Source organism: Amborella trichopoda, chromosome 4 (genome assembly GCF_054954075.1).
Source record: "Amborella trichopoda isolate Santa Cruz 75 chromosome 4, AtrichopodaSantaCruz75HAP2 v2.0, whole genome shotgun sequence".
NCBI classification, from domain to species: domain Eukaryota; kingdom Viridiplantae; phylum Streptophyta; class Magnoliopsida; order Amborellales; family Amborellaceae; genus Amborella; species Amborella trichopoda.
In genome coordinates, this window is record NC_142339.1 from 35019111 (window position 1) to 35133999 (window position 114889).

At 41.8% G+C, this 114889-nt stretch overlaps 1 protein-coding gene across 4 annotated transcripts; it reads right to left on the reverse strand.

Annotated features, from left to right (window-relative positions):
* Nucleotides 1-886: 886 nt before the first annotated feature.
* Nucleotides 887-77063, reverse strand: LOC18428689 (putative serine/threonine-protein kinase SIS8). 4 transcript variants are annotated; one of them, XM_011623012.3, is made up of 13 exons: nt 76091-77063; nt 71326-71763; nt 69647-69750; nt 67844-69234; nt 67651-67691; nt 39049-39117; nt 26845-26945; nt 12380-12458; nt 12164-12262; nt 11966-12034; nt 5230-5279; nt 4959-5135; nt 887-1758 (listed from the first exon to the last, which is right to left on the reverse strand). In XM_011623012.3, exons 1-13 carry the CDS (start codon nt 76571-76573, stop codon nt 1653-1655), a joined length of 3207 nt encoding a protein of 1068 aa, XP_011621314.1. In that variant the 5' UTR covers nt 76574-77063; the 3' UTR covers nt 887-1652. The 4 variants fall into 4 exon arrangements, with proteins under 4 accessions (XP_011621314.1, XP_088721241.1, XP_088721242.1 ...); XM_088865115.1 differs by lacking the exon at nt 11966-12034; XM_088865116.1 differs by lacking the exon at nt 887-1758 and having other exon boundaries at nt 4955-5135.
* Between the last annotated feature and the right edge of the window lie 37826 nt (nt 77064-114889).

Below are 114889 nucleotides of genomic sequence, written 5' to 3' on the forward strand. Positions count from 1 at the left end.
CAATAGTGGACAATGACATCATCGATATGGTGTGTGACTTCACTAACCAGATGTATTAATTTTTTTTAAGTATTAATAGAATAATATTATTTTTTTATAAAAATATCCATTCTACCCTTCTAAATGACCAAAAATACCCCTACTTGAAATACTTTGTACTACCATTCAAAGGTATTTTAATGTCAAAAAATATTGAACACTTTAAAAGTCTACTCCACCAAATAGTGGAGCCTAACAATATATATATATATATATATATATATATTATTCTTCATTTTTCTATATCTTGAACCAAACTAAAATCGACCCTGCAGGTCTCTAATCAGGTCCAAGTCCAACTGACTTGGACCCAACCCAGGTCCTAGTCGGATCTAAGTTGGACTTAATTGAGTCGAGTCTGCTTCTACCTAACCCATGTGCAACCTTAGTAGTCAAAAGCTGTTCCAAAGGAATCCATTTCGACTATTGGAGGACGACCGTCAGCAAAATACTCATGGCCTGCTGGGACTTGCACTCGGAGACTCAGAAAGATCGAATGCTGCCCAAAAACCTGACAGACCCCAGGAGCACTGCGTTACATTTTGGAAGACCCTTGAATCATGCTCAAGAAGACGAAAGCCGCAGTCCAATTTTCTTGGCAAGACATCGGCGAGACTGACACTCTAGCCAAGCAAGGAGTAGATAGAGCATAACTTCACACTTACTCTCTGACCCTATTCGGCAGTCTCTCTCATAGACTTGCTTGGTAATAGATTTTAACCTTACATAATCAATTTTGATTACACAATAATGATATTACAGTTAACATTCAGAAAATAAAAAACATAAAGCACATCTTAGAGACTGATATTATTGCTGCCTAAATTAACCGCAATAAGGATTTAAGTTTTTCTCTTGGTAGTAAATAAAGATTAAACTTATAAGAATCAGCAAAACACTAGGAGAATACATTCCTTTATGCAAGTATAGCAGAAGAAATCAACTTTCTACCATTGAACAAATCAAATCTGATGGCATTTTGGATAATTTTATCCTCATTTGTAATCAAAGTTGCCTGCCCCCACAGTTATGGTCTTTCCATCTGCATAAATCTGGCTCGCTTGACCAGTTATTTCGCCCTCCAACCACCGATCGTCACAAATCCTTTCAAGCAGATTGCCTTTGAAAACACGTATCATAAAGCCATACCCCCATTCCCAATGTGAAGGTTGATGGGAGCGTGATTTTATCACAAGAAACATTTCTGAACTTGACCTGGTAACTCAAACACCCAATACCTACCCATAAATTTGATGGAACCAAAACAAATCCCAAATTTCTCCAAAAGAATCTGTATGCAAGAAATGGAGAATGAAGAGCAAAGAATTTACACTTGGAACTGCCCAATCAACTGGAAACCTTCATCAATACAATGGGGATGGATAACTAACAAGCCAAGAATTTACAAAAACCACTGAAATAACACCCACCAATCCCAAAAAATATATGAACCCTCACAGAAGGCAGAGGGCAACTTATGAACATCGATGCTTTGAGAGCTCCAAGATGTTAGCTCTCTCATCCATTTGTCATGAATCATCAACCTCAGTTGTTGTTTGAACCAGGTTGGCCCACCGGGTTGTTTCCAGATGTCTGTCATTTGGCTGGCTGGTTTATCTGTTGCGCCCTTGTCTAGTAACAGATGTGCTTGTCATGGGCTTCTGCAACGGTTTCAAGGCTGCCATGATTTCAGAAAATGAAGGCCGCAATTTTGGATCTCTGCCAAAGACATGCATTTCAAGGGTCAGTTGAGCATATGGACATTGAACATCCTCATTCATAGATGGAACACACTTGCTGGAATATGAGGAGTTTCACAATGTAGAACTCTTTATACTAATCCCAAGATTCATTGAATTAGCTCTAATCAACAATAATTTCTTTTGGTAAATCTGTTTAGCAGAATGGATTGCTAACTTTCTAATAGATAGGAACATATTTACATTATATTATGGGTGTGGTTTCCATAAGGTTGCAACCTTAAACAATCCAACTAAAGTGCACCTTCAAATTTTATCATAATATATAATTTTGATGTAAAATGTTCTTAGTATTATTTCAAAATCTATTTTTAGATCTAATTATAACATTTTAAATTCCAAAAATGATTAAAATCAAGTAGATCTATAAACATATGAAAATCTTGAAAATTGGCGGTGTAGATAATACGTTGTAAGATGCACTATTTCTGAGGCTCAAAATCTTTTTATTTTTCATAGTCATACATCTCGATGTCAAGATGATCAATCACAGGGTTTTTCAACATTAAAACAACCATTTTGATGGATTTTTGAGGTGAATCCCTAGTTCTACATTTTAAGGTTGCAACCTTACATAAACTTTTTCCTTATATTATTGTCTTTCTTTTTCATACATTATAATATTGTCTTTCTTTTTCATACTTACTTAAGAATAAAGGTCAAGAGGTCAACAAATCCTTTTGAGAACCAAAGCAAACAACTAAGCAAAACCGTCACACCTTTGAGCACAAGAAGTCAACAATTATGGGAGATTATATATGTCTAGGTATGCTCATAAATTCAAGAACTAAAGTTGTATAAATAGAATGCAAATATGCAGAATTGCATATTGTGCTCAAAAGGTCACTTAGAAACCAACAGCAATTTATTTAAAAGAAAAACTACTACCATAGACAGGTGAAACGAACTTAATCCTTCCACTTTCGATTCAAACCGTAGTTGTCAGGTGCGGGTGCATTCCCAGGAGTGGGAGCTGCCTCGGATCTGCAAAACCATGGATTGCTGGAAGCTCTTTATGATTAGGATTGTTGTCCGTACGATCCTATATGAAGGGAGCAATCCTTGTCACAGGGAAGCGCGATTCCATGAGGAAGGAATCGCAATAGTAAGTTTTAAGGGATAGAGAATGGTGTGGGTTCACAGTACCATTGGATACAAACCTTAACCAATGTATATGAATCAATGCCAAGTAGAGAAAACATCATATGCACTACATCATACACTTGAGAACCGTGGTTCCAACCTGCTGGGACGGAGGATCACAATATAGGGATCCACATTCCATCCAAGATCCCTACCTGGAATTGTGGGATCGAGGTCCTGAAGTGGGCCCGTGACCTTTCCTACACGGTTCCAGCAACTATGATTCGAAGAAATCTCAACCAAAAACCACTCATTATATAAATTCATAGTGGAGGAATTCAAATCCAGTTCCCAATCGTTTCCTCCTATCTTTCCATGCATATAAGGGTAAAAGGTTCCACGAGGCCCTGCAAACACTTTTGGAATTGGAGATCCAAGCCCAAACATACTAGCATAAAGGAAAATTATGTCAACGTTTATTATATTGTGCACAAAAACATGGGAATCATATTATATTAGCAAACTAATAGAGAAATCTCACTTGTAGTTGAAACATGCAGAGTCGTATGATTAGGAAAAACGTGAGGTAACATGATAAACACAGTGATCTTTACATGGGGCGCAAATCTAGATCTCAGCCTACCAGACTCAAAATCCTCAATCACGTAGGTAGGAGAATGGAAGTGTGGATTGTCAGAGTAGCAACATGTAATCTTTTTAACTCTGAACCATCACAAGCACGAGGGCACAAGATATGTCACAACCTTATCAACAATAGATGCTACAAAAAAAGAAAAACATTGCGTTACACCCCAAATCAGAACCTGACAACTAATCTGCAAGAAGGAATGGAATGGTAAATTTCCAATGTATCTGCTCCAGAGCTCATTTGAGAAAGAAACATTGGTCATAGTAGTGATTGGGTTTGGGAAAGGTGCGTTCCCACTAAAGTTCTCAATTTTCTAATGGACATTCGTTAAGGACCTTGTTTTCCGAGATGAGAACATTAGTGTTGGGGATGAAATGGCTGCAAGATGTTATGGTTCCTTCATGAGAAGGGTGAAGAGAAACATTTGTGTTTCGAGAGCCTCTCTAAAATCAAATTTGGATGGTAGCCAGAATGACAAAAAGGTTAAATGACTTCTAGATAGTACAGGAAACTATTCGAAAACAGAATTCAAAATTGAAGTCATAACTAGAAAGACACATTTGTAGGGTCACTATATTATCAGGGTTTCATCCATGTTATACGACCAAACCATAGCTTAGCATCAAATGTATTCAAATATATCATTTTCAATTTGAAACCATGGAGAAAACCAATATCATGTCCTGCGCACAAGTAAATAGGAAAATACGAACAGATAAACAGATTCAGTAAAGGCATCATGCAACTCTTGCTTGTTTTATCCCAGGCTCCGTTATCTGCCTTCTTCCATGCTGACAAATAAAAGGCAGTATTGAAGTTCTATGTATCAAGAAATAGAAAGATGAAATAATGAATATACGTTTTAACGACTATATGACTTATTGATGCTACAATTACAAAAACAATCCCAATTTCACATAGAGCACGGACCTTGCATTATATATACATTATCTTAAATACAAAGGAGAAATTACAATATGACACATTGGTGCCCATGGAAAGGAAAAGTATACAAAAGAGACTATTTACTCTTAGCAAGGAGGTCACAATTATTCTTGTCCTTTAGATTTCAAATTGGATGGTTGTGAGCATGTCATTGACTAGACTCAAAACTTCCAAAAAAAATAATTTCCCCAACTTCAAGACACACCCCAAGCCATCCAATTTGACATCTAATAGCTAAGAATAATTGTGACCTCCTTGTAAGAAAGATAAATGGTCTCATAGCATACAATCCCCTTGCAAAAACTACAATTCTATATGGCTAGACTTACAATGATATTCAGGCATTTACAAATATGTTGATGATGTTCAGAAAGCTAAGTTACAAAGAGCGCATGGAAAGAGTTCATGACTTAAAATTATCGAATACAGCCTTGCAAACATAGTGTGGATATTATTTTGCGAGGGTAAATCATAATGCTCACGTTTGCCAACATTTCCTTATTATATCACCAAGCACGGGATCCATGTCATCTGGAATGTCAAGGCGACGATGCTGAAACCCAACAGCACCAACAACCTGCATAGGGTTCATTCCACCCCAAGGCTGTTGCATCGTGGCAAGCTCCCATAGTATTACACCGAAGCTATAGACATCACACCTGCAAGTAGCAAACCAAGCCATAATGAAATCAAAATTAAATACTTTTTAAAAACAATGACATCTCAATCATGGCAGGACAAGTGATGGCTCACTTCTCATCCGAAGGTTCATTTCGTAGAACTTCAGGGGCCATCCATTCAGCCTTAAAAGCAAGAAAATAGGAAATTAGTGAGTGACAATAATCATATTAAAAAAGTGGAACCCAACAATCCAAATTGGTTATCAATTCCCTAGAGAACAGCAAAACAAGGACCCAACAAAATTAATTTGTCACACATGCAATTCAACACGGACTAGACATAAGTTTGTCGTCATGAAACTTGATGTGCAATTATGAGACAAAAAGATGATATGGTCTATGTATGAAATGAAAGATGAGAATATAGAAAAGATGAGTCCAGAAGATTACAAGTTCAATCCATGTGTCCACATTTTTCATCCATGTACGGATAAAAGTGAACAGAGAACTATCATGAGTGCCGTTATGTGAGGTATAACAATGGATCACAGAGCTGTAGAGAAAATATGGTTGAAAATAGAAAAGAGAATGGAATAAGATATTATGTAGAGCAATCAAGAACATAAGAAAGACCAGAACAACTTAGATCTGATGGATACCTGGAGAAGCTGCTAATTGGAGGTTTTCAACTGCTTCCAGAAAGAGAAGTCTATCAATTTTAACTGATAGCACCAAATCATGATCATTCTTAACAAGGAGACCTTTAGTCCAAAGGCCTAGGGTAAAACCCCCATGAAAGACAATGGTCTATACAATATCTCTACATTGACGCAGGTGTAACCCAATCAATATAAGCCGATACATGGAAACATAGCATAGGTTGCAATAAAATTACACTTATTTGAAGAATGATTTACCATAAGAAGAATCTCGTTGATTAAATGTTCGACAGCACACTGGTTTCCGCTTCCCTCTTACCTAAGGCACATCAGCTAATTAAAGGGACAACCCTCCGCTGCAGATGATCCTCAGCAAAAGACATGGACACAAGCTTTGTGAGCAAGAATTGATGTGGGGCACTCCGATTTACACAGTATTGGGCTCTTGAAAGAGCAAACTGAGAAAACCCCTGAAGGAGCCAAACCATCTATCAACCCATGAACAAGGGAGGAATGTGGAACTAAACTGGTTCAACAGGGACAGTGTCATTGGTTTCCTCCATGACGTATCCTCTAAAATTTGGAGCCCACAGTCTCCGCCCAGCTATGATCTCAAAAGATTGTGCCACCGAGGCCTCAGGCGCACTCACCACTGCAAAAAGTCCGGCAGAGGCTAACTGCATGGTGCTATTACAGACCCATAAGTCCTTTCAAAGGCGAATCCTATGACCATGCTTGGCCCTGAATTGAATGGGATAAAATTGGCAAAAAGACAAGCTAAATTCCCATCCAGGCTCCGGAAGCCCGACCATAAGCTCTCCCATTAGGAAGCCAGCCTAATATCCAGACCATATTTATGGAGAATCACTGTTTGCTAAAGGCATCCCTCTTGACAACCACAGTGCCATAACCATTTCCCTAAGACACCTAAATTACACATTGTTGGGGTTCTTATACCCAATCCACCTTCAGCATTAGGCCCGCAACCCACCTCCCATTTTACCAAGTGGAACTTGTGAGATCCACCACTCCCCAACGAAAGGAAGTTCCTCATACCGGCTATTACAAATTGTCGCTTTAATGAGGGTTGTTATACCTCTAAGTGATAAAAACCTACATCTCAAGGCAGCAAGACCCCGCTCAAATCGTTCCACCACTTGTCCCACAAAGCCTTTGGAGGCTTCCCAATGCATAGGGGGAGTATTTGCTGGGGAGGCTATAGACACCACACCTATCCTTCTAGCTGACTGTTAGACCAACGCAGGGCCAGCACAATTTTCATTTTGGCCATGTTTATGTTAAGTCCTGTTTATACCTCAAATACTCTCAAGAATAACCAAGAGTTTGAGAGACAAAATCCCAATGTTGAAAACGTCACCACTGATACTGAGTCAAAAGGAAGTCTTTGTGGAGTAGAATCAAGAAAGATTATCTTTGTCTTGCCTCGGCTTTCCATGTCTACGAGAGCTTATCTCTACCTTTCATTCTTTTTTCAGAAATCCCCTTCCCTTATTGTTTTTCTCTCTTTATTGAGCCTTATTTTACTAATTTATTTTATTTTATTTTCTTTCTTCCATTACTATTTGTCTTCCACACTACTTAACACCCAAAAGCGAGGACAGTTCTGATTTTCTTGGCTGACTCCTTTTTCTTTCTCCACATCTATCAGCTGAGTTTTAAAACCTCAAAACAAGTAAAAAGAAACACATCCACTTCCAGTTAAATCAAAGCAAGGGGGACATTCCTCTGGTCAAGCCAAAAATAAATAATCAATAAAAAATGAGAGAGGAAACAAAAGGGAAAGGAAAAAGAGAAACAGGAAAGAGGGGTTTGTTTGTCTAAGTAGTGAGCCAATTTCATGTCAAAGGATGGAAAGAGGCATCAAGCTCCTTATTGTCAACATTGAACTTGGCTTGTCTCTTTCTTTTCTTTTGGTTTCTCCAAAAACTATTCTCTTATCCATTCTTCCTACAAATAAATAATCAATGCATAGCTTCTTTCTTGTATTGTTTTGGAAATCGTAAAATTGGTGATAATGAGGTTATCTGTAGAAATGGTAGAATCGACCAACATGATAAATTCGCTTACTTGTGTAGACAACCCAAGTAATATCATTGTAATGCCGCAAACAAATGGCTCAAATATCCAACATTGGTCACAAGCTCTGTAGTTATTTCCTGAAGGTAAGTGGTTGTACGGATATGTTGACGTCATTTCCTTTCAATGTTTCACTAAGAGAATGTTACTGTAATGTAGCAAAGAAGTGGTACAAATCATCTCTAATGGTAAAAGCTGTTAAAATGCTTCACTAAGAAAAGTGGTCATGGGGATACTTGGATGCCCAGAAAGCATCATATCTTTTTTGCCTTCCCACTAATCTAAAAAACACTTCATTGGAAAATTAAAAACCAGGAAATCATCTCAATGTTACTGATCCACTATAACAGTTGCTCATCTGTCTATGGGTACAGCCGCAGCCCCCAGAGATCCACAATCATTGAGAACCCTTCTAATATCTAGGGAATGCAGTAAGGTGTTCCCATTTGAACAGAACTGCATAACAAGCAAAAAATCCCTTCATATTATAGAAAGATTTGTCATACCATCAACCAATACTAATCTAAATACTCCCATACAGACACTCCCAAACATCATTTAGGAATTGAAAAAGTTCAACACATTAGTAATGAATATATTATAATTGTTTCATAATAGATCTACATAACATAAAGAAACTTCATTTTTCTTCGGAACAAACTCCAGGAGTGTTTCTCAGTATGTGTTCTACATGAAAGACAAATGAGGCAATGTTAGGATTTTGTGGCCATTTAAATACCTTATGAGAGCATGTACTGAAAATATATAATGAATTATTGACTCCAGCGGGAGTATGGTCCAGCTTGGAGTGTAGGGCATTGATAATGTCTTAGACTCACATGAGTTTTGACTGGCTGACTCAATGTGAATTCCAAAACCTGTAATCCTGAGCATCGTGCAAGCATAACTGATAAGGGTTTCGATGTAGAGTTATCCCTCGATGAAGTCGGAGATATGCCCAGGGGACATGGATTTGACCCTTATGTGTGATGGATGGCCTAAGAGGACAAGGGCCTAAATCCTCATCATCACCATCACACGACATGTACACTAGATAGCCGTCCAGGAAGAAAACCGTTGGATACAGGTCTGTGACGTATATGTGCAAAAGAGATGACTCCCTGCAACACTAGACTATGTTGGAAGGACCCATGGAGCATACTGCTGAAATGGGCCCCGAACTTGTCCTCAAGGAGGGACCAGTAATCTATGGTCTATAATCGTATCTTCTCCACTTATTGGATGACTTTGATGGTCCAATCATGAACCCCTACGATGGGTTGTGGGTCATGGGATTGGTTGGGTCAATTTGGGAAGGTGCAGTGAGATGCAGTCTCTAGAGATGATGGTCCTCAGTGTTTTTGTCGCAATCCTAACTCTATAGATGCAATTCCCATCAAACTTTCTTAGATATGTTTTAATATGTTTTAATTATTTTCTCAGATAATTAAAATGAATTTTTAGACCTCTCTAGGTATTTTATTTTAATGAAATATGATTTTTAAATAGAGAAAAATCAATTTCCTGGATTTATTTTAACCAGAAAGAAAAATAAAATATTTAGAGGTTTTATAAAAATTATTTTATTATCTAAAAATTATTGGGGGGCCCATTGGGCCGACCATATCGTGGGGGTGTGAGGCCCACATGGCCACCCACCTCCTTCATACTTTCCTAAATTGAAAGATGGCAATTATGCCATATGTTGACTAGATATTTTAGGAAACTTTTTCATGTAGATTTTGATTGATTTGAAAATAGGAAGGTGTAAGAAATTAATTGTGATTGATTTCAAAATAGGATGGTGTAAGAAATTGATTGTGATTGATTTAAAAATAGGAATGTGTAAGAAATTAATTTTGATTGATTGATTACTTTCTCTGAACAAAATATTTGATGGGAATAGAGTTATGGAAACTGAGGGATAAGGTTCAACATCATCCCTTTAATCATGATGGCTGATTTAGGGAATGAATGGTCGAAATCTCTTCACCTCATAGGTCTCCAAGATCAAAGGCCGAGATTAAACTTCATGATGATGGCAATAACCCTAGAAATACTAGCTATGCGGGTTCTATTTCTTATCTCTCTATCTCTATCTCTATCTTTCTCTCCAAGCAACCAAAGGGGGCGTACCCCACTCAAGCCTTCTCTCTCTTCTTCTCTCATCCAAATTAGGGTTTAGGAAAGAGTTAACCTTAAGAAGTGGCACGCCCAAGCCACACAAGCCCTAGCCCTAGGTCCATGCCTTATGCTCATGTGTTGAGCCCTGGTCAAGGAAATCCCATGTGATGCTCTCTAAGAGTTTTGCCTAGGCTTCCCTAATCGTGTTATGTGTTCTTGAACCAAGATCCCGTACGCCATTGGTGGACGAGACCCGGTTTGGGGTGTACAAAGTCCTAAGGGGTAACCTGCGGCAAGGTACGCATTGTTTCATATTCCATACTTCTGTTGCGTCCATTCTTTCTTATGTAATTTTCCGTTCTACATGATGAATGTGTTTTTTCTTTTAATGGCATGTAAGTGAGAGGTCTTGGCTTTTTCATTAAGTCAAATTATATTTTGGACACTTGTAAGTGATTTGGGTGGCAATACATATAAAAGAGTAAAACATTTAATAGATATTGACTTGCCCGGTCACTTAGTCCACCTTTCAGGCAGTTGCTACATTTTCCATAACTGATGTTTTAGATTAGTATTTGTTCTTTCCATTAAAAAGAGGCCTCAACCAAAAGAACTAGAAACCAGAAGAGGAATGCATGGTCATTCAGTAAAAGAATTTGAGAGGTAAGATCTAATAAACTATAAATATATCTTCAGTAGGTATATCAAGATAGTCCCTCTTTTAATGTGTATGTTGCCATTAGTCGATAGGATGGCTCAAACTAGAGCCCAAAGTGCACTAGGTTAGAAGTCCCAATTTGCAATCTGCTTTGGGAACTTTTATCAAATATGGGGCTCAAGACATCAAAAACAATTTTACAACCTGAAATGAATTCTGTGTTTGTTGTCATCAATCTATTCTGTAACAGGGATAAAAGTTCCAAGATGCAGAATGCTTTGGGAGCTTTTGTAAAAAGATGAGGCTCAAGAACCAAAAATTTCTTTGCAACATAATAGGAATTCATCAAAGGATTATAACTGGTCAAAAGATGAGATGGATGTAGCAAAGGCACAGGAAGAAACTTTGTCTTCGTTTGAATGTCCCTACAAGTTAGAGTTCTGTTACCCAGCTGACGCATTAAACCGGATACCATAAGCATCATCCCAAGCCATTTGGTGGGGAAATGAGAAATAAGAGGTCAATCGCCACATATTTCAAAATAATCACCAGTAACACTTCTAAAAATGTTGGAGCTGATAAAGGATGAAGTGAAAGCCCCAACCACAGATGACCACTGTTACTCATGCATAGCTCTCAGGATATGCGACCATAAAGAAACTAACCCCTTGCAATTCACAAAAAAGACATACAGATCAATAAATTCCTTCGCACATTAAAACATGTATCAACAAAAATAAGTTGATGAGGCCATCAAGTGCCAGGCCATGCAAAATCCTGTATCCATTGAAAAAGAAAACAACGGCTCATCCCTAAGGGCCAAAAGTTTGAAGCTTTAGAAATTATGCTAAGAGGTCCAACGAGATGTGAACGTTTTCTGGCTGTCATTTGAGGTGGCATAAATCTAGCATGAAGAAGGAGATGCCACTACTATGCATCCTTCAAACAAGAGGTTTCTTCCTTATATGTCTTTTACAGATCACAGTGCAAAGAACAGTGAAGAGCATCCTAAATCCAGCAAGTTTCACTGACTTGAGATAAAGTAATAAATGCATAAGTTCAGAAGTTCATTTACAAAGTAACAAATTTAAACAAAACTAATGTGAGGGGAGTGATTATAAATTCCAGTACCGAAGACTCGCATTCTTAGAACTCGTAGCATAGTTCAAAATGTCTGTTACATTTAAAACAAACACTTAAATACTGTATTGGTAAGGATTTGTGTCACTTAAACTGTGGAAGAATTGATGTACCAAGGATTCCATTAAATCAATATCAACTAACACACAAGCTTTCAAATGTTAGAAGCATCAATGGAGAGAGGGACATACCGTCCCAGCAGTTGACCTTGAGGACAGAAACGTATTATGTTTCATTCTAGATAACCCGAAATCACAAACCTGAGTAACAACATGATAATGAAACTCAAACTAAATGATTGCATAAAAGAATCAAATAAAAAATGCATGCTTTTTCAGAGTCATGTAAACATTTCAAAAGACAAAAAAATAGAGAAAAGTGAATACCACCTTTACAACCCAATTCTTATCAACCAGAAGATTTGGTGACTTTAAATCACGATGTACTATCAACGGAGTACTGTTATGTAAGTAATTCATTCCTCGGGCCTAGGATACAAAGCAAACATAGGGAAAGACAAGTAATTAAGAACAGTGGAAATGCCAATTTGATGAAGCTATATCTATCATAAGAACATCTTGAAGAACAAAAGGGAGGAATCATACAACATCGAGTGCCATTCTCAAACGCCTTCTTTCATCTAATTGATTGTTCGGCCGATGAATTAACCTATACAAACTACCCCTACAAAATGTACAAGTCTATTAGACTTCCAACTCAGATCTTAGCAATCAAACATTAAGCATGCACGAATGTCCATAACTGAAAGGGATACTATCTTGTTCAAAGTTTAGCTATAGATTTGAGATTTCAACAACATAAGTAATCCTCAAAAGATAATGTATACTACAATAACTTGATACCAGAACCGTTCAAACCACTAGAATGAAAGGAATACTCCTTGTAAAACTCAGGATTCCAATAGCATAGAAAATTTTGAACTTCTTTGATGCAGCATTATACATCAAATGGATCATCAAGGTCAAGATTCTAAAATTTCGACTCTTGATCATCATTGCTGCTTCAGATACACAATAATGGCATGTTGAAGTAGAGCAATCATCAGAAATGTAAAACCTTGCAGGTCATTCAGTTATCTCGAGTACAAAAAAAGAGTCTTCCATTGTGGACCCATAGGAAGATAGTAAAAAATCAAAATACATGAAGTAATATGATTAGAAAAATGAGAACACAAAAAAATGGATACCGGTAACTTTTTGCGGATAAGTAGCAAAATTTATAAACAAGAAACAAGGTACCAACAAAAATTTGGAGATCCCTATTGATGGCATAAAACCCCATGTTCCCAATGTTAAATAAATGAATTTTTTAACTATTCAACTTCCGGGACATGGGTTTCAATGTGCCGGCATCTCAGATAAATTGTTTTTCTCAAAGTTAATACAAAATTTGGAGAACTGACCCAGTTTTCCCAAAGGCCAGTTTTCCCAAGTTAACTCATCTCTGCAAGTCGGTTCGGTTTAGGAAGTGATTGAGCGGACTACCGTATTTGAGTTTTTGAGCACTATTATGAGATCAATCAATCAAGATTTAAAATATCTACAAATCAAACCTCTGAGGTATTTTGAAGTTCTACTCAGTATGAAACTGAAACATGTGAGTTCACAAAGAGTAGCATATATTTTAATTTATAAAAAAGGGAGATTATTTTGCCATTCACTTTTTTTGGTCATCCACCCACTTAGTTTGATTCTACCACACAGAACATGCGTGGGAACATTGACATTCTCATTAATTTGATGAGCGATAGCATTGGGTGGATTGTTGAAGAAGTGAGACACTGAATGTGTAATTTGAAAGGTCTATGCATAGGTATGACAATGGCGTATAATTTAAAAAATTACTGTATCAATCTTACATGAATCCATGTATATAGTATGCTCAAAGCAAGTTACGGCCATAAACCAATGCAAAGACACTTAAAACTACTACAAATGTGGATGATACAACACATCTAATGCGCCCCCTCTCACTTTTCCATTCAAAGACAATTGAGATGGCTATGAACAAGACAATTCGCACTTGCATAAAATTCAGCACAAGCATATCAAAGACAAGTGCACAAAACTTAATTAAACATCAACACAAACACTTGGATAACAATATCAACTTTACATTCACATTAAAACATGTCACTTTTTTTTTCTTCTTTTTTCTTTCTTTCTTTTTTTCTGACACTGTTAATTGTAGTATCGAAGTAGTAAAATATTACAGGAGTATAGGCAGCCCGTATATTGGGTGCTCTGTACAACAGCCCTCAAGGGGCGCAAAAAATGCTCTACATCAAGAGGATGAAGAAAAGCGATAGATACAAAAAATGGGGAACTAAGAGCTTGGCTAGATATAAAAAATTAGGGACTATGCGCTAAAAATGGTGTCATCCCCTGGCGAGGGCATCGGCTGTTGTGTTAGCCTCCGTCCAAATAAGTATCCACAAGGCACAGATAGGCCTACAAATGTGCGAGGTTTCGTCAAAAATATGTACCGGTCTCCAAGGGCATGGTGAGGTACTAGAAGCCCAGGCGATGATGTTTCTGGAGCCTCTCTTAACTACCAAATGGAGAACCCCAACTGGGATTGAAATTCCTGAGTCCTTCAAGGAAGGAGAACCAAAGCCTCCGTAGTAATGGAGTTAGTATGGCCAAGGAAATGGGAGAAGGAGAAGAGGGTACCACCGTCGTTGACTCTGAAGATACTTCCAATGCCTGAAGGGCTCGGTTGCTGAGAGAAGCCATCAAAGTTGACCTTGGATTGTCCAGGTTTGGGCTGTCTCCAGAGGGATGAGAATGGGATCTTGACAAGCCTCAAGTTCAAGAACTCTGCCAGTCTTGGTAGAAGTCGGTATAGGACAAGTGCTTGAAGGAGTTTTGAGGTTTTTGGCCTAGAAGGTCATTGAGGATCTGACCCTATTGATTAAGGCTCCGATAGTTGCCCTCTCCCTACGGAATATACTACAGTTTCTCTCGTTCCAGATGACCCACAGCATGACAACCATTGATGCCCGCCAGAGATGTCTGCCAGACTTAGGCCAAGGGGGGAAAGAAATACAACATAAAGGTGAGGGACCGAGTAAGGGGTTTGATTAAAAAGCTAGAGATCTTCCCAGAGGGATATGGTCAGGTCGCAATGAATGAAGAGGTTTGCATTCAGTTCTTCTTCTGCAGTGCACATGACACATCTGTTAGGCAATGACAAACCCTTTCTTTGAAGTTGGTCGACTATCAAGTCTCTCTCAGATAGGGCCATCCAGTTGACCACTTGCAACTTGGGTGCAACGTTTCAAAAGGTGGACCGCCCAATGCCTAAGCGGTCGAGACGTCCTGGACATCTCACCCAGGCCTAGGCGGCCAAAATAGGTGGTCTGTCCCAAGGCGGTAGGGCACCCGCCTAGTGGGCACCCAGTGCCTAGCCCAAGGCAGCCGCCCAGGGGCGGAAATGCCCCTTGTTGGGGGCCATTTTTGGATTTTTATGGAAAAAAAAAGGGTTTAAATGTGGGCTTTAGGTTTATTTGAAACCTAAACCCCATTAGATCCCATTTTAGCGAGAGAGAAACCTTAAAAAACTAGATTTTGTGATTTCATAAGATTGAAGGGCTTTTCAAAGTTACGAGAAAAGGATCCAAAATCACTCATTGATATTAGATTTAGTTTTGGAGTTTTGTTAGGCCTATTAGAGGGTGTTTTTGAAGATCTTAACACTAGAAAAAAATCTCAAAGGTAGAAGTTTGGAGATTAAGCAATCAAAGTAATTTTAAAATTTTATTTTTTATATTTCTCGTATTATTTTGAGATGTCTTCTTCAGAAACTGGTCGAAGAGATGATCCGGGTTGAAAATATGGCTATAACCTGAATCCTTTGGATAAAAATTACATAAGATGCAGTTATTGTAAAAAGGATAATAAAAGGAGTATAAACCGGTTTAAGAAACATCTTATCGGTATTAAGGGGAATGTTGCCCCATGTAAAAATATTCCTGAAGCTATCAGAGAGGAGATTAAACAATATATAAGTTTGATAAAACACAAACACGAATAAAATCCTTGTCATTTGGATAGGTCTATTTTTGGTTATGCTAGAAGAGGTGATTCGGGTTGGAAGCATGGTTATAATCTGAAACTCAACGATAAAAATGGTAAAAGGCGTAATTTTTGTGAAAAGGTATCAATGGGGGTATTAATCAATTCAAGAAACATCTAACCGGTATTAAGGGGAATGTTGCTTCTTGTAAAAAGGTTCCTGAAGCTCTTAGGGATGAGATTAGACAATATTTGAATTTAGCAGAACCAAAATAAGAAAAAAATGAGCCTTGTTCTATGGAAATATCTTCTCCAGATTATTCTAGAAGTGGTGATCCGGGTTGGAAGTATGGTCATTATCCGAATCCGAATGACAAAATCCTATTAGGTGTACTTATTGTGGAAAAGATATTAATGGGGGAATTTACCAGTTCAAGAAACACCTTGTCGTTATTATGGAGAATGTTGCCCTGTGTAAAACCGTTCATGAGGCTACCAGGGAGGAGATTATACAATATTTGAGTTCAGTGAAACACAAAATGCAAGAAAAGGGTGAAAGGGCACCAGGTAGAACAACTAAGACTCCTAGGGCCTCATCTGCACAAAGTAAGAGGTGGTAGAACAAAAGGAGGAAGAGGCAGATTCAGAAGAAACAGAGGAAGAGCGTTATGTTGAAAAGGGAGATGACTCTGAAGATGATGGCCTCGGATCTGATGCATATGATGAGGCTTACCCTACTCTTGATGATGATAATGATAATGACGATAATGATGACTGAAGAATGAAGATGCTTGACTCTTGGTGTAGAATCTTTGATTGTACATTTTCCTTTTCCTATATTGTAGTTTCTATTATCTAACTCTTGTATGGTTCTAGCATTGTATAAAAATATCGATTATGGACTATCTATGTTCTCCCCATTCACTTATCCACTTATTTTCTTATTTTTTTATCGCCCAAGTTCTGAGTGGCCGCCTAGGCCTTGGGCGAGCAGGGTCCCCCGGCCACTTAGGCACCGCCCGGCGATTTTTGGAACACTGCTTGAGTGGGATGAAGGAAATCCATGTTTTAGCCACTATAAATCTAGGGGCTTAGCCACTATACCAAGTGTGGGGGCGTCGAGCGAGGTAATCTTGCAGTACAACGAGGATACCAAGTATACTCGAGAGGGTGTGGGTGGCTAGATAATCATGTCGAACCTGTGGGCTTGGGAAGAAAAGAGTGAAGCAGGGATGACATTGCCCAGAACATTTCCACCTCATTGCTTGCTAAGGACCTTCTAAAATTAAGATTCAAAGCTCTAACAGAGCCGAAGGAATTTAAAAGTTTGTCATGAGCCAAAAGAAAGAGGTTGGGGAATTGCTCCCTTAGGGGCTAGTGCCCTAACCAAAGGACAGGCATAAGAGAACGTCAATACCTTCCTGAGGTTGGAAGCATATGTTTTCTATAAAGAGGCTGTAGTTTTGAAGTAGAGATCTCCAAGTGCTAGAGGGCCTGTGCTACTCCTACAATTAGGGAGCCAGGTGTGGGATCCACAACGGTAGTTGTGCCAGATAACGTCTTTCCGATGGTGCTTCTCTTGTATGGCATATCGCAACCACAAATTACCTAAGAGTGCTATATTGTTTGATTTGAACGGATGCCTAAGCCTCCATGGGCTTTGAGCGAGCACACTTTTGCCAAAGAGTGAGGTGGTACTTGCACCCGCCCACTCTCGACCAAATAAAGTTTCTCATAAATCTTTCCACTCCGGCCACAACTGAGGCAGGCATGTGAAAGAGGGGCATTTGGAAGATAGGGATGTTGGAGAGAGTGGCCTTGATAAGGGTTATCCTCTAAGTGGAGGAAAGAAACCTACCTTTCCAGCCGGCTAATTTTCGATCAAACTTGTTTATGATGTGGCTCCACTGGTGCAACCTGGGCTTACCAACACAATGGCAACCCCAAGTAGGTGGAAGACAAGTCGTCTGCCAAATAGCCCACCTATCCGCCAGACTACGAAGTAGATGGGTCTCTTTGGAAACACCCATCATCTTTGATTTGGCCATAATGACCCTAAATCTTGTGGCCATCTCAAAACATTTAAGGAAGAGGAGCAGGGAATCGACTTGTTGTGTGGAGGCATCATAGAATAGGAGTGTATCGTCTGCATATTGGAGGTGGGTGATCATGGGGTCATGGTTCCCTATTTTGAAGTCGTAAAGCAGTCCAAAGTGGTAAATCCTGGTGATTCACCTACTAAACACTTCTGCCACTATTGCAAAGAGGAATTGCGAAAGGAGGTCACCTAGTGCAGACCTCTAGAGCTAGGGAAGAATCCTTTGGGGTGTTGTTAATAAGCACCAAGAAGAGAGCGTTTAAGATCCATCCTCTCCAACGTTGCTCGAGACCCATCCTCAGGATGTCTCCATTTAGAATATCCCGATCGAGATGGCCGTAAGCTTTCTCCCATATGAGTTTCATGACCACCCCAGGATTTTTGGATGAGAATCTAGAGTGGATACATTCATGGGCGACGAGTGCACCATCGAGGATTTGGCAGTCCTTAATAAAGCCCCCTGAGTCGGAGGAATTACACAACCAAGAACCTCCTTAGTGTGGACGTCAGAACTCTAGAAAGTATTTTGTAGAAGCTATCGGTCAAGCTGATGGGCCTGGAGTCATTGATTTTCTTCGACACCTTCTACTTTAAGAAAGAGGGCTATAAAGGTCGCATTCATTATATTGCCTCTCGTACGAAATTCAACAAAGAATGCAACTAGTTGGGACAAAGGGTTTCTTAGAAAGTTTTGAACAAGGAAACAAGGTACCCCGTCAGGGCCTAAGGCTTGGTCCTGTCCAAGATCATTGATAACCCTGAGGATCTCCTCTTCAGTGAACGGACATTCTAGCCAGGCTGCTCTATCAGGTGGAATGGATAGGAAGGATATATCAGCCATCATGGGCATGGGGCGCACACGAGCCAAGAAGGGAAGAGCGAAGAATATTATTATGGCCTTTTCAACAAGGGGTGGCTAGTCAAAAACAAGGTCAAAGACCTTGATGTGGGAAATAAATCTGTCGTGCCTTCTGCAATTCGCTATCTTATGGAAGCAGTGTGTTTTGGTCACCATGTTTAAGCTATTTGACCCTGGATCTTTGGGACCAAAAAATATCTTCCTTTCGGAGGAGCTAAAAGTCAAGTTTTGCTTGAGACCTTAGGTGCCTCTCGTCTAAAGATAACACTCTGATATCTTCCATGGTGTCCCAGTGCTAAATCGATCGTAGCAAGGCATCTTATTGGGCATGGAAATTATCAAGGAGGCAACGACTCCAGTTTTTCAGAGCAGATTTTAGGAGCTGTAACTTGTGCTGAAGGCGGAAACCTGCTCAGCTATGTACTTGGTGCAAGAAAGAATCCCACCAAAAACGGACTACTGACATGAAATTGGGCTCCTCGAGCTAGGCCAACTCAAACCAAAAGGATTTAGGCCCTCTAGAAACTGGCTGAATATCCAGAAGGATGGGTTTGTGGTCAGAAGTGGGTTTCGAAAGGGCAAGGGCAAGAGTGTCAAGGAAAACAGAGTCTCAAGAAGTGAGGTATCTATGGCGTTTGGATAAAGAGCAGCTAGAGGAGTGACTGAACCTAGGTAAATTGTCTCCTTAAAGAGGGATGTCAAGGAGATTATTGTGAGAAATGAAGTCAAAGAAGTTGATGCTGCCTTCGGAAATACGGGGGTTGGAATTGTGTTCAAAGGACCATCTGGTGTCATTAAAAACGCCACTAATGCACCACATAGTTTGTAACGTGGATGCGGCCTCTTGGAATTCCTCTCAGAAAGACTCCCTGAGACATTTGGAATTGGGGCCGTAAACTACAATGCGTTCCCAAGGTAAAATGTCAAAGATTGAAAAAATACCTACAAGGGAGGTAGTTAGGGCATGGCGGGTGAAGTCCCAGATAACCCATATGCCTCCTAAGGTCCTATGGGCTTCAAGGGCATCCCACTGACAAAGGTCTTAATCCCCAAATCTGGCAAATAAGGTTAGGGGAAAGGAGGGGGAATTTAGTATCGACCAAAGCCAAGACTGAGAGTGAGTATTTGAGGCAAAACTCTCGAGTTGCTTTCCATTTGTTTGGGTGACCTAGACCCCAAATGTTCTATAGCCTTCCAAGTAAGGATTGTCACGAGGAAGGGATGGAAGAGGGTGGGCGCTTAAGAAGCTAACATACCGGGGGGGCTGGGCCAGCCAGAGGAGGAGAATGGGCAAAAGGCTCCCCCTTTCCATAGTTGACCCCAAAAGCGAGGATGGAAAATTCTCTCTTGCCTTTAGTACATACATTAAAATGCGTTTGGGCATTAACAGAGATGAAAGCTTCGATTGCTTCCTTCGAACAGTCAAATTGAAAGCCCACGACTTCAAGGACGTGCCTTGTCCAAACTGTCAATGAAGTTTGAATCCGCCGAGGTAGCAAGAGTTGATTGGGAGCTGGTTGAGGCTGCAACAGTTGGAAGCAGTGTTTCAAAAAACGCTAGGCAGTCTAGAGAGCTCAGGCGGGCGCTCAGAACCTGGGCGGCCCAGTAGAAAGAAAAATGTCTCTATAATTTAATAGTATAAGTATAACTGTATAACACATAAGAGTTAGGGATTTAGGGCACATCGAATGTATAATACACAAGTCCACATAGCACACACTCCTCCATACTCCATAAGTTCATACCTTGATAGTTCACTAAATCTAATATCAATGAGGGATGCTTAGATCAATTTTTGGTAACTTTGAGAAATCCTTCGATCTTATGGAAATCACCAAAAACTAGTTTTTTTGGGGTTTTCCCTCTCTAAAATAGGCTCTAATGGGGTTTAGGTTTCAAATGAACCTAAACCCCATGATTTTGCCCCTTTAGTACTAAAAAAAAAAAGGCCAAAAAATGCCCTCAACGAGGGCCTTTTCCCTCCCAGAGCGGGGCGCACACCTTGGGCAGCCGCTCAAGGCTCTGCGCCCGCCTAGACGGGTTCCCTGGCGCCTAAGCGGGCACTCAAGGACAGCCCACCTTATTTGTCCACCAAGGCCTGGGCCAGGTGCCCAGGACTTCTAGATCGCCTAGGCTTGGGTCACGCGCCCAAGACTTCTGGACTGCCTAGGCACTGGGCAGACCACGTTTAAAACATTAGTTCGAAGGGAGCCATTTGGGGTTGCATGGGTCGATTGGAGAAAAGCCAGGGATGTAGGGGTATAATAGTGGAGCAAAGGGGGAACTGCTCTCCTCAAGGAACCCTGAAGCTGAAACCAGGTGGGGCGAAGGTCTGTTGGAGGGGGTAGGAGGGCATTCCCAGGATGTAGGGGAAGGGGTAAGGGAGATAGGGAAGAGGGAACGATTGGTTTGGCTATGAGATGGCAAAGGAATGGCAGCTAAGAGAGCGGGTAGTAAAAATTGGGATTGAGAGAGGGGGAAGGGACAGAGGATCCACAGGAGCAAGAAGAGTTGGGAGGAATTCAAGGGAAGAGGGAAGAGGGAGAGGGTGGGAGTCAAAGGGAGGGAAGGAGGAAGGAGGGGGGGTTGAGGTGTGCAAAGGGGTGCCAAAAGGGTAAGGGGAGTGTGGTATGGGGCCTTAAATGGTGAGGGGACCTTGGAGGCTGTAGCAGTTGAGATGAAGTGGGAAGGAAGCCAATAGGTGACAAAAAATACCCAGGGGCCCCAAAGTTGAGATAGGAAGTTGGAAGGGGCCAAGAGAATGCAAGTGGAGTGCCGCAGGGGGGGGGGGGGGGATGTAGATGAGGGTGAAGTAGAAGGAATCTATGGATGGAGATGCAGAGGGCTCTGTCATCCGTAAAGACGATCGTGTTGGGGTTGGGGTAGGAAGGAGGAGAGGGGGCGATGATGGGATCCGAGAGGAAGAGGGAGGGATTAGGAGAAGTGAAGGGAGAGGCGGGGCGGGTTAGGGTATGGGTGATGCAAAGGGGTTAGCGAAGGAGAGGCCAGACACTTGCAAGGGTTATGGAGGGGATTGGCAAGGGACGCCGAGAGGAGGTGGGATGGGGTATGGGCACCATGGCCAAGGTGGAGAAATCGAAGACAAGGTAGAGGTCCACCAGGGAGGAGGCGAGTGGGATAGAAGAGGCTGAGTGGGGGAGCTAAGAGTCACTGCAACAGGGTAGAGGCGACAAAGAAGGCATAAGAGGAAAGGCTTGGGGAAGCGGAAGAGGATAGGAGAGAGAAAAGTAGGGGACATGTGGTGATGGATGGGGGAACCTCCTCGAGATGAGAGGAGAGGCAGGCACGTGTCGGTCCCTCTGTCTCTGGGATAGGAGAAGCTGGTCGTGTATTGGTTGTCGGCTGTTTGAAGAGGGAGAGGTGAGCGGCTTCACAAGACTAGGGGCACTGGATGATGCCAAATGGGGGGAGGGGCTACGTCGAACCTCAAGATGGGGCGAACTAAAAAGAGTCACATGATGGGGGGAATGGGATGTAGCCACGTGGTGCACCAAACAGTGGTTGATCGCAAGATGCTCCTCGAGGAGAGGGGGGGAGACTAGGTTTGGATTGACATCGGCCTTCGGGGGAGAGAATGAGTCGGTGCCTCGGTGGGGGGTTAGGTTAGGGGGGTTGGGGAGCAATCATTGTCATAGGTCTGGGGGGTTTCGGGATACAACCTATGATGGGTCCTGTAGTGATGGTTCTTGTTCCTAAGGCCGCATTTGCAGATGACTGTAGCCCATTCGTTGTGGACCATGGAGGTAAGGGTGGAACCATGGTCCTAAAAATGATGGCGAGATGGACGGGAGGCCATGGACCAGGACACAAGAATGCAAAAAAACAGGTCGTCAACTTCTAACCAGAGAACAGGGGGGGATAAGGAAGGGCTCGAGAGTTTGGATAAGTAACTGGATAGTGCCCAAAGGGACGATGTCTAAAGATTTCCAGTGCACTGAGATGAAGGCTCCGTAAGCTTCTCCAATGCATTTGAAAGTTTCGACGTACTAAGCATGGAGGGGTATGTGAGAAGCTCTGAGCTCGATCTTCTAAGATATATTTGGTCCCAGATGCTTGCATCAATGAGAAAAAGACAATGTAGCGCCTTTGAATTGTGGTTTGGTCAACTGCAGTGCCCTGAGAGCAGTACCTTCAAATGGGAAAGAGAAGAGGAAGTCACTGCTAGAGATTTTCCGGCAGGTGAGGTCTGGTTTGAGCCAGAGTTCTTTACCCCACTTTCCTATGCCTCTGAGGTCATCTCTGTGAGGTGGCAATGGCGAACCAGGGTGTGATTGAAGGATTGATTGAGAAAGGCATCGTGATGGGGCATCGTGATGGGCTGATGGCCTTCCACAGAAATGGAGTTTGCAGCAAGCAGGCGGGAACATGGATGAGGGGGAGAAGGATGGGAGGGATGGGGATTTGAGATGGTAACCGGATTGGATTTGGCTTGTTGGAATTGGTGTGTGTAGTTCTCGTAGAGAGGAGGGAGTGGAAGGTGGGGTTGGCCATTAACAGGAGCCATTATTGCTTTGGAAATGGTATATACATTAACACATATGTCATAGAAGTAACAAACTAAATGGACCATCGATGTACTGGGAAGCTGTAAAAACAAGAGAAGGTGCCCAAGATTACCTCAAGAGACTAGCACCCCATTGCCAGATTTCCACCTTCGATGCACTGGGATCTAAGGCCCACTAAGCTCCAAATGTGGGAAGCCAAAGAAGCATTCAAACTCTCAGATGAGGAGGATGGGTCTGATTTGAGGTGAGAACGGGTGTTCCAAATCAGTAAAATAGCATGCTCCAAATTGTACTCCAATGGAGCTAGTTAGTCCAAGATTCATCGATACAATGGACCATCAAAAGGTGTGGGCTCCAAAATGAATACCTAAGCGGCTCTAATGGCTGATCTTTGTGATTGAATATGAGGCTAAGCTTCACTGATTTTGGCCAAGATGGATTACCTTGAGGCTTATGTGAAGGTGGGCTAGTGGAGTGCCAAGTGTGAGAGTAATGGTGTCGGTTGTGGCCTATATATGCACCAAAGAGCATGGAACATTAAAAAATGCCTATGGTTTGTAGACAAACACCAAGGAGAACTTAAGAGAAGAGGGGTGTCGTGTCTTCAAGAGAAATTTCAGCAGCATAACATTGCCATGAACTAGGCAAAAGTGAGGCGGCCATGATCCTTAATCATAGATGATAGGGGTTGATGTGGGCCTAGAACTTTACATGGAGCAATGTGGACCATTCTAGGAAGTCCATGGGGTGAGAGAGGTTTCATCCAAGCTATCCATCCCTTATCAAAGGTTAGGATTAACACATTATCCCCTAGCTTTCCAAACCCAAAAATTTACAAGTCTAAAAAACTAAACTTTGAAATTGCAAAAATTTTAAATCCATTAACCATATAAGCCAAAATAAAAAGTCAAAATAACATAAATTTACATCCATTGGCATTTCAAACATTTCCTCAAAGTTCAAAAGTTAAAGTTCAAGACATTCCAAAATCCAAAAGTATCAAATATTCAAAACAGTACATAAATTTACATCCATTAGCATCATGATTAGAAACAAAGTCAAACATATCCAAAAATATGAAAGCCTAAAAATATATTTAAAGCCAAATTTCAAAAATAAAAACAAGAAAATGATAAAAAAAGCATAACATAACACAATACTCACAGAAAATATAAAAATATGAATTTACTAATCTCTTGAAGACCAATCGAATTGGACTTGAATCAGTCACATTCAATCGCCAAAATATCTCTTTTGCAACCTCTTTAATCCCCATAAAAGTTCTAGATCAAATGCCTTATGATTTCACTAGAAATCAAAAACTTCAAATTTCAATTCAGTCCTTAAAAAAAAATTTGACTTTCAGCTAAATGCCAAATTAGAGACTTCAGATTAGAATTTGATCATTGAATCAAAAAGCTGTACGCCTAGTGCCTTGGTGGGTTGGGGGGCCCAGGCGCACCACCAAGGCCTGGGCAAACGAACTAGGCAGGCTGTTCCTAGGCGTCCGCCTAGGCGGGCGCTCAAGGGAAGGGACTGCACCCGACTAGGTGGAAAAATACCCATCAGGTGGGGTATTTTTGGTTTTTTTTTTTTGTTTGGATTATAAAAAGTGAATGAATATGCATTTTTTATACAAAATATGTACGTAAAATAGGATTATTGGACACAATTTGCCCCAGTTTCGCCTAAGCACCCTCCTAGGCGGTGGGTTGCCTAGACGCCCCCCCCCCCCCGGTCGTCCAGACACCATCAGGCATTTTTTTGGAACATTGAATTCGATCCATAGAAAAAATTGATTTTGAGCTAAAAACCTTTTTTTGGGGGCCCTAGTCGAGTTGTGTAGGGATTTGGGGGGCAAAAATGCCCTCTAAATACAATTTTCCTCCTTTCAAAGGGAGGAAAATGACTTTTTTTGCCTTTTCGGCAAGGGCCATTTCCACCCTCACTAATAGGGCCTTGCCTAAGCACTAATCCAAGCAGTACCCTAGGCGACTAGTCAGCCGCCCAAGGTCCGCCGTCCCACAATGAGCAGTGAGGCCTCCCAGCCGCCTGGCGGCCCGCCGAGGTTGCTGAGCAGCCAACTTTTTGAATGAGATACAAATTACTAGGTCATAATATCACATAAACCCATAAAATATACTAACATTTCAATTAAATAGAGTATGTGGAATATAAAATGTAGAGAGAGAAAGAGGGGGGTGCACCACACAAGAAATTTCATCTCTCCATTCACATGAGGAAAGAGATGGAATATCTTTAAGTATCTTCTCTTTAGCTTTAACCAACTCATACATGTGGTAAATCAAAAGAAGGCATGTCGAAATGGTTGCTTTACACATGGGATGGTTCATAGTGACATGTGTCCAGTCATGAACCAAAGACAGTGTCCTTTCACCAATGGGGCCATGTGTGGGCACCAAAGACTCATGTGGGGTCCATTGACCATTTGGACCCATGTGCCATGGTTCGCATGATAGATCCTTACTTGGCATTCTTGAAACTGTTGTTTAAGACCATTTTTGCCATTTAGAAAATTCTCGAAAATTCCCAAAAATTTCCAAAAATCATTTTGTAATATAATTAATAACTCAAATTGTTTAGGCTACTAGAAAAATTATCAAAAGAAATTAGGTGCCTTAGCTTTAGAATCACATATCTCAGGTACTCCACTCGGCTCACCCCAAAACCCTCTTAACAATTTCTCAAACCGACCCAAAGGACACCCATGATCCACAATGTCCAGCAAAGGCTCATGATTGGCCCATCAAAGCCAACTAATAGACAGTAGAATTTTGGGGTTTAGGATACTACAAATACACTCCTAAGGACAAGCACACAAAGCACCACACAAGGATGCAGGGGTTCCTCTCTATGTACATGTGCACCTTCACCAGGCACTCTCCTGGGAAGGCGGCTTCCCATATGATGCAGCTGTCATATACACATGTTGTGGATGAGACCATGCTGGGGATTTTGCCCTTGTCCTAACGGGCCGCCTCTTCCGCAGGGGAAATACTCTGTCCTAGCTCCAACCACAAGCACACACCAACCTCGATTGCAGGATTACCCTTAAGCACGAGCTCCCACTGGAGCCACCCAATTGTCCCCTTTTAAGCACGAGCTCCCACTGGAGCCAACAATAATCAATAAAATGGTATGCGATACATGGTGTCAAGGCCATAAGGCCAGACAAGTCCAATCGAAGTAAACATCATAACACTATTGAAGAACTAGTAATCAAGTCAGCATTAAAATCATTCAATAAAGCATATTTATGAACCATTGTGATAAAATTCATCCAATACATAGATAATAATTGTTCACAATGTTTTCATGGCAACCACTACACAAAAGTCTAAAAATCTGTCTTCTGTTATTGGGAGACAATGTGAACTCAAATATGCAATCGATATAGTACTAAAATGATCAACTTCAAATGGAGCTAGAGGATCAAGCCTAACGGCTAAAAACCTCATTTATGAAGAAACACAAACTCACCAATCAAATAATCTACATAGAAAACAAAGATAAGAACTGGATAACATACCTAGGAAGAAACTCTGTCACTATTGAAAGATTTGGAGCACGAGTAACTGCTCCCATAAATAGTACAACATTAGGATGGCGCAATCTTTTCATGATCCGAATCTAAGAAATGGGAAATACAAATTAGATGCCGAGGCATTTCTTCATAGTCCACATATGCATAACATGCAGATAATCAATCACAAGCATACATAATAACCCAATTACAAGATGTATAAGATAACCAATAATATCGTTAAAAAAAAAAGGAATTCCAAATGATGAATTCAGAACAAGTGTATTCTGAAATGCATAGAGATATTCACTTTTCAACTTATAAGGAACGCTACAAAGATGAGACATGCTCATTGGAATCAAAATACCATTAACTATGAATTAAACAGCTATACGTTCAAAAGGAGATTGACAAAGACCAAAAAAATAGGAGGATGAGATTATATCTAATAATTAATGTCGGTGTTCATTATCTAAAAAAAAATATTATATGCAGGCATCAAGATTAAACACCAAAATTTCGAGTAAATTTAGAAAAATAAATCACGATATCCAACTAGAAAAAATACTTCAGGTGAAACATATTTTTTCGCTTCATTTGTTTATAACTAGAATAACGGACTTTATACATCCCAATGTACCAAAAAAATTTACGTCATTTAAAAGTGACGAACCCAATCAAGTATTAGGAAACTAAAGATCAATCAATAAAGCAAGGACCAAGCAGAAAGGGCACCTGCATTTTCTTTAAATAATTCTAGATCAAATACTAAAATACTTCCAAAGGCATCAGAACCTGCAAAAGAGAACGGGTTGTAGACAAATGTTGTTAGGGTGGTAAGTGCTATAGTGTGATGTCTGAAGTTCCATCTTCACCAAATCCCAAGTTAACATTCGAAAAAGAATTTACAAAGATATATAATTGTTGGAGTTATGGCCTTTCCAGGCCTTGACCCCACTATCCTATGATAATTCGTGGTCACAATGGGAGTGAATAAGAACGCTTGACTTATCAGATCTCAATGAATCGGGATGCAAAAAGTCACAAAACCCCCGGTCATGAGGCATGTCAAAACGGGCTTAGCCAAAACGGAGAGGTTTGGGGGTCTCCTCTAGCCAAGGTTAGTACGAGAGCTCCTCATGATTGTGTGAGCCAGGGCAAAAGTGCAGGATTTAAGAGTATGAAGTTCCATGTGAGAATAAGCCCTATGAGAAAAGACAAGCCTTAGAGAGGACATCAGCCAAAACCCCTGACCTCAAGCCTTCTCATAGTATATGCATAAACAGTAGTGAATGGGAAGCCGCTCTATCAAGATATGATCCACTCGTTAGAGTTATGCATATGTGCTAGAAGAGAGGACCTCCACATCTGTAAGAGTACATGTCCTTAGGGGTGTACCGATAATCCACTGCAAATCTAGGATTCGCAGTATTCCAAAAAACGTCAAGCAGCGCCTAGGCGACCGGGGCATCCTGGCTGCCCAGCACCTAGGTGGCCACCCTGCTAGGACCTAGGTTGAAGTAGAGAGGTAGAGGGCAGGGGAATACAAGTATATATCATAAAATATTAAAAATCCCATATTTCAAAAAGTTCCAAACCATTCTAAATTGGAAAACGTTTATATAAGGATGCTACCCTATGATGTGGAAATACGAATGCCCCACAAAAATCTATTGGAAAAGGTAGTTTTAATGTTGAAAAACCCTTTGAATGTCATCTCAACATCGAGATGTATGACTATGAAAAATAAAAGGATTTTAAGTCTCAAAAATAATGCATTTTACAACATATTATCTACACCGTCCATTTTCAAGATTTTCATATGTTTATAGATCTACTTGATTTTAACCATTTTTTAAATTTAAAATCTTATAATTAGATATAAAAATAGATTTTGAGATAATCCTAATAACATTTTACATCAAAATTATATACCATGATAAAATTTGAAGGGCACCGTACCTCTACACCTACGGAGGCGTCTATATGCCAACTGCACCCTTCTAAATCTGTAATAGATTTTGCACAACCCAAAATAAAATATAATAGCAATCAGTAAATTAGCAATAAATGCACAATCCATAATGCATACTCCATAGACCATACTCCATGCTCTAAAGTTCATATCATTCCATAATCCATAGTTCCATGCAATGATACAACCATACATGCACACGCATAAGAGTAGATCTGTAGAAACTTAAAAAATAAAAATAAAATTATACCACATCCCCTTGCGAGTAGCCTTTTTTGGGCTTCGCATTTACTTCCCCTGCCCCCATTCTCTGTTTAGGTGCCACGTCCACTGGCCCCGCTTTAACTTCCCCTGCCCCCTTTCTTCTCTCGGGTGCCACGTCTTCTGTCGTGTAGCCCTCAGCCGCCCACTTGTCGCACCTGCTCTTACTGACTCCGCCAGCAAACCGCTCCCCAAGCTCCTACTCTTCCTCATCTACCTCCCCTTTCTCGCCACTTGATGCGCCTCCTATTCTCTCTCCTCCACTTGAGCCAGCCTCTTCACCTACCCCCTGCCTTGTGATCTCCTCCTTTCTCTCTCTCCTTTTGTTGCCCTTTCGCCTTTGGGGGTACCTCAACTTTTTCCCCTGTCGTCAACTTTTTCCCCTGTCGTCTTCTCTCTGCCACCTTCCTTCTCCGTCCTACGCCTTTTTGGCCCCGGCATCCCTTTCCTCTCTTCCCCTTGAACCTGCCCTGTCTTCTCCCCATTCCCCTTCGATAGACGGCCCCCCTTTTCTCTCCGGCTTTGAGGCTCTGCATGCCTCGGACCCCTCCTCCCCTACTCCTGTTTTCATTCCCTCCTCTTTGGCCCCTTTTTCGTCCTCTTTCTCCATTCTGATCTTGCAGGATTCAATCCTCCCACCTTTTCTTCGGTTCCCATTGCTTGTCTCACCACTCTGTTTCTTACTCCCACCTCTTCACCTACCTTGCCTTTCCCTACCTCTCTTACCCCTCTCCCTCCCCCTGGGGACCTAGACATACCTCCTTTGCCAATTCTGACACCTCCCCCCTCTCCCCTTCTTTCTCCTCCCCTGTTGCAGCCTGACCCTTCCCTGGCTCCCTTCTGCTCTACCTCGCCCTCTCCTCCCCACCCTTCCTCCCCCTCTGAACCTTTTCCTTCCCTTCCCTCTAACTTCTACCCCTCTTTTTCTCCTCCTCCCCTTCCTCTAGAGCTAGCCTCAAGCTCACAGGACGACCTTGGCACGCCCGTCTCTCCTCCCTCAGCTAGTGCCAACGAAGAGGGGGTCGATGGGGGCGGGGACGGGTATGACCGCGACTTGGATAGAATGAAGGAATTATTTCCCATTATGGGCTTTTAGCACGATGGCCCTGAAGGTCCCGCCCACCAGTTCTTCCTCGCAGACGCTCAGAGTCGACAGAAGGCGAGCTTTAAAGGAAAAAGGGAGCTCCTTAACCTCTTCTCATCTATCTCTTATGGTGGCCCTTCTACTGTAGACTCCCCCATCACTAACTCCTCCCGCCCTTTGAGGCGGTCTGCCAGATTAGCCTCTATCTCTTCTCCTTCTCCACCTCCATGAAGCTCCTCACATGGAACATCAGAGGCCTAGCACACCCTTCCAAAAGGGAGGCTGTCAAAGACCTGGCCTTGAAACGCCATCCCACTATTCTTGCCCTCACTGAAACTACCCAAGCCTTCTCTTCAAATCATCCATCAGGTTTGGAGTAGAAGGCCTTGCCAGTGGGCCGTCCTACCAACGGTAGGGGCTTCAGGGGGAATCTAGGTGATCTGGGACCCCGCAGAACACCTCCTACAATCCTCACATATTGGGGACTTTTCTGTTACTATCCTCCTGTCTTGCATCTCAAATGGCTTAGAATGGAAATTCTCGACCATTTATGGCCCTTACGCTTCATCCCTGCAGTCTCGCTTCTGGACTGAATTGGACTTTGAGGCTTCCCTTCCTCACTCAGTTTGGTGTTTGGGTGGAGACTTCAATATAACCGGATGGTCTCATGAGAGAAACTCCAGCTCCCACACCTCTCATGGAATTACGGAATTCTCTAACTCATTTTCAAGAATGATCTCTTAGGCATTCCTCTTCAAGGAAACCGCTTCACCTGGTCCAACCACTCTCCCCAACCTAGTCTCTCAAAACTCGACAGGTTCCTTCTAGCCCTGAATTGGGAGGAACGCTTTCCGAGATCCCATGCCATGGCCTTGCCTAAACCCACTTCCAACCATTGCCCCATTCTTCTTGGCACCCAAGCCCAGAATAGAGGTCCAAAACCTTTCAGATATGAACTGGCATGGTTAGAAGAAAAATCCCTATCATCTTTGATTCCCACCTGGTGGAACTCATTCTCTGGCCAGGTAGCGGGAAGAGCAGGTTTCAAACTCCAATTTAAAATTCAACTCCTTAAAGCCTCCCTTAAAACTTGGAGTCGATCCATCCCAGGAAACTACTCCCAAGTTAAGTCCTCTCTTCTTTTGTCCATCCAAGAACTCGACCGCCTTGAGGAGTCCCGTCCTCTGACAACCTCTAAAGCAAACCTGAGAACCCAAACCAAACTCGATTACTTTACCACCCTCAAAAAAGAAGAGCTCTACTAGTTCCAGAGATCTAGAGTCAATTCGCTCAAAGAAGGGAACCATAATACTTGTTTTTTCCACAGGATAGCGAATTGTTGAAGGAGAGATAATTCTATCTCGATTATCAAATCCAATAATAGCTATCTGGTTCAACCTGGAGAAATTGTGTCGGCTATTCTATCTTTTTTCCAGAGCCTTTAAGCTGCGCCACGGGCTCCTAGACCTGCCATGGCCGACCTCAACTTCCATACTTTGCCGAAAGAACAGACTCAATGGCTAGAGCATCCCTTCTTAGAAGAGGAAGTCTTGAAAGCATTAGATGACCTAGCCAATGATAAAGCTCCAAGCCCTAATAGTGGAGGGTGACGCTTTAAACAGCATTACTTGGGCAACCGGGAGATCTATACCCCCTTGGTATCTAGCACGGATTTATGATGAGATTGTATACACCTGGAGGGATATGGTCGTCTTTTGGATGCATACCTCGAGGACATCAAACAAGTTCGCCGAACTCCTAGCGAAGGATGGGGCTAAGGCCCTATGACAAAGACCAGACCCGGTCCCTTTCTACTCTGGATCGCACAAGATATATTGACAAGAACAACCTACTGTGTACAAGCAACTTTTTTAGCCCATTTTTGTAAAATCACTGTAAACTTTGTAAGGGGCCAAGTTTTGTGAACTCACTATAAACTTTGTTAGGGGACTATCTTATAACCCCATTTTTTGTACAGGGTCTGTTGACCTATTCTTTTTGACCGAGAGTCCTGTCAAGAGGGTACTCTCAGATTAACCCAAAATTGTACTCTCTCTCTAAAGCAATACAAAAGTTAACGTTTATCAACAAAAAAAATATATATACATTCTAAGACTCGACACCAAGAATCAAGTGTCTTTAATCGTCATCAGAAAAGTAAGGAAAACCTCATCATATGGATTGGAGTCGAGGCCATCATCATCATGATTATAACCATCTCCCTCTTCAACATAACGTTCGTCGTCCTCCATTTTTCTAAATCTGCCTCATCCTCCTATTCTTCTATCCCCCGCTTACTCTGTGGTGTAGATGAGGGCCTAGGAATATTAGCTACTCTATTTGGTGCCTCTTTACTTTTTTCTTGCTTTTTATGTTTCACTCAACTCAAATATTGCTTAATCACCCTGAGAGCCTCAAGAACATTTTCATACAAGGCAACATCCCCCTAATACTGGCAAGGTGTTTCTTAAACTGGTACATACCCCCATTAGTATCCTTTCCACAATAGGTATACCTTACACAATTTTTGTCATTCGGATTCAGGTTATGATCACACTTCAACCTCGGATCACCACTTCCAGAAGAACCTAGAGAAAATATTTCTAGATAACAAGGCTACTTTTCTTCTTTTTCTATTTATTAAATATTGCTTAATCTCATCCCTAATAGCCTCATGATGAGGAGAAGTTGAAGAAACAATAGAAAATCAGTAATAAAGCACCTTGACAAATGCAAATTTGGAGAATGCCAAAGGCTTTCTCCCACCAAGGGCTCAAGCCTTACGCTTTCTTTTCCCAAGACAAAAGTCTTTCCTTTTCTTAAATGAGGAATACGTGCATGCTTCCCTAGCTCATTCACGCCCCTATTTATATTGAAAGACTTTGTATCCCGGTCTAAAGTTATTGTCTTAGGAACACCATGCAGCCTTACCACCTCTTTGAAGTACAAGTTAGCAACATGTGTAGCATCCAGAGTCTTCTTACAAGGTATAAAATGAGCCATCTTTGAGAATCCATCCACCACCACAAATGTAAAATCCATACCTCTTTGAGTCTATGGAAATCCCAGCACGAAATCCATGCTAACATCCTCCCAAGGTGCATTAGGAATAGGAAGTAGAGAATAAAGCCTCGTATTCAGTCGTTGCCCCTTAATCAGTTGACACGTACGATACCTCTCAACAAACTGCACAACATCTCTCTACAATTTTGGCTAGTACTACTTAGACTCCACCAATACTATGGTTTTGTCTCGACCAAAATGTCCACCAAGATCTCTCCCATGAAGCTCTACTATTAAGGTTTCTCTAAGGGAACCTGTAGGAATACTAAGACAGTTTCCTTTGAAGAGAAATCTATCTTAAATAAGAAAATCCCCAATGACTCCATTACAACACCGGTCCCATATCTCCCTGAAGTCGTCATCATCTACATAAAGATCCTTCATAAACTTGAACCCAATAATAGCAGTCATCATGGTAGTTAATAGAGTCGATCTTCTACTCAAAGCATATGCCACTCTGTCCTGACTGCCTGTCTTATGCCGAATAACAAAAGTGAACTTCTGCAAATAGGCTACCCATCGAGCATGTTGTTAATTTAGTTTATGTTGCCCATTAATATGCTTCAATGCTTCATGATCTGAGAACAAAATAAATTCCCTCTAAATCAGGTAATGCCGCCAATGCCTTAAGGCTTGAATAATAGCATAAAACTCCACATCATAGGTAGAATACCATCGGCAGATGCCATTTAGTTTCTCACTAAAGAAGGCAATAGGGCGACCTTCTTGGCTCAACATTACTCCAATTCCAACATGTGAAGCATCACAATCCAACTCGAAGACTTTATCAAAGTCTGGAAGAGCGAACACAGGTGCCTCAGTCATCTTCTGCTTCACCAACTGAAAACTTTTCTCGACTTCATTAGTCCATACGAATCCCCCCTTCTTCAGAAAATCTGTGTTAGGTGTTATGATCGAACTAATGCCTCTGATAACCTCCTATAGAAAGTAGCCAACCCATGAAAACTACGAATATCATGCACTGTAGTAGGAGTAAGCCAATCCCTGATAACTGCTACCTTCCTTTGGTCAACCTTAATTCCCTCAGTTGAAACAACATAACCAAGAAAGATGAGGCTATCTATTATGAATTCATACTTTTTAAGATTCAAATACAATTTCTGTTCATTGAGCAAGTCAAACACCAACCATAAGTGCTCCATATGCGCCTGCTCACCAATGCTACACACTAGAATGTCATCAAAGTATACTACCACAAATTTCCCAATAAAAGGCTCGAATACTTGATCCATCGCCCTTATAAAAGCACTGCGTGCATTGGAGAGGCCAAATGGCATCACCAACCACTCATAAAGGACCTCTCGAGTTTTGAATGCAGTCTTCCAATCATCTACAGGTCAAACACAGATCTGATGGTACCCACTCCTCAAATCTATATTTGAAACACAGTAGCACCAACCAACATATCTAACATATCATCTAGGCACAGAATTGGGAAGCAGTTCTTGATTGTGATCTTGTTAATGGCTCTACTATCCACACACATGTACCAAGTCTGGGACACCACTGGCTCATGCTCTCTCAGATGAACCCCTTCTATAGAAGCTTTGCAACCTGTCTCTGTAAATCATCATCCTCCTTTGGGCTCATTCTATATAAGGCCTTGTTCGGTAGGCTAGACCCAAGAACGAGGTCTATGTGATGTTGGATGGCCCTCATGGGTGGTAACCCCTCTGGTAGCTCATCCGAAATGACATCACTATTGTCCCTCATTAAGGGCTCTAACTGTGGCAGAACCGAACTAATAAGCTTCTCCTCCACTTGGACCACTGCAAACAACATCGTTGACTGCTCCAATCCCTCCATAAACTCTGCCAAAGAAAGAAGGCTACTGCACCCTTCATCTGATTTAGATGCACTTTCCTTCTTAGATGGACCTAAAACCACTTTTATCCCATCTTTCACAAAGGAATGAGTGTTTCTAAATCCATCATGTATGGTATGTCTATCATACTGTCATGGCCTACTAAAAATAAATACACGCATCCAGAAGCACATCACCCCACACCTCATATTTATAATGTTGTCTAATAAAAAAGAAACTAGATAACACTCAGAAACTGTTACCTTATTTCCCTTTTTGAACAAAGTTATCTTGTATGGTTTTGGATGGCTCTATGTCTTCAACTTCAGCTTCTCAATCATCTCCTGAGAAACAATACTTTCACAACTGACCCCATCAATGATAAGCTTGCTAACCTTCCCGTAGGCCGTGCATCGAGTGTGGAAAATATTAGTGCGCAACCAATCTGCCAGATCAACTACCTTGGGTGTCACCATGTTGCATCGGATCACCAAAGCCTCCCCATGGTCACTAAAGGTTACTTCAGGCTCTTTATCATAAACATGGTCCCTATCAAAAGTTAGTTTGCTGCCCTCATTGAAGACTTCCTCAGCAAGGGCCACAAATTTTCTATGCGGGCACTGAGAAGAGACATGATCAATTCCCGCACACTTAAAGCATTCTATGGTGTTGTTGTTTTGGCCATTTGGGCGACTAGAACTAGCCCCAACACCCGTAGTTTCTTGCTGTTTGGAGGGACTTGCAGGTCGTGAGGACTGTCCAGCCAATAAATTTCCACCTTTTCCCTTAAATTTGCTTCCATTGCCACTTGAGCTACCCTAGCTTGCAGCCCACGTTGATGATGGATGCCTCATCTGAGCTTCAACCTTCACTACAAGGTTGTAAGCCTCATCTAAGGTCCAATACCGCTGTAAAACCACCACATCTTGTACAGATGATCTTAGCCCACCAACATAGCGAGCTAAGGACTGTTCTACCCTTTCAACCACATCAGTGCGAGCCATCAACTCATAAAATTCACCAATATACTCATCTACACTCTTTTCTCCTATGAAGGTTATTCATCTTATGATAAAGGGACTGCAAATAATTTTCAAGCAGGTATTTTTCTTTTAATTTCTTTTTTATAATATCTCATGTATTAATTTTGGAGTTTCCCACCCTCTCTCTTCTAGCCCTAAGTTGTTCCCACCATGTCGGGCCACCCTTTTTCAATTTTATAGAAATAGTTTTTACCCTTTTACTTTCAGGTACCTACTTATAATCAAAAACCCTTTCTATTGTATTTAACCATTGTTACCAATCTATAAATTCCTCGAGTTTAGGCTTACCATCAAAATCAGATATATCCACCTTCAAATCGACATCTCTCGCGCAACACACTCTACGTCTAGGCCTCCAGTCGCTATCCTCATCACTCGACTCCACAGCGAAACACAATGGTGAAAAGGGTTGTATTCGAGAACCTCTTGAGCTGAAAGATCACCGTCTTGCCCATTATTGAAGCTCACAAATTGTTGTGTCAGCTCTTGAACATGTCTTTCAAGTTCCTCAATTCTCTAATCTTTGGAATCACAGAACGGATCCATAAAAATCCCCCTACTATGCCATCTTCTCACTGCTATGGGTTCACCTAAATCACAAATCCTAAGCAAATAATCAACAAAAATTGCAGAAATCAACAAGATCTAGGTTATTTTGACAAAATTTTAGCCAAAATCAACAAAACCTAGACCCCACTGTAACTTCCCTCTTTGTTGTTGATCTAGTGCACCTAAAAACGTGGTTCTACAGTAACTTCATACGTGCTACGGAAACTTCCACATGCCTACAATAACTTCCATGTAGATCGCCGGCTTTGATATCAATTTGATATAGAGAACTTGAAGAAACAGTAGAAAATCAACAAGAAAGCACCATGACACATACAAATTTGGAGAAGCCCTAAGGCTTTCTCCCACTTAGGGCTCAAGCCTTAAGCTTCTTTTCCCAAGACAAAGTCCTTTCTTTTGTTCCTATTTGTGTTTTACCAAGCTCGTATATTGCTTAATCTCCTCTCTGATAGCTTCAGGGACCTAGGCACCTAGGCAGCCACCCAAGGACTCCCCACCCAAGATGCCCGCTTAGACCTTGGTAATGCACCCAAACCTCCTCCCTAGCCCACCTAGGCGCTAGGCAGGCCGCTTTTTGAAACACTAATAATACGGTCATTTATTGGGTATGTTTTGATAACCCATTCATGTCCCCTACCAAAGACAATGGGATATGGGTGTTGTTGGGTCAGCTTGAGGCCTAGGGTTCTAAGTCTGGCCTAGTAGAGTACCCTACTAGCCAACTGCATTTCCCAAAGAATCTTAATTTCCCTATTTATATTTTTCCTAGATGCCAAACTGGTTTAATTTGATGGAAAATGATTGAAAATGTTTTTAGCAATTTTTGTGAAGTTTTTTATTCTAGAAAAAATGGATTTCCAAATTTGATTAGGCGAAATTCCAAATGAGGACATGCCACAAATGTGGGAGCTGAGCACACAAGTGGCCAATGTGTGCCATGTAGACCCCACATGGTTGCCACAGCACTCCACGTGGATGTGAAAGTGGGCATGGCTAGAGCGGCGTGCCTCATTGTGTTTGGATGCATGAATTGTCCTAAATAAGTCATCATCATTATCAAAGGCTTTTCCCAACTATTTAGGTCAGCTAATCCTAAATATGTCTAATAGTGTTTATGTGAATTTGGCATGTGTGATATCTAGATATTTTCTTAATTTATGGGTTATTGTCCAGTTGTGTTTTAGATCTAAAACCAATTTCTAAGGTTGTGTTTTTTTATTGCACACCTGTGTGAAGTTATGACACCAAGTGTGTAAGCTAAGAAACTGTGTGAACTATGACAATGCATGTGTGGACAATGACACGTAGCGTGAGAAAGCATTTGTTTCAAATTCAAATGTTTTCATAAAGGTAGAGAGAAAAAAGCGGGTGGGATGCCCCACATAGAGTGACTTTATAAGATTGCTCTCCAGCCCTTGAAAAAAAGTGTGAATGATGAGGACTTTGGCATCTAAAACTTAGGGTTTCCAAACTCAAGTGAATTTCAAATTTAACTTAAGGAAAATTTGAAAATAAATTGGGGTCTTTGAGGTGATAAAGGTGTTAAATCTCAGCCAATACACTTGAATCACATAGACATTAAGTACATGCCAAGACTAGCTCAATCTCCTAATACAACTCAATAAAAAAACATGTGCACTTAATCTAAGGGCAGGGAAAGCCAATTCAAGTTGCTCGAATTTACCCGAATCACCTCCAAGGATTTACGTACATCCTTTGTTATGATCACTCCCAATAGCACAAAATAGGGGAGTTATCAATAACAAAGGGTGTACGTAAATCCTTGGAGGTGATCCGGGGTAATTCGAGCAACTTGAATTGGCTTCCCAAGCCCTTCGATTAAGTGCTCATGTTTGGTTTATTGAGTTGTATTTGGAGATTGAGTTTGTCTTGGCATTTACTTCATGTTTATGTGATTCAAGCATATTGTATTTGTCATCAATTATGTAATGAAATGTCTTATGTGTAAGCTTATGTATTTTTTGGCTCAATCTCCTTTGTCATTTGAGTGGGAGTTGTGCTAGGACAAATTGAAGTCATTTACATGTATTTTGGAGTGGATGCAATAGTCATTTAGAGGCTTATATAAAGATATATGTGGCTGTAATTTCATTTCAAGAGTTATAATTTGAGTTTCACAAAGAAAATTTTTATTTGTGCGTACGTTGAGCGAGACCTTTATAACCTCCGTCAATAATAATACCAGTGTGTCTATTACATACTCTTTGGTTTGTTCTTTGCATGCATCTTTGGATTGGTAGACAAACATTTGTTATTATAAAATGGCTGTACAGATTACAGACAGAAAGATGTGCACCCACACGCATGTTTGCACGCACACACACTGCCCGCCCTACACATACACACACGCACAGAGTAAATGGGGTACCTCACTTCTAAACTCTTCAAGGGCATCTCCTGAAATGTCTTGATCCAAGAATTTCTTGACAGCAACTTCCTAACAAAAATAACAAAGCTATCAAGGGAAACAAGGACATAAGAATGTAAAAATAGAACAACAAGAATACGTGAATGTAAGGCACATTTGTTCCGCGTGAAATATTTCCTACGAAATATTTTCACATGAGAATTCCCTCATGTGGTTAGGTGTGAGAATATTTTCACACCAGTTGGTCCAAGTGCATATTTTCAGACCAATTGGCAGCTAATTGGTGTGAAAAGATTCCCACATCTAATCACATGAGGGAACTTTTTCACATCACGCAAACCAAACGTACCCATAATGATTGTTAGAGAATATGCAAATATTACGTGACACCTCAATTGATCTCTTGTTTCTCATAAGCAACGGAATGCTACAAAAGGTCCATTACGAGTAAAGTACTTTTTAACTTAATAAACCGTTAGAGAGAGAGAGTACTGTTTAAAAAAAAAATTCCCAAATTTTATGATGAGCTTCTTTTTTCAAGAGATTAAAATTTATGACCAGTTTCTTCCCTATAACATACACATTATAATTGCATATCCATGGCATCCACTGTCGCATCCACTATTTGTTCTCCACATTGACAGTGGAGATGAATCTCAGTTAACAGTTCTGGGGCAAATGATTATCATCAAAAGGGAAGGGAGTTCACAACATATTAACCCACCACCCAAAACCTCAAACCAGGCATACAATCCCAGGATGACTAAAAGGAAAGATACCACAATATTAGACATCCTTCATGCACTGACCATAGTACAATGACACTCACACGAAAGCCAGAAACATCCATATGACCCCAAAAGCTAAGGAAAACTCACACTTTTAAGGCAAAGTCACCATGAACAAGAAAAGGTCCAGAATAACCTCTGCCTCAGTATATATCATACAAGTGTTAAAGAAATGGGAATTTATAGGGTGAAAGAAAACTAGATTACTATCTTTTAACTACAATTCGCATTGGGGAACAACCCTTTGGGCCTCAAAGCTTTTCCAATACCAGCTGCTCATCACATCCGCAAGGACATAATAAAAGGAAGCAGACGATTGCAAATAAGCAAGATTGCACAACCCAATGATCTTAGGTACTTATTTGATGCAGGACCAGGGGGGTTGGCTGGTACATGCGTGATGATAATGATGATGATTAAAGTTTTAAATATCAGATTCAGACGATGAATCGCCAGGAGCCCTTTTCCAAGTAATACATAGGTGATAGGGAAGAGATGGATATGGTTAGGGCAACAATTAGAGTCTGGTTCCAATGTTGTTAAGGGGGTTGAACTTTCTAGAAATTTATTGGCTTAGCAACACTGATGTTGATTTTGAAGGCAACAAGGTAGGGATAAATTAGGTTGGTGAGCTTAGGGGTATGGGATGATGGGATCAAGGAGGAGGTAGCCTATACTATTAGAGCATGGGTTGGTTGATTTGATGGGGCAGAAACAGTGTTCCAAAAGGTGGATTCTGCCCCTAGGCGGGGTGCTTAGAAACCTGGGCAGCCCCAAAAGTGGGGGTCGGGGAGTGATATATGTGTGTGTGTGTGTGTATATATATATATATACATATATATATAACAAAAGTTGGTCGAGAAGTAGTAGGACACACAAATGGCATTTCCAGCTGAAGCTGCAAACCCATATATATATTATATATATAGGAAAAACCTAAAAAATACCTATTGAACGGAACCGCAACGGACAACGTGTCATCCATTGCGGTTCCACGTGAAGTTTTTACCACCACGGACCTAATGTGACCGTGATGTTACTGCTACAGACCTGCTAGGTCTGTGGCGGTCAAAAACCGTACACCGCCCGATTTTTTCAGACAATGATGAGCCTAAGGGCAAAAACATTGTTCATTTTTGCCAAAAGGCATTGAGTAGATGTTTCCACATATATATATATATATATATACGTGTATGTGTGTGTATATGGGAAATGATGGTGTAAGCCCACTAGCTTTCATCTATATATGAGCCCAACGGTCCAGATTCAATCTGAGCCAATCCAATGATCACAAATGCATTTCGTATTTTAATTTTATTTTTTTCTATAAATCCAAATCACTTGAAATTTTGGTCGTGTTCTTTAAAAATAGAAGAAAACAATAAAAATATCAAAAAAATATTTTGTGCAAAATAAATTGACCAAAATACCTTCGAAACTTTTCAATGGTATTTTGGTCAGTATAAATTTTGTGAATTATTTTTTAAATATTTTTATTAGGTGTGCCTTAATGAGAAGAATAGACGCCTAAAATTTCATGCGATTCGGATTTGTAGAAAAAAATTAAAATTAAAATACGAAATGAGATAGTGACCGTCAGATCAACCCAGATTCAATCTAAGTCATTGGGCTCAAATGTAGTTGTACGCTAGTGAGCCTACGCCATCATTTCCCTATATATATATATATATATATATATATATATATATATATATAGGAAAAGTCTTAAAAAAGGCTACAAGTGAATTGCTACAGTGTTTTTCCCCCATCATGGACATGCTATGTCCATGACGGTTTTGCCTAAAAACCACCACGGACCTACGGGGGCCGTGGCAGTTCCCATATATTTTTTGTGTCAAATTTGCATGAAAAAATCCCATCACGGACATGCTATATCAGTGACAAACCGCCATGGACATACTATGTCCGTCCGAAAAAATCGGATCATGCCGAGCCTATGGGCAAAAATACTGTTCATTTTCACCCATAGGCGTTTTGTATTCTCTTCCATATATATATATATATGTGTGTGTGTGTGTGTGCGCATGCGTGTGTGTTTGTGTGTGTGTGTGTGTGTGTTTGTGTGTATTTATGAGTTAATGCCTACGTTACTTCAATTATGACTCATTATTATCCAAAGTCCATCAAATAGCCATGATTGTCCCATAATACGTGAATTTTAATATTCTTTCTATAAATCTAATTTATCTAAAGTTTGGGGTGTATATACATCTAACCAAATCACACAAGAATAAAATATCAAACAAATATTATAATTAAAAATGATAAAAACACCCATGAAATATACATAGGGGCAATTTGGTCATTTTTTTTATGGATGAGGTTTATATAAGGTGTCCACCTCAAATAATCATTGTACGGGTCATCTTTAAACTCTACAAAAAAATGCAGTTTTACTGCTGAAAACGTCATGATAACTAGTTATACACCTACTTATAAAATTTCAAGTTCAAAAAATTGGTTCTAGATCATGCAGATATATAAGCAATCGAAAATCTTGAAATTGGACGATCCGGATAATGTGTTACAATGTGCACTATTTTTAGGAATTGTAGTCCATTTTTTCTTGCATATCTACATCAAGAACTCAAGATGATCAATTGGCGAGTTTTCTAGCTTCGAAACAATATTTTCCAATGGAGTTTTTTAGATGCACCTTATAGCTATAGTATAAGGTTGACATCTTATATAAACTTTTTCTTTCTACTATTTGAATATTGTTTTACATTTTATTTAGGTGCGCCTCACTAAGGTACAGACACCTACAAAATCTGATGTTAATCAAATTTGTTTAAAAAAATTAAAATTCAGACACTACCAGATAATTTTGATCGTCTGATGGAGTTTGGATAGTGATGAGCTACCAATAGGTTATACCTAAAATGAATAGTAATTTAGGTTAACTCGTTGTCAGATCTTAATCGGATGGTTGAATAAGTATGTCACTATTTGAATCTTAATCTTTTTTCTACAAATTGGTTTTATACTAAAATTTTAGGCATATATATTTGACAACATCACGCATCATATAAAAATAAAAAAAAAAGGTATTTTCAAAAATTTAAAATGACCAAATTATCCTCATCATTTTTCAAGGGCATTTGGGTCATTTTAAATTTTAGAATATATTTGTTTTATATGTTTTGTTGTGCACCCTCTTATGTAATGCACACTCCCAAAATTTCATATCAATGCCATTTGTAAAAACAAAATTCAAATTCAAATAATAACATGCATTTTCAACAATCTAATCAAGATCTGACAGCTTTGAGCTAACCTAAATTACTATTCACTATAGGTACAACCTATTGGTAGGCTTTTCATTTCCATATATATATATATAGAGAGAGAGAGAGCGAGAGAGACAAAGCAACATGTGTGTATGCATCCCTCTTCTTTGTCTTCTTCTTATATGTATGGAGAGAGAAGGCTCACATCAAACACTTTGATGCAATCCAGAATACCGTTCTCGAGTATCAAGACAAGAGAGATAAGCTTAAAGTTTACAAGAGTCATTAAGTCTATCCTTTTATATTTTTTGTTCATTTCTTATATCTTTTTATTCACTTAGGAGCATAAGTAGTAATTTTAGAATCTTTTATGTCATTTTATTCACTTGGAGTCTTTTATAATGAAGGGCCATGATTAGATTAGATGGATGGCCAGGATTAAGTCTTCTTTAGGGTTTTTTTATATAAAGGATGTACTCAAGAATAATGGATGATGATGTTATGGACTTCTATTCAAAACCTATAGCAGCAAGTGCACCTTTTTCTCAGGTTTTTTAATATTGATTTAATTTTGGATCTTCTCTATCTTCTTCTTTGCTAAACCCTAGCTTCAAGCCACTACGTCTGCGCCAGTTTGGTATCAAAGCCCAACGACCAATAAATACGATAATGTAGCAGAGTATTGTAGCACATTACCATAGCACATACCGTAGCACATTACTATAGCAAGTTACTATGGCACACAATGTAGAGTCGATTTTTGTGCCCTGGAACAACAACCACGTAGAGGAAAAGGAGGAAAAGCGTTAACCTTAGAAGCATTTGATGCTAGTACGCGAGAAGGATTACAGATCTAATGAGATTGATCGAAACCTTAGCTCTATGTTTGGCGCAGAGGAAAACCTCTTCTCAGGAGGATGAAAACAAGGCATATGAGGAATCTATAAAATTCTTCCATGTTCAAACTCCAAGGAGAGAGGTAGTTCATCTTACCAATAGGGATGGTGGGAAACCAGTCTCAAGGTTAAGATCCTAGAGTTAATGATGAGGACAAAAAGCATTATTTCAAAGGTGATCCTATCTACGATGAGCCAGTTGATGAAGGGACCCCGAAGTGTCCTATAGTGATCATGCGAACTTACCACCAATCTTTGATGTGTACCCTAATTAGGATTCAAGTTTGGTGGAAGAATCATTTTATGATGAAGTAGTTGATGAACCTACTTTTGATGTAAAGTAAGAAGAAGGTTCTATCTTCAATGAAGAACATGCTATTGGCCAGGAAGATAATGGTGGTGACAGTGTTTATGATGGTGAAGATGGGGGTGATTAAGCTGAACTGTTGCTTTGTTTTGAGTGGAGGGCCCAACAACAACTCACCGTCCTAATGGAAAGTGGTCGTGGCTGCAATGCATTCAACTTAACCCATTTTAAAGTTTGTAAGCAAGTCATCTCAGGTATGTTCATGGACAATAATACTATCCACGTTACAATTTTCCATATGGACTAACCATGATTGTGATGGATAAAGGTTCTATGAGAGATGCAATAATTTGGAACACATTTCTCTTGTTTTCTTGAATTCGGTCTCGCTGAATTTAGGGAAAAGTGCATATTCTCGTTGATGATAGACATGCGAATCTAGTACTATTGTCGATGGAAGTTAAGTATTGCCCATATTGTTGGGATACGCATCAATCTGCTTATAGCATTCCTATCATATATGGCTTTGTACATCAGGGATTAAAGCCAGTGGAAATCTATGGACAAGATGTGTTATCTCTTGAATGGTATGGTGCACTAGAATGTGCTTCCCTTATTTGTACAAAGAAGCATGCTCTTAAAAGAGGCGAAGCAGTAAATTGTGTACCAGGGCAGAATGAAGCTTCTAATTGGACAACTAACTCTACCCTACTAATTTCTCATGTTGTATTTGCCAAGATTGACATGAAGGGGTTTTATGATCAGGCAATGCCGAATGTTTTATTGAGAGATTGCAATGTGTTTGATGTTTTATTTAGTTCAAAACAGGTGACTATGTTTCTTTTTTCTTTCTTTTTTTGATAAAGTTAATTGTTTCATTGAATAACGAAAGAAGTAAATACAAGTGTTGGGTCTAGCGTCCCTTACAAAAATTGGGATCTACCATAACCCTAACGGGCAAGGTAATCCCTTTACAAAAAAGCCAAAAAAGAGTCCAATACTGTGACAACAATGAGTTGGCTCAGCAAAAACGGTGAGAGGGTTTATATAACACCCTATTTACAACATGTATGTGAGTAGTGAACAAAAAGGAGAGAAAGGCTCATCAGCTAGTTTAGAGGGAGTCCAAGACTGTTTGTGAGGTTGGCTCCATCATTTGCCATGAGATCTGCAAGCGCGTTGGACGTCCTGAATGTATGCCTCCATGAGACGCTGATACCCCTGCAAATGAATTCAATCTCATCAAAGATCGAAACTATATACCAGGGTGGTATAGACTTTCCGGATGCCCAAGATATAATGTTGTATGCGTCCCCTTCAACTATCAGGTGGGATCCCCAAGAGGGGTTAAAATGCTTGAGCCCTATCAGCAGTGCCATTGCTTTAGCATGTTGTGAATCAGTATAGCCAAGGGATTCAGCATATGTGAGCAGAATATTCCTTTCATGATCTCGAAATACTCCCCCAGCCCCAGCTGGCCCTGGGTTGCCCCTTGAGCAACCATAGTTCCTCTCGAGGGTGGTCGCCAGTTGTTGGGTATTTTGAGATTTCCTTGGTTGATGAAAAAGGATGTTACCCCATTGGCTTAGAAAAAAGTTTGTGGGTGTACCCCCAAAGACTTTGTGGTTGGTTGCCCAAAAAGTTACCAAAGTCTTAACCTTGTGGAGGAGTGCAAGCAGCTGTTATTAACGTCCCTGGAATATCCTATTATTCCTTTCTATCCAAATAACCCATACAAGTGCGACAATGGCAGCCTTCCATATGATTTTTCCAGCTTTGGGCCAGGGCTTGGCGAAATCTGTGGATAAAAGGGAAGGTAACCCATTCTAGGCCAAAGAGTAGTAAAAGTCTACTACAAAGGTATCTCGCCTGTTCACAGTGAATGAACAGATGAGCATTTGATTCCTCCTCTTTTTGACACATAATACACATGTTTGGAGTATGTATTCCCCTCTTTTGTAGTTGGTCCACAGTTAACACTCTCTGTGATCCTGCTATCCAATTGAAATTCTGAACCCTTCGGGGTGCTATGGAAGACCAAACTTTGGCTAGGATCGAGGGGGGATGAAGGGCAGAGTGGGAGATTGAATGAGCCTCCTATAAAAAGAGGCGACCATGAAGCACCCGGAGGGGGAAAGAGTCCACACCAAAACATCATTCCCACTGATAGGAATGTAGCAAGCTTGAAAGGCTGCTAACTGTTGGGTAAAAGAGGAGGATTCTGCTTCGGAGAGGTTCCTCCTGAAGGACGGATTCCAAACTCTTCTCCCTTCTACTGTAGCCATTTCTTCGGCCACTGTAGATTCTTTATGTGAGGCAATGGAGTGTAGGGAGGGGTAGAGTTTCCTTAAAGGGGTATGGCCAAACCACATGTCGGACCAGAATTTTACTCTCGACCCTTCTCTGGCGTGGAATCTAACAAAATTATTGAAGAGAGGGAGGGAAAGGGCGATCGAGTTCCACACACCTGAAGCACGACTTCGACGCCTCACATGTGGCACCCAAGTAGTAGCTGGAATCTTATATTTGTGACGAATAACTTGAGTCCACAATGCATCTAGTTGTGTAGCTAGGCGCCACCACCACTTTCCAAGGAGTGCCAAATTATGTTTACTCAAGATTTTGATCCCAAGTCCTCCTTGTGATTTCAGTAGGCAAACTTTATCCCACAAAATGAGATGAAATCTTGCATGTTCAGCTTGGCCGGACCATAAAAAGTTCCTGGAAAGTTGCTCTAAATGTTTGGCTACTAAAGGTAGACGGGAATGTTTGCTAAAGTAGAGTTGATCAGAGTTTTGCGGCCTGCCGTAGATAGGAATCTTCCTTTCCAACCTGACAGACGTCTGTCTACCTTATCTATCACCTTGGACCACTGGCACTTTTTCGGTTTTCCTAATCCCAAGGGAAGGCCAAGGTAGGTAAAAGGCAGGTCCTCGACTTGGCATACCCAATTTGGGATTAATGATCTAATCTGATTAGTCGTGATGGCCACCCCCATCATTTTCGATTTATCCATGTTGATCTTAAACCCTGTGGCTTCCTGGAAACATCTAAGGAAAATCCTCAGATTATCAACTTCTTGTGGGGTAGCATCGAGGAAGACAAGTGTGTCATCTGCATACTGCAGGTGGGACACAACGGGCACCTAAGAGGAACTCTTAAAGTCAGATAGCAAGCCTTCTTGATAGAGAAGGGATAGGGACCTGCCGAAAACTTCGGCCACTACCGTGAATAGGAAGGGGGAGAGAGGGTCCCCTTGGTGTAATCCCTTGGATGACGGGAAGTAGCCTCTAGGGGAACCATTTATGATAATAGAAAAGTATGGATGTGAGTAACATCCTAGCATCCATTTTCTCCAAGTGTGCCGAAACCCATTCTAGCCAGAATTTGGTCGAGTAAGGACCAATAAACATGGTCATAGGCTTTCTCCCAATCTATCTTGAAGTTCAGGCCAAGCTTTCTTATGACATGTCTGGAATGGATGCACTCATGTGCTATGAGAGCACCATCAAGGATTTGCCTATCTCTGTTGAAGCCTAGTTGGAAAGAATTTTATAAGAAGAGTTGATGAGGCTAATGGGTCGGAAATCTTCAAGTTCCTCAGCGCCTTCCACTTTGGGAACAAGGGCAATAAAGGTCGCATTGATACTTTGTGTAAAATGCCCCTAATGTGGAACTCCTCAAAGAAAGAGATGAAGTCAGTACGGAAGGCGTCTAAAAAAACCTGGAATGGCGCAATGGGGAACCCATCACGGCTTGGGGCCTTGTCTTTTGTAAGATTGTTTATGGCCCCAATAATTTCTTCTTCCGAGAAAGGTCTCTCAAGCCATGTTCTTCTTTCTTAGATACAGTGAGAAAGTCAAGAGAAGTCATCCTGGGCCAACTTGCAGAAGGCGCGGCGTAGAGGGTGCAAATAATCCAATATAGCTGTCTATTTCCCCAGGATGAGTAAGAGAGATGTTGTCCTTTTTGAGGATGGAGATGGTGTTATCCATTCTTCGGCAGTTAGCTACCCAATGAAAGTATCCCATGTTCAGGTCCCCTGCTTTCAACCATTTCACACGAGATCTCTAGAACCAAAAGAGTTCTTCTTTCTTAAGGTTTGCAAAATATTCCAATCTTGCAAAGGATCTAAGGGTAGCTTCTTGGTCAGTTAGAGGTCTGGTTTCCTCTAAACAATCCAGAGATTGGATGACCTGAAGACGGGATATTTTATTCTGGGAATAGTTCCCAGGTAAGGACTTACTCCTGTTTTTCAAGGCTACTTTGAGGAGTAGAATTTTGGTTTGTAGCCTGTACCCTGCCATTCCCGTGACTAGTGTGGACATTGAACTCCACCATTGGGGAATCAGTGTTAGGAATGATTCCTCTTGAAGCCAAGCCAGTTTGAATTTGAACTGCCTGAGGCCTCTGTGTACTGTAACCGTATCTAGGAGAATAGGGCAGTGATCGGATGTCATTTTGGGAAGAGAGAGGGCGTGAGAGCCAGGGAAGGCCTGCTCCCATTCTATAGAGATTAGGAATCTATCAAGCTTGAAAAAGATGGGTTGAAGAGAGTGGCTAGGCCAAGTGTACCGACTCCCCTGGAGAGGGATGTCTATAAGCTCATTTCGGGATATGAAGTCTAAGAAGGCATTCATACCCCTGGAGTGGGTTTGGGTAGTGTTTCTTTCATGTGACCATCTTATAATGTTAAAATCCCCCCCCCAAACACCAACAAGGGTGAGGTAGTGTAGCAATATGGTCTAGTTCCGCCAAAAATTGAGGTCTACCTGCTTTTGAATTAGGGCCATAGACAACCGTAAATTTCCAGAGAAATCCATCTGAGATGCAGGAGAGTAGAATTGTGACTGAAAAGTCTCCGGAGTGGAAGGAAACCAAGTGTCATCTAAAGGATCCCAAATAACCCAAATGCCCCCTGCCGCCCCATTGGCAAGCCGGGAGACCCATTGGCTAGGTCTGTGTCCCCAAACTTGCCTAATAAGGGGGAGGGTAGGCCCAGGAAGTTTAGTTACAGAAATAACCAGAATGGTTGGTGAGAACTTTACAATCATATCCTTGACTGCAGTTCTTTTGCGAGGCTGGCCCAAGCCTCTAATATTCCATGACAGGAGCTTCATGGGTCCGAATGGAATACCGGGGTAGCTCCTTGGGAAGAGGTCAATCTGGCTGACCTTCTCGGGAGCGAGGTAGGGTGATCCCACTAAGTTGGTGAGTTAAAATCAGCAGGTAAGAGAGAGGAAATGAGGTTCAAAAGTTCCCCCTGTCCCTTTGATCGCACCTTAATGCGACTCTGAGCATCAGCCTGTAAGAAGAGGTGAGTAGATCCCTCTGGTCCATCGTGTTCGAAGCCCATAACTTTGTAGATCTCCTTCATCTTTTCCTGGTCTTTGACACGTTCTTCCCTGTTATTTCCATCAGTGGCATTTGTGTCGACGTGTTTGGAGCTGGATTCAACTACAGGTGTGGCAGCTTGAGCTGTGTTGGTGGATGTGTCTACATGATGAGTCTCTTCATCAAAAGAAGAGGGTGCAGAGACAAGAAGAGTCTAGGGAAACTGGGTCTTGGTGAGACGAGAAGAGTCAGAAGAAGCGGGTGCAGAGACTAGGGAAACTGAGTCTTGGTGAGAAGGGGGAAGGAGGTAGGGTAAGTTATGGGTAGAAAAGGAGGAAAAAAGAGAGGGTTGGGTCGAGGGGAGGAGAGTGGGAGAGGGTTGGTTGGATGGAGGGCAAAAGAGGTGATGTAGATACCTGGTGGGGGGTGGAAGAGGGTGATACTTCATGATACCTGTTGTAAACAAGAGGAGAAAATGATTCAAAAGGGGAAAGAGAGAGGAGAGGGGAGAAGGTGCGACAACAGGGGTCAGAGAGGGAAGGTAAGCAAGGTAATGGTGGATATGCACAGAGGAGTAGTCTATCGACCAGTGTTGATAAGGGGCGGGATACTGAACATGCATTGTTCTTACTTGGCAAACCCGAACGAGATGTGGCTCAAAGTGAAGGTGAGGGGACAACAAGCCAGAGACTACGTCTGGTTCCAAAGGGGAACAGTCAGAGGATTGAACCGAGACAATACCAAAAGTAAGCAGGTTTCTATTCATTACGCCAAAAACAGCAGATGTAAAAGGGAAAGGAAAGAAAAGAAGGGAGGTGAAACCTGGAGAGGGCAGAGGTAATGGGACGTTGGTCGACGAAGGGACCGTCGTAGGGGAGGCGGAGACAACAAAGGGAGCAAGGGAAGTGAGCAGGGGCAGAGAGGAAGTAACAAGGAGAGGGTCAAGAGCTACAGGCGAGAGGGCGGGAAAGGAAAGGGAGGAGCTCGGGTCAGTGGGACGGGAGTTACACGTGTCGCCTGAGGCCGCGTGGATGGAGAGAGATGGCGGCAAGGTAGGTGAGATGAGGGTAGAGAATGGGGTGAGGGAGGGGCAGGTGTCGATCCCAAGGGATCCTGTCGAGGACGCGTGATAGGTGGGTAGGGAGGCGAGCGGCTCGAGGGTACAACTGTCGGGGGAGGAGAGATGGAAGTCAAAGAGATGGGAGGAGAGAGTGGGCCAGAGACTCGAGCCGAGGGGGTTATGGGGGCGAGAGTAAAGGGATAACCGGGATGTGCTGATGGTCAAGAACGTGTTGGGGCGAGCTGGAACTAGGCCCAACTGAGCCATCAGCGCCTGTGTCTGGCCAAGGTGCTAAGTTGGACGTGGGGATGGGAAAAGTCTGTTGACACGCAGCTCCTGTCTTGTCTGGCAAGTGACTGTTTGCATCCGGGGCTAGCCGAAAACCAGGCCGAAAAGTGGAGACCACCGGAAAATCTTCGGCCTTCTGTCTGGAAACTTTTTTCCGTCGTTTTTTCCTTTTAACCAGGGTCCACTGAGAGAGTTCCCTAGTGCTCTCCCGGGGGTAGGAAGGCTGGTTGAATAAATGGGGGGAAGGCGGGGATGCAAGAGACCAAGAAAGCACAATCCGAAAGTAGCGTTCCTCAACCTTCAGCCAGAGAGTTGAAGGTATTTGGTAGCGGTCAAGCACTTCCAACAGTAGTCGAATGGACCCGAGAGGAAGAAACTCTAAGGATTTCCATAAGATAGAGACAAGATCCCCACAAGCTGTTACTATAATCTTGAAAGTAGCCGGAGACCAAGCATGCAGTGGGATATGATCAAGGGTAAGCCAGACTCCCTATTTGGAGAAAGAGCCAACATAAGGGGACCAAAGGCGAAGCTGAGCGGTGGCTCCTTTAAAAGAGAGAGGAGGAGCCTCGTTTAAAACATGCTGAGCTGTTTGTGGGGAGGGGAAGGAGAAAAGTACTTCCCCTCCTGAGAGATGCCTACAAAAGAGATTAGGTTCCTTCCAAGTGAGTTTAGCGAGCTTCTCAATCCCCCTAATGTCATCTCGCCTTGACGAGAAAGATCCGACCAAGGAGGCCTTAAGCTTGGATTTGAGGGGTGTCGACACTAACTGGGGGGCAGAAATACACTTGCAGAAAGTAGCTGCGTGTTCTTGCTCAGTTAGCTGTCGTAGAGAGGCATTTGGAGTAGGAACCTGGGGAATCCTAGTTTGGACCTCAGGAGATCTACTGTTCTTAGCCACAACCTCGGCATATCTAGAAGTAGTCAGATTGGCTCGAAGAGGTTGTTTGCGAGCGAGAGGAGAGCCGCGAGGAGGAGGAGGGGGTTTGGGGTAGAGGGCATAGATCTAGTTCCAGAAGAGAGAAGGAGACGCCATACAAGTGACTATGTTTCTTATTGAAGACAATTCATTGGAATTGTGCATTTACAAACTTATGGAGTATGATGCCCAATAAGGCAACCGCCGACAAGCATTGCTAGCATAGGATTTTTTATGTCGAAGAGTTTGTGTGGGCAGTCTTGATTAAGGATAGATTTCCAATTAGGGAATTCCATAAGTTGAGCCAACGCAAGATTGGACCACATGAAGTGGTGCAGAAGATTAATGACAATGTCTGCAAATTGAAGCTTCCCAGCCATATTTGTACTTCCAATGTTTTTAATGTCAAGCATCATACTTTCCATATCATGGTAATACCTCCAATGACGAGCTGCTAAATTTGAGGGCGAATTCTTTTGAGGGAGGGAGAACTGATGCAGCCTAGAATATTGCTCTCGAGTACCTAGACAAGAGTGATAAGCTTAAAGTTTACAAATGGAACCACGGAAGGGCAAAGTGGTCATTGAGTCTATTCTTTTATGTCTTTTATTTAGTTCTTGAGTCTTTTTATTCACTTAGAGGCATAAGTAGTAATTTTTGTATTCTTTTATGTTTTTTTATACACTTAAAAGTCTTTTATAATAAAAGTTCATGATTAGAATAGATGGTTGGCCAGGATTTAAGTTTTGTTTAAGGTTTTCTTATATAAAAGATGTACTTAAGCATAATGGATTATGATGTTATGAACTTTTATTCAAAACCCTAGAGACGCAAGTGCTCCTTCTATAATCTCTGGTTTTTTAATCTTTCTCTACTTTTGGATCTTCCCTATCTTCTTCTTTGTTAAACCCTAGCTTCAAGCTACTAGGTATGCACCAGTCATCTTCTTCTCTTTCTTCTTCTTCTTATATGTATAGAGAAAGAGAGAGAGAGAGAGAAAGAGAGAGAGAGAGAGAGAAAACAGAAAGAGAGAAAGGCCTCATATTAAATGCTTGAAGGATGTCTTTTTGTATGTAGAGAGAGCGGGGAGTGCATCTTGTGTAGAACACATGGAGGTCATCATCAGTTTGTGTGTCAAAGAGAGAGAGGCCTCCACCGAACACTTGAAGGTTGTCTTCTACTTTTTCTTCTTCTTCTTTTATCTAAAGAGTGAAAAAGGTGTCGAGAGAGAGGGAGAGAGGAGAGCCTAGCATCAAACACTTGGACGTCTTCTTCTTTTTCTGTTATATGTAAGAGAGAGAGAGAGAGAGAGAGAGAGAGAGCATATGGGTTGTATGTATGAGCAAGAGCGAGAGACCCCAATGGAAAACTTGGAGTTCATCTTCTTCTTTGTCTTATATGTAGAGAGCATATTGTTCCATGGGAGAGAGAGGGACCTCACATTGAACACTTGGAAGTAGTCGTCATCTCTTTCTTTACGTAGAGAGAGAGAGACAGCATGTGTGTTCATGTGTATGAGAGAGAGAGAGAGGACAAGGAGGCCTCACATCAAACACTTGGAGCCTTTAGCCAAGGGCTTTTTCTAGCCAAGTGCTCCATTAGGCCACCTAGGAGGCCCCAGGCCACCTGTGGGGGACGCTAATACCAAACCGAATAGGGCCCCTGCCTAGGCCCTACGCTGTTTGGAAAGTCCCCTTGGCTGCTTAGGCATACAGGCAAGCCAATTTTCATTCACTAGGTAAAAATGAGGGGTGTATATGAGGAATCTTAGGTGGGAAGTGCCACAAAAGGGTGGACTTTTGAAGGTTCTCCCAACCAACCTAGCTTGCAATTAGGAGGTTCTCCCTGAGGAAGTCCCACACAAGTAAAATTAGGAGTGACACTCAAGAGCATCAGTCTTTTAGAAGATTGGTGCTTAGCGAAAAACTATTTGGCAATGGAGTGATATCGAAATTAGACAGCATTCCAATAGATCCACATACCAAAGAGACATGAGCTCGTTCCAATCAAGCTTCAAAAGTTGGTTTACATCCATTACAACAAAAAATACCGAAAGCAGCAGTTAAGGAGGAAAGTGGAGAGCTAGAACCCTATCAATTTGGATCAGACATTGCAAAAGATCTAATGAATGGTTGGTGGAAATGGAGGAAACGGTTCTCAATAAGAGGTTACTAAATAAGAGATGGGGCCCGTTGACAAAGCGAGGAACGTAGGAGACTAGGAGTAAAGATGTACAAGCCAAAGCTAGTGTAGATATTGAAGAATGGTAGAGGAGATGATGACGATGATGGTGGCGCTAAAGCAGATGATGGTGACACGAGCAGATGTGAGAGTATGCATGAGCAAATGAAGGTTGGACCAGCCTTCGGCCCTTTTCAGATAGGAGGGAATACCCCAATTACCTAACCATCAAAGTCATTCTTTAGCCATTATAGAGATACTAGAGATGATTATGAGCCTGCTATCATTCATGTAAATTGCAGTTTGAGATGCTTAGAATTAGCCTTAAAGTTTCTTCTATTTGTTTGAGATTGTGATTGCAATAGTTAACTTTGTTTACAATGTAATACTTTTACTCATAGATACAGTGGGTCTTTTTCCCTGACATGATCATCATGCGTTGGGAGTTGGTTGATGGAACTTGGAAGTAGTTTGTTACTTTAAAGTTTGAATGCAGTTCATATGAATGTGAGTATTCCTATGTGCTAGTATTCGATCTTGCAATGTATGTCAACTAGAGAAACAAGCCAAACTGCTCAAAACCCTCAATAGCTATGAGTTTTCTATTGTTTTGGGGTATGGACAGTGGGGGGCAGGGATGAATCAGACAGACTTAGTGAGTTGAAGTTTTAAAACATCAATTTGGATCACCCTGATAACCAGGCGAGACGTTACCCATCGAAAATCAATCCACATCACTATTGAGACCGAACACTTCAAGGTCACCATTCCCTGTAAGTTAGGGATGCCCATAATCTCTCAGCGTACAAAGGTAGGTAAGAAGGCTAGGAAGAAGGTGAACATTCAAGGAAAAATAAGGGGAATTATGGCAGACCTTTAACCCTTTTACTGATAGCCCTACTTCGATTGGTTTTGGAAAGGTTAATGGATTTAATTGTTTAGGAAGAAGGTGAACATTCAAGGAAAAATAAGGGGAATTATGGCAGACCTTTAACCCTTTTACTGATAGCCCTACTTCGATTGGTTTTGGAAAGGTTAATGGATTTAATTGTTTATGTTATGTTTTTTTTTTAGGTAATTTTCTTGTGTTTATGTTTGAAGTTTGGCTTGACATTTATAATGAAACTTCTCGAGTGCTTTTTTCTTTTAGTGGTTTGCTTACTACTTTTGTGATTATAACGTAGTTTTGGGTATGATCAACTATGTTTCTACTTGATAATGCAAAACCAAAAATTTATAATATATTTTGCAACTATTTTTAGCTTTGAATCTAATTTTTAATGCAATATTGAAATTTTATAGTATACTTTTGTCTATGTTTGGATTTATTTCCATTATAGAACAGAAATTTCTTTACAACATATTTTTGTCTATATTTTTTGGCTGTGGTTATAATTTATAATGCAAAATCGAATATTTGTAATATATGTTTGCCCATTTTTGGCTTTTGTTTATAATTTATCATGCTAATTTGAAATAATACTCCAAGTTTGCCTATGTTTGGCCTATGTTTTCAGATTGTAATACGAAATTTCACAATATTACTTGACGTTTAGCTATGCTTCAATTTGATAAATTTAGCTAAACTGAAAATTCATATTTCAATATATTTTTGGCTAAGTTTGAATTAATTTGTAAATTATAATACAAATTTAGCGTATGCGATCTTATTCTGTGAGCACATTGAGTTTTTCTATATTTTCAGGTTATCTTGAGTGCTAACTCTTGAGTTGTCACATACTTATATTCACAATGTCTTCTTCTGGTTCTACTAGGAAACAAATTGATCCGGAGTGGAAGCATGGGACATGCCCAAATCCATTGGACAAGTAAAAGATCTACTGCAATTACTGTAAGAGAGTCTATTCATGCGGAATTAATAGGTTCAAGAAGCATCTAACCGGGATAAAAGGGGATATTACACCTTACACACAAGCCTCAATAGAAGTAAGGAATAAGATGTTGGGGCTTCTTGAAGGGTTCAAGAAGAAGAAAAAGAGGGTAAAAAAGAAGTGGATGATATTAGGAGATCAGTAGATCAAAGAGAAGACGAAGAGGAGTATGAAAGTAGCGCTAGGCCAATAATGGAAGTCGAGTTCGGGCAAAGTAGGCCATGAAATGTAGGGCCGATAGGCTCTTACTTTGCCCCCCTGATCCTACTATTACGGCTCGAGGAAAGGGCAAAACTACATTTGATAGCCAACTAAAAAAGGATCGAAAAGAAAGAGTAGATCAGTATGTGGCCAGGTGAATTTTTCAAGCAGGTATATCTTTCAATGCCACTAACTTGAGAGATTCCAAGCTATGGACAAAGCAATGGGCCAATTTGGGCCCGGATATACAATTCCTACCCCATATCAACTCAAGGGGCCTCTACTTAAAATAGATGCAGAACTGACCAATTATGGGGTCGGTTTGGGGCTACCATAATGACTGATGGATGATCTAACCTGAGGCGTAGGAGCACAGCATAATGAATTTGATGACAATTTGTCCATTGGGGACAATGTTTTTGTGCTCAATTGATGCATATGATAAAGAACATGATGCTTCATTCATTTTGGATTTGGTAGAGAAATGCATAGAGGAGGTAGGACACCATTACTGACATGGCTGCCCATAATATAACAGCTGGCAGCGAACTTGAGAACGGGAAGCCTCACATATTTGGACCCCATGCGCGACACATAGCATTGACCATATGCTCGAGACCATTAATAAGAAAGCAACAGTAACATCAACTATGGGGAATGCCAGGATAGTCACAGGTTTCATTTACAACCTCACACATGTTTTGGCTTTGATTAGGAACTTTTGTGGGAATGAGTAGGTGAGACCAAGGGTAACTAGATTTGCCACCTCTTGTTTGTGCTTGAAGCCGCTTCAGAAGAACAAGATAATTTAAGAAAAATGTTTGTTTCTGATGAGTGGGACCAAATGAAGTGGTCTACTCACGGAAAAGGGTAGGAAGGTTGTTGATATTATCATATCAAGAAGCTTTTTGAAATGAGATGGTTTGTCTATTAAAGCCTTCAAGCCACTTGTTAAGTTTTACGCTTAGTGGATTGCAAGAAGGAGCCACCTATGGGTCACATTTACAAGGCTATGGAAGTTGCCAAGGAGGAGATTAACCTTGTATTACTATAAAAGATGAAGTATACAGCAGAAAGAGGGATGAGAGGACCGAGAATACCTTCGAGACAGGTATCTCAGTCTAAAAGTAGCCAAAAACCCTATACAATCTATAACCTTTTGAAGCGATTGTAACCAAAAAAGGGAGGATACACAAAATATTGGGCTTATAAGCTCGCTGTTTTACAAAAATGTACAACCAAAAAACTAGTGTCCTTGGAGATCTCGAAGGTCCAGTACAAAAAAGGAGGTGGACCATTCATTGTCTTCTAAGTGTGGTCGTCGTCGCGCACCATCTTTAGCGAGAAGGTCGGCAAACTCGTTTGACGTCCGCCAAGTAGCCTCCAACAGACGTTGGTGTCCCTGCATAAATGGTAAATTTCATCAAAAATTCTAGAAAGGTACCAAGGAGGGGTGGTGGTGCCTGCTGCCCATGAAAGAATGTTTTTGCGTCTCCTTCCAACACTAAGGATTGGCCCCAGGAAGGACTATAAAATTTTAAGCCCATAAGGAGTGCCAAGGCTTCGGCGAATTATGGATCTCTATGTCCAACAAATTCTGAGTATGTCCAGAGAACATTTCGATTGTGATCACGGAAAACTCCCCTACTCCTGAAGGGCCCGGGTTCCAATGTAACAACCATCGAAGTTTAATGGCAGTATCTTGAGGAGGTAACCAGTTGTGACGTCGCCAAAGCTTGAGAGGCTGAATTCGGATAACATTGTCCCATTGTCTGAGGAAAGAACTCATAGGAATCCCCCCAAAGGTCCTATGGGTGGAGGCCCAATAGGTTACAAGGGATGTAACCTTATGAAATAGCCCAGAAACTTCATTTGTGTGCCCTTGAAAGACCCTCTTATTTCTTTCAAGCCATAAAACCCAAATTGTAGCAGCGATAGCTGCCCGCCACAAAGTTGTACCTGCTTTGGGCCAAGGACGTCCAGAATAATTAAGAAAAAGGTCTTTTACCGAATTTGGGAGGACCCAATTGAAACTAAACAATTGTAGGATCAGTGTCCAAAACTCGAAAGCCACATGCAGTGTAGAAAGAGGTGGGGGTTAGACTCCTCTGTCATACACATTACACATCTGTTTGGGAGTGGCAGGCCTCGTTTTTGGAGCTGATCAAGAGTGAGGGCCCTATGACAGCCAGTAATCCAATTGAAAGACTAAACTTTTGGAGGAGCTATTGTGTTCCACACCTTGAAGAGGGGAGAGATGGGATTTGAAGGGAAAGTAGGAGGCTGGATAAGAAGCTTATAGAAAGATGCAACTGAAAACTTACCAGATGGGGAAAGTGTCCATACCAAAGAATCACTCCCTGATAAAGGTAGGAACACCGGGTGAAGAGCAGCCGATAAGAGTGGAGAACTCTAATGTTTCCTCTTCTGAAAGGTTCCTACGAAACAAGGGGTTCCATGGTCTACGCCCCCCTGCCAAGATCATTTCATCTGCAATACTGGACTCTTTGTTGGAAGCGAGTTGAAACAGGTTAAGAAAAAGGCCCCTAAGGGGAGCATGTCCAATCCACAGATCAGACCAAAAATGAACTTTGTTTCTGTGTTTAGGATGGAAACGAATCACTTTCTTGAACAAAGCAAGAGAGGAGGCGAGGGATTTCCAAATTCCTGAAGCCCTACTCCGTGAGGGCCTTTCAAGAACCAAAAGTGTTCCAGAATTTTATATTTCTTCCGACAAAGCCCAGACGGAGTTTGGTTGGGTGGCCAATCTGCACCACCACTTCCCCAAAAGAGCCTGATTATGCTTTCTTAGATCTCTGATACCTAGACCACCTTGGGCTTTGGGCAGTCGGACTCTGTCCCAAGAGATAAGATGATGTCTCGTTTTTTTAGCTTGGCCAGACCATAGAAAATTTCTCATCAGTTGGTCCAGTCTCTTAGCCACCAACGATGGCATATGGAGAATGGACATTAAGTAGACAAGAGAGTTGGCCAAAGTAGCCTTAACCAGCGTAGAATGACCGGCCAGAGAAAGGAATCTTCCTTTCCATCCAGCTAAACGCCTATCAACCCTATCAATGACTTGGGCCCAATGTCTCTTTTTGGGTTTCCCTAAACCTAAAGGGATCCCCAAAGAAGTGGTAGGAAGGTCCTCTACTTTACAGTCCCAGGAAGGAATCAGGGAACTGATTTCTTGAAGTGTGAGGCCCACTCCCATCATCTTAGATTTTTCCATATTTACTTTAAAGCTAGTGGGCTTCTCAAAGCATTTGAGGAAGATTATGAGATTCTCGATTTACTTGGGGACTGCAAATGTGATACCCATGGGCCTTGAGAGCTACAGAGAAAAGCCGAAAGTAGTCCTTCCTGGTAGAGACAAGAGATAGACCTGCTGAAAACCTCGACAACTACAGTAAAAAGAAAGGGAGAAAGTGGGTCCCCTTGATGGAACCCCTCAAAGCAGCAAAGAAACCTTTAGGGCTACCATTTATAAGGACCGAAAAACGGGGGGTAGAAATACAGCTTCTCATCCATTTTCTCCATCGAGGGCCAAAGTTCATTCTTGCCACAGTCTCATCCAGTAAATGTCAGTCGACATGGACATAAGCTCTCTCCCAATCGATTTTGAAAATCAATCCTGGTTTCTTGGATAGGTGCCTAGAGTGGATACACTCATGAGCAACCAATGTACCATCCAGGATCAGCCTGTCTTGGATGAAAGCTGATTGGCACTGCGAAATGATGAGAGGAAGGACCTGCTTGAGTCTTGAGGCCAAAACCTTGGCCAGAATTTTGTATGAAGAGTTGAGTAAGCTAATTGGACGAAAGTCCTTAAGCTCTTCAGCACCTTCTTTCTTGGGGACACGGGCTATAAAGGTAGCATTGATAGCTTTGTTGAGGATCCCCCTATGATAGAATTCTTCAAAGAAACTCCTGAAGTCAAGTAGGAAAGTACCCAAGAAAGATTTAAATGGGGCCATGGGAAAACCATCTAGCCCCGATGCTTTGTCTTTAGCTGGTTGATCAATGGCGCTTGAGATTTCCTCAACTGTAAAAGGATTTTCCAACTCGCTAGACCAAAGATTAAGAACTGAAAGGAAATTCAAAGTGGTCATCCTAGGCCTGAGTCCTACTAGGGCAGAATAGATGGACATGAAGTAATTCAAGATGGCACTTTCAATTTCATCTGGTTGGGTAAGAAAACTGTTATCCACCTTAGTTGTGGATATCAGATTCTCTCTCCTTCTACAGTTGGCCATTCAATGAAAGAAAGCCGGGTTCTGATCCCCTACTTTTAACCATTTAACCCGGGATCTCTGGTACCAAAAAAACGCTTCTTTCTCGAGGGTAGCAAGGTATTCCAGCTTGGATTGGGTTTGTAACTGTTCTTCAAAGTCTGACAAGGGTCTGACTTCCTCAATTTTATCAAGGTCTTGAATGCAGCTAAGCCAAGAGCTTTTTAACTGAGAGTAATTCCCTGACCGAGATTGTCTCCAATTTTCCAAGGACATTTTGAGCAGCTGGATTTTGGTTTGTAGCTTGAATCCCTCTCTACCCGAGACTTGGGAAGAGAAAGAATTCCACCAACTGGGGATGAGAATCACAAGATACTGCTCTTCCAACCAAAGCCAGTTCAAACCGAAAGGGTTTAGGCCCCCGACTAAAAGGTTGTGTATCAAGAAGAATGGGGCGATGGTCTGAGGTAGGTTTAGCCAAGGTAAGAGCATGTGAATCTGGAAAGGCAAATTCCCAATCCAGTGACAGAAGGAAACAATCCAGTTTGGCCAGAGAGGGCAGAGCAGAGTGATTAGACCAGGTAACGGCATTCCCTTGAGTAGGAATGTCTAGTAGTTCATGTCGAGAGATAAAGTCAGAAAAATTCAGCATTCCTTGGGAGACATTGGTGTTTCTCTCATGAGACCACCGAGTGATGTTGAAATCACCACCCAAGCACCGTGCAGAATATGGTAAGGCTGCGACAAGATCCAATTCAGACCAGAGACGGAGATGTAAGGAAGCTGAGTTTGGACCAGAAATGGCGGAGAATTTAAGCTGCACACCATTTGTTGTCTTGGATAGAAGGACAGTGACCGAGAAATCTCCTATGTGAGACGATAGAAGATTAAACTCAGTTGAGTTCCAAATAACTCATCTCGCCAAAGGCCCCTATCGTTGGTAAGATTCCCATTGACACGGTCTTCTGCCCCACACACTACGAATGGACTGCAGAGTAGGTGTCAGTTGTTTAGTCTCTGTCAAGGCAAGGATCGAAGGGGAGAGTTTGGTAGAAAAGTCTCTCACCAAATACCTTTTGGACTTCTGTCCCAACCCTCTAATATTCCAAGATAGAAACTTCATAATTTAAGGGGAGAAGCAAGGGTGGAAGCAATCCTGGGAGACGGCCTAAGAGTGGGGGAGGTTTGGGTAGCAGTGGGAAGAGGCTGGTCTTCAGGGGCGACATTATCATAATTTACAGAAGAGAAGAGGTTAAGCAATTCACTATGTCTTTTGAGACTCACTTGAGCCTGCTATGAGCATCCGCCTGCAAGAACCTATGTGTCGGGCCTTCGGGTCCAAGGTATTCAAATCCCATAATCCTGTAGATCTCCTTCATCTTGTCAGCTTCTCGAATGTTATCAATCCCACCAGCTCTCTCTGGGTCTCCTTTGTCCAAGCAGGAAGAAGAGGGTGCAAAGGATAGTGATTCAGGAGCAATCATTGAAGGTTCAAAGGAGGAGGAGGACTGTCCAGGGGAAACAGGGGAAAGAAGGAGAGACGGCAAGAGCTGAGGTTCCCAGACGCTAAGAACAGGCGACGGAACCACGGGAGACACTGAAGTATGGTTAACCAGGGAGGGAGTAGAAGAGGGTGAAGAACCAAGAGCGAGCCCAGATGAAGCTGCAGGCTGGGTAGGGATCCAAACAGTGATAGGGGGAGGAGCCTAGTTGGACACGAGATAAGGGCAAGGGTTAAAAGGCAGAGAAGGAGGGGTGTAGAAAGATAAAAAGTGAAAAGGAAAAAGTTGAGGACCAAGGTTCAGAGGCGAGGAAGGAGGGAACTCGTAAGGGAAGAGAACTGTCGTAATCCTGTCAAGATGAATGAGGAGAGAGGGCTGAGGAAGACAAGGGCCAAGAAGCTCTGACAGGTGAGCAGGGTCAGGGGGAGAAGGATGGAGGGAGTGAACCGTGATGATGCCGAAAAGAAGAAGAGAAGGGTCCATTTCCACAGGCAAAAATGAAGCAAACAGAGAGGAGTCATTGTGGCAAAAGAAGGGAAGGGGTACGAAGGTCAGGGAAAGAATAGAGGGGGACTCAGGGTGAAGAGGGCAGGATGATCCGACACTCTCAACAATGGTAAAGCTTCCTCAGAAAGGCCCAGAGAAGACCTGTAAGGAGGAGTGGACTGGATGGAAGCTAGCGGCTCCTGGCTCTTGGTGGACGGAGAGCACTAAGAAAGGGAAGGTTCACAAGAAGACCCGGATGGATCTTCAAGGTTGGGAAGGAGTGAGGGGAGGACAGCATTAGGAGACCGTCAGGGGGGTGTTGCGTGGAGAGGCCAAGTGGCAAAGGGAGAGACGGAAGGGTTTCTTGGGCAGAGAGCAAAGTATCATACGAGAGGATACCGCCTGCAGCCGAAGCGATGGAAGGCGGCTAAAAGTTAATAGCTGTCCCCTCAAGACGTGTCTACCTCGTGGCCGCAGGGACAGACGTCAGGGCGGCTGGTGTACCTTTATCCAATGAGTTTCTCCCCTCGTGGATCGGGTCAGCTACAAGGGCTCGATTCTCAGCCCCGACCAAGGAAGGTCGGGCCTTAAAAAAAGCTAAAGGCCTAAGAGAATGTATGTCCTCTACAACTTCCTTACCAGGTGACAGTTGTTACCAACCCCACCGCCTTCTGAGATTGGTTCTAAGAAAGTGGGCCCAACACAGGCGCTTCACGCCGACTTTCTGACATCGCCGTCCCCATCATCCCCAGAGAGCAAAGGTAGGGTGTCACGCGGTATCCGCAGGGAACACGGATGACCAGAGGACCATTGACTGGCCAGAAAACTTGGGCGGTAAACACTCTGGCCAGGAAAAAGGTCATGGGGATTCCAGCGGAGGTGCTGCTTGGCTAAGCCAGATTTCTTGGAGACGACACTCCAAGAAAAGGAAGAAGAGGTTTCCGGCAATGAGTGCGGACTGCCAGCTACCAGATTATCCGAGGGGGGGGAAGCCTCGATCCAAGCCAAAGAAATTGGGTAGAACAGGTTATCTAATTCAATCCACACACAAGGTGGAATACATTTAGGGTCTAGAACCTCCACCAAGAGCAGGACGGAGCCTAGCGGAAGTGTTTCCAGAGATTTCCACCGAATCGAGATCAAATTTCCAAAAGATTCATCTATTCTCCCAAAGGTTGTAGGAGACCAAGCATGGAGTGGCACATGAAGAAGCTTAAGCCATACCTTTTTCCTTCTGAAAGAACCTTCCAGGGGGGACCAAGCATGAAGGCATTGGGTTGCCCCTTTGAAAATCGCAGATTTGGGATCCTGCAATACCTGGCAGGCGAGAGCTTGCGACGAAAAGGTGAAGAGGTAGCCTCCACAGGAGAGGCGTCGAGCCGTTAAATTGGAATCCTCCCAAAAAAAATTTGCCCAGATCTCAACTCCTCTGAAATCATCTCGAGACGGGCGAAACATGCCTACTAAAGATGACAGGAACTTAGTCTTAAGCAAGGAAGACTCGACAAGTGCGATGGAGATGAAGAAAGGACCGAGCGGGAGCCATCGAGGTTGGGGGGAGTGCAACTACTTGCGCAAAGGACCCAAAATCGTTAGTCGGTAACCCGTTTTGTGAAGAGCCACAGGTAGAGGACTGCGCTTCCTTAGTAGATGCCTTGTGTGGGACACAGAGAGGTTTAGGGTACAGGTCGTAAATCTTACTCCAGAAAGAAAGAGAGGTCAGGGGCCAAGTAGAGAGGTGAAGAGCCACAGGTAGAGGACTGCGCTCCTTTAGTAGATGCCTTGTGTGGGACACAGAGAGGTTTAGGGTGTAAATCTTACTCCAGAAAGAAAGAGAGGTCAGGGGCCAAGTAGAGAGAAGCCTGGAGGAAGATGGTGCAAAAGAGGAAGGACGAGCGTGCGAAAGACATCTGGAAGCAGGAAAAGGAAGAAAAGGAGGAAGACGAGGTGGAAAGGGAGGGAGACGATGGCGTCTCCTCCTCATTTTTTTACAAAAGTCTGATTAGGCACATTTTTTATCACAATGAAAAGCTCTATGAGCTTATTTTGGATATTGTAGAAAGTAGGTGGGACTCAAAGCTTGAGAGGCCCCTCCACTTGGCAGGTGACCATTTGAACCACGCTTATTGTTATGACAACCCACAAATTGAGACTCAAGGTTATTTTATGGATGCAATCAATACATGCGTGGTCAAACTCATCCCACCTGTACAAGAGCAAGACCAAGTGTCAATAGATCTAGAGAAGTATAGAACGGCAATGGGGACCCTTGGCACAAAACTTGCTCTAAGGCAAAGGAAAACTCTCAAGGCGGGTAAAATTCTTTAGAGTTTAAGGCAATTTTATTCTATTCTTTATTACTTAACTTTTTTGCAAAATGTAATACTGTGACGTAGGCACATGGTGGACCGACCATGGGTCAAGTGATATAAGCACTGGCAACGGATGGCTATATGAATACTATGTTTGACAAGTAGCTCATCTGGATGTGGGCACAATTTTAGTACTTTTGAGATAGTAATTTCTTATTCTTACCTAATTTCTAAGTTTTCGATGATGTAATTTTATTTAGATTTTAAGTTATTTCTGTACTATGATTTATGAAACAGATACACACCAAAAGAGAAACAGACTTCAGCAAAAGAGACTGAATAATCTTGTGTACAGTCAATACAATTAAGAATTGAGGGACTGTTACATGGATCGAGATTCCATGATCCAATTGAAATTAAAGAGTTGGATGATTCATGTGAGTGGTTGATTGAATGAGGATTTAGTAAATGCTGGATAGGACTTGACATGGAGTCAAGTGAGGCAAACTATGGGAACTCAGTCGGACCCCTTGAGGACCACGCGCTCTCAATCTCAAAGGAAGGGACATTAGTCTCAAAGAAAGGGGTCCCAATCTCAAAGGAAAGGGTCCAAGTCCAAGTGGAAGAGACAACTCAAAAGAGTGAGGACGGAGGAAGAGGACCCAGAGCTACAAGACTCAGAAGAGACCAATGAAGAAGAACGATATGTATCAAAGAAAGATGATTCTGATATGATGGCATACCATCATCATCAACCTCATCTGAGTGTTGGACGGAGACACAATGACATTGTTGGACGCGATGATGAACAAATTGACCCTTTCTGCGTTCGTCATCATTTAATTCTTTGTAATGTCATGTTTGTTTAATGGAACTTTGGATTTTGGAACTCTGGAATGTGTTGAGGTTTTTTGGGTAGTGGAATGTGTTGAAGTTGAACTACTAAACTTTGAAGTTTGAAGTAATGCCTGAAAGCTTATGGATGTACATTTAGGTTATGTGACTTTGTATTTTCACTTAAATGCCAAATGGATGTCAAACTTTGGGCAATTTCAAAGTTTTATAGTTTTAAAGATGTAAATTTTAGTTTCTAAGTAATCAGATTCCAAAATCAAAAACCCACACCCCCACTTTTCTCCCCCGACGCTACCCCCCCAGAAAAAAATAAGTGCCTACACAGTGGCCACCGTGTGCCTTTGCCACCGTTTTCTTGGACATTGGGTGCAGATTCTAGAATAAGGGAGACCCAAGCACAGCTTGGGAGGTCAAACTACATACCTAAACACAATGATGAAAACGCTGGCCTCTTGGCCACCTAGGTAGTGGGGTCTTGGTGGACATGCCTAAGGCAGACACCTAGGTGGGTCTGGGCACCCACCCAGTGCAACCCCCTAAAGGACAAAGAAAATCAAATCCATCCAAACATAAATTCAGGCCTGCGTAATGCCCTGACTAGGCGGGTTTGGGCGCCCGCCTAGTGCCACCCCTTAAAGAAAAATAAGAAAATAAATCCATGTAAACAAAAATTCATTCTGTAATGCCTCTCTCTCTCTCTCTCTCTCTCTCTCTCTCTCTCTCTCTATATATATATATATATATATATATATATATGAGAAGAAGAAGAAGATGGCCTCAAAGTGCTCAATGCGCAGCCTCTCTCTCACACACACACACACACAAAGATACAATGAATCCATATGCTCTTTACATGTAAGAAGAAGAAGACCTCCAAGCATTCGATGCGAGGTCTCTCTTTCTCTCACACGACATATTAGAAGAAGAAAAAGAACAACATCCTCATCCTCCAAGTGTTCGAGACCTCTCTCTCACAAATATGGATCCAAAAGAAAAAGTGGGGGGGGGAGGGAAGAGAATGATCTTTAAGAATTTCATGTGAGGCCTCACGCACACACATACGTGTGCACACATACATGTGCACACACACATACACACATTCACAAAACACACACACAAAACATCATATGCCCCCCACCCCAACCCTTGCCCTTAGGGCCGCCCAGGTATCTGGGCGTATGCTTAAGAGTACACAAAAGCTATGCAACCATATATGCAGCTGGAACAGATTTTCAGAATCAGTGGTGGCCCCTGGCCACCAACTATGTCAATGAGAAGGAAACAGAAGAAAAAGTGAGTGCAATGCAAGTCCCATATCCATGAGCAACACTTGGACTTGGGCAGTACATGTGGGAGGACTTGGGACAAAAATGGTTAAGAATCAGGGTCAAAGAAGAGATCTCAGAAACTCATACAATTTGTTTCCAATCAGGCTATAGCTATGTATCGCGAGTGGAAGAGTTGTCCAGCATATATGGAAAAGATTGATTGTTGTTGGAGGAAAATGTAAGGTCAGATGTATGATGATGTCTAGATAGCCTTCTTGGGGAGAAGAAAACACATGTAATGGTGGAGAGAACAAAGATGGAACCTGGCCTTCATTCACCAGGGAGGACAACAAGAACCCAAACAGAAGTGTTAGACCGGAACGGTTGGAACTTTGGAACTAGAGTGACTCCCTTGAAGAACTGATCTGTGATGGCAGCCAATGGTGAACCAAGTGGAGGCTGCACATGGGGTTGGAAACTAAGTCAGGGTTTCCACGTGGGTCAGCACCCAAGCCGGCTTTCTTCATAATGTTGTTTTAGCATGGCACAAAGGTTGCCAACTACTGATGGGCAGCTATTTGGCAATATTCCTTTTATTAAAAATGAGCATTGCTTATCAAAGAAGAAAACAACTCTGATGTAATCAACCAAGGAACCTTTCTAATTCAAGAAACAGCTTAGAAACGTTTTCAAACCCAAGAGACTAAGTTATGGAGTTATTTGAACAGATGGACTTTCCCCTTAAATCTGTCCATCTCCTAAGTACAGCACTTTGCAGACAAGAAAAAAATAAAGAACAGAAAGTACGCCCAGAAAAAATAACTCACCGTTCCATGCCAGTCCCCACGATATACCTCCCCATATGATCCTGCAACAGAAAGCATCCCAACTAAATAACAAAGTGCATCATGTCAAAATATATTTCCATGAGATTCAGTCATTGTTCACATATCATTGGTATCAGCAGCTTGAGGGGTGCAAAGACAGAAGCTAGCATAAAAAATGAACAAATAACAATACCAAGTCCAATGCGCTCTCCTAATGTGATTTCTTCCCAATGTATCTCCCACTCTGCTACATCATCTAGTGCTGGATCAGATCGCACACTTTCATTCCCTGTACACTTGTCTGAAGTCCTCTCATCCTCATGATGAGCAGCACAGGCCTCCTGGTTCCTCTGAACATGTCCCCCAATATCCTTCCCATGATCAATTCCCTGCGGCTCTTTAACCCCACCATCAGCTTCAAGAGTTCCAACTTTACAATTTATCTGCTTATTACACAAAGCACCATTTGGCAACAGGGCTTGAAAAGAATCCATATGCTCATATTGCCTACTGACGGCTGCAGTTGTTGCTACTACAACTGCAGCTGTAGCAGTAGCAGCAGCAGCAACAGGAACTTCGAGATTAGATTCAATGCTCGATTTGGAAGCTGCAACTACCATTGAAGAGGCAACAGCAGCAACAGCAGCAACTGGCACATGTTTTATGAACTTTCCTTGAGAATTATCCGGTAAAGATGAAGCAGGCAAATATGACACTTCAAATGGAGATGATGTATGGGGAAGCCCCAAACCCTCCACAGGCTTGATGAGCTCCTTATGATCAAAGCCTGGACATACTTTTGATGCCACCCCATGGTTAGGAACTGGAGGCAAAAGTCGACATGGGGCACCAGCATCGGTTCCACCAATAAACCTTGTCCCATTCTTCCTTTTCTTCTTTTCAAAGTGATCTTCAGCTTGTTTCTTGTCTTCAATTGCCTGAGCTTGAAGCTGCTCAGTAGAAATTTCAGTGAACAAGTTGGGAGGGGCCACAACACCACTTTCAAGTAATACATCATGTAGTTTCTGTGCTAACTCCGGGTTCTCTTTTGCAGCATCAATCATGTACTGAGAGACATCTTTTACTTTCATTCTCTGGACGGAGGGAGAACTAACACCCTCAGTCCATGAAGGAGACCTAGCATGTACATATGGATAATTTGTCTTGCCAGAGAACCCTCGAGCAGGTGGTACTTCAATATTATAAAGCTTTTGAAAATCCCCCCCAGGATCCAACTTTGATTTCTCCCTTTCATGCTGCATGGATGGAGATCCCTTGTTAGAAGACACTGACATCATGTTTTTTTTATCCTCAAACTTATTCAGGCCTCTTGCATTGCTTGACTCACTTTCCTCATGGATGGCACTCCCAGATCCAGACCTGCAATCTTTGGGCGCATGTTTTGAGGCCCCGCAGCAGGAGCTTACACTAGCACTGGCAGATGGGGCTAAGCTTATGTTCTCAACATCCTTAAGAAATGAGCTGCTAACAGAAAGAACAGTATCCTCATATTCATTTTGTGTTCCCACTGCATCAGCCGGGATAAGTGTACCAGGCTCTCCCATAAGATCAACAATGTATTCCCTGTTGAGACAAAATGCATTGCAATCAAGATCATGGTTATCTTGCTGTAGCGACTCCACAAAAGGAATATATGAAAAGAGAACCTCAAATATATAAGCTAGATATATGCTTACAACAGTAGATATTTGGAAAGAGGAACCCAAGCATGCTAAAGATCCTCCTTGCAAACATCTACATGGTGTGTGGGCACATTTGCATCAGAGTCCCTCTTCACAAGCATATGCTCTTAATAGTGGGATACACAATTAACACACCACAAGCACACCCACCCACCCACACACATGCAAGGAGGAAGACAAAACATGTTCCTAAAGAACAGGTATTAGGAAAAAGGACAATAAACAAATATCATAAATCTGAAAAGACCCAGGCCAATGAGTAAGGTAAAATAAACCAAGAGTACAGAAGCTACCTTTCATGATCTATCTTTACAATGTTCATGGCACCATCATCTGCCCCTGTATACTGCAGCCCTTTTACTAAAAGACATGGAATGCCCACACCATCTGCCAAAACCTGAAATTATCAAAAGGAATCGTTCCTCAGCTATCTTCATAACCAATATCAGAGAATTACATGCCAGGCGCTTCCAAGTTCTAAGATAAATCAGTTAACATATCTGCCTCACACATCAACTGTTGTACGCCTAAAATAGGGAAGGTTTTTGTTCCAGCAACAAAAACATCAACACACTTCTTCTCTAAAATCGGTAGGCAACAGACTAGAAAAACCAATGAACCTGAAGAAGGTCTTCAGGTTAGAGACTATCACCAGGATTAGCATGCCTTACATGTCATTCCAGTTCGTTAAGCATGGGTGGAGTCATTAATTGTGCAAACAGAAAAACGATAACTTCACAAAAAGATGTTAGAACTCTTTAAAAGCATTCCCTTGACTCCAATAAAGTGGTTCAATTGCAAGGAAGGTGACAAAGACAGACAGCATACCAGATCATTTTACTGAGAAATGCACTAAAGTACATAAGAATTTTCCAATAAGGACCTAGAAATCCAAGAGAAAGTCTCCATCGGTAATGGTCTTGATATCATTTTACAAGCCTGCAACCCAACAGTTTTCAAAGAGCAAGCTTAAACATGGCATGCTGCTGACCATCAGTGACCATGAGTATAATGTCAAAGCAAAGCGCCTTCTTCCCTTAGCTCTCAGTAAGAGCAAACAAGAGAAGCTAAAGTAGAAGCCAAGAACAGAGGTGGTTGGAGCAAATACCCCAGTTAACCAGTGACCCGAAATAAGAGTGGACCGAATTAACCAAAGGTCAGCCAAGAGAGACAATAGTATTTGCAGATACACAGAAGAGGAAGGAGTAGAACGTGGAGGGTTTTCTTGAACTTGGATCAGGGTTGAGTGTCATCTGAAAGGGGCAGAAGGTCTTCCAAAAATAGAAATTGTTAGAGACACAATCCTGGAGGATGAATTAATGACCACTTGAAATAGTCTTTATAATAATTCTCTCAAAAAACAAAAACAAAACAAAAAAAAACAAAAAAAGGCCTTATAACGATCCGTTGATGTTTGAAGTACATAAATGATAAATAACGACTAGAGGTCAACAGAATGGGAGAACCAAAGAAGCTTAATCAAATCCCGAAATTTGGTAGGTGATTCACCTGCTTCAGACTTTCTATCATGCCAAATTCAGATTTTGTGTCAAAATCTTTTCTTCAATTCAAATCCAGTAAACAGTTGAAAGCCAAAGACGAAGCACACTGTTCTCAGTCATTAACCATTTGCAATTATTCACCTCATTAGGATTTTCTCCTTATTAATTTTTTATTTCTACAAGCCACGTTTGTTTCTAAAAGCATTTTTTGACAAATGTATAATAAAGAATGTAGATAAGATAGAAATTATCACATAGATAACAACATTACATAGTCAAATAACAATACAAAATGCCCTGTTTCAGTATCTAACCATGAAATCAAAGAGAAATAATAATAGCCCTTTCTAAATACATTGAAAAAGGTAATATAATAGATCTAAGAAAACACATCCATGAGTCTGAAAGGTGCTATAACAAGTACCAAGTAATACACAAATCTTGAACACATTTTTGCACAAATTACTAACCTTGAAAAGCAATGCACGATGACGAGCCAATCCAATCCTCAGGCGACCAAGAGGCAAGACCATGTTTCCAACCATAGCTCTTAAGCCATCATTTTGGACTCTCCATGCCTTCAACATGCACTCGGGATCCTTAACTGATCCGCCCATGTAATCAGTGACAAGGACAGCAAGTTTTTTCACCAAATCACTTCCTATGACACCAAAGGAAACCGACCTAGATTCCATAGCCATTACCAAGGCCCTCTCTTCCAGTTTTACCAGGTCATCATCTACAGCCCGGTTAACCAATACTGCTTCCCAGCTGATGTTGTCTGATATTGGCGTCTCTTGTAGATCGACAAGAGAAGGCATCTTATCTGATGTGGACACTGACAAAATGCCATACAGATCATAGAATCCATCTAGAATCTTGTCATCATAACCAAGAGCATCGTAATTCTGCAAACCATAGAAGGTTCACAATGATGAGGTTAAATGACAACAAGAATCAGAAAAGAGGTACTTCTGAAAAAAACAAATTGACCTTACATATTTATCTATAACTATAGACATCTATTTTTTAACAACAGTATTTTACAGCAATACGATATCCACGCAAGAAACTAACCACTTACTCAAACTAACCTCTATAACTTAAATTTTAGAAAAAACAAATTCAAGGATGAACCCTTTAGAAGATTCCATAATACTCTAAAAAGATTAGACTTGAGATCTATTTTAATGTCATGCATTTCTTTAATGAAGTAAGGAAATGTAACTTGAAAATACACATTCGACTGAGTATTAATCTTTTGCTATGGTATCCATTATCAGTTAACAGTTTCTAGCACAAGCGATCATGAGTATATATTTTGGTAAATTCATTTGCAGACCCCTATGCCATAGCACACAGCCTATTTTGACTTCTACAAACATGTGTAATTTTAAAGTTCCCCAGAAATGATTTAAATTTACAATTTAAAATAAACATCTTCCTTCTTCATAATCCAACAATTTAAAAATATCAGCATGTAATGTTTCTAAACAAGTAGCCATTATTCAGGTCATTATCAATCTAAAACATTTCTTATATATGTGATTCCAAACATGTAAAAACACATAAATAGGATACATGATTTTCTTTTTCTTTTTCTTTTTTTTTTTTGTGTTAGTCTAGTGGGGAGAGGGCCCCTACCCATAGGAATGGATCTTGACACATAGCATTATGAAAAGCCAGCTGCTACCGTATTGACTCAAGCCCGATTCCATGACTTTCCATATTGGGATATTTGAATATGAATACGGGAAGAATACTTTCTTAATGCAATCCCGCAATAGGAACAGAGCATTTGTAGACCAACATGCTAAATGTAGATTCTTGGATAATGAACAACTCAATATCACAGAGGCCCACAATGTGATTTTTCAGTTGTTACCGTACAAACAGCTAAATCTTTTTTCTCAAAAAAAAAAACAGCGAAAATATTCAGTCTCCTTTTAGAGGGCCCGTATTAAGAGATTCCTTTCAAATGATCTATATTAAGAGGTTCATATCCCATGTACATGTCACCAAAACATGCAAGTAAGCACGTACATGGACAGGCACAGATGCATGAGCGCACACACACGCACACACAAGCCCGTGCGCACGCACGTACGATACAGGATAGCCTTGTGACAATCACGAGTTTACGTTGTCACATTCAAAACTTAGAACCCCCGTGATCTCACTTTTGACAGGGCAAGAGTATGAAACTGGATCAGGGATAGAACCTAAGTTTGGGGTGATGGGTACGAAAGAAACATTACTTAGTTGTGGACTTTCTTTCATTCACGATTAAGTCTACCAGGTTGAGAATGCCCTTGCCATGCCCCAATCTCATGGAGCCTTCATTGAGGGACACAGATCATAGATGTCAAACTAGTTGCCTATGAGTGCCTCTCGAGGCATTAAGAAGGGGTGCCAGGTATGCTATAAGGTGGACATGAAAAAACCTAATGAGCATATAAGTTGGGACTTCTTGGACTAATTGATAGATCAGACAAATGGCACAGATGGATTAAAGACTCCATCCCTTCAATCACTTTCAAGATTTTGGTGCATGGGTCCCGTAAAACTTTTTGGAGAAAGCGCCGAAGCCTTAGGCACAGTATAAGTGAATATCGTTTAAGGAATCTTCATGCTAGCAAGAGTGGTTTCTAACTCTTTGCCCTACGTGATTAGGGAAGCAAACGTGGAGGTGGACGCACTAGCACAAGCAAAGTTAGACAAGCTTTATTTAGATAACTGAATAAAGAAAAGAAGGATTCTAGACCAAAGACTAGGTGGCATGGGTAGTAGTAGAAGAACTAATATTTCTATATAAACTTCTAATATTGCAATGACAATAGATTTTCATCTACTTACTCATTCATCATCCCACTCCAGCAAAATCTCCCCAGGCATCTCTGGTGACTCAAATACTAAGGTTGTGTCAAGCATATGAAGCATGTAAGGAAGGCTTTAGAGGTTTGGGAAGCTTCAAAGCAGATCTAGCACGAATACTGGAAACTTGAGGCATATGACAAGGGGTGCAGTATGTGCTGGAAAAGGCAATGCTTGAAATTTCCATTCAAAATTGGAGAGACACCATTGAATTATGAGAAAGTAAACAAGATCAGTATCCCCAAGATACAAGAACAATGACTAGCAGCAGATGGAAAGAAAATCACACCCCACATTCTCCTTTGTCAATCCAAGACTACCCCATGGGCACTGTGAGGCACATGGTAGAATGAAAACAGAGGGTTGACAAAAGCACAAAGACTTACTTCAAAACATAGGCTGCATATCACAAGGCTGTTTTCTCCTGCTATACAAATTGAATAATATTAAGTCAGCTGCCCACCACTTGCAACAGGAGTAACTCAAAGCGATCTTAATACCTATAATGAGTGCTCTCACCATTTCCATGATCACATAGTACCTTAGGACCAGAAAAAGACATGAATAGCTTCCCAAATGAATCAAAAAGTTAAGTGCTTACCCAGCCAAATCCAAGCTTTTACTAGAGAACCGTCAAAGTTAAGCTTGGGAAACTTAGTACCGACCCTTAAATCTCACAGTTGGCGTAGGGATGGACAGGAGACCACCACATTCCTCAAACCATTCAACAAGTGCACTGACTTGACACCCTTGAACTCAGACGAAATGGGGGTCCAGAAAGCCAACATCCAACAAATGCGCTTCCTTGGAGTCTCAATAAAGATAACTCCGCACTATGAAAACCTAGTTATCCCTCCCGACCTCCCAAGCCACCATCTAACAAATGCTCTTCGCTAGAGTCTCAACAAAGATAACTCTGCCCTATGAAAACCTAGTTATCCCCGCTTCCCTCCCCAAATTCTAATGGAGATGCCCATAAAAGGACAGCTCCAAAAAGGTTGAACACTACCAATGATGGTAACCGACCCATAAGCAACTATCAGTATAGCCAATGTCCCAAGACCCACACAATGCAATCCAAATTCCACTACAGTAAAAATACCAAACTGAAGGAGCCACGGAGAAGTAACATAATACGTATATAAGAACTTGAAAAATGGAATATTGAACATAATCAACTGTAAGCATCTTATCATTATTGAATCTAATTAATATTGAGTTTCCCTCCTAGTGGAGCTCCAAAAAAAATTGCATCTCAAGGCTGGATTGTCAATCAGCAAGTGGAACCCAAGTGATAGGGTGCATAATCATTGAAATGACTCCTTTCCAATAGAACCATAGTGGGGAAAGACCAAGGAACTTCTATTATATTTGAGTGTTCAATTTGATTGTCCAATGGAGTGTACTCTGGAAGAGGTAATAACAAGTAGAAGGTGGTTTGAGAGGAGAGTCATCTACAACACCTTCCAGGAGTACCATGAATGAGATGATGATAAGAAATGAGAAGCAGAGCTCTTGGGGACAAGGCTTTGAACATGGGAGAGTTTCCCTAGAGCTCTAACTTGTTTTCCGGCTGAAGATGAAAAGACTCCAAGTATTTGACAAACTTATGATTGTTGTTTTAGCTTAAAATGGTAATGTCACCTAGAGGGATGACGAAGATCTAAATTTGGAGGGATGACAAAGAAACTTCAGATCCCTTGTAACATATCCCTATGGTATTTGGGGCAAAACTAAGGGATACCTGATTGCGATGCACAGGAGCTCCTATGATATTTTGGAGAATTTCAAATGAACAAAAAGGAGATTATTATCTGATACAAGAAAAATAAGGGGAAACAACCACCAGGATGAGGAACTATTGACCACAAAAAAAACTATAAGAGCCTGAGTTGATAAAAAATCCGCATTTTTTCTAAAAACACAGTGGTCGAAGAAAATCATAGCTGCTGGCGCATCTCGAACCATTAGTACAAAAAGGGAAAAGCACAGCATTAAGACCTAGGCTGGAGCAGATATTTAAATGAGAAACCAGAGTAAATATTGAATAAGAAACTAGAGCCACTCTCAAAAAAAATATTGACTAAGAAACTAGACTAAATATTGAATAAGTAAGCCAATTTCTAAGTGATTTCCAGCTCTATGCGCGACCAGTTTCATATTAGATAATTCGCATGCATGATGCTGAACTCTCCACCAACCTCAGAATGTTTTCTTTCAGAAATACAACTGATGCAGCCAGTGTTTATTGAAAATAAAAGAGACACACCATTTTAAAGTTGAGAGCAAAAATTATCACCACTCAAAAAGCTGACGGTAAATTGAAGGTCATTAAAAGTCTTTAGAAGAAATGTAACCAACCCAGTATCTATAAGCAACAACTTCAGCAGAGGTGCTTTGAATGGCACAAGAACCCAGACTGATCTGCTTTACCGCCTCAATCTGAGCAGCCTCTGGATCCTCATTAGCACTCAATGCCAAGGCAATCTGTATCTGGTACTCCTCCTCCATAGCTGGATCGCTTGTGCTTACACAGTCTGAATCCACCTTCACAAAACCACAGCCACGAGTACTGGAAGGGGTTGGTTGAACATCCGCCAATTCCTTTGAAACCCTCGATGATGAACCCGGGCTGTGCCTTGTATTTGATGGACTAGCTTGAGCATCGGTCGAATCCCTAGAACTTCTCGAAGATGACGGTGGGCTATGGCGAGTTACCGAGCTCAACCAACCCGATAGAGCCGAGAGTGGCTTCTGCAACTGCTCGGACTGAGAAGATAGGGGCACATCCGAATCGTCCGATTGAGTGGGTGTTCTGTGAAACTTCTTGAGAAGGTTTCTCATGGTTTATTCCTTAGATTAGGAAGCAGGGAGCCCACTTTTCAGTGATACACCCAAAACCCAATTCAAAAGGGATCATAAAAACCAGAAACCAGAGCTCCACCACTCCAATACACATAACAGTACCACTTTACTGTGTATTGTATGAACAGGGAAAGAAAGAGGAAATTCAAGCTCTTTGCCTATGTCGCAACAACGAAGAAGAAAGAGAGACTCAACCAGCAGAGGCCATCCCCACCTTGGGGGTCCTGCCCACCTTCACCAATATCATAGAGCATGGTTTAATGGATCCCCCCAACTACGAAATGATACCCAAGAAGCATTACCAGTAAACCCATAACAGAATCGAGCATTCAAGCAAAACCCAGATGAAATCGTGCCCATAAACACCCCAAAACAACTGGGATTGGATTGTTCAAGTGGGATTGGATTGTTCACTGGGAACAAAAGTTACTGAATTAAGAGAAAAAACCACACATAAGAAGAAAGCCCTAGAGAGAGAGAAATAAGTGGACTATTTTGACTGCGAAGGGGCCGGAAAAGAGCTCCCGAAAAGGGGAGAGAAGGTGCAAACGGCAAAAAAGGTGGAGGTCATAGAATGGAATAAAATAATGGAAATAGAAAAAGGGCATGGAAAGAGGAGATCGCACAGCCCGAAATAAAGAAGCGAGAAAGCCAGTGAGAGAGATAGAGACGGGGACAGAGAGAGTAGAGAGAGAAGAGTGAGAAAGGGTGGGACCAAAGGGCAACCAGTTAAACGAACCCGCGCGCTGTGGGGCACAACTGCATTTGGGTAGTGGCAAGTTGGTGGCTAGTGAAATTACAAATATACCCTTTGAGAATATCCCTAATATAAAAAAAAAATATTCTCTAACCCGGTGTTGGTCTACCTAAGCGTGAGAGGGGTGGGCTGAAAATAGTTCTAACTTTTGGTTTATGTACGAAGTGGTTCCTCTTAATACTTGAACATGCGATCTTGTGGCCATCCGAGCCTTTTTACTGTCACACCAAGTGACAGCCCTTACTCTCTCACTTGATAATGTTGTTACCATAGTACACTCACACCGTATTGTGATCAGCTTTTCCCAGCCCTAGCAACATTTGTGGTCCATTGAAATTTATTGAATTTGATGGAGTGGATAAACATGGCATCTCCTCATTTTGGGAGCTACTACTAAAGTACTTGAATCCGGCAAAAAAACTGTATTTCAATCACTCGCTACCTCTCTTTACCTTTACCCTTCCACATTAGGTGGCTCATTCATACATGATCGATTTTTCTTTCGTACGATGCTTGCTTTTATCCCTTGACTCGCCGCATTGCATTACAACTTCTGGGTTGAATTACAAATCTATCTAGTTTTTGTTACTAAGTATGTCGGGGATGTCCGAGTATAGCAAATGCATATCTATAAACAAGAAAGAATAAGCGGCTCAAGTCCTTTTAGGTACCAATCGGGGTTTGAAAAATTGGCCATCGCCCGGTTTGATTCACAACCGGTGGGAATCCGAAATCTCAGTGTATTTCTCCATTTTTCAAGCTTTCACTTTCATATTGCCTCATCATATCAATTTAAGTAAAATTCTCCATTTTTCAAGCTTTTCACTTTCATATTGTCTTATCATACCAATTTAAGTAAAAAATCATTGATTTATATTATTCAAATTTGGTCCAATTCATTATTTTTTTTCATACAAAAAATTAAGGGTTGGACCCCTTGTTGCACCAACCAAATTCAAATGAAGGGATCAAAAGTTCAAGATTTTTAGGGTTTCACCTTAGGAAACCAAGTTAACTATAATCAGGAATAGCTGAAAGGAAACCCAACTGTCTTTTCATGTTTGAGATGAAAGGGGCATTTCTCGACTCTTTAGTTATTTCACGTGTTTCGTTTTAGCTGTTATACAATTGTAACTGTTTTTTTTATCTAATAATATTTATTACTCTTGTCAAAAAAATAAATATATATATATATATATACTTGACCAATAGAAAATATATAATTAGCACTAGTAATCTTCAAATATCGATACCAAATGCTTCCCTATCTCAATGTCTATGCAAGTCATTCCTAGGTAGGGTATCTCTATCACCACTAGGGGGTCATTCCTACCATGGGTAGGGTATTCTATCACCATTGAACTACCCAAAGAAAATGTATATATGACTTATTCGCCTGGGCCAATTCACAAGTAATTTCCAATATGGAGGGTGAAATGTTTGACATTCATGTTCAATATTATGATTCATGCTTAACCCTTAGAGAACCCAAGTACTTTGGGATATTGTTGAATAGAATAAATACTTAAAATTTTTAAAATAAGGATAAGTCTCATAGAAGGTTACAAACGCCATCATCTTTTTAAGACTCCATAGTGCTTTGGCTTTATTTTTAAAATTTATTTGTGCTTGGGCCTCTTAGCAAACATTTGTCTTATTTCAATTAGATTATTAATAATAAGCTGACAATAATGTCATATATTAATTATGATTTATGAAAAATTAAGTGTAAAATAATGACATGGCAGTAGACCCACTCATTTGATCATTATTGTTACCCAGTGTGCAAAGACCCCTAGAAAAGTTCCCCTTGGAACGTGTTTGACTTTGGGAGGGTGTGGCTTTCAAAGTGGTGCCTTCTCAAGAAAGTAGAACTCATAGCTTCCATGGAAGCTGCCACATCCACTTTTCAACATGATTTTTAACATGGAGGGAAGTTGAGGCTCCTAAAAACCGTGTAGCACCTCCCCGGATAATAAAGCTCCGAATACCTTTCACGGGTGGCGCATTTGATTTATGAAGTTGTGGCTTCGAGAGCCATCGCTTCCAAACACTTGAGCCCACTTTCCGGGAAGGGTCAGTGTGGAAAATCGACGGGCACTTTTGGTCACTGAATATAAATTTGGACCAAAAAGGCCAAAAGGTTATGTGCTCCTGCGCGTCCGTGTCTTACTTGCACCCTGTCCAACTATTTAACTAGTCAAATTTCCCTTATGCTTTGCAGGGGGCCCTCAACAGACGGATCCCATAATTTCTTATCGGAAATTGTTTTGATAAGGTTGCAGCCCTATCACAATAAATAAAACGTTTTCTAAAACTCATCGAAAATTGTAGTTTTAGTATCGGAAAATCTTTAGATCGATCATCTTGGCCTTGATCATGTAGTTGTAAAAAATATTAGAATTTCAAGTCTTAAAAATAGTATATATTGTAACAAGGGTGCAGTTGGCATACGGACGCCTCCGTACGTGTAGAGGTAGTGTGCCTTTCAAATTTTATTATGATATATAATTTTGATGTAAAATGTTATTAGGATTATCTCAAAATCTATTTTTATATGTAATTATAAATTTTAAATTTAAAAAATGGTTAAAATCAGGTAGATCTATAAACATATGAAAATCTTGAAAATGGACGGTGCAGATAATATGTTGTAAAATGCACTATTTCTGATATTTAAAAGCTTTTTATTTTTTATAGTCATACATCTCGATGTTGAGATGATCAATCAAATGGTTTTTCAACATTAAAACTACCTTTTCTGATGGATTTTTAAAGGGCATAAGTGGTTCTACATTATAAGGTTGCATCCTTATATAAATATTATCTTTGTAACAAATACGTGGAATGAAAATTTCATTTCAATATTTACTTCTTTTGACCCACAGATCAGGTTGAAACTGAATTAACTAAAACCATGTCTCCCTGCGAATGTAACGTAAGCAAACCCCGATAGATATATAAGCATAACTCCTGTTGCGCCTTTTTGAATTTGAAATGTAGCTTCTACCTATGAGGCTAAAGATAGACTTTATTGGGTCCCGAATGGTTGGTTGGCTGCCTGAACGGGCTGTTTCGTCCTAAAAATAAGTGCTTAAGATTCAAAATTTACAATCACTTTTGAAAATTGATTTTAGAGCTATCATGCGGATTTTCAATGCCCAAAAATACTTCCCTTACAAAAATTGAAGATGAGATTTAACTTTGTTTCCAACTTTCCATAAAACTTATTACAAGTTGCTCAAGGGAGTGTGTGATATAGTCCCGAGGGCGTCGGTAAAAGAGAGTGGCATTTATTAGAAAGAGAGACAATTCGAGGGGAAACAAAGTAAGTAAGTTAAAAAGCGCAGGAAATTGGATGAACCAATGGGGAATGGGAATGGGCATGGGTGGGCCTTACATCATTATCATGCGTGCACGAGTGGGCCCGCCATTTACATCCTCAATCCATGTCCTCGGTTGACCTGCAGCAACCCAATTTTCAAGAGCTTGTATTGCGTACTCCTGCGGGAGCTTGTAGGCTGTGCATCTACTATTTCTAAGGGTTGGTTAAGGAGCTTTTGTTTTATCTAAAGTTTTTGGTTGCACTATAAAATCATTAGATGATTATTTAAAAAATAATGCTATTAGTTATTAGGTTATCTTGGGGTGCTCACATTATAGAATATTTTATAATTGTATTCAACAAAGTTTGGATATTTATATGCCTTTATTTTGTAATACAATATTTTTTTAGTAACAATATTTTTTGTTATTAGGAGGGGTATGACATCACCACATGGAACGCCACATCATATATTTATGATGTCATACCTCTGTTAATGACAAAAAATACTCTTATTAAAAAAATGCTTCGTATACAAGACAAAGATATATAAGTGTCAAAAATTAGTTGAGTACAATTATAAAATGCCCTATAGTGTGAACACCCTAATGCAATCCTTAGTTGTTAGACATGTACTTTTGCCTATTCAAATATGAAAGTTCGTATAAAGTTGCAATCTTATACTATAGAAATAAGCCACACTTCAAAATATGATAGAAAATAGTGTTCCGAAGTTGAAACACCTTCCACTCTCATCTCGGTCTCGAGATTTATGGATATTAAGAAAGATAAGAATTTCATGTCCTAAAACTATGTATCTTGTAACAAGTCATATGGAACTCTTTTTCAAGATTTCACATGTTCATAGATCTGCTCGATCTACAATATTTTCTAATTTTAAATTTAACAATTAGGGTTGACCATTAATTTTTAAGTTATCGTAAGAATTCCGACACTGGAACTACATCTTACGGCAAAGTTTAGAGGTGATAGGGCACCTTATACAAGACCTATCCTTTCAAATATTAGATAGTCTCTATTCAAGCCCATAAATTTTTTTCAGATACATATAGTGCAGCGTGCCTTTAAAAATATTTATACTTGTTTGAGCTTGGTGGTTAAGTTGAAATTATATATCTGAAATTTGAGGTACGAAAGTTACTCCAAGATTTGGCCTTATTCCAAAGGAGAGGATGGAGACAATGCACCTGCGATAGCATAAAAATCATTCTATAATTTTGAGTGCCAGAATTTGAGCCCGACCTAAGAACAATAATAAAAAGATAAATTAATAAAATATAAGGGACGACCTAATCCTCATTCTCTCCAGCTCGTGCAAGCCGCCTAGTCAGAACACTTCAACAAAAATGAGCAATTTCGCTTATTAATGACAAGGAAAATCGCATACAATATGCCCAAGCGTCGTCCTCCTTAAAGATAAAAGCCAAAAGTTTGCTAGTCCCATGGGTGTATACTATTTATTTATTCCCTTGAGTAAAACTTACTTGGGTATGGAATCTCTAAAATCCGGAAAACGCCGAGAGAAAAAAAAATTAAAAAACTCTAGATTAACTCTCAATCTTCAAGTGCATAAAAAAAATATCATCCCAAGATTGCACCCGAACTGTCCAATTTTTAGAGTGAGTGATTCAAATATTTATGAACTCAAAAACTAAATTTTTTTTTTTACATAAAAAAAAAACTCATTTGTGTTTTGCCTGAGAGAGTAAATGTATAATATGCTCCCGAGGGAGCATAGTACGTACCCTCAAGTTAAAATAAGGCCTTTTATAATGCTCCCGAGGGAGCATAGTACACACCCTCAAGATAAAATAAGGCCTTTTGTAATGCTCCCGAGGGAGCATAGTACACACCTCAAGATAAAATGAGGCCTTTTATGGTGGAGTGGCCGCAAGTATAGGGGCTAAAGGGGCTCTACTACGTCACTTCACGTTATCGTGCTTGGGAAACATTTAGCGAGTTGGTGTGGATCTTTATCCGTCAATCAAGTTTTAGCGACATGCTTAATACCCTTATTTTACAATAATCACTAGGATTAAGATGTTGTATTCTAAATTTCTAATGTGTTATGTAATATATATATCACCCGGATTTAGATGTTTTTTTAATACCTAAGGCCGCCCCTCTCATTTTAAATGAAGCACTCGGATTGGGATGTTTTTTACTCACTCTCTTTCTCTCTCTTCCCCTCCTATTTATAGATCTTTTATATTCCACCACTATTCCTGTCTTTGTCTCTCTACAAAATCTCCTCTTTCTCACTTAATCCTGCCCATTAAGAAGTTCTTAATCTCTAGAATTGTGGTTTCTTATTACCCTCACTTTTACTCGCTAAGATGTTGGATTTTTGTTTAGGAAAAATATCTTATTATTTTAAAATATTATGACTTAAAACTATAGTCTTTTGAAAAATCTTATTGTAACTTGTTGTAGAGAGCATCATAATGTTGGCGTGATATTCTTTTCTCTATTATTTATTTTTTAAAAAACCTTTTTTTATGATCAAAATACCCCTAGCCTTATTATAATGTTTTTTGGATGTGTTTTTTTTTTACCAAGTGCTAAAAAGAAATATGTAAAACTCATTTTTCAAAAATTTACCTCTTGGAATTTTGAAGCTTAAAAAGAGATATGGGTTGAGAGAGAAAGCTATGATGTTCTCACAACCCACGATTCCTCTCTCTCTCCAAATTTCAAAAGTTTGTTGACCACAAGGGAGTACCGTCACCATGAGACAAGCTATTTTTAAGTCTAATTTCACGTACCATTATCTTTAACTTTCTCTCTTTATATTACACTAATCTCTTTATGCTATAGAATTCCAAATAACGTATTGACACCACTTTTGAGGTTCTAAAGACGTATATTTACTTATTCTCTACAAGTCTTAATTAGAACATATTGGTCAATTCATTTCATATTTTATATTGGTTCATTTTCTTATGAGTTGTGATTAAGGCAAAACGTAAAATGAAAGATAAGAGACTGGACTTCTAATTTTATGTTTTGAAAAGCCATTAGTTATAGATATATACTTATACTTTTTATGTGATTGGATTATATACACGAGAAGTATTTGATTATATTTTCAAGTAATGTTCAAAGAGGTATTTTGATCCAAATCTAATTTTGTATTAATCCATATTAGTAGCTACTCTAGATCCATCCTTACATTTGATATTAAAGCTTTGGTTACTTTGAATGGAAACTACAAAGACTATTCTCTTTTATTTGGTGAAGATAGAAATAATAGACGACTTCAACTTTTCAATTTAAAAAAGTAAATTGTTTTTCTTGCTACGTACTATGGAACTACTATATATGAATAATGAAGAAAAATCATCTGCACCTGATGATGATACAACTCTTAGAGATAGGCAAAAGTTTATTAAGTGGAAAAATGATGATTTCACATGTAGAGGTGTTGCTCTAAATTGCCTTACAAATAGACTACATCTAGTATTTGAATGTTATGATAATACTAAGGATTTGTAGGTTGCTATTGAAAAAAGACATACCGATGATAACTATGTGGCTAAGTATGAATTGTATGAAAAATATAATAGGTATAAGATGAAGGAAAATCAATCGGTACTTGAATATTTTGATGATATGTGCATCAAAGCTAACCAACTAGCTAAATTTGATGAACCCATAAGTGAATATCAACAAATTTATGAAGATTAAAGAAAATCTCCCTAACTCATAGAAGTATTTAAAGAAAAATTTACAACATAATGGGATTGTCCATACTTTAGATGATCTAAGAGGACACTTAAGGATAGAAAAAAATGATAAAGTTAGGGAGAGAATGAAAGGGATAGAAACCAAGCTTATCTAGCAATGACCAACAAGAGTGAGAAGGCAAATTCTAAAAATAATCCTCCTCAAGGACAAACTTCTTTGAAATTTAAGCAATGTTATAATTGTAATAAATAATTATATTGCCAAATATTGTAGGGAATCTAAGAAAAAGGATGCTAGACAAGTGAGTGGTACTAAGGATTCTACCTCTGTGGTTAAAAAATCCTTGATGGTGAGTTCCTCTGATGAGTGGTGGGTGGACTTGGGAGCTTCTCGGCACATTTGCATCACCAAGAATGGTATGGTAGACTTTAAAGATAAGAGTGATGTTACTGGAAACTTTTACATGAGCAACTCGTTTAGCATCAAAATTCTCGGAGAGGCCACCATTAGACTTCCACTTCCAACCGGTGGCACTTTGACTCTTACTGATGTATTTTATACCCCAGATATGAGGATAAACTTACTTTCTCTCTCTAGGATTAATAGGAGTGGAGGTGATGTCTATGTAAATGATGAGAAAATGATTATTAAGAAAATGGGTGTTTTTGTTGTAAAAGCCACAATGGTTGATAATATGTACAAAGTTGATCTTGAAAATAAAATGAAGGGGTTGTTTGCTTATGATGAATGTTTCAATATATGGCATAGAAGGCTTGGTCACATTGGTTATGAAAAACTAACTAGATTAGTGAAAGAAAATATAATCCCTTATTTAGAAAAAACAATTCAAATATGAAATTGTTTAAAAGGAAAAATGCAAAGGAAATCATTTCCTAAGGGTAAAACTTGAAATTATCCACATTGATATTTGTGGTAAATTAAAACCCAAAAGTCTTAGTGGGTGAATATTTTATCACTTTTGTAGATGATTATTCTAGATGTTCTTACACTTATTTAATAACCCATAAAAATGAAGCATTAGACAAATTCAAGAAATTTAAACTAGAAATTGAAAACCAATTAAATAATAAAATTCAGATTTTTAAAAGTGATAGAGGAGGACAATATATATCCTATGAGTTTAATCTATTTTGTAGTGAGAATGTGACAATTCGGCAAACTTCCTTACAATATACTTCCTCAACAAAATGGTATGGCCGAGAGAAAAAATCGAACCTTGATTAATATGGTCAATTGTATAATACAAGATGCCAGTGTATAATATTAATTTTGGGGTGAAGCTATTTTGGCAGCGTTTATACTCGAAAATGTGGGCAGAAAACTTGATCCCCACCTTGGTTTCGGGTTCAAACAAATCAAAAGAGGTAGATAGAGAAAGGTCTTGTCAAATTACGCTCCGAGCGAGAGTGAACTATAAGGCCTTATCCCTCTGAGACCACCAGCAAAGCCGGCTTCCCTTAGACTTTAACCTTGGAGTTCACAAGAAGATTTTGAAATAGTTAATAAAAAAGGAGAGATTTGGTAAATGGGTTTTAGAAATAGAAATCAAAATAAGAGAGCCAAGCAAAACAACCATTAAACAAGTGAAACAATAAATGCAACGAAGCATGACTTAATAAATATGCAAGAACCAAACTAAAACTATTCATAAATGCTAAAATAAACATGAAAAGCAAGAGTACAAGGGTAATAAATTATAATAAAGAGAACCAAAAGGGGGATGGAGCCGGCACCGATTCAGAGTCATTTATTGCACAGTCAATCACAGTGTTTCGGGTTTAGACGGGGCAAATGAAAATAGGTTGAAGGGAATTCGAAAGGTCTAATTATCCGAATTGCCTTTGCGATAGAGTATAAAAGCTTGGGTTGAAATAGATTAGTTTTGGGTACTTGATATCATAAATCTCGGATTCTAACGCATCAATTTTGCAGAGCTTATGTGCTTAATGTGTGAAATAACCCCCCCCCCCTTCCCTTTTAACTCAAGGTGAAGTTCCTTTTTTATAGGCAAATTGGGTTTGGGGCTACCATTGGATCGTTTTTGGTGCGATCTGGGCCCTTCATTTTTTTTTGCCTTTCGAACATATATCAGTGCCATAAGTAATGGCACCAGATCAACATTAATTACCATTATTTGTGGTAAACCAAATTAAATGCTTCTGATCATGTGACGTACAATATTGCAGGAGGGATGTTAGAAGTCTGACACCACTGGCAATGGTATCAGCGCCAATCATAGCCACTTCACCACCAAATTTGCCACGTGTCATCTTCTAGGTGTTTTTTTGTACATTTGCTGGACCAATCAAATTTCGAAGCATTTTTGACGGCCTTTGACACCCTTTCGAGTGGCGATGATGTCAGACTGTCATTCTAGCTCCTTCGTACGATTGTCAGTTGATGTTACGTTTCTTCGACGATTCCGAGGGCTACAACTAACCTTCGTACTGACATCTGACATGTAAGTATGACCTGACACATGTCAATACGATCTGACGCACAAATTTTGTACCGTGCATTAGGCTGATTCCCAATTTTGATTGTCTGAGGCCTGGCACAGGTGTGAGGGGCACCGACGCCATTGGAAATGGTGCCAGATACTTCTCTCTCCATTCGGGTTGTCTCAATTTTTGGTTTCTTCCGGGTCGCTATGTGCCGCATTAGGGAGTTGTTATGGCGCTATTGGAAGTGGCGTCGAGACTTTGTGCTTTTGAGTTGTTCTCATCATGGTAGTCCTGAGTCCTTGTCTGCTTTGTTTTTGTTCCTTAAGTGCCTTAAGCTCTGCTTGAGTGATATTGGTGTTTATGAAGGTCAGTTTTACGGGTGGGTTAAGACTGTGTGAGTGGTTCAAATTCGGGGATATCTTTCCTAGAAAATTTTGGTCATTCATAGCTTTCTCAATCGAGATCGGGGTGTCCACAGTTGCCCCTCTTTAACGGCTGTGTCACACTCGAGCGGCAGGACACAAGGCGACAAAAAAGTAGGCGTTTGAGATATAGATTTTGGTGATGTGGAAGCGAAACGTTGTCATCCCTCGAACATTTGGCACAATGAAGACCATGGCGCTTGTTGGTCAAACGAGTGTGGCTGGGCCTCGTTCTCATCGTTTTGGGGACCCGTTTGGGGTCCAACCCGAGGACACTCTCTCGAAAAACCATGAGGCCCACATGCGTGTGTGTGTGTGCATGTGCGAATAGGTATCAACAGTGAGAAAGAGATTTTAGGGGCGAGGGAGTCAGGCACCTACCTCACTCATTAGGTTCGAGGAAGTGTGTGGGCTTGGTTAGCCCTCTTAGATCACTCAGGAAAATCCTTCGCCCTTCTCGATGCAGTTTGGAGTTTGCTCCCTTTTCTCTATGCACTGCACTTATCGGTCTACGCACATTCTTTGATGAATTTGAGATTGGAGCCCCTTTGGTTTCGTCCCTTCGAGTGTAGATTTTGGGAGTGCTCTAGAAGGTTTGTTTCAGGTTGAGATAGGGGATGGAGATATGAGAGGGTAGATTAGATAAGACAAAAGGGAGGAGGAAAGAAGAGAACCATTCTTGAATCCGGTAGCCTTTCGGCATGACCTCCCCAAGGAGGTATTATCGGGGGCTATTAGAGAAGGTACCAGACACCCGAAGAGCCTCCTAAGGGTCAGTCCAAATGATAGAGTAGAAAGAGATGAAATAAATAGAAGAAGAAGCAATTGAAAGTAAGAAAGAAGGAAGAAAAGAGAGAGAAGGACCATTAACCGAGCTAACAGCCTCCCGGCGTTGCTTCCCCTAAGAGGTATTACCAGAGTCTACCAAAAAGATCCTAGCCGAGAGGCTTAGGCACCTCAGAAGATTCAAAAGACGTGAGTTTGCTGGACGAGCCCATCGAGAATATGCCCTTGAAGAGCCTCCTTGGGAGTAATCAAGGGAGAGAAGTGAGAGCGTGAGAAGAGAGAAGAAATAGACAAATGATAGTAAGAGAGAAGGACCACTAACCAATCCAACAGCCTCCTAGTGTTACCTCCCTTAGGAGGTATTACCTGAGTCTACCAAAAAGGTCATAACCGAGAGGCCTATGCACCCCGTACGATTCAAAGGGCATGAGTCTGCGGGGCAAGCCCATTGAGAATATGCCCCCGAAGAGCCTCCTTAGGAGTGATCAAGGGAAAGAAGTGAGAGGGTGAAAGGAGAGAAAAGAGAGTGAGTGTGTGAGTGGTGGATGTGAGTGAAGAGAGGTGAGAGAGTAGGAAAGGGGAAGAGTGAGTGAGTGAGGGAGCGATAATGAGAGAGTGAGGGGGAGAGAAGAGAGCTAGGAAGCCCAATTTCCTGGCTTTTGGAGGAGAGAGAGGGAGAGTGAGAGAAGGAGAGGAGAAATGGGTGGCCCAGTCGCCTGACTCTTAGGGTGAGAGCGAGAGAGAGAGTTAAGCGTCTTAGCCACTGGCTCAGGAGAAGAGAGAGAAGGGAGGGGTAGTCTAGCCACCTCCCTCTCAAGTGGGAGAGAGAAAGAGAGACTGGGAAGAGAGAGGAAGAAAGAGAAAAGAGAGAAGAAGAGAGAAAAGGGAGAAAAAGACAGAGGAGTGAGAAAGTAACTAGGTACCTAGGGTCGAATCAACGGCTTGAGTCCTATGATTAGGTGTGGATCCTGATGTCTTTGTGAGCTCCTTGAGTGAGACTAGGGCCTTGGTGTAGAGAAGGCTAGGGTATAGGGTTATGGTGTATGGGTTGAAGATGAACCTAGATGAGCTAGGGTCTATGGTTGATGGGTTAAAGATGCATAAGCTAGGGTGTACAGATAAGTGAGTTGTAGGGTGTAAGGATAGGTGTGGTGAAGGGAGTAGGGTATGATGTGTAAAGTGTGGGGAGTAGGAAGTATGGATTGGTGTGGTGTATGGAGTAGGATGGGGGAAGTGGGGAGTATAGTCAATGGGTAGGGATTGATGATCTAAGAGGTAGTATTCCCTCTCCTCTCTCTTAAAGTGAAAATGAAGGCACAAGCACAAGAAAAATCTTGTTCTTAATCAATATTTCATGCCCTTCTTTCAACTTTTCTACTTAGGGTTACAAATGAGGTAAAAAAATGCTTATATAGTACTCATCCCAAATGAGGGTGAATGCTCAAAACAATGACTAATTTTCAAATTAAAATAAATTAAAAGTGATTTTCCTATTTTTGGTGATTTTCGACGACATTTCGAATGATCCAATGTCAGAGAAACATTGGTCATCTCGAGGTGATCGATTTGATATGCATTTTGAGGCTTCAATCTTCAATATTTGATCTTGCTCGTTTTGTTATATTTTTTTGTCATATTTCTTATCACAAATAGAAGGGGAAGTCGTTGTGGTCATTTTGCAAAGAAAACCCCTCAATTTGGAGTCCATTTGATCACTTTTCTATTTTTGAAGGTCGTCAGAAAATGGGATTTCAACGACCGAAAAACTGTGTCTTTTTGCAAGCTTAAATATAACACCTTCCCATACTTCATATTGTGCAAATTGTACTCAAAACGGTGCCCTTCGAGTCAAGATCGCAACGGATTCGGTCTTGAAGTCGTACGAATTCGAAATCTTGAGATATGGCCATCAGAGCAATGACATACGCTGCTGGAATATTTGTGCAATTTGTGAACTTTTAGTGAACTTCTCTATTCAATTTCTGCTTGTCTGGGAGTCCCCATGGTGCCAAAATGTAGATCTCGAAAGTAGAACCTAGAAAGGTCCGTTTGAGCTGAAATTTGATAGGGTAACTATTTTCGGCCTGCTAGTTCCATTGGTGGTGGTCTATGGTCACTAGAAGTCTCTAGAGTAGAGTTCTAGCTATGGTTCACCATAGGCATGCTAGGAACCTAAGTCTAAAACTGATTTTATACCTATTTCTTCTATTCTCACCCGAATTGGACAAAACTTGGAGGGCATCATTAGATCATCATAAGGGACTCATGTGCTTGATTTGGGGTAGAAAGGGGACCTTTATCACAACTCTTCAAAATTAGGGCTTATTTGTGAGGGGCTTCTGCAATCCATTGGCATGACTGGCACCTACAGGCTTGAGCCACAACCACCTCTTTTATTCGCATCAGGGAAATTAGTACATCCAAAATACATACTAACAAAGGGACCTAGAGGCTAGCTAGCCCATCATTCGGGGCGGTCGCAGGTAATAACCCTCAATTTGTAGGTCAAATGCTGGTGTGTTGTTATTCCAAAGAAGTCCGAATTTTGATTGAGCATAATTATTTAGGTGGGAATGGTGGAGAAATCCTGATTGAGTCAGCCATGGGTGACCTCATGCCCCATGTGTGTTCCTAGGCTTTAAGGCTGTGATCACTTAGGATTTGGGTATTTTTCTTTTTGTTTTCTGGCTTTTATGGGGACAAGCGGTAACGTGGTGTTCATATTATCAGGGTTGTTTCAACTCCTTCGTTTTTTAAAACATTTCATGAGGTTTTGAAGCTAAGGGAGAGGCTTTTTGAACAAATACTGATGTCGAGGTACGATTTGAACTAACAAAATTAAAGTTTTCTTGAAATCACAAACACAAAGCAATTTTATGAAATTCCCGGACCGGGTCACCCCCAACGTCTGGTTTTTTAGAACAATCCCCCCCCCCCACCCGTAAAAACAGAGCTGGTTTGTAGTTTTAGGTCATGCAACCAGGGAGCTAGCCAAATAGTTTAGCGTCGTGTAGTGATGGACGAATGAGCTATCTATCCCGAGTACACATTGCCAGAATCCTATTGAGGAGGTTGATTATTGATCTTAGGTAAATAATATCTTCATTTGCAGGGTGCGGCATTCATCTGAATGGGATCCGAGTATCCGGCATCTGTCTGTGTCGGATCTGGGTTGGTTTGGGAGGCTTTTTTTTACACCATTACAAGTGGAACCAGAGCTTTTCAATCTTGTTTCCAAATTGTCAGAGGTATTTTTGTCATTTACTGATGATTCTGATAATGTTGCCAGAGGAATCTACCTCTCCCGACTACATTCTTTTATTCCCATAAATATATGGGCAGCATCTTCACTGCTAATTCCTGAAGTGATGGGACGTGTCCTGACCTTGGCACCATTGTTAATAGCGTCAGCACCTTTTCCAACAGCATGGAGTCGTTAAATCCTTAAGGGACATTTCCATAGATATTCCAGTATTGTAGTTTCATGTTCTTCCCCTCCTTTATATTCTTGTACTTGGTTTTTTGTTTAGTCATTCATCTACAGGCTCGGTCAATGACATTAGTAATGTTGAGCAGGTGGTAGCCTTTCCTTCTTCTGATAGTCAGCTTTGACCTCCATGGCACTGATATTCGAGTTATCGTTACTGATGGGGAGGTATTCATAGCCGCCTGCCGCCATGTAGGCCACACTTATCTTGATCACCCTTTTCTTTTGAGAGGAGTGATAAAATGACTTGTTGAGTTTGGCATGTCAGGTACGGAGCTTCTTCATAGGAAAGGGACTAGGTTGGCCAGCTTAGCTCAAGATATTCTCAAGGTATGTGAATGCGTTTCTGTCAAGAAGACACCCTCAATTGAACCTTTGCTTCGGGTTTCTTCTGACCAGTCTTCCATTATTTCCTATATTGAGACCTTTCTTTAGAATCTTAGAGTTGACTTAGAGACTCGCACTAGGGCTGCTTTTCCTGCAGCTGACGACGAGATTTTGCATCTTACCTCCTCTTTACTGAAGTTTGGTGAATACCCCCCACTAGTGAGGTATGCATGTCCTGTGAGGGTGACCGAGCTGAAAGGTGCTTTGAAAAGGAAACAGTCGGCCTAATCCAAGATGGGCGCCTAGTGCCTGAGGAAATTTATTTTACTTGCAGTTGTTGCTTTTGTTTCTTAGACATAGTTTAATTTTGTTTCCTTATATAAGATGCACCCATCATTACATATGTCTTTATTTCAATGAAAGGATTTCGCGCAATGTTTCTCGTCTTTATTTTTCGACCGCTATATGTTTTGGAAACATTGCGCTGCCCTGAAGTGTTCATGAAAGAAAACTGGATTTGACGCCATTCTCAGTGGCGTTGGCGCCAATCTCAGTGGTGCCGGGATGTTTTCTCTACTTCTAATGTGTCAGAGGCTCCGAATTGATCTGTTGTCGGAAAATTCTACATGAATGGAATGTTTAGTGTTGTCATTCTGTTTTGGCCCATGCTCATAGGAATTTTCATATTCTTTTGGAAGCTTAGGCTCGAGGCCCCTAAAGACATGATACTTGAGCATTCCTTGGGCCATGGAGCCACTCTGAGGCTTTTTCAAGTTTTAGCCATGTGAAATTTACGATTTGACATTGAGAGCTTTGACGCCATTGTGAGTGGCGCTGGCACCAGTTCGAACAACGCCATTCGTCAGAGACCCAAAATGGAACTCAACTCCCTTTCTCGCAGGATTTCACCCTAAAACTCTTTGCTTCCTATTTTCTTGATTTCCCTATTGTTTTCTTCCTCAATATTTCAGGGAAGTTATTTTACTGCCATTTTGACTCCTTTTCAAGTGTATTTCTTTTCCCTTTCTCATTTTGTTCTTCACTCGCTAGAAAACTTGGGGCTTCTTCATCTCTTACTGGAAAGCGCCATTAGTAGACATGAAGATTTTGAAGAGAGATCGTGATGTCCGGTTTTAATAAGTGGTCCTTTGAGGACAAACACGTTGGAAAGGGTTTACGGGAGACAAGGTATGATGGAAAACCATTTCTTTATCAGAAAATCCTTAAAATCCTTGGTCTTTACATCGTTCCTTCGAGATGCCTTTGACATTTGGGGGTTTTAGGATGATGTGATTTCTATAGGGGCAAAAGCCCCAAACTTCTACTTGTTCGTCTAAGGGTTCTGGGCAATGTCTTGTCGGATTATTTTTTAATTTTTTTTTGGTGAATCCAATAAACCACGAGATTGGTCATTATTGGCAACCCCAATTATAGGATCCCCCTGTAGGAAATTTTCTGCATCTTTTAGTAACAAAAGGGGGTCATTAGGTGGCTGGATTGTCTATGGTCTCATTAGATTCGAATTCATAGTGAGCTGTGTCTCATCACCGTTCGAAGTGGTTCTGGCGCCACTGGGACCAGTGCCCCACTTGGTTGACACTAGTCCGAATTGCGCTAGTGCCATTTCCACTAGAGTCGATTTTTTTAAGCACTGAAGTGATCTTTTCTGCCCCATGTGTCTTTATTCTTGGCATTGTTACCATCAGGGTGCAATCTCTGATATCAAGACAGACTAATGTAGATCTTAGGGCTTGTTTGAATCCTTGGTCATGTGCGCTGACACCAGGGTTCAGACCTCCTCTGGCCTATGTTGGGTTAGGTCTTTTGGCATGTTTTGTGATTCCTATGAGCCGATTGTATATTCAGTGTCCCTATTTCATCATGTTTTGCTTTGAATTTTTCATTCAGATCAGCTTTTAACCCGACGACTTACCTGAGTTCAATCTTGATGATAGGGTGGTTTACCTTACGAGTTTGTTTCCTCTAGGACATATTCCGCGGGCTCCATATGAATCTCATTTAAAACCCTCGATTTGAGATTATCTTGACCTTAAGGCAAATCAAAGCAATGTCTTTGAGGCTTTTCTTTCCTATCCCTAAAAGGTTTAGGGGTGGATTCATTTAGTTGGTGTTTGGATTTCCCTTATCATATGTAATTTTGAGGATATGGTTCTTTCCCTAACCTTACCTTCTTTTGATTTCTTTTTCTAGCATGTGCCTTTGGTAACTTCTAGCCATCTGTATGAGCATCAGTTGTGGGTTAAAAAGTTATCTTTTAGGTAGATCAGGGAAGTAATGGATGTTGATCTTTGGGAAATTCGGAAGATAAAACCCTTCCTGTTGAACTTATTAGTCAGCGCCCTCATGCAATGATTTCATCCTGAAATGGGAACCATGTCATTCCCATGTGGTGAGACGAGGCCCACTTCGCAGGATGTCACTCATATCTTGGGTGTTAGGAGTAAGGGAGAGCCTTTATTGTGTGAGCCTCCCCATGAGGGTCCGTCGGTTTGGGATGAAGTGGAGGCTTTGCTAGGCCAGGTCCCTCCCTATAAGCAGAGGCGTGACGATCACCGCTTTTTGAATGCTAGGTTCTTGGATACTTTTGGAGGTGTTCATCTTACACATGCGAATTCTGAAGCCCATATTAGGAGTATGCTCCGAACCTGGTCTTGGAGGTTTCCATCCTCAGAACAAGCAGCCTGAGTGCAGGATGTTCTAGTGGAGGGGGCGACGTCTGAGTAGAGGAAGGGGACATCTATGTTGGTCCCGAGGGTGAGGTCTTCTCTTTTGAGTCTGATCGGGAGGAGGCTAGGGTTGTTGCCCCTAATGTGGATGTTCCTAGGGGCAGTACTGAGGATTCCCATGCGGGTCGTAAGTAGGCTCAAGAGGCAAGCAGTAGTAGTGTCGAGAGGGGTGGGCGTCCTCGTGTCGGGGTTCCGATTGAGGAGCTTACAAATGACATTATTGAGGATGTCGTTCCTGTAGCTGTGATCTATGTTGATAAAGGGATGGAGGCTCCGTAACATGAGAGGGTAGAGGCTATTGAATCTAAGGGACCGCCTCCGACTGATGAGGGGTTTATTCCTGTGGGGAGGTCCCTATCGAGGAAGGAGAGGACGTCTTTGGTCCCTCTTATGACCCACCCGATGGTGATGACCTAACTTCAGGGGAGGAGCAGGCCCTTCGAGGATTTGTAGCATATCGTTTTGGTGCCCTTCTTGTCCCTGACGCTTCCATAGGTTTTCCCCGAGTTTAGAATGTTGAAGCAATCAGGGACATTTCCTATCTTCATCGGGTGGCCTGGGGCCTTGCCACCTTGGCCTTTCTCCTCAATGACATGCGGAAAGCTGTCATGGGTGGACTTAGCTATGTTGTCGATTTAATTGTCTTCCTTTAGGTATCAGGAAACCATGACTCCTCTTGATAATTTTCTTGTCCTTCTTAGACTGATTCATGATCTCGGCTTATCGCTCCTTTTGTAGCTTTGGGTATGGGAACATAATGCTGGCACTTGTCAAGTTGCTTCTAGGGATGTCGAGCATTTTCCTAGTTGTCATCGCTGGTCGTAGGGTTGGAGAGATTAAACCCGAAGCTATTCCATGTCCCACTATACCCTGATCTTTGATTTCTTGGAGGAGCGTGAGGTACGCATTTTTCTTGGTCTTTCTTTTAGGGTTATCCTCCTTATCGTACATCATCTTACATATTTATATGCTTTCATTTTCTTGGTGTAGATTGAATGGACCCCTTATGTTGAGGATGGGGAACCTCCCCTTGTTCGAGACTCTTGTGTTGTTTTCCTAACTACTGTGCCCCTTATCTGCATGAATATTGTCGAGGCCTACCACCTAGGGTGTTCATTTAGGCATTTCAGCTATACTCAGCCCAGACTTTGGCTGACTAGAGTTTTAACTGTTCCTCGCATTCGTCTTTAGTCGGGGCCTGATTACCTTCAGTCCTTGCATGTGGTGGTGCGTGGGGAGGAGATCCTCTCTCAAACAACCGCGGAGGGTTCGGACGCGCCGCACACTTGTGGGTGCGCGTACACGAGCTCTCCTAAGTGCGGATAGGAACTAACAAAGAGAGAGACTTTATGACGAGGGTACATTCAGACACTTACCTCGCCATTTGGGGTTCAGGGACACACCCTGTCAATTCGCCCTCTTAGAACAATGAAGAAGCCCTTAAGCGGTCTGCCAGCACGGTTTGGACACGGACTCTCTTCAGGCTTTCAAGAAGTCATTTCTCTCTCTCTCGTGCTTAAAACTGTGATGCAGGTTCGATTATCTCCTTTTGTGATGATCCTCTCAAATAGGGCTGACTGGCAAATGGAAAGAGTGTGGAGGAAGGGCTGTGAAGATCTTGCTCTCCGCCTAAGCACTGGGCGTCTGGGCACTAGAGGTGACCGAATAGTTGGACCCTTCTTGGCTACTGGCTCAGGATGACTCCTCTTAAGTGACTGAGAGGGAGAGCGTAGGCATCTCTCGACTCAACTCGACTGTACGAGATGAAGTTAGAGTGATAGTCCGAGGGTTATAACTCTTGGGTTTGCTCGGGACCACGCATTTGTCGCATATGGCTACAAGGGGCAAATAACGATCAGAGAGGAAGAGAGAGAGAGGGCTTGGGGCGTAGCCTAGTTTAGGAAACAGAGGGAATGAGACCATGCACTCAGGGGTATTTTCTATCACTTAAAGTTTTCTCTCTCCTCTCAACGTGATTAACGGTTTAGAAGCAAAATACAAGTGAAAACAAGATTGATGCCCCTATTTTAGTGATGAATAATCCGCCTTTTTACAATTGACCTAAGCTTGTTTATATAGATAACTCACCAAACAAGGGTGAATTCTCAAAAACTAAGCTTAATTACAATTAAAAGAAATTAGAACAAAATCCCAAAATTAGGTACAATGGCCAAAACATCCCTAAAACCTTTTGTGCTAATGAAGAAACCATCATGGTTCAGATGATTTGCCATTATGTCTTCAATGTTTGTTCAGTTCTAGACATTTTGATGCCCTTTAATCATGTTGTGGCTGACTTTTTCCAGAGGATTAAAATCCAGCTAGATTCGTGAACTTTGGTTGCCAATGTTATTTGATATGTGATGCTTTGAGTCTTTACTTTGTTTGCAAATGAAAAGAGGAGAATGTCATAGTCGATTTGCACCAAGTTTTGTATGTTTTCGTCATTATTTGCATTATTTTCAAATTTGGGGGTGGTTAGGTGCCTCGATCTCGCCCTCATGATCTAGGTGATCTGGCGGCATGCATCTCGGCTTTTAGGGGAACCCGGGTGGTTAGGTGCCTCGATCTTGCCCTCCGAATTTGGGTGATCGGGGGGCACGAGTCTCAGGTTTCAGAAGAGACTCAGGACGTTTTGAGATCGCTTTCTCAGGAACCTCATTCAAGAACAAGGGCAGGTATTACTAATCGATGAGAGAAGAATTTTAGGTGGGTTTGAGACTTACTCAGGTTGGCTCGCATGGACGCCCTATTAGACCACGAAGAAAGCCCCCCAGTCGTAAAACTGGTCCGAAATCGTCTCTCTTGGCTTGTATTCTCCTGTTTTATGCAATCACACATATATGGCAAATGTTATAAGACATGTGGGTCAACAGACCTTGTCTTGCCTCTTTGGTGAACGTACACAAGCGAGCACATCCATAAGAAGAAGAGAAGAATTTGACTAGACGGGGAGATCAGCACAGTGACTAAGCTGGTAGATAATTGGTCTAACGTGGCAGTAAAACGGGCTCGATAAGTCAGACCGGCTCAACAGAGTTACTACTAGACGCCAATATCGATACTGACTAGCTAGACGCGATGGTTAGTTTATCGTGGCAATAAAGTGAGCACAGTAATTCTGGCACAACAACATTATGGCTAGACGACAGGGCTACCATAATAGGCTAATCTCGACCCCTCTTAGTTAAACAAAATGATAACAGAAGCCATGGAAATCATAAAGAGAGAATAAGAAGTAAGAGAATAAGAGGAGAAGAGAAAGAAACAAAGAAAGGAAAAGACAGGAGGAGAAGAGTGTGAGAGACGAGAGAAGTAAGAAGAGAGGAGGAAGAAGGACATAGTCGACACCAAGCGTCATCGACTGTGTTGGAAGAAGAAGAGAAAGAATACACAGTTGATGCTAGGTATCGCCGACTGTGTTAGAAGAAGAAGAGAGAGAGGACACAGTCAGTGCTAGGTATCGTCGGTCGTGTTAGAGAGAAAGGGGACAAGAAGGACACAGTCGGTACTAGGCATCGTTGGCTGTGTTTTTTAAAGAAGAGAGGAGATAGAAAGACACAGTCGGCGCTAGGCATTATCAGCTGTGTTTTAAGAAGAGTGGAGAGAGAGACACAGTCGATGCTAGGTATTGTCGGCTGTGTTCTAAGAAGAGAGAGAAGATACAGTCTGTGTTGAGCTTCACCGATTGGGCTAAACAGAGGAGAGAGAGGGGGCGCAGTCAGAGCTAAGCTTCGCCAACTGTATTTAGATAGAGGAGAGAGAGGGGACGCAGTCGGTGCTGAGCTTCGCCGACTATATCTAAAGAAGGGGATAGAGGATGGGAAGAAGAGAGAGAAAGAGATAGAGAGGGAAGAAGAGAGAGAGATAGATAGAGACGAGAAGAAGAGAGAAAAAGAGAGATAGAGATGAGAAGAAGAGAGAAAAAGAGAGATAGATATGAGAAGAAGAGAGAGAAAGAGATATAAAGATGAGAAGAAGAGAGAGAAAGAGAGAAAGAAAGGGAGGAGAGAGAAAGAGAGAGAAAGTTACCTTATCGAAAGGTACTGACCACTTTCTTCTCTCTCCTATCTCTCTCTCCAAGATGCACCCACGAGGTTAAGCAAAAATGAAGCCTTTATTGAATCTTTAAGAATGAACCCAAGGGGATTTTACAATTTGGCTTTACATGCTTATATAGAATTGGGCCCAAACATGGGTGGACACCCAAAAACTACATAGAATTGAAGATAATTACAATTAATTGAATTAAAAAAATTTCTAAAAATGGGTGCAAAAGAATTGTTTTGCCCCTGCCTAACAATATGTGGAATTCCAGAATAGTCCCTACTGCTGCTAGAGAACTTGCGTGATCTTCCATGACTGATTCGGGGTTGTTCTGTTGCCCGTTTGATCGAAAGATGCTTGTTTTCTTCTGGGGCTCGGCATGACGATCGATTTTATACCAACTTCGAGCCATGAATCATGTTTTTAAGCCATGATCTTGAAACTTGAAATTTACTTGAATCTTGAAAAGTTTGGATTGATTGTGTGCTCGTTTCTTAATATTTTTATTCAGTTTTTTCACTGAATCACACTGAGCATGCTGTCACGATCACGTTGCAACAAACGCTGCTTGATTTTGTGTCCGGATGAAGATTTCGTCGTCTTGAGTGTTTGTTCGGAATCTTGAAATTTGTCGGTCAGAATTTATAGCAGCTTCGATGCTCTGTGTGTAAAATCCAACCGTTCATCGTACCCGAGGTTCAGACCAGACATAGCAACGGACCTCACGCACATAATGCAATTAGTTTTGTGCCGATCGGGTATGCGAGAGCCATGATTTGGTCGATCGAGTGAGGCATGTTGCTGTTAAATTTTTTGTAATTTTCTTCACAGATCAGCAACTTCTCTCTAGTTTTCTCCCTGCTCGAGCATCGTTACGGGGCGTACCACATATCGAAATGCTCGTCTTAATGAGACGAACATGCTCACAAAATTTGAGAGCAATTCGACTTGGAACGAGTGAGATAGAGGCCCCAAAAGTCACTGCTCGTGACTTTAAAAACAACCACTGTTAATGGTGTTTGGTGCAGGGTGGCCACACGGGAATAGTGTGCGGTGTACCTCCTTTTGGTATTTTACCCATAACTTTGTCGTGGAGTACTCGATTAAGCCAAAACTTGACCCATAGGGGTTTTTGACCTTATCGGATCCAATGATGATGATCCCACAATTGTTTGACACACAAAAAATATGGTTCTAGTTATGGGGGTCCATTTCAGGGTGTAAGAGGCCGATTTTTCTGAAACTGTTTCTTTGTTTTCACTGCCTTAGACATATCTGATCGCGATGAAACTTGAAAAGTGGCCTTTTGTAGTGGTGATGAAGATCTTGATTGATTTTGGGGCCATTATGAGACAGTCAAAATTTCCACTGTTTTATATGCTTATTGACCTTCTTCCTCTATATTCTGCATCGGGGACCAAGGTGCTGAAAAATATGTTCAAACAACTTGCCCCGTCGAATGTTGAGCTTCGAGAGAAGCTAGAAGGACAACATTCAAAAAATTTCCTTCGGCTTTATTACTTTTTTCTTCCTAGCCATAGAACCACATGAATGTCGAGGAGATTCACACAATGGTGTAACTAGGATGCTCAGACGTAGGGATGCATTGTTCACAGGTCTGAGAAGAGAATTTTTTGAGGGATCTTATCGATATCCTCACCCTCGTGTGGACTATCTGTGATTCTGAAGCTGAGGATTTTGTATGGACCTCGTCAGTCAGAATCAGCCCGTCTGGCAATTGAGTGCCATATCGAAGGGCATTGTTCCCATTGGCGCTGAGTTTCTTTGTCTTAGAAAGACAACAAAAGAGCTTTTGGTTGGCACTCGTCTACATAATGCACCGGTTGTTCCTTGACGGGTAGGGTACCTTAGTTTATCGAGATAACCAGCTTTGGGTATAACCACCCCTACCCACTGCTTTGCAGCTACGACAATCATCTGATTGCCGCTCCAAAGTCATGATGGACTTAGCCTTCTTGGGGCATCTTTGGTTCGTTGGAGTGACTTTCTTTTTTGTTTGTTGTACTAAATAGCCTTTTGTTAGCACTCGTCTACATCGTGCACCATTTGTTCCTTGGCGGGTAGGGTACCTCAGTTTTTCGAGATAACCAGCTTTGGGTACAACCACCCCTTACCCAACTGTTGTGCAGTTGGTTACATAGAAGGTCCAAAGTCATGGCTGACTTAGCCTTCTCGGGGCATCTTTGGCATCTTAGAGTACATTTGTAACCTCCTGAGAATGATGCTCTTCTTCATGAGACTTGTCTTGTCATCTTGGCAAGTATTCTATATTTTGAGTCCTTTTTGCAACTAGACTCAAGCTGTTGGAATCTTTTCCTTAGAGCTCGTATTTTTGGACCTTGGTATTGTAACACCAGGGAATTTTTTTTTTTTGTTGAGTGAGGGCTGACGCCACCAGTTGAGGCAAGTGCTGCATCAACCTGTTTATTGATCCAAGCCTCCTTTGTGGATTTTCACTTGAACTTGGGGAGCGGCACCGTAGAGACGGTTTTCACCAACCTCTTTTTATTTGGGGCTCTTTTACCCATGATCTTATGGCCCATGTTCACTTTTATTCTTCCATTTTTACTCACGATACCCTTTCAGGTTTTCACCGTGCCCGGGTTTTAATCACGAAACTCTTTTACTCATTTTTATTCATGGCGTTCCCTTATTAAGGTATACACCATGTCTGTTATTTCATTGTTTTTTGTAAAGGCGTGTTTAAGGTCACGCCTTCGTGACCTGTGCGAAACCTTTTAACGTCATGCAGCTAAGACGTGCACTACAATTTAAGGTCATACAACTGAACCATAATGGAGATGGATGGCAGTTGGTAGAGGCCATGTAGTGAGTAGGATAGTGGTTTTAGCTCACTTTTGGGGAGATGGCACAAAGCTACTTATGAAAGATGAATGAGGTATGAAAGGTGGGTGAAAAATGATGATCCACTAGCTTGCAACGAGTATAGGTGGCGGTATGGTTCGTCGTTTTTTATGAGCGCAGGTGAGACTCACTGGGGAATGATGAAGGATGATGAAGTGAATGGACTGACTGGGGAGGTAGTGCACATGCATGGGTCGGTTAAGGAAGACGTGCATGAAGATGCACGTAAAAAGGTGTGCGCGAACGCAGGGGTGAGTTTATGGTCATACCTTCGAGACCTGTGCAAAGCAGCTTATCATCATCCGGTCAGGACGTGAACTATGGTTTGGGGTCATATAGCTTGGACCATAGTTATGTAGTTTTAAAGTCATGCCACTAGGACCATGTGGTTTAAGGTCATGCAACTAGACCTCCGCTACAGTTTATGGTCATATAGTTTGGACCGTGGTGCTGAGCCTTTTAAGGTCATGCGGCTAGGACGTGTACTATAGTTTTAAGGTCATACAGCTAGACCATAAGTATGCAGTTTTAAAGTCATGCAGCTAGGACCATGCAGTTTAAGGTCATGCAACTAGACCTCCACTATATTTTAAGGTCATATAGTTTGGGCCATACAGTTTAGGGTCGTGCATCTAGACTATAGTTATGCAGTTTTAAAGTCATGCAGCTAGGACCATGCAGTTTAAGGTCGTGTAACTAAACCTCCGTTACAGTTTGAGGCCATATAGTTTGGACCATGCAATTTAGGGTCGTACATTTAGACCATAGCTATGCAGTTTTAAATTCATGCAGCTAGGAGCATGCAGTTTAAGGTCATATCGTTTGGACCATGGAGTTTAGGGTCGTGCATCTAGACCATAGCTATGCAGTTTTAAAGACATGTAGCTAGGACCATGTGGTTTAAGGTCATGCAACTAAACCTCTGCTACAGCTTACAGTCGCATAGTTTGGACCGTGGTGCTGAGCCTTTTAACGTCATGTAACTAGGATGTGTATTATAGTTTAGGTCATACAGCTGGACCATAGCTATGCAGTTTTAAAGTCATGCAGCTAGAACCAAGGAGTTTAAGGTCGTGCAACTAGACCTCCACTACAATTTAAGGTCATATAGTTTGGACCATAGTGTTGAGCCTTTTAACGTCATGCGACTAGGACGTGTACTATAGTTTTAGGGTCATACAGTTAGACCATAGCTATGCAGTTTTAAGGTCATGTAGTTAGGACCATGCAGTTTAAGGTCATGCAATTAGACCTTTGCTACAGTTTAAGGTCATATAGTTTGAACCATGCAGTTTAAGGTCGTGCATCTAGACCATAGCTATGGGTTTCCATGTAGGTGGAGCTCCATGGGAAATAGGTATGTGGATGGCAATCTGACTCACTGGGGACAACAGTTAAAGGCTATTCACAAGCAGAGGGCTCAAATGGAGATGGTGGTCCAGCAAGGGATGGCGAATGGAAGCGAACTTCACTAAGGATTAAGAGACAAATGTGGGTCTTTTATATCCTTGAGGACAAAATAAATAAGCATGAGGCACCACTAGGGGTTGCAGTAGCAAAAATACCCTAACTCCACTAGGGATAATAGGCTATAGTACGAGTATGACACTTCTACTGGGGATGAGAAGTCATGACCCGCTTTTGATTGACCTAGGTTTAATAGGTCAGATTCAAGGTGAAACCTCACTGGGGATAGCAATAGGACACACACGGCTTCAGCCTAAGTTGCTTAAAATACAGTCGGCGTCAGGTGCAGCAACCATTATTTCTTGTGAGTGCTCAGCCGGCAATGAGTCTTCGAAAATGCAATCAACGTTGAAAACGGCCAACACTGCTTCTTAACGACTCATCCGGTGATGAGGACAGACCATGCTATCGCGTGAACACAATCGACACTAAGTTGCCAAGCACACAACCGACACTAGGGTTGTTGAAACGCAGGAAGCGCAGAGTGTCTGAACACATAGTCGGCGCTGGGTTTACTGAGAAAGCAGCAGACGTTGGGGCTTTGAGCACTCAACCGGCACTGGGGCTTCGAGCACACAGTCGGCGCTAAAGTCAATATCAAAACAAGCGGCGCTGAAGTCTCTGAACACACAGCCGGCGTTGGGCATGGGTTTGTGTTTGAGCTTCGGCTGAGCCAGACTCGGTCTTGGCCCATTGTCGTTTGATTTGCTGAACGTGGCTGGGATTACCAATTTGCGAGGGGCATTTTGGGGAGAGCATTGGCTATATAAGGGGGTAAAACTCCATTTTCCCCACTTTTCACCAAAGGTAAAAACTTAAACAAAATTTGTTTAACAGTGAGCAGAGTTTGTGGTGGAAGCTCCGGCAACTAAGGATTCCGGCAAGGTTTTTACAGGGAAGGTTTTGGCAAGCAGAAGTCTGCCGGGGATTGGTGAAGTTTGCAGGAGGAGAGTGAGAAAAAGTAATAAACATGGAGATTTTTTGCCCGGGAATCAATGGAAAAAGGGGAGCTCACCAGGGAATCAGTGAATTCCAGTTGTGATTTAGGCAAGAGAAAAGAGCTACCCTGGTTTCAACAATTTCTCAGTGAGTGCAAGGGGTTTTGCCTAGGAAATAGTGAATCCCGACCATGGTTTTATAGGTTGAAGAGGCGGGAAGTGCAGTAGTGGGAATTTTAGTGTGTTTTGGGAGTTTTTCTTAGGGCTTAGGTGGTTTCCCGGTGTCTTTGGTGGCCTTGCAGAGGTTTTTCAACGGGGAAGAGAAGTTCCGGTGAGAAATCGAAAAGACAGGGAATGAATCGTCCCAAGAGGTGGACCGTCGCAGGGAAGGCGAACGGTTGTCATTCGCTCGTGTGTTAGGCACAGAAGGATGTGGCGATGGTTGTTATTCGCTTTTGTGTTAGGCAGTGCAAAAGGACATGGCGATAGTTTTCATTCGTTGGTGTGTTGTGACGATGGTTGTTAGGTCGACGTAGCGGGGATCGAGGTGTCACACGTAGAATCCATGGCACATGTGATAGATTTGAACACAGCCGGCGTTAGACGTTGGCAAACACAGCCAGTGCTAGACATTGGCAAACATAGTCGGCGCTAAGCATCAGCAGATACAACCGGCGCTAAGCATTGGCAGACATAGCTGACACTTATACTTTTGCAAACCTAGTCGGCGCTAAGCGTTAGCGGACACAATCGGCGCTAAGCGTTGGTAGACACAGCCAACACTAAGCTTTCGTGGACTCAGCCTGCGCTAATGGTTAGTGGACACAGGCGGTGCTAAGGTTTGAGTGGCCAACCAGCACTAAGGTTTGAGTGGCCAGCCGACACTAAGGTTTGAATGCACAGCCGACGCTAATCCAATGCCTTAGCAACGTTTGATTTGAATCATTGAGCCCTTTATAATGGCTGGTCCTTCTTACCGAATTTCTGACGTAAGGAAGTGGAGAGGTTGGTATCGATGATTTTACTGGTGAGGCTCTATCAAGGGGTGAGCCCATTTGGCTGACCAAGCCAGTATACCGACCAGAGTGGCCTCTCAATGTCACTTTCATTACTGACCCCATTCGTTTTGAAGTTTGCGAGGGGAATGACAGAAATGTCAGTATTGAAGAAGGGGTGGCGCTACTTCATTTTATGCACATGAATATAGCTTATGGGGAAAACTTGACTACCCTAGGGAAATGAATGGTATGGGGGCTACTAACATGGTCGGGAAAAGGCCTTCGAATACAGGGGGCAATATTTGAGAGGATACTCCTCCTGGACCGCCAAGGTGTTGGTGTCGCATAGAAGCATCCTTGAACGTGCTTCGGGCAGTTACTATGATCGGTGCTCCAATACTGTGAAAGTGCTTCTTGAGACATGGAGTCACGTTAGCAATGCATGGCTTCTTGAGCATGGGGAAGCATGAATCTCTTTCCTAGATCTTCATTTTATTGGGGGCCTTCTGATGATCGGGGCCATGTATGACGAGTTCATGCCCTAGAACTCGGTCATCCTTGGTGGTGCTAGCTTGGGGGACGAAGAACCACCTGCCAGTCTTCAAAAGATTTTCGAGGCTTATCAATTGATCCATGCCAAGGCTAGCAATTGTCGGGTCACCTTCACTGAATAGGTGAAATTCTTTCGTGGGGACTATCCTGAAGGCGGTCGGGGTACTTCGAGAGGAAAAGGGAAGGCAGTTGTAAAGGGGACGCCTCCCGTGTATCAATATGAGACCAGCGATGACTGTGTCTTTTTGGCCGCATATATGGCCTTATTTTTATGCAAGTTCATGCTCTATGGATGGGCAAACGACATTTGTCTAGGCGTATTGTATGTAGCCTGCGACATGGCCAAAGGGCGTGAGTATGCCCTTGCTCAACCAGTCTTGTGTAATATTTACCATGGCTTGGGGGCCATCTCCCGTGGAAAGGCCTACAAACGCAAAGAGGGAGGAAATGACATTGTAGGAGGAGAGGTATTTCCGGGAGATTTTAAGACTCCATTCCCCCTGCGTTATGTGTACGGTTGGCTAGGGGCCTATTTCCCTGACATCTATGTCAAGAACCAGAGCCCGGGGGGTAAACTATGGCCCTTCTTAATGAGGATTGCTAACCAAAAGGCTATCTTCCATACCCCAGGGGGAGCTCAGATTTTATTTGGGAATGACTCCTTAAACATGCAGCGGGTCCCATTTCGATCGGGAGTTTCACCAATCGCGCTTTCATTGATGAATTGGAGAAGGAGCTAAACGAAACCTCAACAACCATTAGGGAGCTCATATTCATCTTGAGCATTAGAGGAGGAGTTCTGCCTTATCAGACTCCACACAAGGCCAGACAAGAGGGGTATTTCCCCCACCGCTTCGCCCATCAGCATGGGCTCGATGAAAGTTGTCCCTTCTCTGTGTTTTTCGAAAAGCTCCGAGGCAAGGTGAACACAGGGAAAGCTTAAGAGCTTGGGACTCACCGCGAGTGTTGGTTGCCAGAACACATACAGACCGCTTGGTCCACATGTCTAGAAATGACTGACGAAGTCTTTGTCTTGGAATATCCCTCGAGTGATAGCGACCGATGATATCTCATCGGAATTTCCAGCCATCAAACAGAGAACTGGGAGCGTCTTTGATAAACTCAGTTCCATATTTGAATGGGATGAGGGCTGACAGGTCCTTGGTTATGAGAAGCGTCCCACAGAGGACCTGAACGCACTGATTGAGAGTGGTCCTCATAGTAGACTGGCTGAAGGCCCCTCTCAAGGGGGAATTCTAAAGCAGCCGCTCCTTCTCTGGTAGGGGGAAAGAAAAGAAAATGCTCCACCGCTACTGACATTCGTGTGTCGTCTCCAGTTAGTGGGCATACTCGGAGGCGTAGGGGTGTCAATCTTCCTGTGATCTCAAAACCAGGAGGTAGCTCTTCTGCCTCTGATCATTTAGCAACTTCACCTGTGTCATCTTCTGCACTTTATCTACCATTTTCTGTCTCTCCTGAATTATCTTCTTCTTCTTCAGAGACTGAAGCAAACAACTCCAGCCCTTCTGAGCCCATTGTTATTCCTTTTGACCGAGAAGTGACTCCAAAACTTGGGGAGGTGCCTCTGAGTCCAAGGGTCAGGGCCATCTCCGATGGAGACTGATGAGGCTGGAGGTCCCGAAGCAACTTCTCAAGGAAAGGAATCTGATGCCGATGTTGCCTCTGTGCTTCAGGAGTTTAATGCCCCCACTGAGGCAAAGGTTATGATTGAAGAAGAAGGGCCTGTAGTTAATGTTGCCCCTCAGTACCAAGAGGCCGCTGCCCCCAAGGGCACTGATCATGAAGTTGAAGGGGTTGAAATTTTCGTGGCTGAGGTTCTGGCTGCTAAGGGTGCAGGCCAGATGGAAGAAGCCATGGCTGGGGCTAAATCGACGATTAGCGAAGGCCCAAGGGAAGAGGCAGCTTCTGAACTTGCCAATGTTGACATGGCAGTTCAGGAGGGTGAGAAGCATGGGGAACATGTTTCTTTGGAAGCTGCTAAGACATAAGTGGAGGCCCCTATAAGCGAGGGTCAAGGCAGTGAGGCTAGTATTGAAGAACCCAGGCAGGTTGAGGTTGGGGCTGCTTCTGAATATGCGGGGAAAGAAGCTCTGGACTTTGCTATCGTTCCAGAGGAGCCAATGGCTTAGATGGTTATCACTTCGACAGGTTCAGTCCTTTGAAGCCGAAGCCTCTTCAGTAGTCGTAATCCCAACAGCACCATCTTGGGCTAGGGTTTCTGGTATGATTGCAGGCATGCTTCGAGCAGGCCTTCAGGGTTTAAGAGAGCTACCTTTCTATGAGTTGGGCAAGGCTTTGATCAAACTGAGGGAATTTACTGTGATTGCTGCGGTTGGGAGTGCACCAGAAGTCCTTTCCCATTTTGATGCAACCCTAAATCAGTTGGAGAACTGGCGGTCGGGAATACTACATAATAAGGTGGAAATCATCAGACTAGCCTCCTTGGAGGGGTCAATCTTGCATCGTCGTGAGAAGATAGATTCTTACACTGAGAAGAAGGCCACAATGACTGGCCATCAGCAGGATCTCAAGAGGGATGTGCAAGGTAGCTACAAGAGAATGCTCGAAATAAGAGAAGAGATGCGAATATTGAGGCAGTAATTTGCTGGTCTTGAGACGAAGATGATTCAAAGGAGGGCCATGGAGGCCTCTTTGGTTACATATTTGTCTGAACTTGCCTGCACCATTTAGTCCGAAACCGCGACGATGGAGGAGGAGACCCAAATGGTGGTCGAACTGAAAGAGCGTGTCTGGGGCACCAAGACTTCTCTTGTGGCGTGTAACGCAGAGATCAATAGGATAATTGATCATTTTTTAAAATGTCTTTTCTTTTATTAGCACTTGTAAAAGTTTTAATTGATGAATAAAGTGTTTTTTTTTTCTCTTCTGGTTGACTTTGCTGTATGATTTCATTATCCTCTTACTTTGCTGCACTTCATGTGATTTTTTTTTAACGCCTCTCAATATATTAATACCCTAGGCCTTGTTTAGCCACATGATGGGCTGTTGTGGCTTGTATAGCTTCGAAATGGGGAGTCATTGGTTTTTCTCCTCTTAATATTTGATTGACCAAGGGATCATAGTTCATTTTCCTCATCATTTGGTGAGCCTGCTCACTATAGATAGTCCAGTCAGGAGGGGCTTTGGCCTCTTTAGAGGTGCATTCACTTCAAACCCATCATAGCTTTTGGTCTCAAGCACGAACTCCTTGAGATGTTTTGAAGCGATATGCATGATCTCCATTTGACTCTGGAGACTGCGAACTTCACTTCTTAAGTTTGCTAGGGGATCCTGCCCTTGAGGGGAAGAAGATTGCCCTTTTTCAAACTTCTCTCCTCTCGCCAGACCCGGGAAGAATAGAACTTGCTGCTAATCACTGGTGCAAGGAGCAACGTCTATGCTTATAGCAACCGGATTTTAAAGAATCTTTCGTGGTGTGCCACTTCTGCATTCACGAGTGCAATAGGGGTATGCAGGACTTTTTGATGGTCCGGCGTATAGGTGATCTTTGGAGCTGGGAACTCTATCCCCTTGACTTGCTCAATCTCAGGAAGGACCTCTGATTCATTTTCTAGCCAAGGTGGCTCAGAAGTGGGGGCAGAGGGCGAGGTCTCCTTTTCAAGTGAAGGAGTTTCTTCAGGGATGATGGTTGGGACGTTAGAATGAATAGGGGTTAGAGGTAAAATTCTGCCCTGCCTTTCCTCCTCTCTGAACATGTTCACCAATGTTCTCCCAGGATCATCAACATCGTCATGAGGCGAAGATGCTATCTTCATTGTAGACTTGTGACCTTCATCATTCAGCTTCTGAGGCGACACCATATCTGTGAAGTAATATTTAGCATCGTCGTAGTGAGTTTCAGATACAAGGAATGGTCTTTTGTCAACATAAACCGTATGATGTCTCCCATCTCGGCTATACTTGAAGCATTGGTGCAACGTCGATGGAACCACCCTTGGTCATGGAGCCATGGCCGATCAAGGAGAATGTTGTAGAAAGTGTCAGTGTCGACTACATGAACCTGAGCGTAATAGTTCAGCTCATAGATCTTAAAAAGAAGGCGAACTGTGCCAGCTGGCTTCTCTCCTGACTGGTTAATGAACTATGATGTGGGTCGGAGTAAGATCTTCGGACCCTAACCCTAATCGAGTAAGGATCCTCCTTGGAATAAGGTTGACTGCCGACCCTCCATCTAACATAATTCGATTGATGGGGCATGCATGTAATTCGCCAGTGACAAAGAGAGGGCGATTATGAAACTTTTCTGCCAGCTGCAGATCATCCTCTGAAAAGGTGATTGGCATACATCCTTCTAAAATCGTCGGGTCCACTTTAATAGGTTCTACTCTATTCTCGTACACCTCTGGGTTAGAGAAAGCCTGAATCAAAGCCATCCGGTAATCCTTCGAGAGCATGAGGGCGTTATAGATACTAAGGAGAGCTGAAAGCTTCCGTAGATGCCTTATCACATCATATTTCACCTTTTCTTGATCAAGGCATTGTGCTTGTTTGGGTGGTATGTTGGGTTGAGGAGCAGGTTTGGGTGGAAGAGGTTTATTTTGGCCTGTCGGCTGACTCGATTGCACAACAGGCTTAGTTCAGGTGATGGAGGTTTGAGGTTTTGGAAGTGATTGAGGATATGGGATTAGAGGTGTCCCAGGGAATTGGAGAATAGGTGGATTATTTGAGGTATTGGGATTGGGAAGGAGCCTAGAGAGCTGTAAGATAGGCAGATTAGTCTTTGGATTAGGGGGCAGTGGCGGACTAGGAAACTTCAAGGTGCTCGACTTCTGCGGTGGAGGTTGCAGTGTCCTCCCCGATCTGAGATTTATCTGCCCCATGATGGGTGATGCTCTCGGGATTTTCTCTGCATCAGGGGGCCACTGGGGTTTTTTTGGCTTCAACTTTTTTGTGCTTCTTTGAAGAAGGTAGATCTGCCTTGGCTTTGACTGCCATGGTATCAGCAAATGTTAGGAATCCTGCTGCCTGTGCCAGGGTCTTTCTCAATCGTTTCCATTGTGTCTTGCTGATGCTGATCCCTTCGAATTCTCTGTTGAGAGCCTCGAAGTCTAGACATTTCAAGATTGTACCTGCAGGAGACATAGAAGAAGAAATATGAGAAGTAGAAGAAGAAGGAGAAGCATCAGAAAGTGGGGGACTTTTAAGTTTGTTCCCCTCATCACACCGATATAGGCTGCTTTTTACGTCATCACTAGGGTTGGACGTGTGCAGGGAGTCTTTTAGGTCTTTCCCATGCTTAGATCGTTGGGGAGTGCTTTTAACGTTGTCACCCTCATTTGACGTGCTTTGAGTGGAAGATGGCGTAAGAACGTCCTCTTGATGAGAAGGAAGGAGGATCGTGCTAGGGATAAAATCTAGTAAGAATGACAATGGGGGAAGGGGCCAGAGAAATTCCGGCTCAACTGGCAGTTGAACCGTCTTGTTTCTCCGGGGAGAAACCCTTGGTGCCCGTCTCTTTTTGGTTTTCTTTTGGTGTTTGATTCGTCTCGCTAGGCTTGTGAACAACCTTAGCTTGATGAACTGCTTCTCGACTTAAGGACTTGAGTCTACTTTGCCCATGGTGGACTATCCATTGCTGAGAAGTCAAGGGTTCAGCAGAGTCTGAATCATTATTAGGAAGGTCTTGTGTTAGGAGATCCTCTTGTATCAGCGAAGCAGTGGCTTGGGGATCACTTACTGGGACGTTATAAAACTCCTAATATTCTCACATTTTCTTTGCGAATATATCATAGAAACTAGTGCATTCCCCTAGGTAGTGGCCCCATATCAGATGATACAGGCACCAACAGTCCTCAGTCCCCTGAACAAGGCGTCGGGGTTGCCTTGCGGGCTTCGGTGTGATTATGCCTTCATGAAGCATTATAACAAAGAAGGTGTGAAGGATACCGGGGGCTTCGTCTTCTTCTTAGATGGTTACTGCGTGAGAGGCTTCTGCTGTCCCGAAGACCTTCTTTAAGTCTTCAAGCTTTATATGCCCTCCTGGATCAGGGCTTATATTATATCTTTAGCGTGTAGAATTATCTGTGGGGTGATTGATCCTTCGATGGTAGGCACAATAATTTGCCTGAGTATCAAGCCCAGCTTGTTCAAGGAACTTGGCTTCTGGAAGCTTGATCGTGTTTTGTTCCAACAATAATAGGAATAGTGCAGGGACCCATTCCTTCTCAATGGGGTAGACCTTGTTCCTATGCCTGGTGAAACAATCATTTAGATTAAGATTCGCCGGCAGGGGTACTCGATTGTATGATTGTTGTTGCTTGCCTGCCTAAGGCATTTTCTTTACTATGCTCACCTCTTTGGAGAGGTCCAAAGTTCGAGAGGGAGCCTCCTTTGGATCAGTGACCGTGATGGCTGCACTGATTACTCCTTTTTGTTGGTTGCCCCGTGTGTTGTTCCGAGAGCTGCCATTGTCCCGATTGTTCCCAGAGCTTGCAGGTTATTGTCATGACCCATCGTGGTGGCGTGATAGACTTTCTATACGGACTGATTTAGAGATCAGCTCTAACATAGAAGTTGGATTAGAGGCCTCGACGTATAGAGCAATTTCAAGTCGCATGTTGCACACACAAGTTTGGACTGGTTCCTTCCCAGGCATAGGATTGGGATGGTGAGCGGTAAAATTTATCCATCTTGATATGAACTGGTCCACGGGCTCATCGGGATCTTGAATCAAGGTGAGAAGCTCGATAGTTTGGACCTCTCTCTCGACCTCATAGAAGCACTGATAGAACAATTTCTCCATCTCTTCCCATGTATGCACTGAGTTTGGAGAAAGTCGAGCATATCGTTGAAAGGCTGGGCCGTCAAGGGTTTAAACAAACTGATGGGGAAGAAGTCTCTCGTCAGCCGCTGTTTCTCGACATGCTGCCTGAAAGTGGGCAATATGCTGGTTTAGGGCCGTGGTTCCGTTGGATAAAGGAAATTTCCCTTTCTTGTAATCTGAGGGAAACATGACCTAATCGATGTATGAAGGGTACGACCAATAACCCTAATTGCTAGAAATTAAGATTAAATTGATTTAAAAGAAATTTGAAAATGGGGTGCAAAATGACATATTTGCCCATTCCTAACAAGTTGTGGAATTCCAGAACAGTCCCTGTGTTGCCCTAAGACTTGCGTGTTCTTGTATGACTGATCCAGAGTCGTTCGGATGCCCGGTTAATCGTAAGATGATTCTTTTCTTGTAGGGCTCAGCATGGCGATCGATTTGATATCAACTTCGAGCCATGGATTGTGTCTTTAGTGCATGATCATGTGACTTGAAGTTTGAGTAGATCTTGAAACTTCGAATCGATAGTGTGTTCATTCCTTGATGTTTTTCTGTGTTTTCTTCGTTGAATCACATTGTGCATGCCGTTACTATCATGGGGCACCAAACGTAGCTCGATTCCGTGGCCAAACGAAGATTTTGTAAGTTTGGAATTTTGACAGGAATCAAGGATTTCGATGATGGAATTTACCTTCTATTTGTCGGCCTCGTATGTAGAATCTGACCGTTCATCATGTATGGGGTTCGGGTCAGAGATGGCCTGAGACCTTACGCCCACAATGGAATTAGTCTCGCGTCGATCGGGCTACTGAATGGCATGATTTGGTCGCTCGAGCAAGGCACGACGCTGCTGAATTTCATGAACTTTCTTCACGAATCAACAACTTCTCTCTAGCTTTTCTTTACGCTCGGGTATCATTACGAGGCGTGCCACATATCGAATCGTTCGTCTTGACTAGAAGAACATGCTCACCAAATTTGAGCACGATCTGACATGGGACGACCGAGATATGAGCATCAAAAGTCACTGGTCGTGACTGTCCCTTTAATGGTGTAGTGTTGTAGGGTGGCCACACAGGAATAGTGTGCGACTCCTCCGATTTCACTCTTTCACCTATAACTTGTTCCTGGAGTATCTGTTTGGGCTGAAACTTGACCCTTGGGGGTTTTCAACCGTGCCGAATCCAATGGTTATGGTCCAGCAACAATTTGAGATGTTAAAATGTAGCTCTAGTTATAGGGTCCGTGTCAGGGTGCTAGAGGCCAATTCTGCTGGAATTTTTTCTCAGTTTGCACTGCTTTAGACATGTCGGAATACGACAAAACTTGGTAGGAGACTCTTGAGAGATGTCATGAAGATCTTGGCCCGTTCTGGGGCTGCTCTAAGACTTTCTAAATTTCCACTACTTGCTAGGCCTTTATTGAGCGGGGACTTCATGTTGATGAAAAATACCTTCCAACACTCATTACTATACCCTGTAAGGGGTAGGCTTCTACCTATTCTCTTACAGACACCTGCTCGTAGCTCTCGGCCTCCTAATTCCAAAACGACTGTTAGAGCCCGGGTTGACTTCCAAGTCACCTGTGATCCTTCTTTAAGGGGCGCACATGCGCCTGGTTAGGTGCCTCGATCTCGCCCTCCGGATCTAGACAATCTGACGGCACGTATCTTGAGCCTTGAGGGAACCCAGGACTTGAGATCGCCCACTAGGGAACCTTGCTAAAAAATAAGGGTAGGTAGACCTATCGATGAGAGAGGAATTTAAGGTGGGTTCCGGACTTACTCGGGCTGGCTCGCTTGGGCGCCCTCTTAGATCATAAAAAAAGTTCGCCCAGTCGTAAAACTAGTTCGAAATCGCCTCCCTTGGCCTGTATTCTATTGTTTCTGCAATCACACACATATGGAAAATATTACAAGACAAGTGGGTCAAGGGACCCCACCTTGCCTTTGGGGAACGTACACGAGAGTACACATTCAAAAAGAGGAAGAGAAGAATGAGAAAAGAAACATTGGGGTTATAAGAATTTGACCAGGCGGTGAGACCGACATAGTGGCTAAACTAGTAAGTAATTGACCCCGTGTGGTAGTAAAACGGGCTCGGTAACTGAGATCGACTCAACAGAATTATTACCAGACGACAATACCAATATCGAATAGCTAGACACAACGGTTAGTCTGTTGTGGCGATAAAGCAGGCACAATAACTCTGACCAGCACAATGATATTACGGCTAAGCGATAAAACTACTATGGAAGGCTAGTCTCGACCCCTCTTAATCAAACGAAAGAATAAATGAAAGAATAGAGATCAGAGAGAGAGAGAAACAAAAAAGGATAAGAGAAGAAGAAGAGAATATAAAGGAGGGGAGAAAGATAAGGAAAGGAGAAGAAGAGCGTGAGAGAGAATAGAGGGAAAAGAAAAGGTAAAGACAGACATAGACGACAATGAGAGAAGGAGAGAGAAAACTTAGACGGTGTTGTGCCCTTGCATGCTATGACAAGTAGAGAGAAGAAAGGAAAGACACAGGCGGCGATGTGCTTTCGCCGACTGTGACAGAAGGAAGGGGAGAGA

What these genes read in the sequence shown, in the direction of transcription:
- LOC18428689 (XM_011623012.3), bottom strand. Translation starts at nt 76,573, where the DNA reads ATGAGAAACCTTCTCAAGAAGTTTCACAGAACACCCACTCAATCGGAC. An exon ending in TGAGAATGGCACTCGATGTT is followed by an intron (nt 12,263 to 12,379) that starts GTATGATTCCTC and finishes TTTGTATCCTAG; the next exon opens with GCCCGAGGAATGAATTACTT. An exon ending in ATAAGAATTGGGTTGTAAAG is followed by an intron (nt 12,035 to 12,163) that starts GTGGTATTCACT and finishes GTTGTTACTCAG; the next exon opens with GTTTGTGATTTCGGGTTATC.